Here is a 144,179-nt window from a genome sequence, read left to right as displayed (position 1 = left end):
TAAGACCACAGAGGTAGAAATCAAGAAGGAGCATCAAGTGTTGATGGTTAACAAGACCACTTGTTTCAAGAAAAGAGGCAAGGGAAAGAAAGGGAACTTCAAGAAGAATGGCAAGCAAGTTGCCACTCCTGGGAAGAATCCCAAAGCTGGACCCAAGCCTGAAACTAAGTGCTTCTACTGCAAAGGGAGTGGTCACTAGAAGCGGAACTGCCCCAAATACTTGGCGGATAAGAATGATGGCAAAGTGAACAAAGGTATATTTGATATACACGTTATTGATGTGTACCTTACTAATGCTCGTAGTAGCGCCTGGGTATTTGATACTGGTTCGATTGCTCATATTTTTAACTCGAAACAAGAGCTACGGAATAAACGAAGATTGGCTAAGGACGAGTTGATGATGCGCGTCGGGAATGGTTCTAAGGTCGATGTGATCGCCGTTGGCATGCTACCTCTACATCTACCTTCGGGATTAGTTTTAGACCTAAATAATTGTTATTTTGTGCCAACGTTGAGCATGAACATTATATCTGGATCTTGTTTATTGCGAGACGGTTATTCATTTAAATCAGAGAATAATGGTTGTTCTATTTATATGAGGGATATCTTTTATGGTCGTGCACCCTTGATGAATGGTATATTCTTGTTGAATCTCGATCGTAGTGATACACATGTTCATAATATTGATGCCAAAAGATGCAAAGTTGATAATGATGGTGCAACATACTTGTGGCGCTGCCATTAGGTCATATTGGTGTAAAGCGCATGATGAACTCCATGCAGATGGACTTTTGGAATCACTTGATTATGAATCATTTGATACTTGCAAACGATGCCTCATGGGCAAGATGACTAAAACTCCATTCTCCGGAACAATGGAGCGAGCTAATGACTTATTGGAAATAATACATACCAATGTATGCGGTCCGGTGAGTGTTGAAGCACGCGCCGGGTATCGTTATTTTCTAACCTTCACAGATGATTTGAGTAGGTATGGGTATATCTACTTGATGAAACACAAGTCTGAAACATTTGAAAAGTTCAAAGAATTTCAGAGTGAAGTGGAGAATCATCATAGCAAGAAAATAAAGTTTCTATGATCTAATCGCAGAGGCGAATTTTGAGTTACGAGTTTGGCCTTATTTAAAACAATGTGGAATTGTTTCACAACTCATGCCACCTGGAACACCACAATGTAATGGTGTGTCCGAACATCAAAACTGTACTTTATTGGATATGGTGCATTCTATGATGCCTCTTACCGATTTACCACTATCATTTTGGGGTTATGCATTAGAGACAGCTGCATTCACGTTAAATAGGGCACCATCTAAATCCGTTGAGACAAGACCATATGAACTATGGGTTGGCAAGAAACCTAAGCTGTTGTTTCTTAAAGTTTAGGGTTGCGACACTTATGTCAAAAGGCTTCAGCCTGATAAGCTCGAATCCAAATCAGAGAAGTGTGTCTTCATATGATACCCTAAGGAAACAATTGGATACACCTTCCACCACAGATCCGAAGGCAAGATCTTTGTTGCCAAGAATGGAACCTTTCTAGAGAAGGAGTTTCTCTCAAAAGAAGTGAGTGGGAGTAAAGTAGAACTTGATGAGGTAATCATACCTTCTCTCGAATTGGAAAGTAGTACATCAAATAAACCCGTTCCCGTGATGCCTACACCAACTAGAGAGGAAACTAATGATGATGATCATGAAGCTCCGGATCAAGTTACTACTGGACCTCGTAGGTCGGACAGAGCACGTTCCGCACCAGAGTGGTATGGTAATCCTGTCCTGAAAGTCATGTTATTAGACCATGGCGAACCTACGAACTATGAGAAAGCTATGATGAGCCCAGATTCCGATAAATGGCTCGAGACCATGAAATCTAAGATAGGATCCATGTATGAGAACAAAGTGTGGACTTTGGTGGACTTGCCCAATGATCGGCAAGCCATTGAGAATAAATGGATTTTCAAGAAGAAGACTGACACTGATGGTAATGTTACTATCTACAAAGCTCGACTTGTCGTGAAATGTTTTCGACAAGTTCAAGGAGTTGACTATGATGAGACTTTGTCACCCGTAGTGATGCTTAGGTCTGTCCGAATCATGTTAGCAATTGCCGCATTTTATGAGTATGAAATCTGGCCAATGGACGTCAAGACTACATTCCTTAGTGGATTTCTTAAAGAAGAGTTGTATATGATGCAACCAGAAGGTTTTGTCGATCCTAAAGGTGCTAACAAAGTGTGCAAGCTCCAGCGATCCATCTATGGACTGGTGCAAGCATCTCAGAGTTGGAATATACGCTTTGATGAGGTGATCAAAGCATATGGTTTTATACAAACTTATGGTGAAGCCTGTGATATGTCCATTTTGCATCATGTTTTCTTACTATTATTTATGATGTTATTATCCATAATAATGCTTTTGGAGTAATTCTAATGCCTTTTCTCTCATAATATGCAAGGTATACACAAAGAGGGAGAATTCCGGCAGCTGGAAATCTGGACCTGGAAAAGCTACGTCAGGCCACCTATTCTACACAACTCCAAACAAGCCGAAACTTCACGGAGATTTTTATCAAATATATGATGAATATTGGAGCAAATAACTACCATAGGGGGCCCACCAGGTGGGCACAACCCACATGGACGCTCCAGGGAGCCCAGGCGTGCCCTGGTGGGTTGTGCTCACCCAGGCCCACCTCCGGTGCCCATCTTCTGGTATATAAGTCATTTTTACCTAGAAAAAAAATAAGGAGAGGACTTTCGGGATGGAGTGTCTCCGCCTCGAGGCGAAACTTGGGCAGGAGCACTTTTGCCCTCCAGCGGAGCGATTCCGCAGGGGGAACTTCCCTCCCGGAGGGGGAAATCATCGTCATCATCATCACCAACAACTCTCCCATCTTGGGGAGGGAAATCTCCATCAACATCTTCAACAACACCATCTCATCTCAAACCCTAGTTCATCTCTTGTGTTCAATCTTATTACCGGAACTATAGATTGGTGCTTGTGGGTGACTAATAGTGTTGATTACATCTTGTAGTTGATTACTATATGGTTTATTTGGTGGAAGATTATATGTTCAGATCCAATATGCTATTTAATACCCCCCTGATCTTGAGCATGATGATCGTTTGTGAGTAGTTACTTTTGTTCTTGAGGTCAAGGGAGAAATCATGTTGCAAGTAATCATGTGAACTTGATATGTGTTCGATATTTTGATAGTATGTATGTTCTGATTCCCTTAGTGGTGTCATGTGAACATCGACTACATGACACTTCACCATATTTAGGCCTAAGGGAATGCATTGTGGAGTAGCAATTAGATGATGGGTTGCGAGAGTGACAGAAGCTTAAACCCCAGTTTATGCGCTATTCCGTAAGGGACCGATTGGATCCAAAAGTTTAATGCTATGGTTAGAATTTATTCTTAATACTTTTCTCATAGTTGTGGATGCTTGCGGGAGGAGTAATCATAAGCACCTAAGCACCGGTCCACCCACATATCAAATTATCAAAGTACCGAACACGAATTAAGCCAACATGATGAAAGTGACTAGATGAAAATCCTGTGTACCTCAAGAATGCTTTGCTTATCATAAGACACCGTTTTGGCCTGTCCTTTGCCTCAAAAGGATTGGGATACCTTGCTGCACTTTTGCTAATATTATCGTTACTTGCTCGTTACAAATTACCTTGCTATCAAACTACTCTGTTACTTACAATTTCAGCACTTGTAGACATTACCCTGCTGAAAACCACTTGTCATTTCCTTCTGCTCCTCATTGCGTTCGACACTCTTACTTATCGAAAAGAGCTACAATTGATCCCCTATACTTGTGGGTCATCAAGGCTATTTTCTGGCGCCGTTGCCGGGGAGTGAAGCGCCTTTCGTAAGTGGAATTTGGTAAGGAAACATTTATATAGTGTGCTGAAATTTATTGTCACTTGTTACTATGGAAAACAATCCTTTGAGGGGTTTCTTCAGGGTATCTTCACCTCGTCTAGAACCACAATTAGTTACCCCTCAACCTACTACACCTACTGAAAATATTGAATATGAAATTCCTTCTGGTATGATAGAACAACTGCTAGCTAATCCTTATGCAGGAGATGGAACCGAACATCCTGATATGCACTTGATTTATGTAGAACAAATTTGTGGATTGTTTAAGCTTGCAGGTTTACCCAGAGATGAAGTTATGAAGAAGGTTTTCCCTTTATCTTTGAAGGGAAAAGCATTGGCATGGTATAGTCTATGCGATGATATTGGATCTTGGAATTGGAATCGATTGAAATTGGAGTTCCATCAAAAAATTTATCCTATGCATCTAGTTCATCGTGATCGGAATTATATATATAATTTTTGGCTTCGTGAAGGAGAAATTATTGCTCTAGCTTGGGGGAGGATTAAATCAATGTTATATTCATGCCCCAATCATGAGCTCCCAAGAGAAATTATTATCTAGAACTTTTATGCTCGGCTTTCTCGTAATGATCAAACCATGCTTGATACTTCTTATGCTGGTTCTTCTATGAAGAAGACTATTGAATTCCGGTGGGGTATTTTGGAAATAATTAAACTCAACTCTGAAGATTGAGAACTCAACAAAGTTAAAGAGTCAGGTATTAAACTTAAGTATGATTGTGTTAAATCTTTTATGGATACCGATGCTTTTCAAAAGTTTAGCACTAAATATGGACTTGACTCTGAGATAGTAGCCTCCTTTTGTGAATCATTTGCTACTCATGTTGATCTCCCTAAAGAGAAGTGGTTTAAATATCACCCACCTATTAAATAAGAAATTAAGGAACCGGTACGAGTTAAAGAAGAAACTATACTTTACAATGTTGATCTAGTTGTTCCTACTACTTATATTGAGAAACCACCTTTCCCTGTTAGGATAAAGGAACATACTAAAGTTTCAACTGTGGTTAACAAAAGATATATTAAAACACCTAAACCTGATGAACAAATTAAAGTAGAACCTAGTATTTCTATGGTTAAAGACCTCTTGTAAAAAGATATAGATGGGCATAGACCTGATAAAAAAGATAAACATAGACTTGTTGTTGGCATGCCCGTCATCTCAGTTAAAATAGGAGATCACTGTTACCATGGTTTATGTGACATAGGTGCTAGTTGATACGTCTCCGTTGTATCTACTTTTCCAAACACTTTTGCCCTTGTTTTGGACTCTAACTTGTATGATTTGAATGGAACTAACCCGGACTGACGCTGTTTTCAGCAGAATTACCATGGTGTTGTTTTATGTGCAGAAAACAAATATTCTCGGAATGACCTGAAACTCCACGGGAGGTCTTAGAAAAAATAATAAAAAATCCTCGCCAAATATGAAGACCAGGGGGCCCACACCCTTCTCACGAGGGTGGGGGGCTCCCCCCTAGGGCACGCCCCCTACCTCGTGGGCCCCCTGTTGCGTCTCCGACTCCAACTCCACCTCTATATATTGAGTTTCGATGAGAAAAAACCAGAGAGAAGAAATCATCGCGTTTTACGATATAGAGCCGCCGCCAAGCCCTAAAACCTCTCGGGAGGGCTGATCTGGAGTCCGTTCGGGGCTCCGGAGAGGGGGATTCGTCGCCGTCGTCATCATCAACCATCCTCCATCACCAATTTCATGATGCTCACCGCCGTGCGTGAGTAATTCCATCATAGGCTTGCTGGACGATGATGGGTTGGATGAGATTTATCATGTAATCGAGTTAGTTTTGTTAGGGTTTGATCCCTAGTATCCATTATGTTCTGAGATTGATGTTGCTATGACTTTGCTATGCTTAATGCTTGTCACTAGGGCCCGAGTGCCATGATTTCAGATCTGAACCTATTATGTTTTCATCAATATATGAGAGTTCTAGATCCTATCTTGCAAGTCTATAGTCACCTACTATGTGTTATGATCTGGCAACCCTGAAGTGACAATAATCAGGACCACTCCCGGTGATGACCGTGGTTTGAGGAGTTCATGTATTCACTATGTGCTAATGCTTTGTTCCGGTTCTCTATTAAAAGGAGGCCTTAATATCCCTAAGTTTCCAATAGGACCCCGCTGCCACGGGAGGGTAGGACAAAAGATGTCATGCAAGTTCTTTTCCATAAGCACGTATGACTATATACGGAATACATGCCTACATTACATTGACGAATTGGAGCTAGTTCTGTGTCACCCTATGTTATGACTGTTACATGATGAACCGCATCCGGCATAATTATCCATCATTGATCCGGTGCCTACGAGTTTTCCATATACTGGTTTATGCTTATTTACTTTTCCGCTGCTACTGTTACAATCACTACAAAATACCAAAAACATTACTTTTGCTGTCTTTACTTTTGTTGCCGTTACCACTACTATCATATTACTTTGCTACTGAGCACTTTGCTGCAGATACTAAGTTTCCAGGTGTGATTGAATTGACAACTCAACTGCTAATACTTGAGAATATTCTTTGGCTCCCCTTGTGTCGAATCAATAAATTTGGGTTGAATACTCTACCCTCGAAAGCTGTTGCGATCCCCTATACTTGTGGGTTATCAAGACTAATTTCTGGCGCCGTTGCCAGGGAGCATAGCTCTATTCTTTGAGTCACTAGGGATTTATATCTGCTTATCATTATGAAGAACTTGAGAGATCCAAAAACCAAGATCTATCCCTCAACTACGAGGGGAGGTAAGGAACTGCCATCTAGCTCCACACTTGATTCACCTTCTGTTATGAGTAAGTTTGTGACACCTACACCTGCTTCTGCTATTCGTTCTGATATGTCGCATGTTATTGATGATGCCACTTCTGCTATGCATGATACTTATGATGAAACTGCTTCTATGTCTGATACTACTATGCCCCTTGGTGAGTTTCTTGATGAACAAATTGCTAGGGCTAGAGAAAAAGAAATTATTGAATCTGAATACGATGATGATAGTGATGATGAAAATATGTCTGTTATCCCTGAAGGTGATCTTTTTGATAAGGAATCTTCTGCCGCTATTTTCGCTTGCAGGGATAGATATGAGCTTAAGAGGTTATTAATTAAATGGAACAAAGAATCACTTAGAGATAAAATGAGACCCGACCCTGCTTTTGCTACTTCACCTATATGTGTTCCTGATAAAGATTATGAATTCTCTATTGATCCTGATATAATTACTTTGGTTGAATCTGATCCGTTTTATGGCTATGAATCTGAAACTGTTGTGGCACATCTTACTAAGTTAAATGATATAGCTGCCCTGTTCACTAATAATGAGAGATCACGTTACCTCTATTTACTCAAAATATTTCCGTTCTCATTAAAGGGTGATGCTAAGATATGGTTTAATTCTCTTGATCCTGGTTGTGTGCGTAGTCCCCAGGATATGATTTATTACTTCTCTGCTAAATATTTCCCTGCTCATAAGAAACAAGATGCTTTGAGGGAAATATACAACTTCGTGTAAATTAAAGAAGAGAGTCTCCCACAAGCTTGGGGGAGGCTTCTCAAGTTACTTAATGCTTTGCCTGATCATCCTCTTAAGAAACATGAAATACTTGATATCTTTTATAATGGACTAACCGATGCTTCCAGAGATTACCTGGATAGTTGTGCTGGTTCTCTTTTCAGGGAAAGAACACCGGATGAAGCTGAAATTCTATTGAATAATATGTTGACAAATGAAAATAATTGGGCACCTCCTGAGCCACCTCCTGAGCCAACTCCTGAGCCAGCTCTTGCTCCAATTACTGAGCCTATTCCTAAACCAACTCCGAAGAAGAGAGGTGTTCTATTTCTCAGTCCCGAAGATATGCAAGAGGCAAAGAAATCTACGAAAGAGAAAGGTATTAAAGCTGAAGACGTTAAGAATTTATCTCTTATTGAAGAAATACATGGTCTTAATTCACCGCCTATTGAAGAAACTTATGATCTCAATTATTTATTTGTTGAAGAACCTCCTGACCCCGATATCCCGACACAGGTAGTAAAGGTAAATTCTCTCTATAGATATGCTAAAGCTGAAGTTCCTCCTACTAAAATTGCTAGTCAGTGCTTGGATGAGTTTGATAACTTTATGTATAAGCAAGACGACTTCAATGCTTACTTTGGTAGACAATTAAAAGAAAATGCTTATATGATTAGACGCTTGGGTGATTACATGGCTGATATTAAAGGTGAACTTAAACTTGTTAGCAAACATGCTTCTATGGTTACCACTCAAGTAGAACAAGTACTTAAAGCTCAAAAAGAAGTGCTTGAAGAAATTAATAGTAAGAAAAATGATTATGCTATTAGAGTGGCTACTAGAACTGGTAGAATGACTCAGGAACCTTCGTATCCTGAAGGCCACCCTAAGAGAATCGAGCTAGATTCTCAGAGAAATAATATTGATGTTCCTAGTTCTTCTAAAAATAACAAAAAGAAAAATGATAGAACTGTGCAAACTTCTAGTGAACCTATTGCTGAACCACCTGATAATACAAATGATATATCTATGTCTGATGCTGAAACACAATCTAGTAATGAACATGAACCTAATGAAAATATTAATGCTGATGTTCATGATGATGCTCAACCTAGTAATAACAATGATGTAGAAACTGAACCTGCTGTTGATCTTGAAAACCCACAATCAAAGAATCAATGTTACGATAAAAGAGACTTTGTTGCTAGGAAACATGGTAAAGAAAGGGAACCTTGGGTTCAGAAACCCATGCCTTTTCCTCCAAAACCATCCAAGAAAAAGGATGATGAGGATTTTGAGCGCTTTGCTGAAATGATTAGGCCTATCTTTTTGCGTATGAGATTAACTGATGTGCTCAAAAAAAATCCTTATGCTAAATATATGAAGGATATCATTACTAATAAAAGAAAGATACCGGAAGCTGAGATTTCCACCATGCTTGCTAATTATACTTTTAAGGGTGGAATACCAAAGAAACTTGGGGATCCCAGAGTACCTACTATACCTTGCTCCATTAAAAGAAATTATGTTAAAACTGCTCTATGTGATCTTGGAGCCGGTGTTAGTGTTATGCCTCTCTCTTTATATCGTAGACTTGACTTGAATAAGCTGACACCTACCGAAATATCTTTGCAAATGGCTGATAAATCAACTGCTATACCTGTCGGTATTTGTGAGGATGTGCCTGTTCTGGTGGCAAACATTATTATTTTAACGGACTTTGTTATTCTTGATATTCCCGAGGATGATAGTATGTCTATTATTCTTGGAAGACCTTTTCTTAATACTACAGGGGCTGTTATTGATTGCAACAAAGGCAATGTCACTTTTCATGTTAATGGTAATGAGCATACGGTACACTTTCCGAGGAAACCACCTCAAGTTCATAGTATCAACTCCATTGGAAAAATTCCATCGATTATAATTGGAGGTTTTGAATTTCCTCTTCCTACTGTCAAGAAGAAATATGATATACTTATTATAGGGGATGTGCATATCCCCGTTGAGGTAACTTAGTGTTATTCGAAATTTCTCCGATTCCGTGATTATCGGAATGAGTTTGTTAACAAGACTTGATCAACCTTGTTAGTGGATTCTTTTTCATGACCATGAGATGGATGAAACTAGAAACACAAACTTCTATACCCACTCTATATTTTCTGTTATTTGTATTAAATAAAGTAAAAATAGTATTTTTCTGTCTGTTATCTGATTATCCATGCAATATAAAAATAACCCAAAAATAAAAGTCCTCAGAATGACATGCCAATTTAATATGATTTTTCGGGAATATTTGAGGATTTACTGTGCAAAAATCACCGCAGGAGGAGCTGCCACCTGGCCACGAGGGTGGTGGGCGCGCTGCCCCTATATGGTGCGCCCCCTGCCTCGTGGGCCCACGGTGGCCCTCCTCCACTTATCCCAGCACCCATCTTCTTCCTCTGTCCCACACAAACCCGAAAAACCAACTCAAGCACGAGTTCCAGCCACTTTTGCTGTGATTTTCGATCTCCTTGCTCAAAGCACCTCTTGCAAAACTGCTTGGGGAGATTGTTCCTTGGTATGTGACTCCTCCATTGGTTCAATTAGTTTTTGTTCTAGTGCTTTATTCATTGCAAATTTGTGCTGCATAGGTGACCATGTTCTTGAGCTTGCATGTCAAATTTATATGGTTCCAAGTAGTTTCGATGCATGATATAGGCTCTAGGCACTTGTGGGAGTAGTTGCTATCAGTTTTATTGAGTTTGGTTTACTTTTATTTTGAAGTTACTAAAAATTTCAGAATTTTTTAGAGAAAAACAATATTCTTAGGAAGATGTTCCAAGGTGGTTCCTCTAAGAATCAAGGACCCAGGATTGCTATGCGCGATGCTGACGAGGATCCACCAAGAGACGCTCCAGTACGGCCTTGCGAATGGCCGTTGGAAATTTTATGGACCGTGCGGGAATTAAAGAAGAATTCAAAGCATATTTGTGCAATGCCGGTCTTGAGGATTTTGAGGCTAACAAATGCCCCCAGTATCATGATCTCACAAGTTCATTTGTGAGGAGGTTTGAGTATTCATCTTCGCGTAATTCTCCTTCAGTCATGTTTGATCTTTATGACAAATCTTATACCATGGACTTAGAGGATTTCACTTCTGCTTGCAAACTTCCATCATGGGGTAGTGTTAGGTATCCCCCTAAATCTGAATTTAGAAACTTTCTTGCTAGTATAACCGTGGGGGAATCTAGAGATATAACGCAGGCTACCATAGGGAACATTCACTTTCCTGCTATACATTATTTTGCTCTCTTCATCGGTAGATGCATAAATGCTAAGGATGAAGCATGTCACATGTGTGTCCCTGATCTTAGCATTCTTAGGAGTGTTGTGCTAGGAGACCAATCTTATCATCTGGGAGCCATTGTAGCTCGTAGGTTGCATCATAATAGACATAATGGAGATTTCTTTGGAGGAATTTATGCAACCCTCTTAGCTCATTTTCTTGAAATATACATTCGTGAGGGTGATACGGAGTTGCCTCCTGCATATTTAGATTGTAACTCTATGGCTTCGCACCAGTTTGTCAAGAGGTCTGAATCACCTCTCTTATATCGTTTAATTTTTGATAAATGACGTGTTTTCCGTATTACTCTCCCCGCTCCTGCCTTCTTTGATTCACAGGCAAAAAGAAGATATGTTATTACCAGAGAGGAGGCAGAAAAGTACGAGAGGAGAGCGGAGGCAGCTCGACTCCACGCTGCAGCTCAGCAGGCGATAACCGCTGCACAACAATATGAGCCTTCTTCTTCCTCATCACAGTACGACCCCAACAACTATTATTATGGATATCCGCGAGGCCAGCCGTGGCCATAGACCAACTTAGGCCAAAAGCCTAAGCTTGGGGGAGTACGTATTTCTCACCGACATTACATTTATGTTCACACACACTCATTGCTAAATGTCAGTGCTCATACTTTTTCATTGTATTATCCATGCTAGTTTATTTTCTTTTTCCTGCTTTCTTCTTGTGTGTTTAATAAACCTTAAGAAAAACAAAAAAATTAGTTGTAGCTTTTAATTAATTTACTTTCCATGCATGTAGTAGTAATTAAAAAGAAAACCCAAAAATATGTCCCGTTCTTCTTTTGCTTCTTGGGAGCTTTCCCGTGTAAATAGTTTTTATTTCTTTTCTTTTCTTTGGGGGTCAGTAGGAGAAGACCATAATTAAATTATTGAAGTGTCTCTTATATGCATTATTGTTGAATTAACCAAAGAGCCCATATTTCCTTGTCTTCTCCCGTTTGCTGAATGCTCGCATATTCCAGCTTAGTCCAATGCATGTGCACTCTTATTATTATTCACACCGTTCAGTCGTGCAAGTGAAAGGCAATTATGATGATATATGATGGACTGACTGAGATGAGAAAAGCTGGTATGAACTCGACCTCTTTTGTTTTTGTAAATATGATGAGTCCTGCATTCTTGATTCAGCTTATTATGAATAAACATGTTTGCAATGACAACTATAGATAGTAGTTGCTTGTGCCATGCTTGATTAGCTATGAGTTATAATGATTTACCTTGTGTGCCAACATGCTATTAAGATGATTATGATGTGGTATGATGGGGTGGTATCCTCCTTTGAATGATTTAAGTGACTTGACTTGGCACATGTTCACGCATGTAGTTGAAACAAATCAACATAGCCTTCACGATATTTATGTTCATGGTGGATAATATCCTACTCATGCTTGCATCCAATGTTTATTAATTCTAATGCATGTACATGGCTGTTGTCGCTCTCTAGTTGGTCGCTTCCCAGTCTTTTGCTAGCCTTCACCTGTACTAAGCAGGAATACTGCTTGTACTTCCAATCCTTTAAACCCCAAAGTTATTCCAGATGAGTCCACTATACCTTCCTATATGCGGTATCTACCTGCCGTTCCAAGTAAATTTGTATGTGCCAAACTCTAAACCTTCAAATAAACATTCTGTTTTGTATGCTCGAATAGCTCATGTATCAACAAAGGCTATCCTTAGCTTCCGTGTTAGGCGGGTTATTCTCAAGAGGAGTGGACTCCGCTCCTCACTCACGAGAAAATGGCTGGTCACCGGGATGCCCAGTCCCATGCTTTATGCAAACTAAATCAATATTAACTGCAAACAAAACTCCCCCTGGGACCTAATGTATGTTGGAGGCACTCGTTGTTTCGAGCAAGCCATGGATTGATGTTTGTTGGTGGAGGGGGAGTATAAACTCTACCATTCTATTTGGGAACCACCTATAATGTGTTTAGCATGGAAGATATCGCCATCTCTTAGTTGTTACGTTAACAACGAAAGTATACCGCTCAAAATACAATTTATCTCTATTTCAAAACTGAGCTCTGGCACCTCTACAAATCCCTGCTTCCCTCTGCGAAGGGCCTATCCATTTACTTTTATGTTGAGTCATCACCCTCTTATTAAAAGCACTAGCTGGAGAGCACTGCTGTCATTTGCATTCATCACTATTAATTTATGTTGGGTATGACTATGATTGGATCTCTTTTACTGTGAATTACAATGTCTAGTCAGTCCTTGATCTTTAAAGGTGCTCTGCATTTATGTTTTGCTGTCTCAGAAAGGGCTAGCGAGATACCATCTTGTTATATCATATTATGATTGTTTTGAGAAAGTGTTGTCGTCCGAGATTTATTATTATGGCTTGCTAGTCGATTATGCTATTGATATGAGTGATTATGAGACCTGAGAATTATTGCAAATGTGGTTAGTTATGATCTATGCTGAAAACTTGAATGCTGGCTTGACATAGTTACAACAACAAGAGCAAACAGAGTTTGTAAAAGTTTTTCTTTCTTTCTTTCAGTTTGTCAACTGAATTGCTTGAGGACAAGCAAGGGTTTAAGCTTGGGGGAGTTGATACGTCTCCGTCGTATCTACTTTTCCAAACACTCTTGCCCTTGTTTTGGACTCTAACTTGTATGATTTGAATGGAACTAACCCGGACTGACGCTGTTTTCAGCAGAATTACCATGGTGTTGTTTTATGTGCAGAAAACAAATATTCTCGGAATGACCTGAAACTCCACGGGAGGTCTTAGAAAAAATAATAAAAAATCCTTGCCAAATATGAAAACCAGGGGGCCCACACCCTTCTCACGAGGGTGGGGGGCGCCCCCCCTAGGGCGCCCCCTACCTCGTGGGCCCCCTGTTGCGTCTCCGACTCCAACTCCACCTCTATATATTGAGTTTCGATGAGAAAAAACCAGAGAGAAGAAATCATCACGTGTTACGATACGGAGCCGCCGCCAAGCCCTAAAACCTCTCGGGAGGGCTGGTCTGGAGTCCGTTCGGGGCTCAGGAGAGGGGGATTCGTCGCCGTCGTCATCATCAACCATCCTCCATCACCAATTTCATGATGCTCACCGCCGTGCGTGAGTAATTCCATCATAGGCTTGCTGGACGATGATGGGTTGGATGAGATTTATCATGTAATCGAGTTAGTTTTGTTAGTGTTTGATCCCTAGTATCCATTATGTTCTGAGATTGATGTTGCTATGACGTTGCTATGCTTAATGCTTGTCACTAGGGCCTGAGTGCCATGATTTCAGATCTGAACCTATTATGTTTTCATCCATATATGAGAGTTCTAGATCCTATCTTGCAAGTCCATAGTCACCTACTATGTGTTATGATCTGGCAACCCCGAACTGACAATAATCGGGACCACTCCCGGTGACGACCATGGTTTGAGGAGTTCATGTATTCACTATGTGCTAATGCTTTGTTCTGGTTCTCTATTAAAAGGAGGCCTTAATATCCCTAAGTTTCCAATAGGACCCCGCTGCCACGGGAGGGTAGGACAAAAGATGTCATGCAAGTTCTTTTCCATAAGCACATATGACTATATATGGAATACATGCCTACATTACATTGACGAATTGGAGCTAGTTCTGTGTCACCCTATGTTATGACTGTTACATGATGAACCGCATCCGGCATAATTATCCATCATTGATCCGGTGCCTACGAGTTTTCCATATACTGGTTTATGCTTATTTACTTTTCCGCTGCTACTGTTACAATCACTACAAAATACCAAAAACATTACTTTTGCTGTCTTTACTTTTGTTCCCGTTACCACTACTATCATATTACTTTGCTACTGAGCACTTTGCTGCAGATACTAAGTTTCCAGGTGTGATTGAATTGACAACTCAACTGCTAATACTTGAGAATATTCTTTGGCTCCCCTTATGTCGAATCAATAAATTTGGGTTGAATACTCTACCCTCGAAAGCTGTTGCGATCCCCTATACTTGTGGGTTATCACTAGTGTGAGTGGTATTCCTTACACCTTATATCAAGAAATTATGAATGACATAGCACCCGCGGAGATAGAAGACATAGATGTTACTATTAAACTTGCTAATAGAGTCACTATTTCACCAATTGGGATTGTTAGAGATGTTGAAGTCTTGTGTGGGAAAATAAAATACTCTACTGATTTTCTTATTCTTGGTTCCCCACAAGATGGCTTTTGTCCCATTATCTTTGGTAGACCTTTCTTGAACACCGTTAATGCTAGAATAGATTGTGAGAAGGAAACTATCAGTGTTAGTTTTGGTGATGAGTCTGATGAATTTAATTTTTCCAAGTTTAGTAGAAAGCTTCATAAGAAAGAATTGTCTAGTAAGGATGAATTAATTGGTCTTGCTTCTATTGTTGTACCACCTACTGATCCTTTAGAACAATATTTGCTAGACCATGAAAATGATTTACATATGCATGAAAGAAATGAAATAGATAAAAATTTCTTTGAACAACGTCCTTTGCTTAAACACAATTTGCATATTGAAACTCTAGGAGGTCCTCCTCCACCTAAAGGTGATCCTATGTTTGAATTAAATAAATTACCACACTTTGAAATATGCTTATCTTGATGAAAAGAAGATATATCATGTTATTATCAGTGCTAACCTTTCAGAACATGACGAAGAAAGATTATTGAAAGTTCTAAGGAAGCACCGAGCTGCTATTGGATATACTCTTGATGATTTAAAGGGCATTAGTCCTACTCTATGTCAGCACAAAATTAATATGGAACCTGATGCAAACTCGTTGTTGATCACCAACGTCGGTTAAACCCAAAGATGAAAGAAGTGGTAAGAACGGAAATATTAGAACTTCTGGAAACATGTATAATATATCCTATAGCTGATAGTAGATGGGTAAGTCCTGTTCATTGTGTCACTAAGGAAGGAGGTATTGCTATTGTTCCTAATGATAAGAATGAACTTATTCCACAAAGAATTGTTACATGCTATAGAATGGTAATTGATTTTAGAAAATTAGACAAAGCAACTAGAAAAGATCATTACCCTCTGCCTTTTATTGATCAAATGCTTGAAAGATTATCTAAGGACACACATTTTTGTTTCCTTGATGGATATTCTGGTTTTTTACAAATACCTGTTTCTCAACCTGATCAAGAAAAGACCACTTTTACTTGTCCCTGTGAACTTATGCTTATAGACGTATGCCTTTTGGTTTATGTAATGCACCTGCTACCTTTCAAAGATGTATGACCGCTATATTCTCTGATTTTTGTGAAAAGATTGTTGAGGTTTTCATGGTTGACTTTTCTATTTATGGGAAGTCTTTTGATGACTGTTTAAGCAATCTTGATCGAGTTTTGCAGAGATGTGAACAAAAAAATCTTGTCTTGAATTGGGAGAAGTGCCACTTTATGGTTAATGAAGGCATTGTCTTGGGTCATAACATTTCTGAAAGAGGTATTGAAGTGGAAAAAGCTAAGGATTATGCAACTAAGAAAATGCCATGTCCTAAAGATATAAAAGGTATTCGTCGTTTCTTAGGTCACGCTGGTTTCTATAGGATATTTATCAAAGACTTTTCTAAAATTTCTAGGCCTCTTACGAATCTTTTGCAAAAAGATATTCCTTTTGTTTTTGATGATCATTGTTTAGAAGCCTTTGAAACGCTCAGGAAAGCCTTAATTTATGCACCTATTGTTCAACCACCTGTTTGGAACTTGCCTTTTGAAATTATGTGTGATGCTAGTGATTATGCTGTTGGTGCTGTTCTAGGACAAAGAGTTGATAAGAAATTAATGTAATTCATTATGCTAGTAAAACTCTAGACAGCGCTCAAAGAAATTACGCTACTACTGAAAAAGAATTCTTAGCAGTTGTGTTTGCTTGTGATAAATTTAGACCTTTTATTGTTGATTCCAAAGTAACTGTTCACATAGGCCATGCTGCTATTAAATATCTTATGGAAAAGAAAGATTCTAAACCTAGACTTATTCGATGGGTTCTCTTATTACAAGAATTTTATTTACATAACATTGATAGAAAAGGAGCTGAGAACCCAGTAGCTGATAATTTCTCTAGGCTTGAAAATGTGCTTGATGACCTACTACCTATTGATGATAGTTTTCCTGATGAGTAGTAAGCTGCAATAAATGTTGCTCACAGTACTCCTTGGTGTAGCGGCCTGATCCCAATGGATCGAAGTCTCTGTTCTTAAGTGTCATCACTTGATCGGTATGCTGACACACAAAGTATGCGAGGATTTATAACAGAGGTAAATCACATGTATAAAGTAACGTAAATACTATTACCTCAGTCCAAATAGCGGAAGTAACAACAAAGCTGTGGATTCCCATCAACACCAACGGCAAAGTTGAGTGTAGACATCGTAACCCTAACGTATCACTTACTCGTCGTAAGATTCCTGCAACATGAGACGTTGCAGCCATGTAGGTCAGTACATTGAATGTACTGGCAAATTCACACCATAGAATACTAAGGAGAAATGTCTATCTCTATATGCATATTTGGCTGGTGGAGGCTCTAAGTTTAATTTTGCATAAAGCTAACTTTTTTTATCTACAACAAAAGAATAAATTTTATTTAACTACAAAATTCATGACATTATAGAGAAGGTACCCCCAACTCAATCCCAAATTAAAATTAATAACCCAACAAATCTTCTATATCTAAATAGCTAGCACCCACTAACTATTTCTCTCAACATGCAAGTGTAACACCCTCGATGCGACTATAGCTCCCACGTGTCGAGGCACGACTTAGAGACATAATCGCATTGAAGGCATATGTCGCAAGTTAGGCAATCTTCACAACATCCCATGTAATAAATATGTAATAAAAGGGGAGATAACATAGTTGGCTTACACTCGCCACGTCAATCAAGTACATAAATATCATTACATCATCCAAAAACTCATGGCCCGACTACGGCGCCAAAATAAAAGATAACCCAACATGCGACACGGTCCCGATCACCCCCAACTGGGCACCACTACTGATCATCAGGAAATGAAACATAGTAACGTTGAGAGTCTTCGTCGAACTCCCACTTGAGCTCAAGCGCGTCACCTGGAGCGGAATCATCAGGCCCTGCATCTGGTGTAATAGTAATCTATGAGCCACAGGGACTCATCAATCTCGCACCCTCGCGATCAAGACTATTTAAGCTTATAGGTAAGGCAAGGTAAATATGTGGAGCTGCAGCAAGCGACTAGCAAATATGGTGGCTAACTTACTCGCAAAAGAGAGCGAGAAGAGGAGGCAAAGCGCGAGCGAGAAACTAGAGGGCAACCTGCGCAAACATTACTCCAACACCGTGTCCACTTCCCGGACTCCGCCGAGAAGAGGCCATCATGGTAACACACTCAGTTGATTCATTTTAATTAAGTTAAGGTTCAAGTTATCTACAACCAGACATTAACAAATTCCCATCTGCCCATAACCGCGGGCACGGATTTCGAAAGTTCAAATCCCTGCAGGGGAGTCCCAACTTAGCCCATGACAAGCTCTCACGGTCAACGAAGGAATAGACCTCCTCCCGAGACGTTCCGATCAGACTCGGTATCTCGGTTCTTCAAGACACTTCGACAGGTTAAAACAAGACCAGCAACACCGCCCGAATGTGCCGACAAATCCCGATAGGAGCTGCACATATCTCTTTCTCAGGGAACAATCGGATAAGCAATCCGTACAACTAAAACCAGCCCTCGAGTTTCCCCGAGGTGGCGCTGCAAGGGGCTCTAGGTTGGACCAACACTCAGAGGAGCACTGGCCCGGGGGGGGGGGTTAAGAATAAGATGACCCTCGGGCTCCGGAAACCCAAGGGAAAAAGAGGCTAGGTGGAAAATGGTAAAACCAAGGTTGGGCATTGCTGGAAAAGCTTTAATCAAGGCGAACTATCAAGGGGTTCCCATTATAACCCAACCGCGTAAGGAACGCAAAATCCGGGAACATAACACCGATATGACGGAAACTAGGGCGGCAAGAGTGGAACAAAACACTAGGCGAGAGGCCGAGCCTTCCACCCTTTACCAAGTGTATAGATGCATTAAGATAACAAGACAATATAATGATATCCCAACAAGTAAATAAATGTTCCAACAAGGAACGGCCTTCAATCTTCACCTGCAACTAGCAACGCTATAAGCGGGGCTGAGCAAAGCGGTAACATAGCCAATCAACGGTTTGCTAGGACATGGTGGGTTAGAGGTTTGACATGGCAATTTGGGAGGCTTGAAAGCAAGTGGCAGGCATCGTAGCATTGGCATAGCAAAAGAGCGAGCAAACTAGCATAGCAAAGATAGTAGTGATTTCGAGGGTATGATCATCTTGCCTGCACAGTTGTCAGAGTTGACTGGATCCTCGAAAGTAAACTCAACGGGCTCCTCATTAGCGAACTCGTCTCCCGGCTCTACCCAAACAAGACAAACAAGCAACAAGGACACAATCAACCATGTGCAAGACTCAAACAATATGCTACAATGATGGTATGCTATGCGGGATGCATATGCAAGATGTGACAGGAAATGCAAGAGCCTGGCCTCAACTTGGAAATCCAAGTATGACACTGGAAAGATGAGATGAAGTCGCTTGAAAACGATATAAAGAACGCCGGAATTAGAGTTACGGTTTGGAAATGGCAAGCGATTCAAATACGACAACGGTCTGCGATTTACAGCAAGTAGTCATCTAAATACAATGAGATGAAGATGCTACAGCACCCAAATATGGCATAAAAATACATGGCAGGGATTCATTCAAGATGCTTAACAAAAGTCTAGCACTGAGCTACGGCCAATTCATCCATTAACATGTTCAAACAAGCATGGCAAAAATGCATATGACAAACAGATTTCAGACTTAGTGAAATTAACACTTGTCTGGAACATAAAATACAATTGCAAGCATGTGAACATGGCAAAAACATAAACAGTTCTCAGACTTAGTGAAAACTGGAGCATGCTGAAAAGAGATATCAAGTAGGCATGTTTACGAGCTCGATGCACTCACTACGGTGCAAGTCATGATAAGCTAAGCATACACCCATCAACAATACACAAAATGCAAGCTATACATGGCAAGAACAATAGCATAGCATGCACGGATCAACTACAACATCATCGGCAAAATTGCAAACAAGTTGACAATCTGTCCAGATTCACAAAGTAGCAAAAGTAGAGCTCGATTGACTCAAGCTAGGGTGCTCCATAAATGCAAAAAAAAGGCATGGATGGATAGAGCACTACAATAATAACAAAACATACTTACTAATCATCCTCAAAAGAGGCACGGATCACTAGGTAACAACATGAACATATGGCCATATGAGATAAACAGCTCAAGGACTTAGTGGAAATGCTAAGTCCCTGAAATCCGCACTAACAAGTGCACCACTTTGCAAGCTTGTGCTAGTCACCACACACATCACAAAAATATATGGGTTGCACTCTGGAAAGATGACAAAACCCTTAACAAAACATATGTAGAGCTCATGGGCATATCATGCACACAATAATCATGGCAAAAATGACAAAAAGCAAAATGGAGTAGTAGATCTGAAAATTATCTCAAGTAGCCCTCTTCTAACAGCATTTCGAGCAACAAGATGAACTCAAATGAAAATGATGCAATGGAATGAAATGATGTACTCTCTGAGATGAACATTTTGATATGCTATATGCCCAAAACGGAGCTACGGATGCAAAGTTATGGCATGATGAATATAGGCACTTGAAACTGGAAAAAATCGGGGGACTTAGTAGAATTCGACCTCCGGATCTAGGGTTTGAGGTCAACGGCGACGCCGGTGGCTTCGCCGGCGATGTGGCGGCGGGGCGGCGCCGGAGGATGGCTGGGGAGGTCGGGGACGGCTGGATCCGGTCCGGCCCGACCGGATCCGCGGCAAGGGCGGCCGCGGCGCGCGCTCCGGCGAGGCGCGGGGTGGCGGCGAGGCGAGGCGAGGAGAGGCGAGGTCGTGGGGCTCGGGTGCCAGCGGGTGGCGGCAGCGGCGTCCCGGGCCGGGAGGGCCCGATCCGGGCCCCGGCGGGTCGGCGGGGCGGCGATGTGGGCCGGGACGGCGGGCGAATGACGGAGCGCCACGTGGCGGCGGCTGGGTCGGACGTTGTCCGGCTCCATCCGGACATGTCCGGCGGCGGCGGAGACGGATTTTTTTAGGGTTTGAAGAGGGGATCCGAGATTTGGAATGGGAGGAGGTATATATAGGCATAGAGGGAGCTAGGAGAGTCCAAATGAGGTGCGGTTTTCAGCCACGCGATCGTGATCGAACGCTCTAGATGATGGAGAGGGTTTTGGTGGGTTTTGGGCCAAAGTGGAGGGGTGTTGGGCTGCAACACACACGAGGCCTTTTCGGTCCCTCGGTTAACCGTTGGAGTATCAAACGAAGTCCAAATGGTACGAAACTTGACAGGCGGTCTACCAGTAATAAACCAAGGCCGCTTGGCAAGTCTCGGTCCAATCCGGAAATGTTTAATCCCCACAGACGAAAGAAAGCTAGAAAGGACCACCGGAGGAGAACGAAGCGCCGGAATGCAAAACGGACAACGGGGAAAATGCTCGAATGCATGAGATGAACACGTATGCAAATGCAATGCACATGATGACATGATATGAGATGCATGACAGCGACAACAACACACAGAGACAAAGATCCGGACCCGAGAAAATAAAATAACTTAACGCCGGAAACGGCAAGAGTTGGAATACAAATTGGGAAAGTTACAACCGGGGTGTTACAACACTCCACCACTACGAAAGGATCTCGTCCCGAGATCTAGGACTGAAAGAACGCCGGGTACTCAGAACAGAGGTGATCCTCGCGTTACCAGGTAGCTTCACGGTCGGAATGATGTGACCACTTGACTTTGAGAAATTTGATTGACTTGTTGCGAGTCTTGCGTTCAGTCTCTTCAAGAATAGCAACTGGGTGCTCACGATAGGAAAGATCTTCTTGGAGCTCAATGTCCTCGAAGTTGACACTGCGGTCAGGAGTCTTGCAGCACTTTCGAAGCTGAGAGACATGGAACATGTCATGAACATTTGCGAAGTTTGAAGGAAGCTCGAGTTGATAGGCGAGGTCGCCTCTCTTGCTGACAATCTTGAAAGGTCCCATGTATCTGGGGGCAAGCTTCCCTTTGATACCGAAGCGACAAGTACCTTTCATAGGAGAGACACGAAGGTAAACATGATCTCCGATCTCGAAAGCCAAATCACGGTGCTTACTATCATAGTAGCTCTTCTGGCGGGATTGGGCTGCTTTGAGGTTATCTCGAATGACTTTGCACATTTCCTCTGCCTCTGTGATTAAGTCATTACCCAAAAGCTGACGTTCACCGGTTTCAGACCAGTTGAGAGGGGTACGGCACTTCCTGCCATACAGAATTTCAAATGGGGCCTTGCCCGAACTTGCTTGAAAACTGTTGTTGTAGGAGAATTCAGCATAAGGAAGACAATCCTCCCACTTCATGCCGAAGGAGATCACACAAGCCCTGAGCATATCTTCAAGAATCTGGTTGACACGCTCGACTTGACCGCTAGTTTGAGGATGGAAAGCTGTGCTGAAGCGGATGTTGGTGCCCATGGCCTTTTGATAAGAATCCCAAAACTTGGAGATAAAGATGCTGCCACGGTCCGAAGAGATCACTTGTGGAATACCATGCAGAGAGACAATTTGAGAGGTATAGAGTTCCGCCAATTGAGCTGCAGTGATCGACTCTTTGATAGGCAGAAAGTGAGCCACTTTGGTGAGTTTGTCGATGACAACGAATATAGCATCATTGCCACACTTGGACTTTGGAAACCCAGTCACGAAGTCCATCTCAATGTGGTAAAACTTCCATTCTGGAATGGCAAGAGGTTGGAGGAGACCTGCTGGCCTTTGGTGTTCTGCCTTCACTCTTCTGCAGACATCAGATTCATTCACGAATTGAGCAATCTCGCGCTTCATTTGAGTCCACCAATAAGCCTGTTTGAGGTCCTGATACATCTTCGTGCTCCCAGGGTGGATGGAGAGGAGAGAATTGTGAGCCTCGTTCATGATCACATAACGGAGGTCACCTTTGGGTACAACAATACGATCCTCGAAGAAGAGAGTGTCCTTGTCATCAAGGCGGTAGCACTTGTACTTGGGTTGGCTCTTGGCAATCCCAATCTTCACCTTTTTCACCATAGCATCAAGAAGCTGAGCTTGGCGAATCTGGTCTTCCAAGGTAGGAGAGACTTGAAGGTTGGTGAGGAAACCTTGAGGAACAACTTGCAGATTAAGTTTGCGGAAAGCTTCACAAAGCTCGGGTTGATAAGGCTTAAGAATCAGACTGTTGCAGTAAGCCTTTCTGCTCAATGCGTCAGCAATCACATTGGCCTTGCCTAGAGTATACTCGATACTCGGATTATACTCTTGAATCATTTCGACCCATCGAGTTTGCCTAAGGTTGAAATTAGGCTGAGTGAAGATGTACTTGAGACTCTTGTGATCAGTGAAAATGTCCACTTTTCTTCCCAATAAGAGATGTATCCAAGTCAAAAGAGCATGCACAACTGCCGCCAACTCGAGATCATGAGTGGGGTAGTTCTTCTCATTGGGCTTTAACTGGCGAGAGGTATAAGCAACAACTTTCTTATCTTGCATCAACACTGCGCCAAGACCTTGGAGAGAGGCATCACAAAAGACCTCTTACGGCTTGGATTCATCAGGCAGAGTGAGAACTGGAGCAGTGATCAATTTCTCTTTCAAAGTGTTGACAGCAATGTCACACTCCGGAGACCAAACGTACTTGACGTGCTTCTGAAGAAGATTAGAGAGAGGCTTCGCGATCTTAGAAAAGTTTTCAACGAATCTTCGACAGTAGCTTGTGAGACCGAGGAAGCTATGGAGTTGCTTCACGTTCTGAGGAGGTTCCCAATTCACAATTGCAAACACCTTCTCAGGATTCACGGCAATGCCCTTTGCAGAGATGATATGACCAAGATAAAGAACCTCATCGAGCCAAAATTCACACTTGGAGACTTTGGCGTAGAACTGGTGTTCTCTGAGCTTATCAAGAACCAAACGCAAGTGCTTGGCATGATCTTCCTTGTTCTTCGAGAAAACCAGAATGTCGTCGAGATAGACCAAAATGAAGTCGTTGGTGTAGGCGTTGAAAATGAAGTTCATCATGCGAGAGAACGCCGGAGGAGCGTTGACGAGGCCAAAAGACATGACAGTGTATTCATATGAACCATAGCTTGTCCTGAAAGCCGTCTTGGGAATATCTTGCTCACGGATTCGAATCTGATGATAACCCATACGGAGATCAAGCTTGGATAATACTTGGGCACCTTTGAGTTGTTCGAACAGCTCGTTGATGTTGGGAAGTGGGTATTTGTTCTTGATGGTCTTCTTGTTCAATGGACGGTAATCAACACAAAGTCGGTCCGTTCCATCCTTCTTCTTTAGAAAAAGAACACCACAACCCCACGGAGAAGAACTAGGACGGATGAGACCCATTTTCTCTTGAATATCGAGTTGCTTCTTCAGCTCCTTGAACTCTTTAGGTCCGAGCTTGTAAGGACGTTTGCACACAGGTTCCGTGCCAGGCTCAAGATCAATAACGAATTCAACTGGCCGGTGCAGAGGCATTCCTGGAAGCTCTTCTGGAAAGACGTCTTGATATTCGCAAACGACTAGAATTTGCGAGATAGCATCCAATTCACCCTTCTCATTGAGAGAAAACAGACGGATGGTATCATCATGAGCGGCAAAGACAATTACATCCTCAGACGAATGAGTGAATTGAATCTGCCTGGCTGCACAATCAAGCCGAGCCTTGTGCTTAGAAAGCCAATCCATTCCGAGAATAAGATCAATATCTGAGTCGCCAAAAACATTTGGAGAGGACAAGAACTTATAGTCACCCAAAGTGATTGTAACATCCGGAACGCATACTCGAGATGTCATTTGACGGGCCGGAGAGACAATAGCCAACGGTTTCGACAACACTTGAGTAAAAAAATCATGCTTAGATGCAAAAGGCCTCGAGATGAAACAATGCGATGCACCAGTGTCAAAAATAACTCTTGCGGGAATATCATTAATAGGAAGGTTACCCATGATGACATCTGATGAATCCTCTGCCTGAGCTGCATTCATCAAATTTACCTTGGCGTACTTGGGGTTATGCTTGACCACAGCTGTACTTGCCGATCCGACAGGAGGAGGAGGAGGAAGACGCCTCTGGTTGAAACACTTGTTGTCATAGTGACCCTTCTGTTGGCACTTGTTGCACGTGACCTCTGAAAGCGGACGGTGATACGGAGCACTCGATCTCGGAGCTTGAGACGAAGTCTTGTTCTGAAAGCCAGGGTTGGGTGGGTGGGAAGATCCACTGCCACCTTTGCTCTTCTGCTGATACGGCTGACGGAACGGAGGAGGAGGAAGCCAAAACTTCTGCTGCTTGGCCACTTGAGTAGAGGAAGAAGGAGTAACATCTCTGACTCGCTTCTTGGAAGCATCACATCTCAGTTGAGCAGCCTCTTGCTTCAATTCCATGTTGTAGAACTCATCGTACCTCAAGGGCTCAAAGAGGACAAGAGCTAGCTGAATTTCTTCTCTGAGACCACCCCTGAACTGGTATATCATGCTCTTCTCATCAGGTACGTCCTGCTTGGCAAAGCGAGCGAGCTTCTAGAACAACTTGTTGTAGTCATAGACAGACAAAGAGCCTTGCTTCAGATTGCGGAATTCCTCACGCTTGCTTTCAACCACGCTCTAAGGGATATGATGAGCTCGGAAATCTTGACAAAATTCATCCCAGGTAATAACACGTCCACCTCTGGAATCCTTGTACTGCTGGAACCATTCTGCAGCTTGATCTTTGAGTTGGAAGGAAGCGAACTTGACAAAGTCCTCGGGCCTGACGTTACTGCACTCGAAATGCTTGCACAGATCCACAAGCCAATCGTCAGCATCGGTTGCCTCAACACAATTGCTGAAAGTCTTTGGCCCGTTAGCAAGGAACTAGTTGAGTGTAGCAAAGTGATTCTGATTGTTGCCTTGGTTCCCTTGGTTGCCTTGATTGCGCTCTTGGAGAATTTGCATGATCAACTGTGTGTTTGCATTGGTTGCGGCCATCACAGCTTGACATGCCTCCGAAGGAGGTGGAGGTGGTGGCGGATCAGGATTCAGAGTCGTGCGCGTTGGAGGAGCCATCCTGAAGAGGTTGACATCCATTAGCACATTGATAGCCAAATATTGAAGCTGAATCCAACGGAATGAAAATTGCAACATATAGTCTTCACGTCCGAACAAAATGAACGAATGCATTCCTCTTGAAATGGTCACATATCCATAAATTGAGAAGCCACTTAGAATTAAGGTAGAGCAATAAATCAACAAGGTACGGATCAAGAACGAATAATCGGTAAGAAATCCCAATTTCAAACCAATATCCGTGGAAGAAGAACTAGAGCTACTAGAATTCCCACCTATGAAACTCCCGAACCTTTCCGGTTATGCAATCAGGTGTTGGTGATACAGGGGAAGCATAATATCTCACCCAAATCTAACAAATCCTACATCCAGCTGTATCCATCCTTCAACACATAACCAAGAAACCTTCGGAAACCATCTACTTCAACCTTCGAAAAGCATCCGTTATACAAGTTATGGCGATACTCCCGAACTCCCGCCCCAGTACTGGGTGGCGTCGAGGTCATCTCACCAACGAACTGCATAAAAGAGATTTTTGATGTCGGCGTACTAAACTCAGGTATTCCAAAACTGCAACGATAAAATTATGATGACAACACCTCAGAGCTCAACTCCCCGGGACACTTCCACAAAACCCCTGACAGGAGGCACCAAGGCAATGTTCTCATCATAAAACCATCGGAACGATTCCAAGATACCCGCGTGATCCTAAAAAAAAAATTAGTGAAATTTGAGAAGAGAAGAGTCAAAACTCTACGTCAGGATGCCTTACCAGAGCGATGAGGAGACTGGGAAGTAAAAAGAATTCCTAAACTCTCTAATATATAATTCCTAGATGAGTTAAAACATTTTTCTAGACACAACTCGGCCGCTAATAACGATCAAGCAATGGGGCTCCTAAGGTCGGGGAAGGCTTTGATTACCAACTTGTAACACCCTCGATGTGACTATAGCTCCCACGTGTCGAGGCACGACTTAGAGACATAATCGCATTGAAGGCATATGTCGCAAGTTAGGCAATCTTCACAACATCCCATGTAATAAATATGTAATAAAAGGGGAGATAACATAGTTGGCTTACACTCGCCACGTCAATCAAGTACATAAATATCATTACATCATCCAAAAACTCATGGCCCGACTACGGCGCCAAAATAAAAGATAACCCAACATGCGACACGGTCCCGATCACCCCTAACTGGGCACCACTACTGATCATCAGGAAAGGAAACATAGTAACGTTGAGAGTCTTCGTCGAACTCCCACTTGAGCTCAAGCGCGTCACCTGGAGCGGAATCATCAGGCCCTGCATCTAGTGTAATAGTAATCTGTGAGCCACAGGGACTCAGCAATCTCGCACCCTCGCGATCAAGACTATTTAAGCTTATAGGTAAGGCAAGGTAAATATGTGGAGCTGCAGCAAGCGACTAGCAAATATGGTGGCTAACTTATTCGCAAAAGAGAGCGAGAAGAGGAGGCAAAGCGCGAGCGAGAAACTAGAGGGCAACCTGCGCAAACATTACTCCAACACCATGTCCACTTCCCGTACTCCGCCGAGAAGAGGCCATCACGGTAACACACTCAGTTGATTCATTTTAATTAAGTTAAGGTTCAAGTTATCTACAACCGGACATTAACAAATTCCCATCTGCCCATAACCGCGGGCACGGCTTTCGAAAGTTCAAATCCCTGCAGGGGAGTCCCAACTTAGCCCATGACAAGCTCTCACGGTCAACGAAGGAATAGACCTCCTCCCGTGACGTTCTGATCAGACTCGGTATCTTGGTTCTTCAAGACACTTCGACAGGTTAAAACAAGACCAGCAACACCGCCCGAATGTGCCGAAAAATCCCGATAGGAGCTGCACATATCTCTTTCTCAGGGCACAATCGGATAAGCAATCCGTACAACTAAAACCAGCCCTCGAGTTTCCCCGAGGTGGCGCTGCAAGGGGCTCTAGGTTGGACCAACACTCAGAGGAGCACTGGCCCGGGCGGGGGGGTTAAGAATAAGATGACCCTCGGGCTCCGGAAACCCAAGGGAAAAAGAGGCTAGGTGGCAAATGGTAAAACCAAGGTTGGGCATTGCTGGAAAAGCTTTAATCAAGGCGAACTATCAAGGGGTTCCCATTATAACCCAACCGCGTAAGGAACGCAAAATCCGGGAATATAACACCGATATGACGGAAACTAGGGCGGCAAGAGTGGAACAAAACACTAGGCGAGAGGCCGAGCCTTCCACCCTTTACCAAGTGTATAGATGCATTAAGATAACAAGACAATATAATGATATCACAACAAGTAAATAAATGTTCCAACAAGGAACGGCCTTCAATCTTCACCTGCAACTAGCAACGCTATAAGCGGGGCTGAGCAAAGCGGTAACATAGCCAATCAACGGTTTGCTGGGACATGGTGGGTTAGAGGTTTGACATGGCAATTTGGGAGGCTTGAAAGCAAGTGGGAGGCATCGTAGCATTGGCATAGCAAAAGAGCGAGCAAACTAGCATAGCAAAGATAGTAGTGATTTCGAGGGTATGATCATCTTGCCTGCACAGTTGTCAGAGTTGACTGGATCCTTGAAACTAAACTCAACGGGCTCCTAGTTAGCGAACTCGTCTCCTGGCTCTACCCAAACAAGACAAACAAGCAACAAGGACACAATCAACCACGTGCAAGACTCAAACAATATGCTACAATGATGGTATGCTATGCGGGATGCGATGCGGGATGCATATGCAAGATGTGAGAGGAAATGCAAGATCCTGGCCTCAACTTGGAAATCCAAGTGTGCCACTGGAAAGATGAGATGAAATCGCTTGAAAACGATATAAAGAACGCCGGAATCGGAGTTACGTTTTGGAAATGGCAAGCGATTCAAATACGACAACGGTCTACGATTTACAGCAAGTAGTCATCTAAATACAATGAGATGAACATGCTACAGCAATCAAATATGACATAAAATACATGGCAGGGATGAATTCAAGATGCTTAACAAAAGTCTAGCACTGAGCTACGGCCAATTCATCCATTAACATGTTCAAACAAGCATGGCAAAAATGCATATGACAAACAGATTTCAGACTTAGTGAAATTAACACTTGTCTGGAATTTCAGATCAGATAGCACTCTTCGGAGCAACAAAACTACATGTTACAGGACCTGAACATGGCAAAGTAAAGCATGGCATGGAGCTACTCAAAGAGCTTAACAAAAGTCCCTTAGTGACCTTGAGCCAAAAGGGATCATAAAATACAATTGCAAGCATGTGAACATGGCAAAAACATAAACAGTTCTCAGACTTAGTGAAAACTGGAGCATGCTGAAAACAGATATGAAGTAGGCATGTTTACGAGCTCGATGCACTCACTACGGTGCAAGTCATGATAAGCTAAGCATACACCCATCAAGAATACACAAAATTCAAGCTAGACATGGCAAGAACAATAGCATAGCATGCACGGATCAACTACAACATCATCGGCAAAATTGCAAACAAGCTGACAATCTGTCCAGATTCACAAAGTAGCAAAAGTAGGGCTCGATTGACTCAAGCTAGGGTGCTCCATAAATACAAACAAAGGCATTGATGGATAGAGCACTACAAGAATAACAAAACATCCTTACTGATCATCCTCAAAAGAGGCACGGATCACTAGGTAACAACATGAACATATGGCCATATGAGATAAACAGCTCAAGGACTTAGTGGAAATGCTAAGTCCCTGAAATCCGCACTAACAAGTGCACCACTTTGCAAGCTTGTGCTAGTCACCACACACATCACAAAAATATATGGGTTGCACCTCTGGAAAGATGACAAAACCCTTAACAAAACATATGTAGAGCTCATGGGCATATCATGCACACAATAATCATGGCAAAAATGACAAAAAGCTAAATGGAGTAGCAGATCTGACAATTATCTCAAGTAGCCCTCTTCTAACAGCATTTCGGGAAATAAGATGAACTCAAATGAAAATGATGCAATGGAATGTAATGATGTACTCTCTGAGGTGAACATTTTGATATGCTATGCCCAAAACGGAGCTACGGATGAAAAGTTACGACATGATGAACATAGGCACTTGAAACTTGAAAAAATCAGGGACTTAGTAGCATTTGACCTCCGGATCTAGGGTTTGAGGTCAACGGTGACGCCGGTGGCTTCGTCGGCGATGTGGAGGCGGGGCGGCGCCGGAGGATGGCCGGGGAGGTCGGGGACGGCCGGATCCGGTCCGGCCCGACCGGATCCGCGGCAAGGGCGGCGGCGGCGCGCGCTCCAGCGAGGCGCGGGGTGGCGGCGAGGCAAGGCGAGGAGAGGAGAGGCGAGGTCGTCGCCGGGCGGCGCACGGCGGCCGGCGATGTGGCGCGCGGCGGCGCGGGGCTCGGGTGCCCGCGGGTGGCGGCAACCGCGTCCCGGGCTGGGAGGGCCCGATCCGGGCCCCGGCGGGTCGGCGATGTGGGCCGGGACGGCAGGCGAATGACGGAGCGCCACGTGGCGGCGGCGGCTGGGTCGGACGTTGTCCGGCTCTGTCCGGACACGTCCGGCGGCGGCGGAGACGGATTTTTTTTAGGGTTTGAAGAGGGGATCCGAGATTTGGAATGGGGGGAGGTATATATAGGCATAGAGGGAGCTAGGAGAGTCCAAATGAGGTGCGGTTTTCGGCCACGCGATCATGATCGAACGCTCTAGATGATGGAGAGGGTTTTGGTGGGTTTTGGGCCAAATTGGAGGGGTGTTGGGCTGCAACACACACGAGGCCTTTTCGGTCCCTCGGTTAACCGTTGGAGTATCAAACGAAGTCTAAATGCTAAAAAACTTGACAGGCGGTCTACCGCTAATAAACCAAGGCCGCTTGGCAAGTCTCGGTCCAATCCGGAAATGTTTAATCCCCACACACGAAAGAAAGCTAGAAAGGACCACCGGACGAGAATGAAGCGCCGGAATGCAAAACGGACAACGGGGAAAATGCTCGAATGCATGAGATGAACACGTATGCAAATGCAATGCACATGATGACATGATATGAGATGCATGACAGCGACAACAACACACGGAGACAAAGACCCGGACCCGAGACAATAAAATAACTTAACGCCAGAAACGGCAAGAGTTGGTGTACAAATTGGGAAAGTTACAACCGGGGTGTTACATCAAGCATGCCACATCATCACACAACATGCATGAGAAAAAGTCCACCCCCACTATCATATGTCTTTTAACATGCAAGCATGCCACTTGATCTTGAAATATGCATGAAAAAAGACACATCTCAACATGCAAATGGACATGAGAATTTTCATTCTATTATGCTATTTATACATTTTACATTTATATAGTAATCAAACATAATAAATTATATCTATTTTTAGTTTTAGCCTTTTATATTATTGCTTCAAATATTCATGTTTCGTACAATGAATCACATTGAAATGTGTTGCATAATATTCCCGCAACAACGTGCGGGGTATCCTCTAGTTCATTAAGTAAAGTGATGAGATCAACACAATAATTCAAGTACCAGATACTCAAGATGTCCATAACCGAGGACACGACTAATCATGATTAGTTTATACACTATGCAGAGGTTTGCACACTTTTCCCCACAAGACTCGATCTCCCCCGTTGTATTTATCGCACTACATGATGTTTGAGAAATGGATGACCGAGACACAGTTTTTCCGAAGAGGTCCTCTTAACTGATAGATAGGCTGGTACATCTACAATTCCCCTACATCTGCTAGCCCATCATTGAAAGGTTTCCCACAACTCACTTAACTATGCCAGAGCCCATAATGGCTTGTGGCTGCACACGGAAGTTTCTAGCATGAATAATCTTATCATCCCTTTGAGCCTGGGTGGCATTCCATAGGAGGATCACACGGGTACCCCGGGATCTCCTAGGACAACACTGGTATATCCCCAAGTGTCCAAGCAAGCCACTGGTATATCCCCAGGGTGCCCCAACCAATCCACCCAGATGTGTATTAAAGTAGCCACCTTAAGTTTCCCTTAGTTAATATCACTCTCGCAACTTTCATGAATCTCACATACCAATCCACGTCTATGAGCATAGCAAAGTAATATGAGCATACCATATATTCCCGGGGTTGATAAAAGGATAATAGGTTCTTACCTCAGCAACTACTTCCCATAACCACATGTTCACAATTCTACTCATGCAATGTTTGAGGGTTGAGACTAATGCATAAAAACCGGGTAATAAAGAGATATGATCAAAATATGAACTGGCCTTATACTATTGACGAAGATGATTCACACTCATAACTCCTGATAGTTCTACTCCTCACACTCCGTTCAATCTATCGTGAGCAAGCAATTGCATACATAAGCAGTCATGCAAAAGAATCGAAGAAACGATCTCGGAAAACTTCGAAAACAAGAAATTAACTCTTGCAACAGAAAATAGTTTCTGACAGTACCAAAATTGGGTGGATTTGGTCTTATTAGAAAGTTTAGGTCAAGAGTTTCAATTAGCAAAAAAATCAACTAAATCGGAGTTATAAAACTCGAGTTATGAACAAAAGAAGTTTGAATTCAAATATGTTTGGAATCAAATTTTAAATTTTCAAAAATATGTTTAAGTTGGTTATCTGGACAGAGGGGATCATAACGAAGAAGTGGGCGTAGGTTTCACTGGATTTGGACCACCGAGCAAAAAGTAGTGCTAGATCGAAGTCTAGGGGCTAAACTGCAAAATAAATAATTGCGGATAGGTCCCTGACTAACACTAACAGAAAAAGAAAAAGAAAAAGACTAAATAATGAATGTTCATTACGAAACTATATAAAACGAACACATTCGCTAAACACGGCTAAACAGAGAACATTCACTAAATAATAAATCGGCTTTAAAAGAAAAACCGAAGAAAACCTAAAAAAATAAACCGGACCGGGCGGTTTTATTACCGGTTCGGGGCAGTTTTCCGTCGAAGACCGGCGGCGGCGTTTAGGAGATCGGCGGTGACGCGGATCGGGCTACGGCGGCAGTTCGGGCTCCAGCGACGGTGCGGGGCGCAAGCAGGCGGCGGTGGTGCGGGGCAGCGGCGGCGTGCTGCAGGAGGCGGCGGTGGTGCGGCGGTGATAGTACGACGGCGGCGCGAGGCGAGGGGCGGCGACATCGAAGCTCGAGGGAGGAGAGAGAGAGAGAGACAACGGGGCGAGGTATTTAAGGAGGGGGGCCAAGGTAGCGTGGGGGAGGAGGCATGACAGCGAGGGGAGTCTGGGCGACGTACGGCGGTGAGCGGCGGCGTACCCTGGGCGGACTCCGCCCTGGGGTCGGTGACGATTGTATTTGGGTTGGGCCTGGCTGGAGCTGGGCTGGTCCAGTTGACGTAAGAGATCTTTTTTTTAAATAATTTTACAGACAAAAAAATAAATATAAAAACGATATTAAAAAAATACTATAGGCATATAATATATCAAAATTTCAGAAAAATATTTTCTACCGTATGAACATTTTTCTAGCGTCAAATAAAATCCTGAAAAATTCAAATAAAGCAAAGAGTGCTACTGGTTCAATAAAACCCCATAAAAATAATTTTAAAAATACCAAAATTATTTCAAATTTATTTCTCTCCAATTTTCTACCGTAGGGAATCATTTTACCCTAATTTCCATATATTTTATTTTTGGAGAAAAATAAATTGAATAAAACCAAATAACTCCAAATTGAAAAATGATTTTTAAAATACCTTCAAAGGGACTTTAAATTTGATTTCTTTTAAACTTCCAACTCATATTTCATATGTTTTGAAGAAGTCATTTTATCTTCTCTCATGAAAATCATTGAGTCGCATAAAGTTTCTGAATTTGAAATATTTCCAAATGAAATTCAAATATTTTCAAAAACCCTTTTCATTTTAAATGGAATAAGTCATGTCATCTTCTCTCTAGGGTTTTGTGATGAAATGAATTCGAATTCATGGAGATCATAAATGCAAGATGAAAGTTTGGGAAAGTCCTTTTATTCTCTCTCATTCAATTTTAAAAAGTTTTCAAATTTCACTCAATTCCACACTAGCAAACATACCACAATCAAACAATCAACCAAAAGTATTTATTTAATATAACGTTCCAAAATTTAGAATTTTGGGATGTTACAAAAGTACCACCCTTAAAATGAATCTCGTCCTCGCGATTCGAAGAGGCTTGCAAGAAATAGGTTAGGTTCGGGGGTCTTCTCAAAATCCATTGATCGTCACAGGGGGGTCTGGGGTGCTAGCACCCTTAGAAGCATGGTCACGGCTCCATCAAAACTCATGTACTCCATCCTTATTGTTGGCAGTGTCGATCTTTTCAGATATTCAGAATAATTCCTTCTCTGGGCTCTTCCGGTAGTGGCATAACCCTTTTTCTTTTTTCAATTCTTGTGTCCTTTCATCTTGCTAAGTTTCTTCCAAGACTGGTTTTCTTAGCTGACAGGTCTGGCGCCAATACTAAACAACTATCGATATCTCATGGTGGTCATCAATTTATGGTTTCTCTTGCAGGAAATGGGTCTGGGCTTCATTCTCACCGTATGACCTACAGTTGGCAACAACTGCCTTATATAAGGGAAATTTGTCATACCATTCTAAGGTTCAAACAAGGTTTTTGATATCGTCATCCCTCTCTACTATGCGTAAGTCACTCAGATTTACCATACCATATAGCAGAGGCGAATAATAAGAGTAAGTCGGCATGGTGATCAATCCATCCCGCACCCAAATCATTACCCTGTATAAGGTTTAGCGAATCTCGCATTCTAACACTCGGTCATCCTCTCAAGCATTGCAGACTTTCTCTTGTCGACGAACTAGGTTCGGAAAATCCATTGATTCTGCAAGCCAAACAAACATCTACCGTTCCTTCACAATTCTCAGGTTTTACGTTACTCCTATAAGATCATCTGTTGGTAAAGTCGTATCTTCTTCCAGGGTTTTTCCCTTTAGCAAGAGTGTGCTTGCTTCTTGGCAGGTCCTGGAGCCTGTGGGTTATGGTCCATCTCATCACTTGTAAACCTTGAACCCACCATTCGGGTTCCAACTGATCAATATTTCAACCTCCATCTTCCTTAGCATTCTTAACTCCATCCAATTGTTCTGTCTCCCTTCCTTCTATTGGTACCAAACTAAGATGTGATTACTCAGACTCATCATGGAGTTAAAATTGCTCCATATCACCAACATTATACCTCCTTTATATCCAATAGCACTTCATCTCTTCATATACTTGGGGTATCCCACATATCGAGATAAAACTCGTCCTTATTTTGTCCGAAGTCAACTTTGTGGAATATCATTATCTTTTCCAGGGGTCAACTATCCTCACAGGGTACTACCACCCTTGAAATGCACAAATTCTTCCATAGACCATATTTCTCATATCCTCGAAAATGGTCAAAATCTTTCTTCATAGAGTAACAACTCATAAAATCCAAATTAGTACCAACGATGCTAACTTTATTGATTCTCAAATTACTACAATCTTCTGCATTTCTCATTACATGCCTCAACTCAACACCTGAATACAAAAAGAAATGTTCCCACTACTATTACTATCTTTCTCACGGACTCAACTATTCCACACGAATATCGTCGTTGGGACAGTCTCTGGTAAGGTGCACTGCTTCATTTCAGCAGAAACATATTACTTCTGACAAGGCTCGTGGTTTCCTTGTGATTTCATAGCCTCCTTGGGTCCTTAGCTTCCTTTTTGGGCAACCGCTGAAGTAGTGCCCTGAATCTTTGCACCTGAAACATGTGATATGACTCAGGTCCTTCTTCGTATAAATTGGGTTGTTCCTGGAATCCAATCTATTTCTGTTCCTGGACCTTTCCGTTCTGATCAGGGCTTATATCCCTTGTGGGTCATACTCTACTTCCTTTGTCGGGAATTCTACTAGATCCCCATTCAGACAGTTCTGGGAGATGTGTCCTTCTTCTCCACATGAATAGCATGACTTGGTGCAGGGTTTGGTTATGTTTCTTTTGTGTGTGTGTGTGTGTGTCCTTGGCATCTTCCTTCATCACAGGTTCTTCTAAAATTTCCATGATGGCCCCTTTCCTTGTTTCTTTCTTCTGCTGGATGGTTCTTTGTACCATGGGGTAAATGTGACACTGAGCAGGGTAGTGGGTAGTCCCTTCACACAAGAAACAAGTAATCTGCCTAGTTAGGCATTCTTTAGCTGGGTGACTTTCTTCACAATGAGGGCATTCATCCTTGTGTTCTTTATGGTTGTGTCCTATTTCTCCACAGAGCTTGCATGCACAAGGTCTCTTCATATCATTTCCATAAGGCTTCAATTTCTAGGACACAAGCTGAGACTTTAGCAGAGTGAACTAAAATTCTTTCCCAGTGGTTACTCCTTGCCATCCATTGATGGTTTGGTACATCCTCCACCAAGTAGCAGCACCCTTTTCAAAGCACTAAAGAGCATGCTGGGCCATATCCTTTTTGGCTATAGTGTTATTCTTCATGTGATCTTCCATGTTCTGAATCCATCAATCCGTCTCCAATTGACTTATCGGTCTCGGAAATGTGAGTTCATCTCCATTCATCAACTATTAGTTCCAAGGGTTTTGGGGTGAGATAAGAGAGATAGAGAGGGATACACACAATACAAACGATCACCGGTATAGGGACGTGCTAAAAAAACGGTTTTAACCCCTTTCCGTGATGGCATTTGGAATCGTCGCCAAGTGAGTGTTTGCGATAGGGTGTCCTTCCCACACGACCTAGAAATCGTCGGGGATATGCCCTCCTGGGATCCAGGCCGGGGATGTGTGCGATCGAGCGAGGCATCGAAACCCAATCATTTCCGTAGGTATGTACATCCCACACGGTAATCCAATAAAATCATTTCCATAGGTATGTACACCCCACACGGTGAATCCCAGACAAACATTTCCGTAGGTATGTATATCACACACAGTCAATCAAAGGAATTCGTTTCTGTTCTTATGTACATCCCACACAGTCAATCCAGGGAAAACGTTTCCGTTTGTATGTATATCACACACAGTTCTCTGTGTGGAAATGTTTGTGCAAGGTGGCCTAACGCAAACAGTTCGCTGCCAGAAGCCGTGTGTGATTGTTAGTTGATCGAACACGCCTACTTTCTAGAAACCGTGCGGGTTGTTTGAGTTCATCGCCCACTGTACTGTCGGAGTAACCGTCTGCAATAGAAAACCCCAATAAGCAGGGTAATTAGCCTATTATTGATAATCCATGTACTAATCAAACTGATATTTCTTATAAAACACGCTAGATATTTCATATCTGTATAAAAGCAACTAGGATTTCATAATCGAATTACATCAGATAGCTTCGGCACTCAGTTACGCCATTACACAACAGCACCAAGTTTCACATACAACATCTAAAACCTTTGGAAAGTAGCATCATACATGGTAAATAGACAGATGAATCTCATCTAGGAAACTGCAAAAGCGGAAGGCAAATATTGAGCCTTCAGTGATGTTGAATGTCCTTGCAACTTTAGGCCAGTGGCTATGGATAATTGCCCACCCAACCTTCGTCCTCTTCAGCAAGACTTCAATATTGTACCGTGGGTGTTGAATGAATACCTTCCTTGTGCATGCAGGTGGTTTGAGAGGTAATCATCGGTGAACTTCTTTGAAAAGTACTGAAAACAAAGCTATGCATAAATTGCTGTTGTAAATTTTGAAATGGCGCAAGGGGTAAAAACAAGGTAAAAGAGTTGGTACAATCCTATAGTTGACTAATGTCTTCTTCATTGTGCAAACAAAGATCTTGCTGTTATCCGTCGCAAGTTTCTTCATCCTAACAATCTTTCTGAGTTTCTTGACTTGACTGATATTCATGGACATCTCATTTCCCCATATGCAAAATGGGCCAAACAGTGGGTCTAAGCCTCTGACAGCAGGACCATGCATTCACATAGAGTCATATTTTGTTCTAAGTATTGAGTTGTAATTCTTTAGTTGTAAGTAAAAAGAAGTGTGATGATCATCATTATTAGAGCATTGTCCCAGTGAGGAAAGGATGATGGAGACTATGATTCCCCCACAAGTCGGGATGAGGCTCCGGACGAAAAATAAAAAAAATGGTGAGAAAAGAGGCCAAAAGAAAAAAAAGAAAGAAGGCCCAAATAAAAAAATGAGAGAAAAGAGAGAAGGGACAATGTTACTATGCTTTTTCCACACTTGTGCTTCAAAGTAGCACCATGATCTTCATGATAGAGAGTCTCCTATGTTGTCACTTTCATAAACTAGTGGGAATTTTACATTATAGAACTTGGCTTGTATATTCCCATGATGGGCTTCCTCAAATTGCCCTAGGTCTTCGTGAGCAAGCAAGTTGGATGCACACCCACTTAGTTTCTTTTGTTGAGCTGTCATACACTTATAGCTCTAATGCATCCGTTGCATGGCAATCCCTACTCACTCACATTGATATCTATTGATGGGCATCTCCATAGCCCGTAGATACGCCTAGTTGATGTGAGACTATCTTCTCCTTTTTTTTCTTCTCACAACCACCATTCTATTCCACGTATAGTGCTATGTCCATGGCTCACGCTCATGTATTGCATGAAAGTTGAAAAAGTTTGAGAACATCAAAGGTATGAAATAATTTCTTGGCTTGTCATCGGGGTTGTGCATGATTTAATATTTTGTGTGATGAAGATAGAGCATAGCCAGACTATATGATTTTGTAGGGATAACTTTCTTTGGCCATGTTATTTTGAGAAGACATGGTTGCTTAGTTAGTATGCTTGAAGTATTATTATTTTTATGTCAATATTAAACTTTTATCTTGAATCTTTCGGGTATGAACATTCATGCCACAATAAAGAAAAATTACATTGAAAAATATGTTAGGAAGCATTCCACATCAAAAATTCTGTTTTATCATTTACCTACTCGAGGATGAGCTGGAATTAATCTTGGGGATGCTTGATACGTCTCCAACGTATCTATAATTTTTGATTGTTCCATGCTATTATATATTCTGTTTTGGATGTTTAATGGGCTTATTTATACACTTTTATACTATATTTCGGACTAACCTATTAACCGGAGGCCCAGCCCAAATTGCTATTTTTTTGCCTATTTCAGTGTTTTGCAGAAAAAGAATATCAAACGGAGTCCAAACATAATGAAACCTTCGGGAGCATGATTTTTGGAACAAACATGATCCAGAGGACTTGGGGTGGACGTCAAGCAATCAACGAGGAGGCGGCGAGGCAGGGGGGCGCGCCCTCCACCCTCGTGGCTCCACCGACCTACTTCTTCCTCCTATATACCTACGTACCCTGAAAACATTAGGGGCACCACGAAAACCTAATTCCGCTGCCGCAACCTTCTGTACCCATGAGATCCCATCTTGGGGCCTTTTCTGGCGCTCCGCTGGTGGGGGCATTGATCACAGAGGGCTTCTACATCAACACCATAGCCCCTCCGATGATGTGTGAGTAGTTTACCTCAGACCTTCGGGTCCATAGTTATTAGCTAGATGGCTTCTTCTCTCTCTTTGGATCTCAATACAGAGTTCTCCTCGATTCTCTTGGACATCTATACGATGTAATCTTATTTTGCGGTGTGTTTGTCGAGATCCGATGAATTGTGGGTTTATGATCAAGATTATCTATGAACAATATTTGAATCTTCTCTGAATTCTTTTATGTATGATTGGTTTTCTTTGCAAGTCTCTTCGAATTATCAGTTTGGTTTGGCCTACTAGATTGATCTTTCTTGCAATAGGAGGAGTGCTTAGCTTTGGGTTCAATCTTGCCGTGCTCGATCCCAGTGACAGTAGGGGAAACGACATGTATTGTATTTTTTGCCATCGAGGATAAAAAGATGGGGTTTTGTAACATCCCAAAATTTCAATTTGGAATGTTATACATAGGTCATTCATGCATATCATATTTTATTGCATTTTTGCCTCGCGATCCTCGAAATTCTAAGCAACTCAAGGACCCACAGAGAGAGTTGGGAATTTCGATATTTTCATATTTGAGTTTTCTCAAATTTTGAAAATAGGATCATTTGATTTTAATTATTTTTCTCTCCGAAAATATTTCATAATAAAAATATATGAGAGGAGATAAAATAACTTCTCCAAAATAAATGAAATATTATAGGAAAAATATTAAAATCAAATAAATATTTTATTTTGACTTTTATGGTTATTTTATTTGAATTAGAAAAATATGCATTTTTTCAAAATTGCACTTTAGGGCCAAAAAATGTTCATCATGTTCTAAATATTTTATTTAGATGGTGAAAATTTGTTTTGTTTTTTAGATGTTTATTCTATTTATTAGGATTTTTCCGAGGAAATCTTAAAAAAACTTATTTGGACCGCGCCGGGCCGCAGCCCAGTCAGCCCATCCCGCTCGCGCCGCCTCGCCCTCCCGTGCGGACGCCAGACTCCAGTGAGGAGGAGTCCGGGTCGGCCTCGCTGCCCCCTCGCGCAAGCCGAGGCCCCCGGGCCCCCCTTTTTAAGCCGCGCCGCCCCCTCGCCTCCTCACCCTGCACCGTCAGCCCCGCCCCGCCCGCCCCGCGCCGCCGCCGCCTGCTGAGCCACTGCACCGCGCTGTGTTCCGCCACCCGGCGCTGCACCCCGTCTCGCCACGCCACCGCGTAAGCCCGCCGGAGCTGCCGCCGACGGATCTCGTCGTTTCGTTTTTTTCGGTTTTAGGTAAAAAATCCGTTTTTTTAAAACCTAGAGGAGTTTTTTTATCGGTTCGGTTTTCTCGGTTTAGTTAGTCAGCGAACGTTCGCTCGACTTAACGAACGCCGTTCATCCGTTAGCCGCAGACAGCGAACGTTCGTTCGTTAGCCTGTTCGTCAGTTTCTTTTTCCAGGGTTTTTCCGCATTATTTTCGATCATGATTTCTGCCCAAATCTTCATTCTAGTATAACTTTTTGCTCGTTTTCCCGAATCAGGTGAAACAAGCGCCTAGATCTTCGTCTCGAAGCCCTATTTCTGTTTAACAAACTTGAACAAGATTTCAGTACTGTAAAATTTGACTTTAGTCCAGATTAGTAAATGGATCTTGTTTCTTTCGTAGTTTGAGTTTCGTTGCCCCGTTTGATTTGATTCTTTTTGCAAACCGGAGTTCTTCAGTTGAACTTTCTGGTTAGATCTTCTTATTTGAGTTTTCCCCGTGAATCTTTGCTTGATTGCATATGTATGCTATTGTTTGTTTGCGATAGAACACCCGAAGTGCGAAGCGTGCTACTACGAGTCTCTCAGATTTGCAGATCATCAGCAATGCAAGTTACACTTTGATCATACCCCTTTATCACCCATTTTTTATGCATTAGTTTCAACCCTCACACATTGCATGAGTAGGATCTCTTAACATGTGGGTCTGGGAAGTAGATGATGAGGTAGAACCTATTACCTGTTTTATTATCAAACCCTTGGGAGTTACTTCTACGTTATGCTTATATTGCCATGCTATGCTCGTAGACGTGGATTGGGTTTGCGTGTATCCATGACAGATGTGAGTTGTTAATTAATGGTTCAATCTAAGGTGGCAACTTTAATACACATCTAGGTGGATTGCATGTGGGCACCTGGAGAATCCAGTGTTGTCCTAGGATATCCCGGAGTACCCGTGTGATCATCCTACGGTTCGCTACCTAGGCTCAAAGGGGTCATAAGATTATTCACGCGAGAAACTTCCGTGTGTAGCCACAAGTCATTATGGGCTCTAGCATAGTTGAGTAGGTTGTGTGACCTCTTTCAGTGGTGGGCTAGTAGATGTAGGGGAAAGTAGGTGTAACGGTCCATCCAGAGTAAAGAGTTAATGCTTCTGAAAGACTGTGTCTCGGTCATCCATTTCTCAAACACCCTGTAGTGCAAGAAATCGAACGGAGCAGATCGAGTCTTGTGGGGAAAAGTGTGCAAACCTCTGCAGAGTGTATAAACTAATCATGGTTAGCCGTGTCCCCGGTTATGGACATCTTGAGTATTTGGTACTTGAATTATTGATTTGATCTCATCACCCTAAAGTTAATTTGTTGGGATGTTAATGACTACTTTAATTGGGATTGAGTTGGAGGAACCTTCTCAATGATGTTTCAACTACCATGATAGTTAAATAAAATATATTCCTTTGTTGTAGGGAAAAATTGGCTTCTTGCAAAACAATATAACCATAGAGCCTCCACCAGCCATATATGCATGTAGTGATAGCATTTATCTGTTCATTGCTCTCTTGTGTTACTTTGCCAGCATATTCCATGTGCTGACCCATTTCGAGCTGCAACATATCATGTTGCAGACTTTTCAGACGATGAGTAAGAAGCCGTAGGTCATTTGTCATGCACTCAGCTATGCCGTTGGAGTTGATGGACTCGCTTTATCTTCCAAGCCTTCCATTGTTATCTTATTTAGATGGCCTTAAGCCATATTTATTGTAATAAGTTCTCTTTTGAGACATTCGATGTAATAAGTGTGTGATTGCTACTCTGTTATAAATCCTTCGAGTACTGTGTGTGTCAGCATTACCGATCCAGGGATGACACTGAAGCACAGAGACTTGACCGTCTGAGGTTGGGTCGCTACAAGATGGTATCAGAGCACATGCTGAATGTAGGACACGACCACTGAGATGAGCCATAGATCACTCTTCTCTACTCATTTCTGACTCCTCTCCATTTTCTACTCTTTAGGATGGCGGACTCAAGGAACAAGTTTACACAACCGGATGAAGACACCCCTTTTGGACGACACTTGAAGGAAGTCACTAGGTACCTGAACATCGGAATATCAAGCTTCATCGGGACCTACACCACCACTTTACCAGAAGAGGAGCGCTGGATGATTCAAGTTCAAGTTCCAAGAAGGACATTTGCACCAGTCACTAAATCCATAGACTTTTCCTTTGATGCACCAACCTAGAGTCTAGGCAAGAGTATGGCAGCCCACATTGCTATAGGTCGTATTGGAGAAGTCTACAAACATGAGCTGAAGGACACTATCTACCGGATATGTGGGTGCCGAGATGAGCAATGGGAGATGATCAGTACCAGGAAGGATAGGTCTATTGCAGCATTCATCCAGGAGTTAAACCATCACATTCGTCGCCAGGAGAACCAGATATGTGCAAGCATGATAGATTTGAAAAAGGCGATGACCAGGATCACAGAGCTAGAAGAGGACCTTAAGTCTACACATGATGGATATGAGGAGGAAATGACGATACTTGTGGAGATGAATGACGACCTGACAAGGAAGCTAGGAGTTTTCATGGGAGACCCCACACCAGGAGGAGAAGACGACGAACCTAAGGAGATTCGTTCTGAAGACTACATAATCATCGACGACACCAACTCTGACCCCGATGGTTGTGATGATGACTATGAAGATGAAGCTGGAGCAGATATCTTGGAGTCTTCCTCCGATCAAAATTTCTAGTAGACCACCATATGATCAGCAGTGTTCCCCCATTTATATAGAATAGTCTGAGCACTGTAACGATAGTTAGATCGACTGTATGCCCTTACTTGATTGATTGAGTGATATGATATGATTATGTTTGTCTCATGTGCATATGGGTAGTGCTTTCTCACTAGACCTCATTCTATTCTAATCTCTCCCCTCTAAACCCATCAGATGCCTCCGAGATGTGACCCCAGATTTGCTTTCCCACCGGAGCTCACTCAGTTGATCCAGCAGCAGAATACACTGATGCAGTTGCTAGTTGAGAATCAGGGCAACAACAACAACAATAACAACAACCCTCCGCCACCACCACCAGTTGACAACTTAGCCCGTTTTCTGAGGTCACAGCCGCCGGTGTTTTCCAGTAGCACCGAGCCCATAGTTGCGATGACTGGCTACGCAGGATTGGAAGGGAGTTAACAACTGCCAGTTGCACAGATGCGGAGAAGGTGCATTTTGCCACACACCAATTGGATGGACCGGCAGCCGCATGGTGGGAGAATTACACAACCACTTTTCCCATAGCCAATGTCACTTGGGAGCAGTTTCAGCAAGCTTTCCGCACAGCCCATGTCTCAACTGGAGTTATGAGCATGAGAAAGCGTGAGTTTTGCAACTTACGCCAGGGGAATCGTACTGTAGGTCAGTACGTGGAGGAGTTTAGTAAGTTACCTCGCTATGCCCTAGATGATGTGGCCACTAATGCCGCGAAGCAGGAGAAGTTTATGGAAGGGCTGAATGATGAGATGAGCATGCAGTTGATGGTGGCAACATTCAACAACTACCAGGAGTTGGTAGATAAGGCTCTTATGATTGAAGGGAAGCAACAATAGATTGAGAGCCACAAGAGGAAGTATGGACAAGGGAAGTACAACTCAGGAGCTCAGCAGAAACCCCGTTTCACCCCAAACCCGGGAGGATTTACCCATAACCATGGAGGCCATAACCATAATGGAGGAGTTCTCCATAACCATCATGGCCCTAGGAATGGAAATGGGAATGGAGCAGGCAGCAATCAGAACCGCTCTAAGCCAGCAACACCCGCCAAGAAGGATCTAAGTCACATTACTTGTTTCAAGTGCGGGAAGATTGGACACTACGCCACTGAGTGTTCTGAAGCAAAGAATGGGAATGACAATGGAAACTCTGGGAAGAAGCCCAACCTATTCAACAAGGGACAAGTGAACCACGTGAACGTGGAGGAGGTTGAAGAGCAGCCAGATGCAGTTATCAGTAAGTTTTTGGTTAAGTCATTTACCGCAATAGTTCTTTTTGATACTGGTGCATCGCATTCATACATTTCAAGGGGATTCGTGGATAAATATAAGTTGCCCACCAAGGTACTTAGGACACCCATGTTAGTAAGCTCACCCGGAGCGGAGTATATGGCTAGTCAGGGATGTTTTCAGATGCCATTGACCATAGGTAGGCATGTTTTCCCCTCAGACTTGCTAATTTTGGAATCCCAAGGATTGGATGTGATACTCAGTATGGTTTGGCTATCGATGTATGGAGGAAACATCGATTGCGCCAGTAAGTCAATTCTGCTCACCACACCAGAAGGGAAAAGGATCAAGTATGTATCCCGGCATACTACTAAGATTACTGATGTAAATTCTCTCATGGGAGTTGTTCAGGAAGAAGTGCCTGTAGTGAAGGATTACCCGGATGTATTTCCAGAGGAATTACCAGGCATGCCCCGGGATCGAGACATTGAGTTTTTGATAGAGTTATTGCCAGGCACCGGACCGATATCGAAGAGACCATACCAGATGCCCGCAAATGATCTGGAGGAGATTAAGAAGCAGATTAAGGAGTTATTGGAGAAAGGTTACATTCGACGAAGTTCATCGCCATGGGGAGCCCCAGTGCTCTTGGTTGAGAAGAAGGATAAGTCTCTGAGGATGGTTGTTGATTATCGGGCATTGAATGAAGTGACGATCAAGAACAAGTACCCACTGCCAATGATCAATGATTTGTTTGACCAGCTGCAAGGAGTAAAGGTGTTTTTGAAGATCGACCTGCGGTCGGGATACCACCAGCTGAAGATTCAAGAAAAGGATATACCTAAGACAGCCTTCACCACAAGGACGGGCTATATGAGTACACGGTTATGTCATTTGGATTGACTAATGCCCCTGCCTATTTCATGAGTATGATGAATAAAGTGTTCATGGAATTATTGGATAAGTTTGTTGTGGTGTTCATTGATGATCTCTTGGTATACTCAAAGGATGAAGAGGAACACAAGGAGCATTTGCATCTAGTTCTCGAGAAGCTTAGGGAACATCAGTTGTATGCCAAGTTTAGCAAATGTGAGTTTTGGTTCAAGGAAGTTGGATTTCTTGGACATGTTATATCTGGAGAAGGTATAACAGTGGATCCTACCAAGGTTCACTCAGTCACTGAGTGGTTGACACCCACCTCAGTTGGAGAGATCCACAATTTTCTTGGACTCGCGGGATACTATCGGAGATTCATCGAGAATTTTCCAAGATCGCGAAGCCTATGACGACATTGTTGAAGAAGGACACCAAGTTCCATTGGACTGAAGAATGTGAAGCAAGTTTCCACGAGTTGAAGAAACATTTGACTACGGCCCCAGTGCTGATTCTGCTAGATATACGTAAGGATTTCCAAGTGTATTGCGGCGCATCCCGTTTAGGACTTGGAGGAGTACTTATGCAAGATGGAAAAGTTGTTTCGTATGCCTCACGACAACTTCGACCACATGAGTTGAATTATTCCACGCATGATTTGGAGTTAGCAGCTGTCGTGCATGCACTCAAAACCTGGAGACATTTTCTTATTGGTAACCATTGTGATGTGTACACGGATCATAAGAGTTTGAAGTACATTTTCACACAGAAGGAGTTGAACCTCAGGCAAAGTAGATGGTTGGAGCTTATCAAGGATTATGATATGAAGTTACACTATCATCCAGGCAAGGCCAATGTCGTAGCAGACGCTTTGAGCCGGAAGAGTTATGTCAATACCTTCTTAAGTAAAGGATTGCCAAAGGAGTTAGCAGAAGATCTCAGGGAACTTCGTTTGGAGATTGTTCCTAGAGGTTTTGTTACAACATTGGAAGTTCAGTCGACATTATTGGGAAAGATTCGAGAAGCTCAGAAAGACGACAAGGAAATTGCTGAGATAAAGGAGAAGATGGCTGAAGGCAAGGCCAAAGGTTTTCGTGAGGATGAGCACGACACCCTGGGGTTTGAGGACCGTATTTTTGTGCCCAACAATAGAGAGATTAGGAAGTTGATATTACATGAAGCTCACGGCTCTCCATACTCGATACACCCCGGAAACACCAAGATGTATTTGGATTTAAAGTAGCATTTCTGGTGGACTGGAATGAAGAAGGATATTGCCGAGTATGTAGCCGTATGTGATGTATGCCAAAGAGTTAAGGCAGAACATCAGAAGCCAGCGGGATTACTGCAGCCTATGCCAATACCAGAATGGAAGTGGGATAAGCTTGGCATGGATTTCATCACCGGATTACCCAGGACCCGATCGGGATATGATTCTATCTAGGTAGTAGTGGACCGCTTGGCCAAAGTAGCTCACTTTATCCCCGTGAAGACCACCTATACAAGCGCGAAGTTGGCCAAGATATATATGACCAGCATCGTATGTCTGCATGGAGTTCCGAGGACCATCCTATCAGATAGAGGAACACAATTTACCTCAAAGTTCTGGCACCAGCTGCACCAGACTTTGGGAACCAGGCTAGAGTTCAGTACCGCATTTCACCCGCAGACAGATGGACAGACCGAGAGAGTAAATCAGATTCTGGAGGACATGCTGAGAGCTTGTGTGCTAGATTATGGATCTAGTTGGGACGACAACTTGCCCTACGCGGAGTTCTCATACAACAATAGTTACCAGGCCAGTTTGAAGATGGCACCGTTCGAAGCCCTGTATGGAAGGAGATGCCGAACACAGTTGATGTGGGATGAAGTTGGAGACCGTCAGTTGTTTAGACCAGATTTAATTAAGGAGTCTGAAGAGAAGGTTAAGCTGATACGAGACAGACTGAAGGTAGCTCAGTCCAGACAGAAGCGTTATGCAGACTCAAAACGCAAGGAGGTAGTCTATGAAATCGGAGACAGGGCATATCTCCGAGTGTCATCTCTGCGAGGAGTTAAACGTTTTGGAGTTAAGGGAAAGTTAGCCCCGCGATTTGTAGGGCGGTACCGTGTTTTGGAACGCATGGGAGAGGTTTCCTACAAGTTGGAATTACCCGAAGGACTGTCAGGAGTACATGATGTGTTTCACGTTTCCCAGTTGAAGAAGTGCCATGCAGAGATGGCCGATATCCCTCTGAGAGAAATGGTGCCCCTGGAAGCAATTCAGTTGGATAGCGATTTGACATATGAGGAGAAACCTCTAAAGGTTCTCGAGTTTGCCAACTGAGTTACCCGCAGCAAGGTTATTAAGTTTTGCAAAGTCCAGTGGAGCCACCATACCAAGGATGAAGCCACCTGGGAATGAGAGGATGATCTACGGAAAGACCACCCACACCTATTTTCTAGCCAACCTGAATCTCGAGGACGAGATTCATCTTAAGGGGGGTAGGTTTGTAACATCCCAAATTTTCAATTTGGAATGTTATACCTAGGTCATTCATGCATATCATATTTTATTGCATTTTTGCCTCGCGATCCTCAAAATTCTAAGCAACTCAAGGACGCACAGAGAGAGTTGGGAATTATGATATTTTGATATTTGAGTTTTCTCAAATTTTGAAAATAGGATCATTTGGTTTTAATTATTTTTCTCTCCGAAAATATTTTATAATAAAAATATATGAGAGGAGATAAAATGACTTCTCCAAAATAAATGAAATATTGGAGGAAAAATAATAAAATCAAATAAATATTTTACTTTGGCTTTTAACGTTATTTTATTTGAATTACAAAAATATGCATTTTTTCAAAATTGCATTTTAGGGCCAAGAAAATGTTCATCATGTTCTAAATATTTTATTTAGACGGTGAAATTTTGTTTTGGTTTTTTAGACTTTTATTCTATTTATTAGGATTTTTCTGGCGAAATCTTTTAAGAAAAACCTCTTCAGACCAAGCCGGGCCGCAGCCCAGCCTGCCCATCCCGCTCGCGCCGCCTCGCCCTCCCGTGCGGATGCCGGACTCCGGCGAGGAGGAGTCCGGGTCGGCCTCGCCGCCACCTCACGCAAGCTGAGGCCCTCGGGGCCCCCTTTTTAAGCCGCACCGCCCCCCTCGCCTCCTCACCCCGCGCCGCCAGCCCCGCGCCGCCGCCCGCTGCTCCCGCCGCTCGCCGCTGCCCGCGCCGCCGCCGAGCTGCAGCACCGCGCTGCCCCGCGCTGCACCCCGTCTCGCCGTGCCACCTGGTAAGCCCGCCGGAGCTGCCGCCGACGGATCTCGTCATTTCGGCTTTTTTTGGTTTTAGGTAAAAAATCCCGGCTTAAAAAAAACCCTAGATGCGTTTTTTATCGGTTCGGTTTTCTCGGTTTAGTTAGTCAGCGAACGTTCATTCATTCGTTTGACTTAGCGAATGCCGTTCATCCGTTAGGAATAGGCAGCGAACGTTCGTTCGTTAGCCTGTTCGTTAGTTTCTTTTTCCAGGGTTTTTCCGCAATTATTTTCGATCGTGATTTCTGCCCAAATCTTTGTTCTAGTATATATTTTCGCTCGTTTTCCCGAATTAGGTGAAACAAGTGCCTAGATCTTTGTCTCGAAGCCCTCTTTCTGTTTAACCAACTTGAACAAGATTTCGGTACTGTAAAATTTGACTTTAGTCCAGATTAGTAAGCGGATCTTGTTTCTTTCGTAGTTTGAGTTTCGTTGCTCCGTTCGATTTGATTCTTTTTGCAAACCGGAGTTCTTCAGTTGAACTTTCTGGTTAGATCTTATTATTTGAGTTTTCCCCGTGCATATTTGGTTGATTACTTATGTATGCTATTGTTTGTTTGCGATAGAACACCCGGAGTGCGAAGCATGCTACTACGAGTCTCTAGGATTTGCAGATCATCAGCAAGGCAAGTAACACTTTGATCATACCCCTTTATCACCCATTTTTATGCATTAGTTTCAACCCTCACACATTGCATGAGTAGGATCTCTTAACATGTGGGTCTAGGAAGTAGATGATGAGGTAGAACCTATTACATGTTTTATTATCAAACCCTTGGGAGTTACTTATACGTTATGCTTATATTGCCATGCTATGCTCGTAGACGTGGATTGGGTTTGAGTGTATCCATGACAGATGTGAGTTGTTAATTAATGGTTCAACTTAAGGTGGCAACTTTAATACACATCTGGGTGGATTGCATGTGGGCACCTGGAGAATCCAGTGTTGTCCTAGGATATCCCGGAGTACCGTGTGATCATCCTACGGTCCGCCACACAGGCTCAAAGAGATCATAAGATTATTCATGCTAGAAACTTCCGTGTGCAGCCACAAGCCATTATGGGCTCTGGCATAGTTGAGTAGGTTGTGTGACCTCTTTCAGTGGTGGACTAGCAGATGTAGGGGAAAGTAGGTGTAATGGTCGACCCAGAGTAAAGAGTTAATGCTTCTGAAAGGCTGTGTCTCGGTCATCTGTTTCTCAAACACCCTGTAGTGCGAGAAATCCAACGGAGGAGATCGTGTCTTGTGGGGAAAAGTGCGCAAACCTCTGCAGAGTGTATAAACTAATCATGGTTGGCCGTGTCCCCGTTTATGGATATCTTGAGTATCTGGTACTTGAATTATTGATTTGATCTCATCACCCTAAAGTTAATTTGTTGGGATGTTAATGACTACTTTAATTGGGATTGAGTTGGAGGAACCTTCTCAATGATGTTTCAACTACCATGATAGTTAAATAAAATATATTCCTTTGTTGTAGGGAAAAATTGGCTTTTCGCAAAACAATATAACCATAGAGCCTCCACCAACCATATATGCATGTAGTGATAGCATTTATCTATTCAGTACTCTCTTGTGCTACTTGCCAGCATATTCCATGTGCTGACCCATTTCGGGCTGCAACATATCATGTTGCAGACTTTTCAGACGACGAGTAAGATGCCGTAGGTCGTTTGTCATGCACTCAGCTATGCTGTTGGAGTTGATGGACTCGCTTTATCTTCCAAGCCTTCCGCTGTTATCTTATTTAGATGGCCTTAAGCCATATTTATTGTAATAAGTTCTCTTTTGAGATATTCGATGTAATAAGTGTGTGATTGCTACTTTGTTATAAATCCTTCGAGTACTATGTGTGTCAGCATTACCGATCCAGGGATGACATTGAAGCACAGAGACTTCACCGTCTGAGGTCGGGTTGCTACAGGTTTATATCATATTGCATGAGTTTATCCCTCTACATCATGTCATCTTGCTTAAAGCGTTACTCTATTCTTATGAACTTAATACTCTAGATGCATGCTAGATAGCGTCGATGTGTGGGGTAATAGTAGTAGATGCAGGCAGGAGTCGGTCTACTTGTCACGGACTTGATGCCTATATACATGATCATACCTAGATATTCTCATAATTATTCGCTTTTCTATCAATTGCTCGACAGTAATTTGTTCACCAACCGTAATACTTATGTTATCCTGAGAGAAGCCACTAGTGAAACCTATGCCCCCCGGGTGTATTCTCCATCATACAAGTTTCCAATCTATTTTATTTTGCAATATTTACTTTCAATCTATATCATAAAAATACCAAAAATACTTATCTTGTTATTATTATCTCTGTCAGATCTCACTCTTAGAAGTGGCCCTGAAGGGATTGACAACCCCTTTATCGCGTTGGTTGCGAGGTTCTTATTTGTTTGTGTAGGTATGAGGTGACTCGCGCGTGGTCTTCTACTGGATTGATACCTTGGTTCTCAAAAACTGAGGGAAATACTTACGCTGCTTTACTGCATCGCCCTTTCCTCTCAAGGGAAAACCAACGTATGCTCACGAGGTAGCACACCCCAAGGTAAAATTCAAGGGCAACCAAAATCCTAAGCTTGGGGATTCCCCGGAAGTCTTTCGTCTTCGTCCATCGGTAACTTCACTTGAGGCTATATTTTTATTCACCACATGATATGTGTTTTGCTTGGAGCGTCTTGTATGATTTGAGTCTTTGCTTTTAGTTTACCATAATCATCCTTGTTGTACATACCTTTTGTGGAGACACACATAAATCGTAATTTATTAGAATACTCTATGTGCTTCACTTATATCTTTTGAGCTAGATAATTTTGCTTTAGTGCTTCACTTATATCCTTTTAGAGCACGGTGGTGGTTTTATTTTATAGAAATTATTGATCTCTCATGCTTCACTTATATTATTTTGAGAGTCTTTTAGAACAGCATGGTAATTTGCTTTGGCTATAAAATTAGTCCTAATATGATAGGCAACCAAGATGGGTATAATAAAAACTTTCATAAAAGGTGCATTGAATACTATTAGAAGTTTGATACTTGATGATTGTTTTGAGATATGAAGATGGTGATATTAGAGTCATGCTAGTTGAGTAGTTGTGAATTTGAGAAATAATTGAGAAATATTTTCAAAAACCCTTTTCACTTTAAATTGAAGAAGTCATGCCATCTTCTCTCTAGGGTTTTGTGATGAAATGAATTTGAATTCATGGAGATCATAAATGCAAGATGAAAGTTTGGGAAATTCCTTTTATTCCCTCTCATTCAACTTTCAAAAAGTTTTCAAATTTCACTCAATTCCACACTAGAAAACATATCACAATCAAATAATCCACCAAAACTATTTATTTAATATAACATTCCAAATTTTAGGATTTTGGGATGTTACACCTTGGTATGGTGATTATGCTAATTACATTGTTGCAAAATATTTAGCACCTAGCTTTGCATACCAACAAAAGAAAAAAAATTCTTCAATGATTTAAGACATTACTTTTGGGATGACCCACATCTTTATAAAGAAGGAGTAGATGGTATTATTAGACGTTGTGTACCTGAGCATGAACAAGGATAAATCATATGGAAATGTCACTCCGAAGCTTATGGAGGGCATCATGCTGGAGATAGAACTTCTCACAAGGTACTGCAGTCTGGATTTTATTGGCCTACTCTCTTCAAGGATGCCCGTAAGTTCGTCTTATCTTGTGATGAATGTCAAAGGATAGGTAATATCAGTAAGCATCAAGAAATTCCTATGAATTATTCACTTGTTGTTGAACCATTTGATGTTTGGGGATTTGATCACATGGGACCTTTTCCTTCCTCTAATGGGTATACACATATTTTGGTTGCTGTTGATTATGTTACTAAATGGGTAGAAGCTATTCCAACCAGTAGTGCTGATCACAACACCTCTATTAAAATGCTTAAAGAAGTTATTTTCCCAAGGTTTGAAGTCCCTAGATATTTAATGACTGATGGTGGTTCACACTTTATTCATGGTGCTTTCCGTAAAATGCTTTCCAAGTATGATGTTAACCATAGAATTGCATCACCTTATCATCCTCAATATAGTGGTCAAGTTGAACTTAGAAATAGAGAAATAAAATTAATTTTACAAAAGACTATCAATAGGTCCAGGAAGAATTGGTCTAAGAAATTAGATGATGCACTTTGGGCTTATAAAACAGTATATAAAAATCCTATGGGTATGTCTCCTTATAAAATGGTTTGTGGAAAAGCTTGTCATTTGCCTGTTGAGTTAGAACAAAAGCATATTGGGCAATCAAAGAACTCAATTATGATTTCAAACTTGCCGGTGAAAAGAGGTTACTTGATACTAGCTCATTAGATGAATGGAGAATCCAAGCTTATGAAAATGAAAAATTATTCAAAGAAAACGTTAAAAGATGGCATGACAAAAGAATCCAAAAGCGTGAGTTTAAAGTCGGAGAATATGTTCTTTTGTACAACTCTCGTTTCAGATTCTTTGCAGGAAAACTCCTCTCAAAATGGGAAGGCCCATATGTCATCGAGGAGGTTTATCAGTTTGGAGCCATCAAAATAAATAATTCCGAAGGTACTAACCCGAAGGTTATCAATGGGCCATGACTAAAAAATTATATCTCAGGTACGTCCATTAATGTTGAAAGCAATATTATCCAAACTTTGACACCGGAAGAACACATAAAAGAGTCCTCCCGGAACACTCCAGAATCGTGAAAATAAAGAGGCACATGATACGGTAAGTAAACGGATTTTGAAAAAACTGCAAAAATATTTTTTATCAGTTTCGGAATATTTAAAAAATTAGGAAATAAAGAAACTTCCAGAAAACGTACGCCGGTGGGCACAAGACACTAGGGTGGCGCGCCCAGGTGGGCTGTGCCCACCTAGGGCACCTTCCGTACTTCGTTTTTCTACCATATGCTTGTCCTCCAAGATAATATATATATATATATATATATATATATATACTTCCCGAACCTGTTGATCACCGTATCGTAGAGAAATCCCCTATTTTCTTTTCCTTGCTATTTTCTATCAGATCCCGTCTACCATGGCTGCTTCGAGCTCCTCCAAGGACAAGTTATTCAAGAACGTCATCAACCCATCACTACAAAAAAAAGACACACCCGTGACATTTTGGGCCAAACGAAAAAAAATTCTGTCATACATATGACACTTCTATGATGATAATTGTGACAAAACCCGGTATCATCATAGATGTGGTGGGCTCCTACTTCTATGACAAAAAATCATGACATAAAATGGGCTTTTCGTCCTGGGCGGGCCGGAGACGCAGCTGCATGACATTCTTTGGGCCGTCCATGACGGAAAAAACCGTGGTAGAAGCGAGGGGGAGGAAAATTTCGGGGAGTTCCCGGTTACAGTGGGAGGTCGGTGGCCGAGCGATGCGCGTTTCTCCCGTACACGTACGCGCGTGTGTGCGAGGCGTTGGCTCTAACTAAACCCGAGCGAGGCATTGGGCTCTAACTGAACCCAAGCGATTGCACTGCAGGCTACGCGTTACTGAACCCGAGCGATCGATCGATGGCTGCTAACTGAACCCGATCGAGCGATTCCTTCGCTACTGCTGCTAACTGAAGCCGATCGATGGGATGAATAGTGAGTGTTGCGGGGGGGTTTGGATGAACAGTGAGCGGTGGCGTTGCCTCTTGATGAACAGGACCCTGTGGTGTGGTGGAGGGCTGGATAAAAAGTAGACGGTGGAGGGGTGCCCGTGGAGGGGTGGATGAACAAGACCCCGTGGTGTGGAGGGCTGGATGAACAGTAGACGGTGGAGGGGTGGTTAAACAGGACCCCGTGGTGTGGAGGGCTGGATGAACAGTAGACGGTGGAGGGGTGCCCATGGAGGGGTGGTTGAACAGGACCCCATGGTGTGGAGGGCTGGATGAACAGTAGACGGTGGAGGGGTGGTTGAACAGTAGCCGGTGGAGTAGCGCGCGGTGGAGGCTGGATGAACAGGAGCCCGTGGAGGCTGGAGGAGGTCGACGGTGGAGATGAACAGTATCCCGTGGAGTCCCGTTTTGTGGTACGCCACACCCCTCCCGATGAACAGGACCCCCGTTTCGACCGTAGCGCTCCAACACAAGTCCGTTTCCTCTGTTTTGCGGTACGCCACACCCTTCCCGCAACAGGACCCCCGTTTCGACTGTAGGAGGTCCGTTCCCTCCGTTTTGCGGTACGCCACACCCCTCCTGATGAACAGGATCCCGTTTCGAACGTGGCCGGTCGAACACAAGGCCGTTTCCTCCGTTCTACGGTACGCCAGGCCTCGTTTCCATCGCCTGTTCCGTCCAAGCCATCCTGATGAACACGACGCATTCCGTTGCCTCCCGATGAACACGATGCATTCCGTTGCCTCCCCATGAACACGACGCATTCCGCTGCCTCCCCATGAACACGACGACGACGCTGTTTCTCCGTTCCGACCCAGCCATGTACACAAGCCCTCACCGTACGTATGCGCGAGTAGGCGTTCGAGACCCCGCCCGTATGTACACATACGTGGCCGTATTTTCTTTCTTGCACCCTGACCGTTGTACGTACGTGTACATGCTACGTGCGTGCCTCTACATCGACCAGTATATATGTACGTACACGTTCGCGACCAGAATGACAACGCTACGTACGCTTCGACCCGGTGGGTCCCAACTGTCAGGCACTTCCTTGCGTGCGAAGATGTAGCTGGTGGGTCCCAACAATCAGGGGGGCAAATCGTTTTTTTTTCGGACGCACTTCCTTGCATGCGAAGGTGTAGCTGGTGGGTCCCAGTCAACTTAGTAGGCCCACAAGTCAGCCTCCCACCATGGTGGGTCCCAGCTAGCAGGGGGAGTATTCATTTTTGTGTGCGTAATAAGGAGGCACTTCCGGTGGGTCCGACCTGACAGCGGGGGGAACGTTTTTTTCGCGAAATACGCTGGCCCGTCCGGTGGGTCCAAGCAGTCAGGGGGGAAACGTTTTTTTCGCGAAATAAGGTGGCCCGTCCGGTGGGTCCCTGCTGTAAGGTGGAGGAATAATTATTTTGCGCGTAATAAGGAGGCACTTCCTTGCGGCCGCCTGGACCCAGTTGTCAGCCTCTCCACATACATTACTCTTCCGATGGAAGTTGGTCGTTGACCACGTTGACCATGCCGCGCCGAGAGCACCAGGGCGGTGGTCTGGACGACGGTGAGGCTTAGGAAGGGGACGACGCGGAGCCGGGGAAGACGCAGAAGTGGAAGCCTGCGCGGAGAGGAGTACGAGGGTTCACTGGTTCGCCTGCGGTGTGAGGCTGGCGTCGCCGCAGAATAACAGGGGGTGTGGGTGAGTGGAGGGATGGCCTGGCCAGCGGTGGGAGTATTATGGGGGCGGTGAGGCCTTCGCGGCAGCATAGCCGACCACGGGTGGCAGGAGAAGGTGGCACGACCGGCGCTGCTTTGGGCGGCTGGACCAAGAAGACCAGAGGTTGAAGAAGCACTACGGCCGTTGGATGGACATCGTATGGTCACTGAAGCTAGAAAAGTTTATTATTGACTAAGTTGATAAAGCCCTTGGTACGCTCCAACTTAGTAGGCCCACAGGTCAGCCTTCGAAACGGTGTGCCCCAGATGTCAGGGGGAGGAATCATTTCTTGGGCAGCCGAAGCTAAGAATATCCGAGATTGAAGAAGAAGTACGACATCCGTTGGATAGACATCCAACGGCCACTTCTTCTAGAACCGTGTGTTGACTATAATAAGTTGGCAAAGCCTTGCATATGCGTCAACTTATTTTTTAGGGGACGCGTCACTTAGTAGGCCCACAAGTGCGTGGCAGAGAACTTATAGCCCATTTGCGTTTTGTAAGAATGTACAACCCATTTTGGAATTCTAGTGGAATTAACAACAACCCATTTACAGTTTGTTAAAAGTACAGCCCATTTTTCTAGCTAGGACAATGATTAATAATTTCAACCAACCGTTGAAGACAGAATTCAATAAAATTTCCCACATTTTGATGGGCTCCGAAATATTTTTATCCCAAAATTTCTAGTCAGATTAAATATAAATTTGTATTATGTAAAAATCAAATGAAACATTGCGCGCGCAACAATGAAAATTTAAGATTTTCAAAATCCATAAATAATATTTTATAAACTAATTTCGTGTTTGGTGCATTTTTTTATAGTTACTGCCCAGTTTTTATAATTACATCCCATTTATTATTTTTAAAGCCCATTTTCCTGTTAAGCCTAATGCATCCCTCCTAGGAAAGATTTGCAGCCCAGCGGGGCGGAGAATAAGAAATTAACCTTGCCTGGGTATTCCTCAAAAAGATGTATAGCTGGGCAAGCCATTTTCATCTTGAAAAAATTAGTATCTGGGCTGGATATCTGGCCTGGGCTAGACGGGCAACAGCTCGCCCAGTTAATACCCTGCTCTCCTCTGAACAAAACGAAATCATCGCCAAGAAAAACTCTACAGTGCTCACGCCTCAAAAACACAGATACTCTCGAGCTGCTTGGTCCCAGCTGTCGGCCGCACCTTGTGCAATTCTCTCGTTTATATTGACTACATAGGTTGACAATGGTGTGGGACCGTGATGTCAGGAAACCAGGAGAAAGCAAAAAAAATAGTTGTGCATAATGAGGAGGCACTTGCGTACGTACGGCTATGGCCCTAGTGGGTCCCTAGTGTCATCCAGTCAAAATAAAGTCATCTCCTGAATCCTCATGTTCGTTGACGATGCTAACAATGCTCGGCGCCACGACGAGCGCAACAACTTGAAGGACAACGGAGAGGGCCTCGCGGGCCCTACGGATGGTCTGATACAGCGCCCGCTACTCATTCAGGAAGCCAGGATCATCGGACACCTATGAGCACCTTCGAGAAACTGAGACGGCATGAAACGGTAAGGCCGCGCTTGGGAGCTCTGATTTATTTCAAACCTGTATTAACATACAAGTGTAATTTACTCGTCATCGAAAACAACGCGTAAAATACAGGTGTAATGAAACCGAGGGCCCGAGGTCTGTAAGTAAAACCGGTGGGTTACGAGTGTAATTTGAGAGACCAGTGTATATTTTACGAGCACTGCTATATGGACGACATTACCATACGATACATGCACGACGTGCGTATCATGCCATCCATGGGCAAGGCTAAAACAATAGCTAACGGGTGGATTAGCAATCGTCCGAGTGTCGTTCAGCGTTTTTATCATGTGTCAAGTACTTCTGATATTTTACTAGTCGAAATCGACCAACCAAGCGCCTTCGCCCAAGACCATCTGCTTTAATTTACAAGCGGTTTTGGTCGGAAACGACGATCCAATCACGGCCTAATATCATGAGTTGGTCAGAAGATCGTATGGTTTCACGTCTAACCTACCCGACTTGTCGTATAGGCTATGAATGAACATCAGACGATGAACTTCTTAAGAACGGAAACAACAGAAGAGGATGATCTTCTTAACAAGCAAATCACTGGCATTAGATCGACATGCAAAACAATACGAAGCATTATTCTCAGGAGGCACGGTGAACAGCTCGTGATGCCGCATGCCACAACATTCCAAGCTCAACTTTGCAATCAAACACAAGGCCTGGCATTACATAGACAATATTCAGAACAAACTCTTAACACAGGAATATCTCAGCAGAGTAACTATTTACTTCTAAACTGAACACAGGAATAGGAAAAAACACTCGACACTGCTCACAGCAAGGGCGTCCCACTCAAAAATATCAAATGCATGTCTTCTGGCTAACATCAATGAGCAAATTTTGACAAGGTTTTCCAATTCCAATATATTAAACTAACGTCTTCTTGCTAACATCAATGATTAAACTTTGACAAGCTTTTCCCAATCAAAATATGTAATGCCTATGATCGTGGAGTCATGTCGTAGCTTTTGTACTTGTTTGGGCACTTTTTGCCCAGGGCACTCCACGTGTTGTTAAATTGCCAATGGTCTCTGCCGACTAGTCATGTCACCTGTGTCTAATAATACTCTGTAAAGCTTCTCAGTCATTCCTTCTGTAATGTAGCGCGAATAGTGACTGCTTCTTTTTGCAAAGTGGAACGACCAACTAGACCCAGTAATGCAGCAGTTTGCCTTACACATTGGCTCCTTTTGTGCAGTTCAACTAAAATCGAAGTCAAAATAAAACTAAGCTTTAATTTTGATATCCCTGTAAGCAACAATAGGTATAAGGGAAACAATTACTAAGAAATAATGGTTGATGACTTGTACTCCCAGAAGAAAAGCATCTATTGATCTACTTTATCTTAATGGGAAACAAAGCAGGAGAGTAGCAATTCTCCATCAGTGTGATTCATTCATATTGACTGAGACATTATCTTAACAATGCCTTGTTTCAACATTTATAAAGAACGACAAAGCTTATAAAGGGGGTGATGTTGAATTTGTTGTAACAAAGGAACAAGCATCATGTCTGGGTTGGTCCCATTTTTGTTCACTACTTAATGGGAAAAGACAGCAATACAATAGCTTCAATTCATCATTTATTTAAAACAGTACCAATACAAGTAGCACAGCATCTCAAAACACATTGCACGATCTTGTGGATGAAGGCAAGTACCAACCTGTCATGACGCACACAAGATCACGTACGAATCTGCCAACACGAATAGGAAATCCAATCTCGTTTTGTGAAGTTGCACTGAAATCAAGCAAAGTGTTTCGCGTAGCGAAGCAAAATGTCACAATAGCAACAAGTTGAATAGATATCCCTGTATAAACAGAGGCAAAAAAGGAATCAATTACTGGCTAATAAAGGAGGATGAAACATGCGGCCACAAAAATGGTAATCCCGCCAATCCCTAACAAGTGTTGCAGTTTTGAAATAAGATTCAGTAGTTAATTCTGAGAGTGGCATCAATTACTGGCTTATAAAGGGGGTGGTGCTGAATTTGTTGTAACAAAGCAACAAGCATCATGTCTGGGTTGGTCCCATTTTTGTTCACTACTTAATGGGAAAAGACAGCAATACAATAGCTTCAATTCATCATTTATTTAAAACAGTACCAATACAAGTAGCACAGCATCTCAAAACACATTGCACGATCTTGTGGATGAAGGCAAGTACCAACCTGTCATGACGCACACAAGATCACGTACGAATCTGCCAACACGAATAGGAAATCCAATCTCGTTTTGTGAAGTTGCACTGAAATCAAGCAAAGTGTTTCGCGTAGCGAAGCAAAATGTCACAATAGCAACAAGTTGAATAGATATCCCTGTATAAACAGAGGCAAAAAAGGAATCAATTACTGGCTAATAAAGGAGGATGAAACATGCGGCCACAAAAATGGTAATCCCGCCAATCCCTAACAAGTGTTGCAGTTTTGAAATAAGATTCAGTAGTTAATTCTGAGAGTTAACAACAGCAAAATAGCTGCATGGGACATTGCCGAGCACCATGTGCGTCCACACGTATAAATGGGTGATGCAGAGTATGTAGCCAAGCAGCATATATGCGCTGGTCCCATATTTGTTCTCTTTGACCCTTCTTCTTATGTGAGGGCAGCAAATCTAGTCGTGCACAAACTACCCGACCCCCCAGTTTCTTTCCCTTTTCGACAAAGAGATCGGTTCCTTACAGATGTGTGTACTGGGTTACCCCCCTTTTACCTTTTCGACCTACAAAGCGGCTGGATAGCCAGTCTATACTACTTTCCGCCCCTCCTTTCCTCATTGAACCACGTCCTAGATTCTTGCTCTAGCCCACCGCACCCTTCTTTCCTCTTTGAACCAAGACCTAGATTCGACTACAGATCGAAAAAGATCCACATGCAGCTAGAGCAACGACGGTTTCAAAGAAACTTATACCTTAGGGTCGTCGGGATGTGGCAAGGCGTGCGGCGGGAGGCCGGATCTGCCCACACTACGTACGGTAGCGAGGAAGAAGGGGTCGGTGGCCCTCCCGCACAGGCGCTGGGTGAAAGAGAACAGCGCAGCCGGCAGTGGATGCCTCCCTCGCCGAAGGCGATAGAGTGAACACTGCACCTCCTCCCCTTCCCAGTGCGACGGGATACAGACGCCTCCTTCACCAGCTGTGAGGGGGGAGAGAGAGACAAGAGGCCAACACAGTCTTTTTTAGATCTGGTGAAGAGAGGGTGAGAGACTGTGAATATAGCAAACCTTAGCAAATGTATCTACTCATTTTAGTGCTAGATACCTCCATATCTAGACAAATCTAAGACAAGTAATTCGGAACGGAGGGAGTAACATATATGTAGTGCGGCGAGCGTGTGGAGAGTGCAAACCCTAGCGAACAAGCGCTGAGGCTCCCGCTTATATATATACTACTGTAGTACGGACTGAGCTCCGGTGCCTTCACTGCACCTGCTTTTGGCTGTATGACAGGTGAGCCAGCCACATTTTGGGCCCACCTGTCGTAAAACCCTAGCGAAAATTGCACCAACGTGAAAGACGACTGCGTCTCCAACACAACCAAGGTGAATTGACGAAGGATATAATCTTTGTGCGTAACAAGCAAAGAGCACTGATGGAAGACAACTTGTTTTTCGTCGAAAATCGATCAGCTTCACCAGCCGACGCAACCATGAGGCGCAACCATGAGCATCGATAGGTCATCGTGGTGATGCATCATCCATTTGGCATCAAGTTTGGGTGAGGCACCTAAGAAGTTCGACAAATCCTCACTGTGTTCTGTTTCTTCTCAGTAATCAAGATGGAGGAAGGAAGAACCACATGGTAGAGGACAGTGAGGCGGAACAACAATGGCCATCCAATTTTGTGCAGTTCCACTAAAATTGAGGAAGACATGCCCGGGTATGGAGACACACATTGCTGTTTCCAAAAATATAAAAAAGGGTTAGCAACGACATCTCAATTGTCAATAAGAATTAATGAAAAGTACACCAACAAACAGAAGCATCATAATTATCTTGATGGGAACGAAACCAGGATACCCGAGAAAAAAACCATTTCTTCATTTAACCAGTGATAGTACTACCACTATATGGACAATGACCGCACAACCACCATGTACTTTTTATCGAAACAACATGTATACCTCCACCGAGGCATAAATCAGGACAACTTTTTGAGTGCCATTTCCTCTATAATAGTACTAGTAGGTGATGTTGGACCAGCCGACGAACCCTAGCTACTATGCATGGGGAGCTGGAGAGTAGTAGCATAGAAGAAAACCCGCACGCAGCGACCTGGGGAGCTGGACCAGTACAAGAAGTTATACCTCAGGTGGGCGAGATGTCGTTTAGGCGGGCGGGCGGGATTTCCCATCACGACGGCAGCGAACAAGGGCGCGGACGATCTTCGTCTGCGCCAGCGCCGGCTCTGAGAGGACGGTGCACATCGGCTTCCTCCGTCGCTGACGGCGACAACGTCAACGCTGCACCTCCTCACCTCCCGCAGCGGACGGGATTCGGCCGGATCTATGACCACCAGTGAGGAGAGAGATAGAGTGGACACTGTCATCTTGTTTTGATATGGTGAGGGTGAGAGAGCGAGACGCGAGAAACTCTATCAAACAAGAGGCTATAATGGAGTAAAAAAAATCTCTCCATAGCAGTGGTTTTAAATAGAATACGCGTGTTCCCGGAAAAAAGAAACGAAAACTGGCGGACAATTTTTTAAGGGTCTGTCTAGGACACATCTAGATGTGACATAGTTATGTCACATATAAGTTGATGTCCACTCTGTTTGTGGTCTTTTCCTAGTTTTTTTGTTTCTTGTTGCTACATTATATACTTGTGGGAGCTTAGATGTGATATCCTTATGTAACATCCCAAAATTCTAAATTTTGGAATGTTATAATAAATAGATAGATTTGATTGATTGTTTGATTGATTGTCTGAAAGTGAGTGAATTCGAAACTTTTGGAAGTTAAATGAGAGGGAATAAAAGGACTTTCCCAAACTTTCATATTTGTTTCCTGATCTTCGTGAATTCAAATTCTTTTCAAATACAAAACCCTAGAGAGAAGATGACATGACTTCTTCCATTTAAAATGAAAGGGGTGTTTGAAAAATATTTGAATTCCATTGGGAAATATTTTCCACTTCAGAAACTTTAAGCAACTCAATGACTTTCACGAGAGGAGATAAAATGACTTCTTCAAATTATGAAATATGAGTTGGGAGTTTCAAAGGATCAATTTCAAGTCCTTTTGGAATTAAATTTTCAATTTGGATTTATTTGAGTTTTATTCAAATTATTTTTCTCCAAAAATAAAATATATCGAAATTAGGGTAACATGATTCCCTACATTAGAAAATTGGAGAAAACTTAATTTGAAATCATTTTGGTATTTTTAAAATATTTTTTGTTGGATTTTAATAGACCAGTAGCACTCTTTGATTTATCTGAATTTGTGTGTATTTTATTTGGTGCTACAAAAATGTTCATGTTGTAGATATTCTTTTCCTGAAAATTTTGATATATTATATGCCTATATAACATTTTCTTTTATTTTTGTTTTTATGATTATGTTTGTTTGGAAATTGTTTAAAAAAAACTCCCCGCCGCCGACTCGGCCGACCCAGCACCCAGCCAGGCCAAGGCCCAGCACTGCGCCGCCTTCCACCTCCGTCGCCGATCGGGACTCCTCCCGAGTCCGCCGCCGCGCCGCCATGGCCGTCGTGCCCGCCCCGGACTCCTCTGCCCCCTTCCCCAAGGCGTCGTCCCCTCCTCTTATAAATCCCCTCCCCCTCCCTCTACTCACGCCGCCGGCCTCCCGCATCTCGCCGCGCCACCGTCGCCGCACTCGTCGGGATCCGCCGCCGCCGGCGAGATCCGCTCGCTGCTGCCGCTCCGTTCCTTCGCCGTGGACCGCCGCCGACGCCGCCAACCACCTCACCTTGCCGCGTCGCTCCTCCCCGTCCACTCCGCCCTCGCCGCCGGCCACCAGAGCCACCGCTCCGGTCAAGCCCGAGCCGCCCGCTGTCGCCGGAGTTTAACCTCGCCGCCGCCGGTTTTCTTGCGAAAACCGTCAAACCGCAGAGAACCATGGTAAAAACCGCCGTCGACCGGTCCGATTCAACTTGGTTTTTTCTATATAAACCGTTTTTTTATTTAACGGGCGTTCTCTGTTTAGATCTTTTTAGCGAACGGTTTTCGTTCGTTAGGGTTCAGTAGTGAACGTTCACTGTTTAGTATTTTCCTTTTTCTGTTTTAATTTCGGCCAGGGACCTATTCGTGATAACTTTCTTCACAGTTTAGTCCCTGAAGCCGCGCCACCGTCGCCGCACTCGTCGGGATCCGCCGCCGCCGGCGAGATCCGCTCGCTGCTGCCGCTCCGTTCCTTCGCCGTGGACCGCCGCCGACGCCGCCAACCACCTCACCTTGCCGCGTCGCTCCTCCCCGTCCACTCCGCCCTCGCCGCCGGCCACCAGAGCCACCGCTCCGGTCAAGCCCGAGCCGCCCGCTGTCGCCGGAGTTTAACCTCGCCGCCGCCGGTTTTCTTGCGAAAACCGTCAAACCGCAGAGAACCATGGTAAAAACCGCCGCCGACCGGTCCGATTCAACTTGGTTTTTTCTATATAAACCGTTTTTTTATTTAACGGGCGTTCTCTGTTTAGATCTTTTTAGCGAACGGTTTTCGTTCGTTAGGGTTCAGTAGTGAACGTTCACTGTTTAGTCCCTTTTTCTGTTTTAATTTCGGCCAGGGACCTATTCGTGATAACTTTCTTCACAGTTTAGTCCCTGAACTTCAATCTATCACTACCTTTTACTCGTTAGTCCAAATCCAACGAAACCAACGCTCACATCTTCGTTATGGATGTCCTCTATCCAGTAATCCAACTCAAACATGTTTTTGAAAAGTTTAAAATTTGAATTGGATCAGATTTGAATTCAAACTTTGTTTGATCATAACTTGAGTTCCGTAGCTCCGTTTGAGTTGATTCTTTTTGCAAATCGAAGCTCTTGACCTAAACATTCTAATAAGGCCAAATTCACATAATTTTGGTACTGTTAGAAATTGTTTTATGTTGCAAGAGTTATTTTCTTGGTTGTGAAGTTTTCCGAATCGTTTTTTTCGTTCTTTCTGATCTTTGAGTGATTGCTTATGTGTGGTTACTATTGCTTGCTTACGATAGATTGACCGGAGTGTGACAAGTAGAGCTATCAAGAGTTTTGAGTGCGAATCATCTTCATCAACATTGCAGGCAAGTTCACACTTTGATCATACCTTTTCTACAACCCAGTTTTATTGCATTAGATCAATCCTCACACATTGCATGATTAGGATCTAATTAAATTGTGGGATGGGAAGTAGATGAGGTAGTACCTATTACCTGTATTATTATGAAACCTTTGGGAGTTACTTCTACGTTTGCTTATTATGCCATGCTATGCTAGTAGACGTGGATTGGGTGAGTGATATCCATGACAGATGTGAGTTGATAATTTTAATGGTTTATCTAAGGTGGCAACTTAAACACACATCTGAATGGATTGAGGCACCTGATGTCTATCAGGACTTGCCTGTTTTTTTTGGACCGCCACCCAGGGCTCAAAGGGATCATAAGATAATTCATGCTAGAAACTTCCGTGTGCAGCCACAAGCCATTATGGGCTCTGGCATAGTTGACTAAGTTGTGCGAACTCTTACAGTGGTAGACTAGCAGATGTAGGGGTTGTAGGTGGTACGGTCTACCCGAATCGTAAGGTGCTAGCGCTTCTGAAAGACTATGTCTCGGTCATCCGTCTTCTCAAACACCATGTAGTGCGAGAAAACAAACGGAGGCGATCGAGTCTTGTGGGGAAAAGTGCGCAAACCTCTGCAGAGTGTTACAAACTAATCATGATTAGCCGTGTCCCCGGTCATGGACATCTTGAGTATCTAGTTCTTGGATTATCCTGTTGATCTCATCATGTCACTTTAAATTAATTTTGTTGGGTTTAATGATGTTACTTAATTGGGATTGAGAATGCTGTCAACCATTCTCAATGTTCAACAACCACCATGATAGTTAAATAAATTTATTCCTTTGTAGTAGGGAAAAATTGGCTTTTCGCAAAAATCTTATAACCATAGAGCTTTTCCACCAGCCAAATATGCATGTAGTGATAGCCATTGTTCATCATTTTCTCTATGGTGTGAATTTGCCAGTACATTCAATGTACTGACCCGTTTCGGGCTGCAACGTCTCATGTTGCAGGATTATCTTACGACGAGTACGTGATACGTTAGGGTTACGATTTCTACACTCAACCTTGCCGTTGGTGTTGATGGGAATCCACAACCTTATTGCTTCCGCTATATGGATTGCGGTAATAGTATTTACGTTACTTTATACATGTGATTTACCTCTGTTATAAATCCTTCGAGTACTGTGTGTGTCAGTATACCGATCCAGGGATGACACTTAAGCACAAAGACTTGACCCATTCGGGTCGGGTCGCTACAAGATGGTATCAGAGCACATGTTGACTGTAGGACGTGACCGTAGAAACTGGCAAGCCCATAGCAAAGATTTTTCTCTACAACTTTCCCTTTCAAAAAGATCTTTTACCTCTCTTCTCTTCTGAGCTTATTCAAAAATTCCTTTTTAGTGAGGCCATACCCCTTTCCCCTTTTGACCACTCGAAGATTCGACTGATGAGACCACTCCAAGAAGTACAAGATATCAGGAAACTAAGACCACCTCGGAATGAGGAGTATTTTCCATGCATCTGAATAATGGAAACTACAACGGTTGAAGGCCAAAGACAAGTAGAATTGGAAGGCTCTGAAGAATTCCCAGATTTGTATGACCTAGGAAGGCTACCCTTATGGAACTTGGCAGACTATGGAAGTTGTCAATACCCGAGATCAAGGTGTATCGGAGAAAGGCTGAAACAAGGAGCATGAGAACTCAAGGATTTGTCAAGGAAAACCCTAAGGCAGGAGATATCAACTATGGAATGATAGCTCATGGGAATGACAAGAGCAGAAACACGGATATCCGTGATGTCATCGCCCGCTGATGCTATTGTCACCGTGCTGAGTTAAGGATGCATTTCTTCAGAATGGATTTGATGGAACAAGGCTGATGGAGCACCTATTAGTAAGATGAAGTTTTAACCTTAGCCGGTGTATCACCAGGATCTGGAGTGTTACATTAAGAAGTTAAGATGGACCAACAAGAAGCCGTATTTTGACAAGGAAGTATTTGAGAAAAAACTCAGGACCCAGAAGTTGAAAGTAGCCAAGCTAGAGAAGTAAAACCTCGAGATACCGGAGAATTTTCAGGAACTGAAGGACAGTAGGACCATGGTTCATGCGAAGGATGTTGAAACCAGAAGTTTGGAACGCAACTCCAGGAATATTAAAGGACGTCATGAGAGACTTCGCGACAATAGAGTTGATTTGGCAAAAGAACTTAAGAAGGACAGGTACGATGGGATGAAGCCATCGGAGACATGAACAAGACTTGAAGAGTTTGGCGAGGTTGACCTTTAGAAGACCAAACCCCTGCTATACACCTACATTAGATGCGGCGATTGTGAGCTGTCATTTTTTTGTTGTTTTCCGACAGCCACAATAAAATCTGTCTTTTCAAAACCATTGTTTGCATTGTGTGTATCCCTCTCTATCTCTCTTATCTCACCCCAAACCCATGGACCCAATAGAGGATGAATGAAGATGAGCTTGTATTTTCTGGACCGATGAGTCAGTTGGAGACAGACCGATGGATTTAGGACATGGAAGATCACATGTAGAATAACCCTATAGTTGGAAATGATATGGCCCAGCATGCTCTTCAATGCTTTGAAAGAGGTGCTGCTACTTGGTGGAGGATGTACCAAACCATCAATGGATGGCAAGGAGTAACCACTTGGAAAGAATTTAAGTTGACTTTGCTAAAGTCTCAGTTTGGGTCCCAGAAATTGAAGCCTTATGGAAAGGATATGAAAAAAACTTGTGCATGCAAGCTTTGTGGAGAAATAGGACACAACCATAAAGAACACAAGGATGAATGCCCTAATTGTGAAGGAAGTCACCCAGCTGAAGGATTCCCAACTAGGCAGATCACTTGTTTCTTGTGTGAAGGGACTACCCACTATCCTGCTCAGTATCACATTTACCCCATGGTACAACGAACCATCCAGCAGAAGAAAGAAGTAATGAAAGGAGCCCTCATGGAAATTTTAGAAAAAGCTGTGATGGAGGACACGCCCAAAGAAGAACCAATTAAACCCCGCACCAAGTCTTGCTATTCACGTGGAGAAGAAGGACACATCTCCCAGAATTGTATGAATGGGGATCTAGTAGAATTCCCGACGGAGGAAATAGAGTATGACCCACAGGAAATAGAAGCCCTGATTGGAATGGAAAAGTCCAGGAAGAGAAACCAATTGGATTCCAGGAAGGATCTGAGTCATGTCACCTGTTATAAGTGCAAGGAGTCAGGGCACTACCTCAACAATTGCCCAAAAAGGAAACCTCGATACTTGCCGGAAGTAATACGTTTTCGTTGTAATGAAGCAGGGCACTTTGCCAGAGAATGCCCCAAGGAGAAGGAAACTTGTGCTAGATAGTTGAGTTTGCAACAAAAGAAGTGGAGTAGTAGAAGTGAGAACATTCTCTTTTATATTGAGGTGCTGAGTTGAGGCATGTAATGGAGAAGCAAAAGATTGTAATCATTTGAGGATGAATAAAGTAGCATCGTTGGTACCGATATGGATTTTATGAGTTGTTACTCTATGAAGAAGAATTTTGCCCCTTTTTGAGGATATGAGAAATATGGTCTATGGAAGGTTTGTGCATTTTAAGGGTGGTAGTACCCTATAAGAACCCTTGACTCTTGGAAAAGATAAGGATACTCCACTGAGTGGATTTCGGACAAAATGAATATGAGTTTTATCTCGATATGTGTGATGCCCCAAGAGTATGTGGGATGAAGTTGGAGACCGACAGTTGTTTGGACCAAAGGTGATCAAAGGAGTCAGAAGAGAATGTTAAGTTGATTCGAGATAGACTGAAGGTAGCTCAGTCCAGGCAGAAGAGTTAGGTAGACTCAAAAACTCAAGGAGGTAGTCTATGAAATTGGAGACAGGGCATGTCTTCATGTGTTCCCTCTGCGAGGAGTTAAACGAATTGGAGTTAAGGTAAAGTTAGCCCCGGGATTTGTTGGACCATACCGAGTTTTGGAGCATATGAGAGAAGTGGCCTACAAGTTGGAGTCACCCGAAGGACTGTCAGGAGTTCATGATGTGTTTCACATTTCCCAGTTGAAGAAGTGCCATGTAGAGATGGCCAATATTCCCCTGTAAGGACGCTTGACCGCGGAAAGTATAATGATGTTCCACGAAGTGGAATATGGACTTCATAAGTATAAGTTTTTATCTCGGTATGAGGGATACCCCACACGGATGAAGAGATGAGTTACCATTGGATATAAAGGAGGTATGATGTTGGAAATATGGATCAATGGAAATTCCATGATGAGTCTGAGTAACCATGTCCTAGTTTGGTGCTAATAGAAGGAAGGAAGACAGTACAATTGGATGGATTTAAGAATACTAGGAACTTGGAAGTTGGAACAATGATCAGTTGCCCGATGATAAGTTCAAGGACTACAAGTGATGAGATGGGCCATAACCCATAGGCCCCAGGACCTGCCAAGAAGCAAGCACATTCTTGCTGAAGGAAAAACCCTGAAAGAAGTTACGATTTTATCGACAGACGATCTTATAGGAGTTACGCAAAACCTGAGAGTTGTGAAGGAACGATAGATGGTTGTTTGGCTTGCAGAATCTATGGATTTATCCGAACTTGGTTCGTCGACAAGAGAAATTCTGCAATGCTTGTGAGGATAACCGAGTGTTAGAATGCGAGATTCGCTAAACTGTATACAAGGTAATGATTTGGGTGCGGGATGGATTGATCACCATACCGACTTACTCTTATTATTCGCCTTGCTATATGGGATGGTAAATCTGAGTGACTTACCTATAGTAGAGAGACGACAATATTAAACCTTGTTAAACCTTAGAATGGTATAGGAATTTTTCCCTTGTACACGGCAGCTTTTTGCCAACCGTAGGTTATACGGTGAGGATCAACCCAGACCCATTTCCTGCAGGAGAAACCATAAATTGTTGACCACCATGAGATATCGATAGTTGTTTAGTTTTGGCGCCCGACCCGTCAGCTAAGAAGACCCAATCTCGGAATAACCTTACCAAGAGGAAAGGACAGAAGAATTGATGAAAAGGTTATACCACTACCGGAAGAGCCAGAGAAGGAATTTTCCGAGGATTTGAGAAGACCGACACTGTTAACAATATGGATGAAGTATACGAGTTTCGATGGAGCTGTAACCATGCTTCTAAGGGTGGTAGCACCCCAGACCCCGGAGACGATCGATGGATTTTGAGGAGACCCCCAAACCCTAACCTTTTCTTGCTAGCCTCTCCGAATCTCGAGGACGAGATTCCTTTTAAGGGTGGTAGGTTTGTAACATCCCAAAATTCTAAATTTTGGAATGTTATAATAAATAGATAGATTTGATTGATTGTCTGAAAGTGAGTGAATTCGAAACTTTTGAAAGTTAAATGGGAGGGAATAAAAGGACTTTCCCAAACTTTCATATTTGTTTCCTCTTCTTCGTGAATTCAAATTCTTTTCAAATACAAAACCCTAGAGAGAAGATGACATGACTTCTTCCATTTAAAATGAAAGGGGTGTTTGAAAAATATTTGAATTCCATTGGGAAATATTTTCCACTTCAGAAACTTTAAGCAACTCAATGACTTTCACGAGAGGAGATAAAATGACTTCTTCAAATTATGAAATATGAGTTGGGAGTTTCAAAGGATCAATTTCAAGTCCTTTTGGAATTAAATTTTCAATTTGGATTTATTTGATTTTTATTCAAATTATTTTTCTCCAAAAATAAAATATATGGAAATTAGGGTAACATGATTCCCTACATTAGAAAATTGGAGAAAAATTAATTTGAAATCATTTTGGTATTTTTAAAATATTTTTTGTTGGATTTTAATAGACCAGTAGCACTCTTTGATTTATCTGAATTTGTGTGTATTTTATTTGGTGCTACAAAAATGTTCATGTTGTAGATATTCTTTTCCTAAAAATTTTGATATATTATATGCCTATATAAAATTTTCTTTTATTTTTGTTTTTATGATTATGTTTGTCTGGAAATTGTTTAAAAAAAAACTCCCCGCCGCCGACTGGGCCGGCCCAGCACCCAGCCAGGCCAAGGCCCAGCACCGCGCCGCCTTCCACCTCCGTCGCCGATCGGGACTCCTCCCCAGTCCGCCGCCGCGCCGCCATGGCCGTCATGCCCGCCCCGGACTCCTCTGCCCCCTTCCCCAAGGCGTCGCCCCCTCCTCTTATAAATCCCCTTCCCCTCCCTCTACTCACGCCGCCGCCCTCCCGCATCTCGCCGCGCCACCGTCGCCGCACTCGTCGGGATCCGCCGCCGCCGGCGAGATCCGCTCGCTGCTGCCGCTCCGTTCCTTCGCCGTGGACCGCCGCCGACGCCGCCAACCACCTCACCTTGCCGCGTCGCTCCTCCCCGTCCACTCCGCCCTCGCCGCCGGCCACCAGAGCCACCGCTCCGGTCAAGCCCGAGCCGCCCGCTGTCGCCGGAGTTTAACCTCGCCGCCGCCGGTTTTCTTGCGAAAACCGTCAAACCGCAGAGAACCATGGTAAAAACCGCCGTCGACCGGTTCGATTCAACTTGGTTTTTTCTATATAAATCGTTTTTTTATTTAACGGGCGTTCTCTGTTTAGATCTTTTTAGCGAACGGTTTTCGTTCGTTAGGGTTCAGTAGTGAACGTTCACTGTTTAGTATTTTCCTTTTTCTGTTTTAATTTCGGCCAGGGACCTATTCGTGATAACTTTCTTCATAGTTTAGTCCCTGAACTTCAATCTATCACTACTTTTTACTCGTTAGTCCAAATCCAACGAAACCAACGCTCACATCTTCGTTATGATGTCCTCTATCCAGTAATCCAACTCAAACGTGTTTTTGAAAAGTTTAAAATTTGAATTAGATCAGATTTGAATTCAAACTTCATTTGATCATAACTTGAGTTTCGTAGCTCCGTTTGAGTTGATTCTTTTTGCAAATCGAAGCTCTTGACCTAAACCTTCTGATAAGGCCAAAATCACATAATTTTGGTACTGTTAGAAATTGTTTTATGTTGCAAGAGTTATTTGCTTGGTTTCGATGTTTTTCGAATTGTCTTCTTCGATCTTTTTGATCTTTTGAGTGATTGCTTATGTGTGGTTACTATTGCTTGCTTACGATAGATTTACCGGAGTGTGACGAGTAGAGCTATCAAGATTTTTGAGTGCGAATCATCTTCATCAATATTGCAGGCAAGTTCACACTTTGATCATACCTTTTCTACAACCCAGTTTTATTGCATTAGATCAATCCTCACACATTGCATGATTAGGATCTAATTAAACTGTGGGATGGGAAGTAGATGAGGTAGTACCTATTACCTGTATTATTATGAAACCTTTGGGAGTTACTTCTACGTTTGCTCATTATGCCATGCTATGCTAGTAGACGTGGATTGGGTGAGTGATATCCATGACAGATGTGAGTTGATAATTTTAATGTTTTATCTAAGGTGGCAACTTAAACACACATCTGGGTAGATTGAGTCACCTGATGTCTATCAGGACTTGCCCGTTTTTTTTGGACCGCCACCCAGGCTCAAAGGGATCATAAGATCATTCATGCTAGTAACTTCCGTGTGCAGCCACAAGCCATTATGGGCTCTAGCATAGTTGACTAAGTTGTGCGAACTCTTACAGTGGTAGACTAGCAGATGTAGGGGATGTAGGTGTACCGGTCTACCCGATCGTAAGGTGCTAGCACTTCTGAAAGACTATGTCTCGGTCATCCGTCTTCTCAAGCACCATGTAGTGCGAGAAACCAAACGGAGGCGATCGAGTCTTGTGGGGAAAAGTGCGCAAACCTCTGCAGAGTGTACAAACTAATCATGATTAGCCGTGTCCCCGGTCATGGACATCTTGAGTATCTAGTTCTTGGATTATCCTGTTGATCTCATCATGTCACTTTAAATTAATTTTGTTGGGTTTAATGATGTTACTTAATTGGGATTGAGAATGCTGTCAACCATTCTCAATGTTCAACAACCACCATGATAGTTAAATAAATTTATTCCTTTGTAGTAGGGAAAAATTGGCTTTTCGCAAAAATCTTATAACCATAGAGCTTTTCCACCAGCCAAATATGCATGTAGTGATAGCCATTGTTCATCATTTTCTCTATGGTGTGAATTTGCCAGTACATTCAATGTACTGACCCGTTTCGGGCTGCAACGTCTCATGTTGCAGGATTATCTTACGACGAGTAAGTGATACGTTAGAGTTACGATTTCTACACTCAACATTGCCGTTGGTGTTGATGGGAATCCACAACCTTGTTGCTTCCGCTATATGGATTGAGGTAATAGTATTTACGTTACTTTATACATGTGATTTACCTCTGTTATAAATCCTTCGAGTATTGTGTGTGTCAGCATACCGATCCAGGGATGACACTTAAGCACAGAGACTTGACCCATTCGGGTCGGGTCGCTACACCTTAAATAACATCTAGATGTGAATTAGACAAACTGATTTTCTAACGTACCAAGAAAGAAAACTCGATCAAAAACACGCCCCCGCTTCCAGGTCGCGAGAGTCGTCGCGCACACACACATAGACATAGACATGCATATCTGTGTTTACGTAAAATTTCATTTCCATCTCCATCTCCAATCATATTTGTCCAACTGGCACATTATTTACGTTGTTAATTATATACGCAGCAATATTAACGTACAAAATCTCTTGTTTGCGCACGTCCAGACCGCTGCCACGGCCGGTCCTGACCAACCCGAACCCTCTTCATCACCCGCGCGTGCTTCCCGCCCGAAACGGTCAGTGCCGCATAAATGCCCGGCCAGAGCGGACGCGACCTCTCACTGGCGCCGGCATTGATTGCGGCGCGCCGGCCGAGAGAGCGTCGCCCGCGCCGCTTCCGGGTGCACGCGGCTGCTCCGCGTTCAAAGGTCGCAATAGCCGGCTACAACATGCGCGATCTCTTCCAGTAGTAAGTTCTTGGGAGTCCATGCTACAGCTAGCTGTCCTCCCCCAACTCGTGAATCTCTTCCAGTAGTGCTAGTACTCCATGGCGCGATCCATCGACAAGCAAGCGGGAAAGTTATGGTATACTACTCGGTTTGCGGTGAGTGGCATGCTGAGCGACCGTGTGGGGTTGAGCCGTGGAGGAGGGTGAGACATGAACATGACAGACGTGATTTAAACGTTGGTTTTGCTCGATGGCGCGATCCAACAAAACGAAACATTGGTTTCTCTCCGTTTACATTTTTTCTCCAAAAAAACGCAAACTTTTCCACTCCATTTTCATTCCTATTCCAAGGTTGCCCCATTACAACATTCCATCAAATACAAAGGAAAACTAACACGCATGCTGATGCATCTCAATGATTCACAGATCATAGCCAATATTTACTTCACAACTAAAGAAAAAAGTTGTGAGAGCGTGTACGATAGAAAAACTACTGATGGGGTCACTACGACTTAAACCCTAAACCCTAAACATGTTTTAATTTCCTGGCCAGGTAGAACCTATCGAAGGAATGTGCTAGAGGGAGATTCTTTAGTGAGAATGTCATCAACAATAGAAGCAACACTCTTTGGTTCTCCACCTTCTGGTACCTCTTCTTCCATAGCACTTTCCATGTCGGGAAGGAAAGACGGCTGGCACCCTCCGATCATACGATGCTTTTGTGCAGTTCCACTAAAATCGACCTGAGCATCCCTGATGGCAAAGATATTGAAGAAGTGTGATTAGAATAATAGTACTGGCACTAGTTCATGAGACATAAACTCATCACAAATATAAGCCGGTAGAAGCAGAGAAAGATCGACATGGAGATGGAGCTACGGCAGTGGAGCAAGCCGGCTCCAAAAGGAAGATGGACTACCTGGGACGTCGGGCTGTAGCTAGAAGGGCGGTTGGGACGCGGCATCGGCCCATACCGCAGTGACCCCCGATTGGGACGCACCGACTATGGGTTTTCTCCCTCGCCGATGTCGACCGCGTCTACGCAGAACATTGTTCCCTTCCCCCAGCTGCGGGATCAGGCCCGTCATTCTATGCTTGTGAAGAGAGCAACCTAAGCAAGCAGGCTTGTAGCTTAGGCTCCTGCTAGTGTATATATAGTGGTTTTCTTTTTCTCTCCATATCAACCATTTTATATTGCGTACATGTCATTCAAGAGTGAAATGATGGTTGCTTCTTCCGACTAACTTACTGTGTGATTTGACTGCTCCTTAGTGGCCCCTACACGTACTCCCCCTACGTGTATGCAACAGTCACACATACACATGGACGCAAAAACGCGCGTGATGCCCTAATGCATGCATGTCCGAGCAAACGACGGAACACACACGGTCACGCTCAAGTGCTCAACCTACACGTGTGCACACACATACTCAGTCAGGGTGAGCTAGTGACCGTATGAACACCGGAAAATATATATATTGAGCGCAATGAGAGTATTATGAAGTCCACTGACCGTATTTTTACAAAGATACAGTGACAGACAGTGTATTTATCTCGTTTGAAATTAAGCCATATTAACCGGAGAGGAGGTAGCATGGACTAGCATTACTTTGTTGTGTCCCGTCGACTTACCGAACGAGGAGAAGGTTGCAGGGCGGGAGAAGCTTGCGCGCGGTGGCTCACAGGACAAGGAGAAACTTTTGACTAATGCAAGCTCTCCCTCGCTCAGGTGGTGGATGTGCAACAGTTAATTCGGTGTCAGATTGCCAGAAGCATACACTATACTACTAGTGCTATTATTGTTTGACTTCCCGAACAGCCAAGCGCAAAGTTTACTAGTACTACTACTATAGTCCATAAAGGTACATACTATACTAGTACTAGGAACCGGATGGAGGAGCGTCTGCACTCGATAAAGCAATCTTCAACACATTTGGTTCTCTTCGAGGGTTCTCGCATGTGATAATGGAACTTGATTGCATGGAACACTCGCCACAATTCTCATTTAATTCTGGCTCATATCCTGTTACAAATAGTAGCGCTCAGTAATATTTCCTCTTTTTTTGTTATTCAGCATGTAAACAGGTCAGCAAACCTTGCGACGCATCTTTGTGCGAACCGTGCTTGCTGCACTTTGAATGTGGCCGAGAGCTGGCTTGATGAAACACCTCGCTTCCTACTTCTTTTTTTGCGGGGTACCTCGCTTCCTAGTGAACAGTGTCTTGGCTGATCGTCCTAAGAATGCTTATATATGAATAAAGCGCTCTCATTTACCCGCAAAAAATATTAAGCCATATTAACCGGAAAGGAGGGAGTATGGACTAGCACTACTTTTTGGTGTGTCCCGTCAACTCGCAGAACGAGGAGAAGCTTGCAGGACAAGGTGAAGCTCGCTTACGCCTTTTGACTAATGCAACCTACCCTCAGTGGACATGCATCAGTCCATTCAGTGTCACATTGTCAGAGGCATACACTGTAGTACCCAACATGCGGAGTACCATCATTGTTCGACTTCAGGAAGGGGGGAAGAGCCAAGCGCAGTAGTACGCGTACTTGGTTTTGCACCTTCATACTACTCCACCCTCCGTCACAGTTTACAGGGCGCGCTTCATTATGATGCATTTCTCTCAATGCATTTCCACCACCAGAGAGACTTTAGACGCGTTTGGTTTAATGTTCAATTAATTAGGGCTTGGTAACCGCAATCAAGTCCACAATTTTCTCTCCATGTACTGTACTACTACAGAGTGCATGCATGTGTGTACCCGGGGTGGAGGCACTGCATGCATGTGTGTACGCATTATTCCCTCTAGTAATAGACGCCGCGCTATAACTACCGATGCTATTTTTCAGGCCGATCGCTAGTCGCCTTGGTCCCACAGATTTTTTTCTTTTTTCTGAAGCGCGTTGTATAAACAGTGACGGATGGAGTAGTATGAGCGGATTCAAAGAAGAGCGTATTGATGGTTGCTTCTTCAGAGCAACTTACAGTGGGAAAGGTGGGGCTTATTATTTGACTGCTCATTACTCACTATTATGCGGCGCAACGACCGGGCTGAATCTCCCATGCGGTTGTGCACTACCCCCTCGGTTCTTAAATATACTCCAGAGTATTTGTCTTTCTAGAGATTTCAACGAGTGACTACTCAAATATTTGTCTTTTTAGAGATTTCAAATGGACTGGCACATACAAATGTAGTCACTTGTTGAAATCTCTGTTAAGACGAATAGAATATTTAGGAACAGAGGGAGTACACATACGAAGAAAAATGAGTGAATCTACACTCTAAAATATGCCCGTTTGAAATTTGTAAAAAGACAAATATTTAGGAACGAAGGAGTATAATTTTGTGCATGGCACATGGACCTAGATGATGAAGAGGCTTCTGGCAATGCTATCAAGCTTCCATCATTTGTTTACATAATTGACGTACTATACAAATAATTTTCCAGCGACATGAAATTGTAGAATGGTGTGAGCTTTCAGCTTTTGTTTCGTGTGTCTTGCCATCGATGCTCTTTCGGAAACAATTAAAAACTAACTTCCTTGCTAATGCATGTCAATTATTAGCAGATCAGATCTAATAATTACATCACAACTGAAGACAAAGTTGTGAGAAGGTGTTAAATTAAAATTGATCCATGCTTTCATTGGCAGCAACGTCCCCCCAGCTCTGTCTAAATCAACAAGGCATGTTGGGAAAAAAAGTAGTTGTCTGGAGCATGCAACATTCCGATCATTTTGTGCAGTTCCACTAAAATAGAGCTGAGCGTCCCTGTTCCAAAGATATCAAGTGTGATTACGATAATAGAGGACTGCTGATGAAACAATAAACACACAAATAGAAGTCGGTCACCTTTGCAGTCTCTCTTAAGACTAACTAGTTGGAGAAGATTAGGCTCGGAGTTGGATGAGGAGGATAGAGCAAAACCAATCTCCCTTTGTGAAGTCGCACTGAAATGTAGAGACGTTGCCCGTGTGACATTTTAGTACAACTGCACAAAACACTCTTAAGAAAAAAAGTGATTTGTGCAGTTCACCAAAAGGTCGCAATAGCAACAACGTGAAATGGATAGCCCTGTTTGCAAAAAAGAGGTAGAAAGGAAGCAATTACTGGTCAATAACAGTTGATGACACATGCAACGACAAAAAAGAAGCATATTCCTTGTCCTAAGGGAAGATAAAAACACGGTTGTGTTTGTCTAAAACGGTGTCAGGAAGAGAATGCAATATGGAAAGTACGCCGGACGAGCTACGTTTTGGGCAAAGAACTATGGAAGATCCACATGGAGCGACGTGGGAAAATGGGTAGTGGAGCAAGGCTGGAGGGGATACCTGGAGGTCGTCGGGATGTAACTAGGTGAGCGGCGGCGGGCGGAATCTGCGAGCAGGTGGCGTAGGCCCTACCGCGCCGGAGCTTGGTCAGAGAGAACGGCGTGTACCGCAGATCGGGACGTGCTGCCTCGGCGCCGTCGAACGGAGAAACGATGCACTTCCTCCCTTTCCCACGGCGGTTGGGATGCGGCCGGATCAGTGACCAACGGTGAGAGAGAGAGAGAGAGGCCACCGCACTCCCTTTCCCCCGGCGGACGGGATGCGGCCAGATCAGTGACCAACGGTGAGAGAGAGAGAGGCCACCGCACTCCCTTTCCCTCGACGGACGGGATGCGGTCGAATTAGTGACCAACGGTGAGAGAGAGAGAGGCCACTGGAGCCTTGTGTGAGATACTCTAAAGAGCGGACTACCTTTTCCTCCATAAAAATCGTTTTATATTCTGTGTACATGCCATTGAGCGCTATAACTTTATTTAAAAATAACGCGGCAACGCGTCAAGTCGGACTTTGTTTCGTCCATGCGTGGTACACGACCTCCCTAGGTAAACAACCACTACAGGCATTCAAATTAGCATGTGGGCTGCCATTTCTAAAAGAAATGAGCTCCACCGTGTACCCGCGCGGGTGTGGCTGGGCACGAAGCGTGAGTACATGCAGGGTGCACCTATTCTCTTCTTGTATACGTACACCACCTACGTGGGGTTGTGTGAAAGAGATACAAACCTAGAGAGATATAGTGTGTGGGTTCTTGAGAGTTTTTTTTGTGGGGGGGGTCAATCAAAAAATTTAACATATGCAATGTGTGTGAAATAGAGTCCTGGATATAACATATATATAGAGAGAAGGGGCGATCCACGAGAAGAGAGTGGAGGTATCATCGGCTTGAGGTGTCCATAGAATCGAAGAGAGGGATGATGTGTGTGTGTGTGTTTGCACGCGCGATCGATAAAGAGTGCCATCGAATTTGTGTGTGCCCACGTCAAAGATATAGAGTGGTTGGCCTGCTGGAACGTGAGATGGGACATGTGCAGTTTGTCTCTGTGGCATGGATACCTACCTGCAGCGCTCGACTGTCGGTGTGTGGTGGGGGAAGAGGAGGCCCAATTAACTATATAGGTACAATGGCTTGTATATGTGTGGAGGAGAGAGGCCTACCTCATGTATTAAGGAGATCGATCTGCCTCATGTAGTAAGGGAGATCGATCGGCATCCATGCATATGTGCAGGAGATGAATAAGGTTGGGAGAGAGACAGAGCTAGAGTGTTGGAGGGGGTGGTAGTGGAGTTGCTTCTAACAAATGGTGGGATAGGCTTGCTAGACAAACAGAGGGCACGCCCGCAATATCAATAAGAGAGGAGATGGCTGCTTGTTGTCTGTGCACGTGCGTGTGAGAGACGGGTCAGGAGGCATGCACGAATGATGAGGGGGGACGATATGGCTGTGGTAAGCAGACATAACTACATAGGAAGATCAATCGCCCTTTGTAAGAGAAAGGAGAGACATAACTTGTGAGGTACGTCGATCGATGGGGGGTAGTTAAAGTCGATCTAGGTATATGTTGGGAGATCGATCGGTATACATGCATGTGTGTGTTAGAGGCAAATGAGGCACAAGGAGAAGGATAGAGAGCGAGGGATGCATGTAGGAGGTGGTACGAGAGGCATACTATATCGAGGGGGAGGAGTGTGCGAGTACGAGAACGATGAAAAGAGTGGTGGGAGTGAGGCATGGACGGTGACAAGAGAAGAGGGGAAGCTTGTGTTTGTGCTAGGCACACCTGCCTAGAGAGGCATATCGATCGATGTGTGTCGTAAAGAAGGAGCTAGGGGGCCTACACACACCGTGCATGAACGACCTAAAGTGAAAAGACGAATTTGCGCGATGGAGCTAGAGAATGCTGAGGGAGGGTGAGAGGGATGCGGGCGTGTGCATGCACAAGAGAAAGTTAGTGCTAGCTACAAAGATAAGAGGGTTGTGTGGGTGTAAAAGACGAATAGAGATCATATATACTTCATTATAAAAAGCGAATTCAGATATTTGAAGATTTATCATACTGTTTCAAACCGACGGATGTGTGAATATATATAACGGTGATACACATGGTGTGGTTATGAACATGGTATACTAGATTTAATATATTTTATCTCTACTCTTATAAAAAAACGGAGTTGTTGATGATGGTGTGCCTGCCATCCTGCATTATAGGCCGTCTGATTTATATCTGGCGGATAGCAAGGAAACTATGATGGTTGAAGTTGGAAACAATCATGATTGTAGATTCTTATTGAAATGGAGAAACGAATTCAAATTTAGTTCGAATTGCAGCGGTAGTATAGACATTTGGAATGCACTAAAATGTTGGTATGAGTAGGTTACATGCATTATACAGCAAGCGAAAAAATTTAATCGGACATAACATGGATTCATACTCCCTCCTTCCATCTATATAGGGCGTAATGAGATTTTTAAGACCGCCTTTGACTATTGACAAGATTAATAGTACATGACATGCACAATGTGAAAATTATATCATTGAAAGAACCTTTCACAGACGAATTTAAGGTGTGCTTTGTGTAAGTTGCATGTCATATATCATTGCTCTAATATTTGGTCAAAGTTAGCATGGAAAAAGGCATTAGGCCATATATAGATGGAAGGAGGGAGTAGCTTTGAATAGCATTTGTATAGTAAAACGGGGCAAGACTCTCTCTTTGTGTGGTGTGAATAGTTTTATTTTTTTCGTTTTCTTTTTGGTTGAGGGAAGTGCAAATTGATTTGGTACGTACAAGTACAATATTACTACACGTTAGGCTTGTCCCTAAAATTCAACCCGCGTCTTGTTATATCCCGAAAATTTAGATATCGTGCTCCCAAAAATGGCGCCTCCACAACCCGTGCCTTGCTATCCCGAAATTACAACGCGCGTGAAAACTCCCTCCAGCTGCCAAATCCCGACACGCGAAATCCCCTTTCTAACCCTGAGCCGAAAGGGCCGCTAGTTCAATTGGTGGGGGGTACTTTTATAACACACCCTACATTTGGGACAAGCGCGTTCCTAAGTCATGCTTCACCCCCTCCCATCGCCCCCTTTTCGCCATTCGAAATCCCAGGCCGCCATAACCTCTCTGCTCCAGCCGCGAAACCCCGCCCTCCTACGTCTGCCACGTCACCGCTGCCCAGCCGGAGCCTCTTCCCCAACGACGTTGTCCACCGCAACAGCTTGACGTCCCTCGTCCACCTCCCAGGATGAGGATCCGTCGTCCATCTCGCCGTCCTGCCGGGTCAGCCGCCCCGTCCTCCATCTCCAAGGAGCTGCTCCGACGATCGCCTCGTCTATCGCGGCTGCTCCATCCCCACAGTGCCGCCTTAACCTGCTCCACCGGAACCGCAGCATCCTCACCGACTCCTCGGACGAAGCTGAGGCCTACTCGGCGCCACCAAAGAGGTTGTACACTCATCGCATCACACCTTCTTCTTAACTCAACCTCCCAGCGCCAACGGTGCTCCATCTCGCACCCCCATGGAGCGGCTACCTTGAAGCCGGCGCCGCGGGCGACATCTCCACCGCGGCTCTCCCCCAGTGCGAGGCCCCTTCGGCGGCGGCGTCTATACTAGCCGGATCTGCTGCTGCTGCTCTGGCTCTCGCTCGATTGCTCGCTCGCCCAGCTGCTGCTGCTGCTCTCCCCCTCGCTCGTGTTGATGCACTGCTCCGATTAAGCCACACTTCAGTCGACTGAATCGACTTTTGGGTCAGTCAATTTTCAGGGGTTGGGGGGCTTGCCGGAGTTAAGGAAGAACCACCCGCAGCGGGGACGGGGGCTCGCTGAAGAGGTACCCCACTATCTATCTTAGGGTTCAGGGTGGGGGGCGGGGGGCCTAGAGGGCTGGCCGGGGCGGCGGTGGCGAGTTGTTTCGGGGCGGCGAGGCGGCGCTGGGGCCGGCGGTTTGGCCGGTGGTGGCTGGCAGCTCAGGGGGGTGCAGGTTGAAGATGAACTGCAGGCCCTCCCTAAACTACATGGCAAGTGCCTCTCTGCTACCATTGCGTTCAGTTTCGACAGTAGCATTCAGATTCCATAGTAAATTTTAGTTTCGACAGTTAAGTTCAGAGTCAATAGCTTTTACCTCATCTGTTGTAGTCAGGTGGTTTTTGGTGATGTTAATTTTACATCCATTTTACATCATCTATTGGAGATGCTATTAGAATCCCACTTGAGATTGACGAAGTCTGTCTTGTGCTACTTCAGCCTTGACGTCTTACGGCTCACCGGAGCTGCTCCAACTACAGAACGATCCATCACAACAGAGCAGTGCCCTAGACGCCGTCTACATCGCCCTCAGATCTTCCTCCACACCTCCGACAACCACCTCTGCCTCAGCTGCTTCAGCGACCAACCCAATGATGCTGAGGTCGACACGGCTACGGCAAAGAGGTTGTACACTTGTTGCATCACTTATTATTATACATTCATGTCGATCCATTAGGGCTATTTTGGTTCAACGGAAAAACATCGATCCACTGGTTGTTACCATCACTCTAAATTTCTGCATGCTCTCCTTACATAATCTCACCATATTTTTTCATATGCATGTCAGATATTGTACACAGTCATGCTGAACATGTAGAGAAAAAGAGAAGAGTTTTGCGCGGCAATACAATGTCATGCAGACATCGCTCCATGGTGGGTTCAATGGCAAACCCTCCCCACCCCTATCCAGATTGTAATCCAGAGGAAGATATCTGTTTTGAGGCGGATTCGGACGCCGCTGACCACTCCTATTTACCCCCAAGGTGTTTGCTCTACCTTGGCATGATGATGTTAGTCATATCATGCGTATGTTTCCTTGCAGTGCCTACTTTTGACATCATATATGTCATCTGCTTAGTTTAGACATGTTCTGTAATGCCACCTGTTTAGTTTCTATATCATATATGGGAATTATGTAGTCTCATGTCTTTTAGCCAGCCATAATATATGTGAAATGTGCAATGCCATCCTGTTTAACCAGGCATCATATATTTGAATGATATCTTGCCCATCCTTTTCATCATTACATTTCCATTTGTCGACAATGTTTGTACATTAAACTACTCTTCCTGTGAATCAGCCATTTGGTGGGAGATGGAAAAATCTGGAGTGAAAACAAGGCCTTCAGAGCAGACAGTGCTACATGTCGAAGCAGATCTCTTGTTGGGTCCCGATAGCTCCTCAGAGATGGATTCAGAGACAGATGACCAGTCCTATTCCCCCACTGAGGTGTATGCTCTAACTTGGCATGGTTATACTGCTCATATCATGCATACGGTGTCTTGCATTGCATAGTTTAGACATCATATACACAATATTCAACACCATGTTCTTAGTTCAGACATCATACCGAATGCCCTCTGTTTAGCATATAAATCACATATGTGAATTAAATGATGCGATCCTGATTACTTAGATAACATGTAGGTGAATTATGTCATGCGATCCTATTTAGTTATTCATCATATTTTTGAATTATGTTATGCTATGCTATCCAGTTTAGATAGACATCATATATGTGAAATTATGTCATGCTATCCGTTTTAGTTAAACAATATACATGTCAACTATTTCATGCCCTCTTTTTTCCACACTATCTATTGCATCTGTCTCTCATACAATGTCTGTACATTCAACTATGTTTCCTGTTTATCAGCCATTTGAATTGGAGCGGATGATGCCAGTATCTAGCGGACTAAAAACACGGTCTTCAAATAAAACAGTGCTACCTCTTGGTGGAGATAGCACCCCGGTTGTACACGCACAAGAACCAGCCCTACCACACATAACCCAAACTCTCGCAGATTGTACCCCTACTACGATGGACAGAGAACCAGCTTCACCCAATCTAACCCCAACCCCAACCAATAGTAACCCAGTTCCTGTTGACACAGCACCATCTCCACCACAGAGCTCGAAAACAAGAGCAGTTAGTAAGGCAGCTCCAGTGCCCAAAGGGCCGGTACTATCACGGCGAACCCCAACTCCACCAGTTAGTACGCCTATTCCTGTGGAGGAAGCACAACCAGCTAGTCAGCATCTATCGCATTTGATGTTGTTAAATCGTATGTGCGTACCTTCCCATCTTGGAAACATTATACTGAAGATGAAGGAAAATGCCAGTTGCAGGTGTTTGTCCAGGAGTTATGTGTAAGTAATGTTATTCATGGCAATTACTTTGCTTCGTCCCATACATCCTACCTCCATGATGGTTATAATACAGCAAATTTTCCCATTTTTCTCTATAGAGAAGGACCGATTTGGAAACTCGGGATGAGGTAACCTGTGCTAATACCTCTGCTATCTTCAAGAATGCTTGGTGGCAGTATCGGAATTACCTAAAGAAAACGTACTTCACCGGCAAAGAAACTCATCAAATTCCCTTACGTTCTCCTGAGACACATTTACTGGACGATGAATGGGAACGCCTTGTTCTGTACTGGTCCCGAACCAAGAATGTGGTAAGGTCTATGAGCTCATTTTCTATTTTTAGTATTATATTCTTGCGTCTTACTGTACTCTGTTCATGTAGAACAAGTGCCTAAACCTGAAGAACAACTGTTCTAATTTAGGACATAAGTATATGTTTGTTTGATGCTTTTATTATGTACTAGTACTTGGCAATAGAAGACTTGGTAGTTTAATCCTGTCCACCTTACTAATGAACTGGTTCACCGAAATGAGTTTCATATACTAGTACATGCTAAACTTGTTGTGTGCCTGCTTGTTTCTTCTTTTAGAATGCTGACAGAATATTGGGGAAAAGTGCCTTATTAAGCAACGGTAAAGGAAGTAATGCAGATAAGGTTCAGGATAGTGACACATCCTGTCTTGGTTTAGTGTTGGAGTTATTGGCCACTACCGCTTGCACAAGCTATTCAAACTCACTGTTTGAATCAGTTCGGTTTCTTGAGTCTCAACTACAAGTTGAAAGACATCGCTCAGTTGTGCTACGACAAGAAGCGGAAGGACTGCGGAAGTCCCTAGAGCATTGAGATGCATACTTTCTGGTGCAACATCAAGCGTTGGAGGATTTTAGCGCCAAACAGGACAAAGCTAATCAGCTTGCTAAGCTTATTGCCAGCATGGTGGATACCCAGGATAACGTTTCTTGAGCTCTTCTGAAGTTGTTTCAGTTATGCTCTTGTTTTGCTCTCGCGTTTATTTGCACTAGTGGCCAATTTTGATGGCCAGTATATATGATATGTTGCTTTGTTCCCTATATTTGCACTGGTGGCGAACTTTGATGCCCAGTGGATGTAATATGTGTAATAGCTGTGATAGCCTAGCGTTAGTTGCTTGCTTATTTATTTCCTTGTTGTCTTGTTTATTTGTTTGCTTGTAGTCATTGCAGTTCTTTTTCTGCGGTTAACTAGTGGCTGCAATAACCTATTTTTTAAAACTAGGCCACAATAACCATGGGCTAATATTTACTGTAGTAACACTAGGCCTCCTATGGGCCGTAGAAACAGTGGGCCTTCTACGGGCCATAGAAACAGTAGGCCTTCTACGGGCCATAGAAACAATGGGCCTTCTACGGGCCGTATCATCAATGGGCCTTATACGGGCCGTATCATCAATGGGCCTTATACGGGCCGTATGATCGATTGGCCAAACATGGGCCAATAACAGGCCGCATTATGGCCGTAAATGGGCTAGAGTTGGAATCGTCCGTTCATGGGCCGACCGTAACGGGCCATCGTTAATAGGTCGTATTTGATGACGCTATGAAAACGGCCCAACGTATTAACGGACCACAAACGGGCCGACTGTAACCATGGGCTGAATTTGGCCCACAAGCAGAAAATGACAGTAACGGGCCATAAGTAAACGAATGCTGGAAATGAGCCCAAGAATAAATGGGCTCTGAGAAGGCCGAAAGATAACATGGGCTAGAAACGGCCCAACGGAATAACGGGCCGTTAATGGGTATAAATTGATACACTGTTCATTACGGGCCAGTTTCACCACATGCCGTTAATGGGTGTAAAGTGATACACTGTTCATTACGGGCCAGTTTCACCACGGGCCGTTAATAGGCCAAGAGTTACATAGGGCCTCATATGGGTCGAAAGACGTCATGGGCCATACATGGTCCAGAAGTGAAAACGGGCTGGAATCATATTGGATGGCCCAGATGACGCTACTGGGCCTAATTTGGATAGGGCGTAATGGGCCTTGGGTTAGCGGGCTGTAAATGGGCTATATGCGAACATGCCGTTAACAGGCTTTCCATGGGCCGGCCCGCCACCTTTTGACCAAGTCAAATGGGCCAGCCTTTTCACAGGAATGGGCCTCTGTTGGGCCGTGCCACGTGTCGACGTATCATAGGCGCCTTCCGTCCAATGAGTGGTTGACATCTGTCCCAACGATGAGCCAACACGTGTTTCCTCCAGCCAATGATGATTTTACACGTGGAAAATCCCCATTGGTCGGGGCTGTTAACGGGTTATCGGATCCAAAACCCGACCCGATAGCTTAACGGCGTTCCGTTACGGTGGATGCCACGTGTCGGTCACCCTTGATGAAAGCACTTCTGTGACGCGCGATTTATCATCATGGAAGTGGACACTTCCGTGATGATAATTTTGGTAATGTCATGGAACACTTCTACGATAGCACAGGTATGACTATCTTGATTCTGTCATAAATTTGTCATGGATGCACATGCATGACAAAAAAGCGACCTACTGTGACAAACACGTATCATCACGAAAGTGTATTTTTTTTGTAGTGCATACCTTCGGGAGGTAGTGCAGCACCCTCAGGTCATCCAGATTCATGAGGGGGTGCTTCACCTTCGTGATGTGCCATTTCCAATGGGGACCCGAACCGTGGAGGCCAGGCTTGAAGCCATGGAGCAGGACGTCTTCCGGTGCAAGGGGATGGTGGAGCGTGGACTCACCGCCAATCACCTTATGATCACGGACCTCTCCCGTGATCTCAAGGTGGATGGCAAGCCAATGAAGGACATCGTCTTCACCCTCAACGAGCAAATAAACTTCCTCCAAAGACGGATCTATGACCTCCAAAAGCAAGTCTTTGAATATGAGGCAAGGTTTAAAGGTATGAGTTTGGCTGCTAGTTACAGGACTCGTGAGACTCATTGCTCTTATGATGGTGGACCACTGCCATGGAAATCCGTGGACAAGATCCCTTCTTAATCTCCAACATCATCTTCTTCATCACCAAAGGAGAATTGAGTATCGGGTCTGAGCACTCCCCTTGGCTTCCGCCAAGCTTGGGGGAGGTGCCCCGGTATCGTATCATCCCACTATCTTTTTGCTTTTACTTATTTTAGTTCGATCTTTTTGCTTTAGATGAATAAAAGTTAGTTCGATCCTTTCTTCCTTGAGAGTTTGCTTAGTGATCTATCCTTGTAATCGTGTGCAAGTTATATAATAAAGTTTAGTTTGAGTTTTTGCTTTCTTTACTTTCATGTTGCAATTAAAGAAAAGGAATAAGGAAGAAAAAGAGAAAAGAAATAAATAAATAAATAAATAAATGAAAGGAAAGGAAAGAAATGAAGAAAATATTATATACTAATCTTATGGTAGGTGATGACACCACATAAGGAAAAGTATAAGTAGAAAATTTTATTAGATATTGACAAACATAGCATTAGTCAATGATGCAACTCATGAAAGAATTAATAAGGGATGAGAATATTCACATATATAAATATACTATCCTAGAAATATTTTGTGATTGTGAGCCTTCAACAAAAAATTATATGCAAAAATTGTTGACGTTGGACAAGGAAGACAACTTAATGGTTTATGTTTGTTTATATTCACACAGAAGTCATATTGTCATAGATCCTTCAACATGTGGTGCTTTCCCCCGATCTTTGCTAGCCAAAAATTCCGCACTAAGTAGAGATACTACTTGCGCATCCAAAAACCCTTAAGCCCAAATCTTATTTTCAAGTGTCCACCATACCTACCAAGGGATTGAGCAAGATCCCTCAAGTAAGTTGTCATCGGTGCAAAAAGGCAATAAAAATTGCTTCTAAAACTGTGAGATCATTTGTGTAAGAGAAAGTAGAGCATTGCACGAACTTGTGATGGTGAAGAATAAAAGCGACAGACTGCATAATAAAGGTCGCTATCACAAGGGGCAATGCAACGTGACGTTCTTTTCCACTAAGGGGATTGAGCATACAAACAAATAAGCGCATGGCAACCTCCGCTTCCCTCTGCAAAGGGCATATCTTTTACTTTTATGTATTTACTTTTATGCAAAGAGTCAAAGTTTTCCTTCTATCCCTTTTTATTTTTCTCCTTTGGCAAGCATCTTGTGGTGAGGAAAGATCTAGGCACATATGCCCAGCTGAATATAGATAGCATGAGTTATTATTGTTGACATCACCCTTGAGGTAAGTACGTTGGGAGGCAAAACTATAAACCCCTATCTTCCCATGTTTCCGGTTGAAATGTTTTGCTCATGTGTACGTGGTGAGTGTTAGCAATCATAGAAGTATATATGATGGTTGAGTATGTGGACTTGCCTAAAGGCTCTGATACGTGACCCTTCCTGAAAAGATGATGAATTATAGTTGCACAGTTGACTGAGAACATAGTTTGTTAGTTTTTAATAGAGTTTTTGCTTCATACTTCGATTGTGTGATGAATTGTTACTTATCTATACCAATATAAAAAGACCCAAAGAGGCAGATCCAATTAATCTCGGCCATCAAATCATGTCAATCCAACAATCTAGATTGCTTCAATATCGAGCGCTCAACACGTTTAGCGTGCAGTTAATTTCATGCCAAATATAGTGCTAATCACATAATAACACGCAAAAAATATCCTACTTAATATCCGCATGCACTTAATACAGTTCCAAATTAACGTGCATTGCACGTACACATTGACTAGTTCATGATAAGTATGTGATAAAAATTCTATGATAAAAGTCTTATGTTTAATTTTATTTCTTGTTATAATAATCAACATGATGCTTCTATGCCCGTATTTTGTTTTTATCGACACCTCTCTCTCAAAGCATGTGGACATGTTTTTCAATTTCGGTTTTCGCTTGAGGACAAGCGAGGTCTAAGCTTGGGGGAGTTGATACGTCCATTTTACATCATGTTTTCTTGCTGTTATTTATGATGTTTTTATCCATAATAATGCTTTTTGGAGTAATTCTAATGCCTTTGCTCTCATAATATGCAAGGTATACACAAAGAGCGAGAATTCCGGCAGCTGGAAATTTGGACCTGGAAAAGCTACGTCAGGCCACTGATGTCGGCTAGGACTATGTCGGTATTTCTCCAAAGAGGAAGGGATGATGCAGCACAACGACGGTAGGTATTTCCCTCAGTGAAGAAACCAAGGTTATCAAACCAGTAGGAGAACCAAGCAAGACAACGTAAACATCCCCTGCACACAAATAACAACCACTCGCAACCCGACGTGTTAAAGGGGTTGTCAATCCCTTTCGGGTAACGACGCCAGAAATTGGTGCGCGGACATGATAAAGTTGTAATAGGTTGAAGAAAATAGATCGCAAATAAAATAAAGTACAACAAAGTATTTTTGTATTTTTGGATTAATAGATCTGAAAATAAATGGCAAATAAAAGTAGACCGCAAAGGCAAATATATGAGAAAAGGACCCGGGGGCCGTAGGTACCACTAGTGGCTTCTCTCAAAAAAAGCAAACGGTGGGTAAACAAATTACTGTTGGGCAATTGATAGAACTTCAAATAATCATGATGATATCCAGGCAATAATCATTACATAGACATCATGTCCAAGATTAGTAGACTGACTCCTGCCTACATCTACTACTATTACTCTGCACATCGATCGCTATCCAGCATGCATCCAGTGTATTAAGTTCATGAAGAAATGGAGTAATGCAATAAGAATGATGACATGATGTAGACAAGATCTATATATGTAGAGATAGACCCCATCATTTTATCCTTAGTAGCAACGATACATACGTGTCGGTTCCCCTTCTGTCATTGGGATCAAGCACCGCAAGATCGAACCCACTACAAAGCACCTCTTCCCATTGCAAGATAAATAGATCAAGTTGGCCAAACAAAACCGAAATATCGGAGAACAAATATGAGGCTATAAGAGATCATGGATAAAAGAGATCAAAGAAACTCAAATACTTTCATGGATATAAGAAGATAGATCTGATCATAAACTCAAAGTTCATCCGATCCAACAAACACACCGCAAAAAGAGTTACATCATATGGATCTCCAAGAGACCATTGTATTGAGAATTCAGCGAGAGAGAGGAAGCCATCTACCTACTAACTACAGACCCGAAGGTCTACAAAGAACTACTCACACATCATCGGAGAGGCACCAATGGAGGTGGTGAACCCCATCCGAGATGGTGTCTAGATTGGATCTGGTGGTTCTGGACTCTGCATTGGCTGGATCAATATTTCGTCGACTCGCCTAGGGTTTTGGGAATATTGGCGTATTTATAGAGCAAAGAGGCGGTCCGGGGGCACCCGAGGTGGGCACAACCCACCAGGGCACGCATGGGCCTCCTGGTGCGCCCTGGTGCGTTGTGCTCTCCTTGGAGCACCCCCCAGGCGCAGCCAGGGCCCATTAGGTGTCTTCTGGTCCATAAAAAATCTCCAGAAAGTTTCGTGGCATTTGGACTCCGTTTGGTATTGATTTTCTTCGATGTAAAAAACATGCAAAAAGCAGGAACTGGCACTTGGCACTATGTCAATAGATTAGTACCAAAAAATGATATAAAATGATTATAAAACATCCAAGATTGATAATATAACAACATGGAACAATCAAAAATTATAGATACGTTGGAGACGTATAAGCATCCCCAAGCTTAACTCCTATTCGTCCTCGAGTAGGTAAGTGATAAAAATAGAATTTTCAATGTGGAATGCTTCCTATCATGTCATATCATATTCTTTTCTTTATAGCATCGACATTTGGACTTTTATATTGTTCAAAGCAATAGTCTAGTTTTGACATGATAACTTAAATACTCAAGCATATCAACAAGCAACCATGTCTTTCAAAATATCAATGCTAAAATAAGTTATCTCTTGCCCATCATGCTCGGTCATTAATCCATTCATGAAACACACTCGCATATTAACTACACCCAGTACTCAAGTACGATCATAGTGCCTCCTAGTTGGTGCTTTTGTAAGAGAAGATGGAGACTCAAATTCAAAATAAAAAATGCATAAAGTAAAAGAAAGGCCCTTCTCAAAGGGAAGTAGGGATTTGTAGAGGTGCCAGAGCTCAAAGCGAAAAACTTAGAGATAAAAAAACATTTTTGGAGGTATCGTGGAATTGTCACGGTAGATGTCCTAGTGTGAGGACTTAGTCGTGAGGCCAACGCATCTACGCGGTAGCTTGAAGGGGTTGGTCGGAATTGAGAGATGCGAGGCGGATCAACACACAAGACAAGGATTTAGACAGCTTCGGGCCCCGGGAAACATCATCCGGTAACAACCGTACATGTTGTTTGTGGCTAGGTTTCATTATCATCACAAGGGAGTCGCCGTAAACCGGCTCTCCTAGTTATGTCTAACCCTTAAGATTATTCTGTGCCTCCTTTGGGGTGCCCTGCCCCTCCTTATATATGTTGAAGGGGCGTGTTACATAAACTATTTTGACTTCTGTTCACGGGCTTCTTAACATCTTGGGTTTCTTAACGTCTCAGGCTTGTTAACCCCAGGCGACTCTGTCTGCTGGGTTGTGATTGTCTGCCGGGTTATGACTGTCTGCCGGGTTATGACTATCTGCCGGGTTATGACTGTTTGCCGGGTTATGATTGTTTGCCGGGTTATGATTGTCTGCCGGGTTATGATCTGACTTAACACCTGTCGGGTTATCATCTCACTTAACATCTGCCGGGTTATCATTTGACTTAACACCTACCGGGCTATCATCTGACTTAACACCTGCCGGGTTATCATCTGACTTAACACCTGCCGGGTTATCATCTGACTTAACACCTGTCGGGTTATCATCTGACTTAACACCTTCCGGGTTATCATCTGACTTAACACCTGTCGGGTTATCAAGTCCCAGCCGGGTTATAACTCCGGCCGGGTCATACCGCGGGGTATATCCCTGACAGGAAGTGTATCCATCCCACCAACGAAAATGACTTACAGTTCCCAACACTCTCCATGCTGGATATATCATAGGCGGTTCCCAAACATAAAATAAAGTTTATTCCTTTTTCAACCATACTTTCACTTTCCATGGCTAACCATATCCACGGGTGCCTTCCATACCAACACTTTCCAAGGAATTTATTATTTTACAACATAAAGTAAATTCATTTTTCATTTCGGGACTGGGCATCCCTAATACCTTTTCCTTACTCTCGTGCAATGACAAGTGAATAAACACTCATCGTGAGAATAACACATCTAGCATGGAAAATATTAGCCACCCCTCACCGCTCCACTAGCGAAACGAACACACAATAGAGAAGTTTATTTTGAAAATTAGAGATGGCACATACAAATTTTCTTATAATGGCAAAAGAATACCGCGGTAGATATAGTGGACTCATGTGGCACAACTGGTTTAAAGGTTTTTGGATGCACAAGTAGAGATCATACTTAGTGCAAAATGAAGGCTAGCAAAAGATTGAGAAGCGACCAACCAAGAAATAAATAATTCATAAGAGAGCATTAAGCATAATTAACACCGAATAATGCACCACAAGTAGGATATAATTTCATTGCATAATTATTGACTTTCATGCTTGCATAGGGAATCACAAACCTTAACACGAATATTCTTACTAAAGCATAATTACACATCAACATAACTCACATATCACATCATCATATCTCAAAACTATTACTAAGAATCAAGTTTATTTTGTCCAATGATCTTCATGATAGTTTTTATTATATCCTTCTTGGATATCTATCACTTTGGAACTAATTTTCATATGTTGCTTTTGATAAGCTCAAACAAATATAAGTGAAGATCATGAGCATAATTTTTTTCTTTCTCTCAAATTAATTTAAGTGAAGCAAGAGAGAATTTCTTGAAAATTTTATTAACTCTCGAATAAATCTAAGTGAAGCAAGAGAGCATTTCTTCAAAAATACTAAAGCACACCGTGATCAAAAAGATATAAGTGAAGCACTAGAGCAAGTCCATAGCTCAAAAAAGATTTAAGTGAAGCATATAGAGCAATTATAACAAGTCATGGCATAATTTTGGCTCTCTCAAATAGGTGTGTCCAGCAAGGAATCAAGACTTAAAACACAAAATAAAACAAGCAAAGACTCATATCATACAAGACCCTCCAAGCAAAACACATAGTATGTGACGAATAATAATATAGCTTCGAGTAAAATACCGATGGTTGTTAGAAGAAAGAGGGGGTGCCACTCGGGGGCATCCCCAAGCTTAGTTGCTTGCTCTCTTTTGGCTAATAGCGGGGGATGCTGGGGCATCCCCAAGCTTAGGCTCTTCTTACTCCTTATTCCTTCATCCATCGTAAGATAACCCAAAACTTGAAAACTTCAATCACACAAAACTCAACAAAACCTTCGTGAGATCCGTTAGTATAAGAAAATAAATCACTACTATAAGTGTTGTATCAAACCAATTAATATTTTGTTCTTGCATTATATCTACTGTATTCCAACTTTTCTATGGCAAAAACACACCAAATAAAACCATAGAGCCATCAAAATAAGCACACAATGCAAAGAAAACATAATCTATCAAAACAGAATAGTCTGTAGCAATCTGACTATTTCGACTACTTCCGTAACTCCAAATATTCTGAAAAATTAGGACGGCCTGAGAAATTTGTATATTGATCTACTGCAAAAGGAATGGATATTTTATCGCTCTCTGGTTAAAAATGAGAATTACTTTAGTGGGCACAAAAGTTTCTGTTTTTTCAGCAAGATCAAAAAACTATCACCCAAGAAGATCCTAAAGGCTTTACTTGGCACAAACACTAATTTTAAAACATAAAAAAGACACAATCATAGCAGTAGCATAATTGTGCTAACACTCAAGAACAGAAAGCAAAAAGTAAAAATGAATTTAATTCATTGGGTTGCCTCCCAACAAGCGCTATAGTTTTATGCCCTTAGCTAGGCATAAAGCAAGGATCTAAGTGTTGTCTTCCGAAGTTTTGGCAACTTTTGTAAGGGTTTTCTCAAACTCGGGAGGCTCTTTACGCTTCTCAAAATTCTCCGGAAAAGAAACCATCTTTAGATCCAAAATATCCAATCGCTTGTTGCAAAGAGTAATCAAGGTATTCATGCGATTGATACTACCATTGAGGTGTTTGAGGGGTTCATAATATTTTCGTATTTCAACCATATGTTTATGTAAATCACCAAGTTTATCCAACATTTGAACTCCCTTAGGGGTGAAATAAACCCCCTTCTTTTGAGGTGGAACTCCCAAAATTCCTTCTAAAATTTCATAGGCAGCATTGGCATCAAGCTCAATAAAATTCCCTTTGGTGGCAAAATCTAGAGTTGTCTATGATGCAAAGCCAATCCTATGTAGAAATTACGAAGCAAGATCTTAGCGCCCCCTTTAAATTGCAAATACGATAAGATTCCATAAGCCTATACCAAGCATCTTTCAAATTTTCTTCTTGTCTTTGCTTGAAGTAAAGAACTTCAAAATCTGGTGACTAAGGAGGAGTAGGCACGCTAGCCATTATTACTAGGAAGCAAAAACACGGATAGATCTGACGAGAAAACGGCGAATGGGAAAGAGGGGCGAATAAAACGACAAATTTTTGTGAAGTGGGGGTGAGGAAAACAAGAGGCAAATGGCAAATAATGTAAATTGCGAGGAGATGAGATTTGTGATTAGGAACCTGGTATATGTTGAAGATCTTTCCCCGGCAACGGCACCAGAAATTCCTTTTGATGTCGGCTAGGACTACGTTGGTATTTCCCCAAAGTGGAAGGGATGATGCAGCACATCGATGTTAGGTATTTCCCTTAGTGAAGAAACCAAGGTTATCGAAGCAGTAGGATAACCAAGCAACACAACGTAAACAACCCCTGCACACAAATAACAACCACTCACAACCCGACGTGTTAAAGGGGTTGTCAATCCCTTTCAGGTAACGGCGCCAGAAATTGGTGCGCGGACGGGATAAAGTTGTAATAGATTGAATAAATAGATTGCAAATAAAATAAAGTGCAGCAAAGTATTTTTGTATTTTTGGATTAATAGATCTAAAAATAAATGGGAAATAAAAGTAGATCGCAAAGGCAAATATATGACAAAGAGACCCGGGGGCCATAGGTTTCACTAGTGGCTTCTCTCGAGAAAAATAGCAAACGGTGGGTAAACAAATTACCGTTGGGCAATTGATAGAACTTCAAATAATCATGACGATATCCAGGAAATGATCATTACATAGGCATCACGTCCAAGATTAGTAGACCGACTCCTGCCTGCATCTACTACTATTACTCCACATAGCGACCACTATCCATGATGCATCTAGTGTATTAAGTTCATGGAGAAACGGAGTAATGCAATAAGAACGATGACATGATGTAGACAATATCTATCTATGTAGAGATAGACCCCATCGTTTTATCCTTAGTAACAACGATACATACATGTCGGTTCCCCTTCTGTCACTGGGATCAAGCACCGCAAGATCGAACCCACTACAAAGCACCTCTTCCCATTGCAAGATAAATAGATCAAGTTGGCCAAACAAAACCCAAATATCGGAGAAGAAATACGAGGCTATAAGAGATCATGCATAAAAGAGATCAAAGAAACTCAAATACTTTCATGGATATAAAAGAGATAGATCTGATCATAAACTCAAAGTTCATTCGATCCCAACAAACACACCACAAAAAGAATTACATCATATGGATCTCCAAGAGACAATTGTATTGAGAATTCAGCGAGAGAGAGGAAGCCATCTAGCTACTAACTATGGACCCCAAGGTCTACAAAGAACTACTCACACATCATCGGAGGGGCACCAATGGAGGTGGTGAACCCCATCTGAGATGGTGTCTAGGTTGGATCTGGTGGTTCTGGACTCTGCGCCAGCTGGATCAATATTTCGTCGACTCCCCTAGAATTTTGGGAATATTGGGGTATTTATAGAGCAAAGAGGCGGTCTGGGGGGCACCCGAGGTGGGCACAACCCACCAGGGAGCGCTTGGGCCTCCTGGCGTGCCCTGGTGGGTTGTGCTCTCCTCATAGCACCCCCCACATGCAGCTAGTGCCCATTAGGTGTCTTCTTGTCCATAAAAAATCTCCATAAAGTTTCGTGGCATTGGGACTCCGTTTGGTATTGATTTTCTGCGATGTAAAAAACATGCAAAAAATAGCAACTGGCACTTGGCACTATGTCAATAGGTTAGTACCAAAAAATGATATAAAATAACTATAAATGATTATAAAACATCCAAGATTGATAATATAACAGCATGGAACAATGAAAAATTATAGATACATTGGAGACGTATCAGCCACCTATTCTACACAACTCCAAACAAGCTGAAACTTCATGGAGATTTTTTTATCAAATATATGATGAATATTGGAGCAAATAACTACCAGAGGGGGCCCACCAAGTGGGCACAACCCACCTGGGCGCTCTAGGGAGCCGAGGCATGCCCTAGTGGGTTGTGCTCACCCAGGCCCACCTCTGGTGCCCATCTTCTAGTATATATATATATATATGTCATTTTGACCTAGAAAAAAATAAGGAGAGGACTTTCGGGACGGAGCGCCACCGCCTCGTGGCAGAACTTGGGCAGGAGCACTTTTGCCCCCCAAGTGGAGCGATTCCGCCGGGGGAACTTCTCATCCGGAGGGGGAAATCATCGTCGTCATCATCATCACCAAGAACTCTCCCATCTTGGGGAGGGTAATATCCATCAACGTCTTCAACAACACTGTCTCGTCTCAAACCCTAGTTCATCTCTTGTGTTCAATCTTGTTACCGGAACTATAGATTGGTGCTTGTGGGTGACTAGTAGTGTTGATTACATCTTGTAGTTGATTACTATATGGTTTATTTGGTGGAAGATTATATGTTCAGATCGAATATGCTATTTAATACCCCTCTGATCTTGAGCACGATTATCGTTTGTGAGTAGTTACTTTTGAACTTGATATGTGTTCGATATTTTGATAGTATGTATGTTGTGATTCCCTTAGTGGTGTTATGTGAATGTTGACTACATGACACTTCACCATATTTGGGCCTAAGGGAATGCATTATGGAGTAGCAATTAGATGATGGGTTGCGAGAGTGACAGAAGCTTAAACCCCAGTCAAAGAAAGGGTTCTTGCCTGTGTTACAAGGTGTGAAGTTGAGTCAGACTCAAAGCCCGACCACTGCTAAAGTTAGAGAGAAAAAGAAAGTCATTCCCTATGCCTCATCCATAGGTTCTATCATGTATGCTATGCTATGTACCAGACCTGATGTGTGCGTTGCCATAAGTGTGGCAGGGAGGTACCAAAGTAATCCAGGAGTGGATCACTGGACAGCGGTCAAGAACATCCGGAAGTACCTGAAAAGGACCAAGCATATGTTTCTCGTTTATCGAGGTGATGAAGAGCTCGTATTAAATGGTTACGTCGATGCTAGCTTCAACACTGATCTGGATGACTCTAAGTCGCAAACCGGATACATATTTATATTGGATAGTGGAGCTGTCAGTTGGTGCAGTTCCAAGCAGAGTGTCGTGGCGGGATCTACGTGTGAAGTGGAGTACATAACTGCTTCGGAAGCAGCTCACGAAGGAGTTTGGATGAAGGAGTTCATATCCGATCTGTGTGTAATACCCAGTGCATCGTGTCCAATGAAAATCTTTTGTGACAACACTGAAGCAATTGCCTTGGTGAAGGAATCTAAGTTTCACAAGAGAAGCAAACACATCAAGAGACGCTTCAACTCTATTCGTGAAAAGGTCAAGGATGGAGACATAGAAGTTTGCAAAATACATATAGATCTAAATGTAGCAGACCCATTGACTAAGCCTCTTCTGCGAGCAAATCATGATCAACACCAAGACTCCATGGGTGTTAGATTCATTACTATGTAATCTAGATTATTGACTCTAGTGCAAGTGGGAGACTGAAGGAAATATGCCCTAGAGGCAATAATAAAGTTGTTATTTTATATTTCCTTACTCATGATAAAGATTTATTATTCATGCTAGAATTGTATTGATCGGAAACTTAAATACATGTGTGAATACATAAACAAATACCATGTCTCTAGTAAGCCTCTACTAGACTAGCTCGTTGATCAAATATGGTAAAGGTTTCCTAACCATAGGCATGAGTTGTCATTTGATAACGAGATCACATCATTAGGAGAATGATGTGATGGACAAGACCCATCCGTTATCTTAGCACATTGATCATTCAGTTTATTGCTATTGCTTTGTTATGTCAGATACATATTCCTTCGACTATGGGATTATGCAACTCCCGGATACCGGAGGAATACCTTGTGTGCTATCAAATGTCGCAACGTATCAAATGTCGCAACGTAACTGGGTGATCATAAAGATGCTCTATAGGTATCTTCGAAGGTGTTTGTTGGGTTGGCATAGATCGAGATTAGGATTTGTCACTCCGAGTATTGGAGAGGTATCTCTGGGCCCTCTCGGTAATACACATCATAAGAATCCTTGCAAGCAAAGTGACTAAGGAGTTAGTTGCAAGATGATGTATTATGGAAAGATTAAAGAGACTTGCCGGTAATGAGATTGAATTAGGTATGAAGATACCAACGATCAAATCTCAGGCAAGTAACATACCGATGGACAAAGGGAATTATGTATGTTGTCATAAGGTTCGACTGAAAGCACAAGTGCTCCCTAGGTGGTTTTGATAATTGATGACAACATATCTCTTGTTGGACTAACATCTCTATCTAGCATGTTTCAGATAAGTTCAACAATGGAGTGGCATGGACTAAAGGTTGTGGGAACTCCTTCAAGATGCTAAGGACAAAGGATTGGCTCAAGCTTCAAGCTCAAGACTCCTCATTTTACATTTTAGTCATCCAAGATCACATTGAGTCTTTAGGAAAAGCCAATACTATCAAGGAGGGATGAGGTGTTGCTTAATGAGCCTCTTGCTTCATGTGCTTAGTGATATGCTCCAAAACCCTCAACTACTTTCCCATATCCACATATGACCTAAACCCTAAGCCAAACTCGGTCCTACCGATTCTTCCTATCCGGCGCCACCGAGTTTCACTTGTCATAAGCCACTGCCAAACCCTAGTAATTCGGTTCTACCGATAGGGATCTCGGTCTCACCGAGATGGGATTGCAAACTCTCTGTTACCTATTGCAATATTTTCGGTCCCACCGAAATATGCAATCGGTCCCACCGAGATTGCAATGTAAATTCAGTGTTTCCTTTTTGTAACTTTTCGGTCTCACCGAAAGAGCAAATTGGTCCCACCGAGTTTGTCTGACCAACTCTCTGGTTAGCTAATTACCAAAATCGGTCTCACCGAGTTTGTGTAATCGGTCTCACCGATATTACGTTATGCCCAAACCCTAACCATATCGGTCCTACCGAGTTGCATGTCAGTCCCACCGAAAATCTCTAACGGTCACTAGGTTTACCTTTTCGGTCCGACCGAGTTTGTTGATTCGGTCCCACCGAGATTGGAACTGTGTGTAACGGTTGGATTTTGTGTGGAGGCTATATATACCCCTCCACCTCCTCTTCATTCAAGAAGAGAGCCATCAGACTAAGCCTACACTTCCAGCATCCTATTTCTGAGAGAGAACTACCTACTCATGTGTTGAGGCCAAGATATTCCATTCCTACCATATGAATCTTGATCTCTAGCCTCTCCAAGTTGCTTTCCACTCAAATCTTCTTTCCACAAAATCCAAATCCTATGAGAGAGAGTTGAGTGTTGGGGAGACTATCATTTGAAGCACGAGAGCAAGGAGTTCATTACCTACACACCATTTGTTACTTCTTGGAGAGTGGTGTCTCCTAGATTGGCTAGGTGTCACTTGGGAGCCTCCGACAAGATTGTGGAGTTGAACCAAGGAGTTTGTAAGGGCAAGGAGATCGCCTACTTCGTGAAGATCTACCGCTAGTGAGGCAAGTCATGTGTGGGCGATGGCCATGGTGGGATAGACAAGGTTGCTTCTTCGTGGACCCTTTGTGGGTGGTTGCTTCTTCGTGGACCCTTCGTGGGTGGAGCCCTGTGTGGACTTGCGCAACCGTTACCCTTGGGTGGAGCCCTGTGTGGACTCGCGCAACCGTTACCCTTCGTGGGTTGAAGTCTCCATCAACGTGGATGTAGGATAGCACCACCTATCCGAACCACGGGAAAAACATCCGTGTCTCCAATTGCGTTTGATCTCTCCAAACCCTTCCCTTTACATTCTTGCAATTTGCATGCCTTACATTCCGCTGCTCATATTCCCTTTGCATGCTTGCTTGATATGTATTGTGTGCGTTGAAATTGTCCCTAAACTTCACTTAAACCGAAAAAGCTTAAAAACTGCAACTTTAGCATTAAGTGTCTAATCACCCCCCTCTAGACACATCTACTTCTAGATCCTACATCGACCGATAAAGATCTTTGTAGAATATGTAGGAACCAATATGGGCTGATACGTCTCCAATGTATCTATAATTTATGAAGTATTCATGTCGTTATATTATCATTCTTGGATGTTTTACAATCATTTTGTAGCAAATTTATATCATTTTTGGGACTAACCTATTGACCCAGTGCCTAGTGCCAGTTGATGTTTTTGCTTGTTTTTTACATCGCAGGAAATCAATATCAAACGGAGTCCAAACAACGCGAAACTTTTTGGAGATTTTATGTGGACCAGAACACCCGGGATGGGCCAAAGAAGCACTTGGGGTGCCCAGAGGGGGGCACAACCCATCAGGGCGCGCCTAGTTGGCCCAAGCGCGCCCAGATGGGTTGTGCCCACCTCGGTGGCCTCCCGCACCCCCTCTTTAACCTATAAATTCCCAAAAATTCCAGAAACCCTCGGGGTTAACCTAGATCAGAAGTTCCGTCGCCGCAAGGCTTTGTAGCCACCGAAAACCAATCTAGACCCCGTTCCGGCACCCTGTCGAAGGGGGGAATCATCACCGGTGGCCATCTTCATCATCCTGGTGGCCACCACGATGAGGACGGAGTAGTCCACCCTCAGGGTTGAGGGTTTGTACCAGTAGCTATGTGTTTAATATCTCTCTCTCTCTCTTGTTCTTAAGATGGCACGATCTTGATGTATCGCGGGCTTTGTTAATATAGTTGGATCATATGGTGTTTCCCCCTCTCTATCTTGTTGTGATGAATTGAGTTTTTCCCTTTGAGATTTCGTTGTTCTCGGATTGAATACTTTTATGGATTTGAGAGCACTTGATATATGTCTTTCATATGAATACTCGTGGTGACAATGGGGTATCATATTGATTCACATGATATGTGTTTTGGCATTCAACTCGCGGATTCCCACGGTGACATTGGGGTAATCTATGCATAGGGGTTGATGCATGGTCTCATCTTTTTGTTTCTCCGATAGAAATCTTGGGGCACTCTTCGAGGTTCTTTGTATTGGATTGAGTATTATGAATCTGAAATTATTTGGTGTTATTTTAGTATGAACTCTTGGATAGATCGATCGGAAAGAACAGCTTCGAGGTGATTTGGTACCCTACAAACGATTTCTTCTTATGTTCTCCGCTAGATAGGAACTTTGGAGTGATTCTTAGTTGCACCTTGAGGGAGGGTTATATGATCCAATTATATTAGCGTTGTTGAGAGATTGCACTAGTGAAAGTATGGACCCTAGGCCTCATTTTTAAGCATTGCAATATTGTTTTTGTGCCCATTTACTATTTGATACCTTTCTGTTTTTATTTATTCAGATTATAAAAATATATTTCTACCATCCATATTACACTTTTATCACCATCTCTTCGCCGAACTAGTGCACCTATACAAATTGCCATTGTATTGGGTGTGTTGGGGACACAAGAGATTTCTTGTATTTGATTGTAGGGTTGCTTGAGAGGGACCATCTTCATCCTACACCTCCCAAGGATTGATAAACCTTAGGTCATCCACTTGAGGGAAAATTGCTACTGTCCTACAAAACTCTGCGCTTGGAGGCCCAACACGTGTCTACAAGAGTAAAGTTGTGTAGTAGACATCAAGCTCTTTTCTGGCGCCGTTGCTGGGGAGATGAGTGCTTGAAGGTAAATATTTATATCTTGCAATCGAATCTTTTAGTTTCTTGTTTATCACTTGTTTTTTTTATAAAATAAAACTACAAAAATGGAATTGAGGTTGCACCATATAATTCATCTTTATAATGTCTTTCATGAAAATGATGTAAATGCAAATTGTGCTCAATTGATAGAGGAATAATTCTATAAAATGTTTGACAAAAAATCTTTGAATGGTGAGCATGATCACAATATTGTTGGTATGAACTCTTTGAATATCCATGATGCTAATGATATGCAAAGCCATAAGCTTGGGGAGGCTATGTTTGATGAAGATGATATTTTTAGTCCCCCAAGATTTGATGTGCAAATTTGTTATAATGATTGCATGCCCCCTATTTATGATGATTATAATGATGAAAGTGGATTTGGAGAGGTCATGACTTTATTTAGTGATGAATCCACCATTTCGGATGAGGCTACAATTGACTATGATAACAAAGTTGCTATCTATGATGATTATGGTGATGACATGTATGCTATAAAGAATAATGATAACCATGAAACTAGTCATCATGATTTTAATTTTCAATCACATGATAGTTGTTTTGTTGAGTTTGCTCCCACTACTATTCATGAGAATAAATTTGCTTATGTGGAGAGTAATAAAAATTATATGCTTGTGGATCATAAAAAGAAAGCTTTATGTGATAGTTATATTGTTCAATTCATTCATGATGCTACAGAAAATTACTATGAGAGAGGAACATATGCTCATACATATCTCAATAATATCAAGTTTCCTCTCTATGTGTTAAAACTTTTGAAGTTATGCTTGTTTTGCCTTTCTACGCTAGTTGATTCTTGTTTCCACAAGTTATCTGCTGACAAAATCCCTATGCATAGGAAGTGGGTTAGGCTTAAATGTGCTAGTCATATGCTTCATGATGCTCTCTTTATGCTTCAATTCTTATCTTTTGTGCGAGCATCCTTGAAATCTTCATGCCTAGCTAAAAGGCATTAAAGAAAATCGCTTGTTGGGAGACAACCCTACATTTTTATGTGTTCACATGATTAGTCTACTGTAGTAATCAGGTTTTATAGCTTTTGTTTCAATAAAGTGCCAAGTAAGACCTTTGGGATGGTCTATGGTGATAGTTGATTTGATCTTGCTGAAAAACAGAGATGTCGGGGTTAACGACACCTATGGGATCACAGGGAATCCCTAATGCGGTTGACAGGGCACGAGGCTGTGGAAAGAGTGGTCTTAGAAGATCAACGCGGGGGAATTTTATCCAGGTTCGGGCCGGAAACGATGCGTAATACCCTAATCCTGCTTTGGTGTATATTTGGTGTTCTTGAGTTCTTGAACTAGCTGCGGTGCATGCCTAGCCCAAAAAGTCTGAATCCTTCCTCAGTATGCCTCAGGCCTCCTTTTATATGTAAAAGGGGCTGCCAGAGCGGCACACAGGAGGTGGAAAGTGTCTACAGTGTACGAGTCTATCTCCAGGAGCCGTAGGACAAACGCTTTTAATGCGCTGTCGATGTGTCCTCTTGCTTTATCGAGGACGGCAAGGAAGCTCGTCCCGTCTGCCGCCGCCTCGCCTCACTTCGATGCACGTCCAAGCTGACGAGGCATGCAGCATCACGCTGGCTGGCTGGCTGCTGCGCTGGTGCAGTGGCAGGGTCTTCACGAAGATCTGCATGCCACCACACAGGCGCTTTCCTGGTTGGCCTAGGAGCTGCATGCTGCCACGTAGCTGCGTGCCTGGCTGGCAGGCTGGCTGCTGCGCTAGAACGGCCTTGGGGCAGTGAAACCTGGGTAAGTGCGGGCCTGGTTGTGACCCTGCAGATGTCCCCGGCAAGGGTCTTGCCGGGGTCCCGGCAAGGATCTCGTCGGGGTCTTGTGGGTGTCCCCGACAAGGGTCTTGCCGGGGGGGCTTCATCTTCTGGTTCTCGTCTAGTCTTGCAGGCCTCTATTCATCACAAAGATCTGCATGACACCATGCAGGCGCTCCCGAGCCTTGGTCTTGACGTTGTCGATGGTGTCATAATTCTCAGGCTCAAAGGTGGCGGTCTCGATGGTGTTGGGAAAGTTGCCCCGGCAAGGCTCTTGCCGGGGCAGCGTAGGTCATCCCCGGCAAGGCTCTTGCCAAGGGAAACCCATCTTGTCCCTTTGCTCTTTGCGCCTCTGGCTTCAGCGCTGCTCGGGTAGTCTTATATCTTCGCTTCCTCTGCCCTGCCAAGCGTGGTCACAAGTGTTGCTACTACTACCCATGCACAAGTAAAGGGGTACAGATGGCCCCTACTTTTGCACACCGACAGGGGCCCCCAGGCCTGGGCCACACATAAGCACAAAGCGTTGTTGGGCTAGGCCCAGAACGGTGCGCGGGCACACGTGGCAGGGTTTTAACTGCGATAACTCCTCTGCTAGTTGCGCTTCCCCATGACCCGCGTTGAATGCGTGACGTGGGGGTTGTGCGTGGGGCGGTTGCAGCACGTGTGCGTCACATCATGGTGAATAGTAAAAAGGTGGCCCGCATCTTCCCCATAAAAAGGAAGAACTGCAGGGGCGCTGCTCATTTACCCCCTGTGCCCTCCCCAATCTCGGAACCGCCGTTCCCCTCTTCTTCTCCAAACGCAACTCGAAGCGCTCACCCTTGCTCGCTGCCGCCGTGCCCTCATTGCCTTCGACCCCTCATCCCCTCCCAGCTTCCATGGCGCCCAAGACCGGCAAGGGCAAGGGAGTGGCCAAAGACGACGGAGGGAAGGAGGCGCAGGAGAGCAAGTTGGTGGAGCTTCGGACGCAACGTGCCTTCTTCACATCGACGGTCGACGCGCTCATCCTCATGGACATGTTCAGGCCCCTGTGGGGAAGGGAGACGTCGGGGCACCCTGCCACGCGCATCATCCCCGCCGCCTTCGCCAAGGATGGCCCAAATCGGTACCCCTTCTTCGTCGATTACTTCTCCTGCGGGATCTGCGCCCCTTTCTCCAATTTCTTCAATGACATCATGCATACCTATGGATTTCACCTTCTAGACTTCACGCCGAATGTCGTGGCGTGCATGGCCTTCTTCGCCCATCTCTGCGAGGGCTTCGCCGAAGTGCTCCCCAGCACAACGCTCTTCCGGCACTACTTCTATCCTCGCATCCAGCCAGGTGGTGCCATCTCTGGCTGCGTCACCTGGATCCTGAGGACCCAGGGCAGGGGCACGTACCCAGAGGGTGCCCAGAAGGAGCGATGGGAAGAGTGGCGGGGCCGGTGGTGCTGGATTGAGGAGGCAGGTCCGCAGGAGTTCTGCCGGGTTCGTCGGACGCCGCCGGTCCGTAGAAAAGACTGGGGCGATGTCGATGCCAATGCCAAAAGCTCACGGTGGCCACCACCAGGATCCATCGCCTCACCTCGGACGGGCTCACCCTCGAGATGATTGGGGCTGACTTCATCCGCCGCCGGATTGCCGCACTACACAACAAGGGGAGGCCGGCCAGGGATTTCACAAATGCGGCCAACATCATGAGGATCTGCCCTGGCTTGAAGCACAATTTCAGGGTGATGTAGCATGCCCACCTCTTCCAGAGGCTTTTTCAGCTCAAGGTCGAGGAGATCGGCGGAATCGGGAGGTCCAGCAAGGCCGAGAAGGCCGGCAAAGCCATGAAGGCCGAAAAGACCGTCAAGGCCGGTGGGTCTTTGTTTGGGTTGCCAACGAGAGTGGTCCCGTTGAGCAACAACTCTTGCCAGACCGTCATCATCTCTATGATGCCGGACTTCAACGCACACGGCCTTAACCCATGCTGGGCTGAGCCAGAAGCGGAGCGGGTGCAGGCCTTCTTCGACAACCTGTTGGAGAGGTATGTTGGTGACGAGCCGCTGCTCATCCACGACACCACCAAGGCAGAGCTAGCGTATATTGCCGCCAGGGCGGAGGAGGCGAAACTTGCCAAGGAGGCCGACAGTATCGACACCATGGAGGATGAGACCGACACGGCCGCAGAAGAGAAGGAACTCGCCGAGTGGGCAGGGTCTGCCGAGGAGGCCAGCAGTGCTGGCGTTGGGCCCCCTTGTTGTAGATGCGACAGAGGAGTCGGCCGAAGAGGAGAGCGAGGCGGATGACCCCCCGGCCTCGGGAAGAAAACGTGTCTTGTGGCGGGCTAGCTCCGGCGAGCCGGTCTGGCCCGGCAGGACCACGCAGCGACAACCCAGGCGCAGCCCGGGCGTCAGACAAGGGCCACGGTAGCGAAGAAGAAGGTAGTGGGTCGCTGCCTCTTCCTTGTCCAAGCGGCGCAGGACCCCATCCCCTTCTCCTTCCCCTTCGGACAGTGACCCGGAGGCCGATTTCGACCTCGGGTCCTTCAGCCCAAAGAGGAAGAGGAGACCAGTGGAGGAGGAGGAGTAAGCACCTCGCCCTTCATTATCTTTGACCTTCAGCTCGTGCTGTGTTTCCTGACATGATCTCATCTTTGCAGGGACACGGAGACGCTGGCCTAGAGGGCAACAAAGAGGGGCAAGGCTTCAACAAGCGGCAAGCCTTCGGCGAGCACTCCGCACACGCCGACGATGGTGGAGATCAGCACTGACCCCAGCCCTTGATATAGTCCCCGCTTCAGCCCCCAACGTAAGTTCATTACTCACTCTTCGTTGGCGGTTGTCGAGGCGGGGATTTTTGGTGCTGACCTTGCCAGGTCTTGCAGGAGGAGAGCGGCAGTAGGAGGAGTCGCTGAGGACCGCCCCCGACATGCTGTCCCCATCCACCACGCCGCCCGGAGGGGCGTCCCCGGCAAGGGCGAACACCGCCGACCCCACCCGCGTGGAGGAGGAGGAGGAGACAAACACGGGCGCCGGTGGCTCCGTCCCGCCAATATGTGCGGGCGGGGAAGGAAACACTTCTCCGCAGCTCGGTACAGGTAAGTGGCCTGCCTCCCGCCCCTGTTTTTTTCATTGTTCTGAACCTTGACCTTGGCCTCGTTTCGTCCTTCCTTTCTGGTTTCCAGAACGTCCCTTGATGGACCATTAGGATATCGACACTGTCATTGGGGAGGTCGCCAAGGACGCAGAAGCTGAGGCCGCCAAGATCACAGTCGAGGAAGCTGCCAAGTCCGCCACCGAGGAGGCCGGCAAGGGGCCTGCCGGGGAGATCGGTGGGACCGATGCCGGGGAGGCCGGCAAGTCCGCTGCCGAACAAACCGGCAAGGCTGCTGCCGAGGAGACAGGCAAGGGGCTTGCCGGGGAGGCCGCCGAGGGGCCCGCCGAGGAGGAGGTGGCCAATGACCAACCTTCCTCCCATGCAGCCCCTGCCCCGGGAAAGTACCTGAGGGTGGGCGACGACCTGTTCGTCTGCCTCCCAGGGACGGTGAGCACCAGGGCGCCCGCCGAAGGGGAGGTGTTCGATGATGAGGTGCTCTCCACCGCCGGGCTCCAGGTTGTCGACGAACCGAGCGCCGACGACGACTATTCCCAGGAGGGGCAGCTTCTTCGGTCCATGAGCACAAACTTCCAGAAGCTCCAAGCACTCCTCCATGCCCGCCAGGACAAGGTGAAGTCCAGGACGGTGGCGGTGGACAAGGTGGAGGCGGATTTTTGGGGAGCGTGTCGCCCAGACACAGGTCTGGTTCATCGAGGCCCGGGAGGAGCTGAGGGCTGCCCAGGATGAGCTGGACGAGCGCAAGCAAGAGCTCGTCCTGAAGCAGGCCAACCTCGAGAAGGTCCAAGAGGCGGCGAGGGAGCAGCCTGCCAAGGATGAAGCCGCCCGGCAGCAGCAGCAGTAGGCTCTGTTGAACAGCGAGGAGGAAGACGTCATTGCACGTGAGCAGGCGCTTGCCGCCACGCTCCGCGGCAAGGACGAGGAGGTTGGGAAGATTGTTGCGCAGCGGACCCAGGAGCTAGAGCAGAAGCACAAGGACACACTTAGTGCTCTGGCTCTGGACCACGCCGGCAAGGTGAAGGAGCTGGAGCTGGAGCCGGAGGAGCTGAAGAAGAAGATCTTGGGGCTGACGGAGGAGAGGGACACGGCCAACCGCTCTCTGGCGGATGCGTAGGTCGCCATCTCCGCCAAGGCCAAGCTGCTCTCTGAGGCCAACTACTCCATCAACGACCTGAAGCTGAAGCTGGGCGGCTTGGAGGGGAAGCTTTCGGAGGCCGGGGCTCATGAGGGGACCTGAAAGTGCAACTATCCCTAGGTGGTTTTGGTAATTCATAACAACATATAGCTCATTGAGCTAATGCTATTCCAAGATGATTATTTCAGGAAAGCTCAATGATTGGCATGGCATGGATGTGAAAGTGGAACCCTCAAAATGCTAAGGACAAAGGATTGGCTCAAGCTCAAAAGCTCAAGACTCTTCATTTTACATTTTAGTGATCCAAGATCACATTGAGTCTTTAGGAAAAGCCAATACTATCAAGGAGGGATGAGGTGTTGCTTAATGAGCCTCTTGCTTCATGTGCTCAGTGATATGCTCCAAAACCCTCAACTACTTTCCCATATCCACATATGACCTAAACCCTAAGCCAAACTCGGTCCTACCGATTCTTCCTATCCGGCGCCACCGAGTTTCACTTGTCATAAGCCACTGCCAAACCCTAGCAATTCGGTTCTACCGATAGGGATCTCGGTCTCACCGAGATGGGATTGCAAACTCTCTGTTTCCCTTTCGTAACTTTTTGGTCTCACCGAAAGAGCGAATCGGTCCCACCGAGATTGCAATGTAAATTCAGTGTTTCCTTTTTGTAACTTTTCGGTCTCACCGAAAGAGCAAATCGGTCCCACCGAGTTTGCCTGACCAACTCTCTGGTTAGCTAATTACCAAATTCGGTCCCACCGAGTTTGTGTAATCGGTCTCACCGAGATTACGTTATGCCCAAACCCTAACCATATCGGTCCTACCGAGTTGCATGTCAGTCCCACCGAAAATCTCTAACGGTCACTAGGTTTACATTTTCAGTCCGACCGAGTTTGTTGATTCGGTCCCATCGAGATTGGAAAATTGTGTGTAACGGTTGGATTTTGTGTGGAGGCTATATATACCCCTCCACCTCCTCTTCATTCGTGGAGAGAGCCATCAGAACACATACACAATTCCAACTCATATGTTCTGAGAGAGAACCACCTACTCACGTGTTGAGATCAAGACATTCCATTCCTACCATATGAATCTTGATCTCTAGCCTTCCCAAGTTGCTTTCCACTCAAATCTTCTTTCCACCAAATCCAAATCCTATGAGAGAGAGTTGAGTTTTGGGGAGACTATCATTTGAAGCACAAGAGCAAGGAGTTCATTATCTACACACCATTTGTTACTTCTTGGAGAGTGGTGTCTCCTAGATTGGCTAGGTGGGAGCCTCCGACAATATTGTGGAGTTGAACCAAGGAGTTTGTAAGGGCAAGGAGATCGCCTACTTCGTGAAGATCTACCGCTAGTGAGGCAAGTCCTGTGTGGGCGATGGCCATGGCGGGATAGACAAGGTTGCTTCTTCGTGGACCCTTTGTGGGTGGTTGCTTCTTCGTGGACCCTTCGTGGGTGGAGCCCTTTGTGGACTCGCGCAACCGTTACCCTTTGTGGGTGAAGCCCTCCGTGGACTCTCGCAACCGTTACCCTTTGTGGGTTGAAGTCTCCATCAACGTGGATGTAGGATAGCACCACCTATCCGAACCACGGGAAAAACATCCGTGTCTCCAATTGCGTTTGAATTCTCCAAACCCTTCCCTTTACATTCTTGCAAGTTGCATGCTTTACTTTCCGCTGCCAATATACTCTTTGCATGCTTGCTTGAATTGTGTGATGATTGCTTGACTTGTCCTACAATAGCTAAAATCTGCCAAGAACTAAAATTGGGAAAAGGTTAAGTTTTTATTTGGTCAAGTAGTCTAATCACCCCCCCCCCCCTCTAGACATACTTTCGATCCTACAGGACCCTGAACAAGGCCCTAGAGGACGAGAAGCGGCTGCAGAGCGATGATGCCACCGAGCACAAGGATTACGCAAAGGGCGTAAACCTCTGGATCAGCCGCCTCGTCGAGGTAGCCGGGAGGATCTCTACGAAGCTGGCCATCATGGGCATGCCGGATGTCAGGTACTCCCAGGAGCCGAACGTGAGCCCCAATGCCAGGCTGACCCTGTTCTTCGAGGGCGTCCTCGGCGCCCTGGAGCAGCTCCGCGCCAATCGAGCAGTTTATCTGGCGAATGAGTCCCGGAGGCTCTGCCGGGGCGCCATGAACAAGGTGCTCACCAAGATGGCGTTCTGGATCCCCAGCATCGACTTCGCTGACGCACTGGAGAGTTTGCTGGAGGGTACGGACCTCATGGCGCTCGAAGAGCATATCGAGCCCATCATCAGCTGCGTCGACGGAGTCAAGAGGTTGGAGGTCCGGCGCCGGGAATAGGCACCCCGTTTCTCATCGCCGCTGCGAGTTCATGACCAAGACAATTTTATATTAAGTTGGAACTGCAACAATTATTGATGTAACATAACCCTGAAGTACTTTGAAATGAAGCGTGCTATCTTCCTGTTCGATCTTTTCTTGTATGTACACACCCTACACCTAGTTGGATAGGTTTGCCGGCGCGTAAACCCATGCTAAGGCGCTTTGAAGGACGGAACCTTAGCAGCCAGCCGGGGGGCGCTTGCTTCCGGGCAAGCCACCCTGCCGTTCTCAGCGCAGCCGCTCGAACTGTTGAGCGGACTCGAAACAGAACGTGGGTGTTGCCAATAGCGGAAGGGTTCCATCGCGTACAGGTTTTCCATATAAGGGACAAGATTTTTCGAGGTGAATAACAATATTAAAAGGGAATCGCTCAAGATTTTGCGTGACTTAGCTTTTCCATTGCCACGCGAATGGCTGTTGCGGCTGCGAACATCATCGCCTCACCTGGCTGACGGCGCCAGAGCATGGCTGATCGACGTAGCCTTCTTATCTCGAGCCATCGCGACAAAGGAGTCGATGGGTTGACTTCAAAACCAGATTTTCACAGCTTGCCCCCCTACATGGCGCGCCAAAGATGTCGGGGTTAACGACACCTATGGGATCATAGGGATCCCTAATGCGGTTGCCTGGGCACGGGGCTGTGGAAAGAGCGGGTTTAGAAGATCAACGCGGGGGATTTTTATCTAGGTTCGGGCCGCAAACGATGCGTAATACCCTAAACCTGCTTTGGTGTATATTTGGTGTTCTTGTGTTCTTGAACTAGCTACGGTGCATGCCTATCCCAAAAATCCCGAATCCTTCCTCAGTACACCTTGGGCCTCCTTTTATATGTAAAAGGGGCTGCCACAGCGGCACACAGGAGGTGGAAAGTGTCTATAGTGTACGAGTCTATCTCCAGGAACCATAGGACAAACGCATTTGATGTGATGCCGACGTGTCCTCTTGCATTATCGGGGATGGCAAGGAATTAGCTCGTCTCATCTGCCGCCACCTCGCCTCGCTTCAACGCGCGTCCAAGCTGACGAGGCATGCAGCGCCACGTTGGCTGGCTGCTGCGGTGGCAGGGTCTTCACGTAGATCTGCATGCCACCACGCAAGCGCTCTTGAGCCTTGGTCTTGACGTTGTCATTGACGTCATAATTCTCAGGCTCAAAGGTGGCGTTCTCGATGGTGTTGGGCAAGTTGCCCCGACAAGGCTCTTGCCAGGGCAGCGTAGGTCGTCCCCGGCGAGGCTCTTGCCGATGGAAACCCATCTTGACCCTTTGCTCTTCGCGCCTCTGGCTTCAATGCTGCTCGGGTAGTCTTGTATATTCGCTTCCTCTGCCCCGCCAAGCGTGGTCACGGGTGTTGCTAGTACTGCCCGTGCACAAGTAAAGGGGTACAGAAGGCCCCTACTTTTGTACACCGACAAGAAACTTTTGCGCTCAGGAAAACAATTCTTATTTTTAACAGAAGCGTGATAAAATGTTTATTCTTTTGCAGAAGATTAATAGACAAATTGCCTAGGTTTTCCTAGTTTTTCAGAATTTTTGGAGTAGCAGAAGTATGGTTGGAGTCCATATTACTACATGTTGTTCTGCTTTTGACAGATTATGTTTTCAATGCATAGTTAGCTTGTTTTCTACTTTCCATGGCTTATATTGCTCAATATAAATTGTGGAAATGATATGCTACAGTAGTCATTGTGTGGAAACAATTATGAATCTTTTCTTTGACAGTAGCAAAGTGAAATGGTTTGCTCTTTATCATACTAACCTATTTCACGAAGTTCCCTTAAGTTTTGTGCCATTGAAGTTTTCAAGTTTTGGGTGAGATGACAATATGAGGAGAATAAGGAGTGTCAAGACCCTATGCTTGGGGATGCCCAAGGCACCCCAAGGTAATATTCAAGGAATATCCAAACAACTAAGCTTGGGGATGCCCCGGAAGGCATCCCCTCTTTCGTCTCCAACATTATCGGTAACCTCACTTGGAGCTATGTTTTGATTCATCACATGATATGTGTTTTGCTTGGAGCATCATTTTATTTTGTTAGGATTTGCTTTCTGTTATTTAGAATAATAATTTGCAAATTTCTTTTCAATAAAAATGCCAAGGATAGCCTTTACCATGCTTATTTTGCAAGTCTACATGTTGCTGTTTGAAAATAGAAAGTTTACCGTTGTTGCAAAAGTTCCCTAGAAAAGTCAGAATGTGATAAAATGTTCAAACTTTTTGCAAAATGTGATCTGATAAATTTTATACAGTTTGGAAAATTTTCATAACATTTGGAGTTAGGGAAGTATTGATACACTTGCATTCTTTGTACTGTTTTTGCAGATTGTTGTTGTGTTTGCATTGTTTGCATATGTTTACATGTTTAATGATTCTATTTGAATATAGGAGTATTAAATATGCAGAGGCATTTAGTGTGCAATGTTGAATAATAATTTTAGTGATTTGCTATAGTCGAGAATGATAAGATTTTTGCATTGGTTTATACTAACTTATCTCACGAGTTCTTGTTGAGTTTTGTGTGGATGAAGCTTTTGAGATTTAGGAAAATCGTGATATGAGAAGAATTAAGGAGACACAAAAGCTCAAGCTTGGGGATGCCCAAGGCACCCCAAGATAACATTTCAAGAAGTCTCAAGCATCTAAGCTTGGGGATGCCCCGATAGGCATCCCACCTTTCCTCTTCAACAATTATCGGTTAGTATCGGTTGAGCCTAAGTTTTTGCTTCTCCACATGAGTTGTGCTATTCTTAGAATGTTAGTTTATTTTCATTTTTCTTGCTGTTTTAATAAAATACTTACATATGAAAGTTTTTAAATAAAATAGAGTCCTCAAATAGTTGCCAGGGAGGCTGGGTAAGCGGCATTCACATCCCGTCAACGAAGCTCTTTTCTATGAAATTGCTCTAGTGCTTCACTTATATATTTTTGAGGTCGATGTGCTTCAGTATTTTTGAAGAAATTCTCTCTTGCTTCACTCAAATTAATTTGAGAGAAATAAATATTATGCTCATGATCTTCATTTATATCTTTTTGGAGTAGCTTGTCGTTTACTCTTGTGCTTAACTTATATCCTATGAGTAAATTGTTGAATAAATTGAATGTCATGAAGTTGAAATCATATCATGCCTAGTGGTAGCTTCACATTGGGTTTAGAAAGTGAAATCTTTTGAGGCTTGACAATCACAATATTGGTCATACAAGCAAATCACGAATAATTAGTATAAGGAAGAGAACTTTCACATACAAATACACTATCATGGAAATCTTTTGTGATTGTGATCCCCCATCAAAATATTATATGCCAAAATTGTGGATGTTGGAAAAGGAAGACAACTTAATGGTTTATGTTTGTTCATATTCACATAGAAGTTATATTGTCATAGATCCTTCAACATGTGGTGCTCGCCCCCATCTTTGCTAGCCAAAAATTCCGCACCAAGTAGAGATACTACTTGTGCATCCAAAAATCCTGAAACCCAAATCTTATTTTCAAGAGTCCACCATACCTACCTAGGGATTGAGCAAGATCCTTCAAGTAAGTTGTCATCGGTGCAATAAGGCAATAAAATTGTTTCTAAAAGTGCTAGATCATTTAGTGTAAGAGAAAATTGAGCGTTATACGAACTTGTGGTGGCAAATAATAAAATCGACATACTTCATAATAAAGGTTGCTATCATAAGGGGCAATATAACGTGACGTTCTTTTGCACTAAGGGGTTGAGCATACAAACAAATAAGCGCATGGCAACCTCTGCTTCCCTTTGTGAAGGGTCTATCTTTTACTTTTATGTATTTACTTTTATGCAAAGAGTCAAAGTTCTTCTCTCTATTCCTTTTTATTTTTCTCTTTTGGCAAGCATCATGTGGTGAGCAAAGATCTAGGCACATATATCCAGTTGGATATGGGTAGCATGAGTTATTATTGTTGACATCACCCTTGAGGTGAATACGTTGGGAGGCGAAATTATAAGCCCCTATCTTTCTATGTGTCTGCTTGAAACATTTTGCTCATGTGTATGCGGTGAGTGTTAGCAATCATAGAAGACTATATGATGGTTGAGTATGTAGAGCTCTTACTTAAACTCTGTTGAATAAGTTGAATTGCAATTGCTTGGTGACTGAGAACATAGGTTGTTGAGTTTCAAGGGAATTCATTGTTTGAACCTTAACATGTGAATTGGTTGCTACTTTAACATGAGAAATTTTATGAGAAAGAATTGTTGTTTTGATGCTAGGAAATGTGATTGAAATTACCATTGATCAAACTTATGCACTTTGCTAGCATTCACACTTCATAAATTATTTCTTTTAGCATTTACCTACTCGAAGACGAGTAGGAATTAAGCTTGGGGATGCTGATAACATATCTATAATTTATGAAGTATTCATGCCATTATATTATCATTCTTAAACATTTTATAGCAAATTTATATCATTTTTTTGGGACTAACCTATTGACCCAGTGCCAGTTGCTGTTTTTTTGCTTGTTTTTTTACATCGCAGGAAATCAATATCAAACAGATTCCAAACACCACAAAACTTTTTGGAGATTTTTTATGGACCAGAACACCCAGGGTGGGCCAAAGAAGCACCTGGGTGGTGCCCCAAGGGGGGCACAACCAACCAGGGCGCGCCTGGGGGCCCAGGCGCGCCCAGGTGGGTTGTGCCCACCTCCATGGCCTCCCGCACCCCCACTTCACCCTATAAATTCCGAAAAATTTCAAAAACTGTCACGGTCAACCTAGATTAGAAGTTCCACCGTCGCAAGGCTCTGTAGCCACCGAAAACCAATCTAGAACCCATTCCGGCACCCTGCCGGAGGGGGGAATCATCACCGGTGGCCATCTTCATCATCCCGGCGGCCACCATAATGAGGAGGGAGTAGTCCACTCTCGGGGCTGAGGATTTGTAGCAGTAGCTATGTGTTTAATCTCTCTCTCTCTCTCTCTCTCGTGTTCTTGAGATGGCACGATCTTGATGTATCGCAGGCTTTGTTAATATAGTTGGATCATATGGTGTTTCCCCCTCTCTATCTTGTTGTGATGAATTGAGTTTTTCCCTTTGAGATTTCATTGTTATCGAATTGAATACTTTTATGGATTTGAGAGCACTTGATATATGTCTTGCATACGAATTCTCGTGGTGACAATGGGGAATCATATTGATTCACATGACATGTGTTTTGGCATTCAACTCGCGGATTCCCACGGTGACATTGGGGTAATATATGCATAGGGGTTTATGCACGTTCTCGTCTTTTTGTTTCTCTAGTAGAAATCTTGGGGCACTCTTTGAGGTTCTTTGTGTTGGATTGAGTATTATGAATCTAAAATTATTTGGTGTTATTTTAGTACGAACTCTTGGATAGATCGATCGGAAAGAATAGCTTTGAGGTGGTTTTATACCCTATAAATGATTTCTTCTTATGTTCTCCGCTAGATAGGAACTTTGGAGTGTTTCTTCGTTGCACATTGAGGGAGGGTGTGACACCCTCGATTCAATCGTACACTAATCATACACTCAAATGTGTAAGATCAAGATCAAGGACTCACGAGAAGATATCACAACACAACTCTAGACACCAATTAAAATAATACAAGCTTTATATTACAAGCCAGGGGCCTCGAGGGCTGGAATACATAAGCTCGAATACACAAGAGTCAGCGGAAGCAACAATATCTGAGTACAGACATAATTTAAACAAGTCTGCCTTAAGAAGGCTAGCACAAAAGCAACAACGATCGAAAAGGCAAGGCCTCCTGCCTGGGAGCCTCCTAACTACTCCTAGTCGTTGGTGGCCTCCACATAGTAGTAGGCACCCTCTGTGTAGTAGCAATCATCGGTGGTGTCATCTGGCTCTTGAGCTCCACCATCTGGTTGTGACATCCGGAAAGGAGAAAGGGGGAAAAGAGGGAGCAAAGCAACCGTGAGTACTCATGCAAAGTACTCGCAAGACTTACATCAGATCTAAACTTAGTATGCATCCGTATCAAAGGAAATGGGTTGTATCTGTGGACTAAACTGCAGAATGCCAGAAGAGAAGGGGAAAGCCTAGCCTATCGAAGACTAGCATCTTCAAGCATATTCAAGCATCTTGCAGCATATAGAAGAGTACAGATCAACATAATGTACAGTAGTAGTAGTGTTATCAACCTCGGCCAGAGATCCTTTCTCGACTCCTTGCGAGAAAGCAATCCCAGAGCCAAACTATCTAGTTATCACCTCAAGTATCCAGTTCTAGTTGTATCGATCGGGATACAACTCCAAGTGTCCATTACCGTAGGACAGGCTATCGATAGATGTTTTCTTCCCTGCAGGGGTGCACCAACTTACCCAACACGCTCGATTAACTCCGGTCGAACACACTTTCCTGGGTCATGCCCGGCCTCGGCCAAACAATACGCAGCAACCCGACCTAGGCTTAATCGAGAGGTCAGCACGCCGGACTAAGCCTATGCCCCCAGGGGTCATGGGCCATCTCCCCGGGAACTCCTGCGCATTGCGTACACGGCCGGTGAGCAGACCTAGCTACCTCCTTAAACAAGGAAGGATCTTACACAGTCCAACCCGGCGCGGGCCGCTCAATCACCGATGTCTATTAAGCTTCGGCTGATGTATATGACGCAGAAAGCCCATACTATGCCCATGTGATGGTTAGTGCTATCAGGCCAGAGGCCCCTCGGATCAAATATCCAAACCGTTAGTGTGTTGGTAGTGCGGTCATGAGCAGAGACTCACGAAAGATGTGACCCCGTCGCCCCATCTCGAGTACTTGCGGCAAGGGGTAAGAATGCCCGACCACGCCTTGTAACTATCTCGTGGGCACCTTCTGGGTCAACTCGACTCCACATCACTCGCAATTAAGCTCGCGGAGGTACCCCTCAGGGCCGACCCATCTTTAGTAACATGGTTCAGTGTAAAGTCATAGTAACTGTGTGTGTAACACCAAGGGAAACCCTGAGGAACCACCCTCGGTGGATTCCACTCGATGTAATCATCAAGGTGAACATAAGAGGAAGCACCCTCGAGGTTCACACTTGAGGGGTTGCACGACAGAGTCATATCGGAAGTGGTTAAGGAGGAAATCACCCTCGATGACCACGACCGAATAGCTACACTACAGAGATCTCATCAAGAGTGATGTGCGGTGTCGGGGCCTGGACATCGATCATGTTGATCGATACATCAAACATAAAGCGGGGCAACAAGGACAAGGTGGGGGTCACTGATGGATCATAACCAACCTATACTAAGCAGTTTAGGATAAGCAGGTAGGTAACATTAAGCAGGTAACAAAAACTGAAGGAAATATGCCCTAGAGGCAATAATAAAGTTATTATTTATTTCCTTATATCATGATAAATGTTTATTATTCATGCTAGAATTGTATTAACCGGAAACATAATACATGTGTGAATACATAGACAAACAGAGTGTCACTAGTATGCCTCTACTTGACTAGCTCGTTAATCGAAGATGGTTACGTTTCCTAATCATAAACAAAAGAGTTGTTATTTGATTAACGGGATCACATCACTAGGAGAATTATGTGATTGACATGACCCATTCCATTAGCTTAGCACCCGATCGTTTAGTATGTTGCTATTGCTTTCTTCATGACTTATACATGTTCCTATGACTATGAGATTATGCAACTCCCGTTTGCCGGAGGAACACTTTGGGTACTACCAAACGTCACAACGTAACTGGGTGATTATAAAGGAGTACTACAGGTGTCTCCAAAGGTACATGTTGGGTTGGCGTATTTCGAGATTAGGTTTTGTCACTCCGATTGTCGGAGAGGTATCTCTGGGCCCTCTCGGTAATGCACATCACTTAAGCCTTGCAAGCATTGCAACTAAATGAGTTAGTTGCGGGATGATGTATTACAAAACGAGTAAAGAGACTTGCCGGTAACGAGATTGAACTAGGTATTGGAATACCGATGATCGAATCTCGGGCAAGTAACATACCGATGACAAAGGGAACAACGTATGTTGTTATGCGGTCTGACCGATAAAGATCTTCGTAGAATATGTAGGAGCCAATATGGGCATCCAGGTCCCGCTATTGGTTATTGACCAGAGACGTGTCTCGGTCATGTCTACATTGTTCTCGAACCCGTAGGGTCCGCACGCTTAAGGTTACGATGACAGTTATATTATGAGTTTATGCATTTTGATGTAACGAAGGTTGTTCGGAGTCCCGGATGTGATCACGGACATGACGAGGAGTCTCGAAATGGTCGAGACATAAAGATTGATATATTGGAAGCCTATGTTTGGATATCGGAAGTGTTCCGGGTGAAATCGGGATTTTACCGGAGTACCGGGAAGGTTACCGGAACCCCCCGAGAGCTAAATGGGCCATGATGGGCCTTAGTGGAAAAGAGAAGAGGCAGCCCTACATGGGCGGCGCGCCTCCCCCTTCCCCTAGTCCTATTAGGACTAGGAGAGGTGGCCAGCCCCCTCCTTCTCTTTTCCCCCTCCGCGAATCCTATTTCAACTAGGATTGGGGGGGAAATCCTACTCCCAGAGGGAGTAGGACTCTCCTGGCGCACCCCTTGTGGCCGGCCAGCCTCCCTCCCCTTTGGTCCTTTATATACTGAGGTAGAGGCACCCTAGAACACACAAGTTGATCCACGTGATCTATTCCTTAGCCGTGTGCGGCGCCCCCAGCCACCATAGTCCTCGATAATATTGTAGCGGTGCTTAGGCGAAGCCCTGCAGCAGTAGTACGTCAAGATCGTCACCACGCCGTCGTGCTGACGGAACTCTTCCCCGACACTTTGCTGGATCGGAGTCCGGGGATCCTCATCGAGTTGAACGTGTGCTCAAACTCGGAGGTGCCATAGTTTCGGTGCTTGATCGGTTGGATCGTGAAGACGTACGACTACTTCCTCTACGGTGCGTCAACGCTTCCGCAGTCGGTCTACGTGGGTACGTAGACAACACTCTCCCCTCTTGTTGCTATGCATCACATGATCTTGCGTGTGCGTAGGAATTTTTTTGAAATTACTACGAAACCCAACGGTGGCATCCGAGCCTAGGTTATTTATGTTGATGTTATATGCACGAGTAGAACACAAGTGAGTTGTGGGCGATATAAGTCATACTGCCTACCAGCATGTCATACTTTGGTCGGCGGTATTGTTGGACGAGACGACCCGGACCAACATTACGCGTACGCTTACGCGAGACCGGTTTCCCCGACGTGCTTTGCACATAGGTGGCTTGCGGGCGACTGTCTCTCCAACTTTAGTTGAACCGAGTGTGGCTACGCCCGGTCCTTGCGAAGGTTAAAACGGAGTCAAATTGACAAACTATCGTTGTGGTTTTGATGCGTAGGTGAGATTGGTTCTTACTTAAGCCCATAGCAGCCACGTAAAACTTGCAACAACAAAGTAGAGGACGTCTAACTTGTTTTTGCAGGGCATGTTGTGATGTGATATGGTCAAGGCATGATGATAAATTTTATTGTATGAGATGATCATGTTTTGTAACCGAGTTATCGGCAACCGGCAGGAGCCATATGGTTGTCGCTTTATTGTATGCAATGCAATCGCGATGTAATGCTTTACTTTATCACTAAACGGTAGCGATAGTCGTAGAAGCACAAGCTTGGCGAGACGACAACGATGCTACGATGGAGATCAAGGTGTCACACCGGTGACGATGGTGATCACGACGGTGCTTCGGAGATGGAGATCACAAGCACAAGATGATGATGGCCATATCATATCACTTATATTGATTGCATGTGATGTTTATCTTTTATGCATCTTATCTTGCTTTGATTGACGGTAGCATTATAAGATGATCTCTCACTAAATTATCAAGAAGTGTTCTCCCTGAGTATGCACCGTTGCGAAAGTTCTTCGTGCTGAGACACCACGTGATGATCGGGTGTGATAGGTTCTACGTTCAAATACAACGGGTGCAAAACAGTTGCACACGCGGAATACTCAGGTTATACTTGACGAGCCAAGCATATACAGATATGGCCTCGGAACACAGAGACCGAAAGGTCGAGCGTGAATCATATAGTAGATATGATCAACATAATGATGTTCACCAATGAAACTACTCCATCTCACGTGATGATCGGACATGGTTTAGTTGATTTGGATCACGTAATCACTTAGAGGATTAGAGGGATGTCTATCTAAGTGGGAGTTCTTTAAGTAGATTAATTGAACTTAAATTTATCATGAACTTAGTCCTGGTAGTATTTTGCAAATTATGTTGTAGATCAATAGCTCGCGTTGTTGTTTCCCTGTATTTATTTTGATATGTTCCTAGAGAAAATTGTGTTGAAAGATGTTAGTAGCAATGATGCGGATTGGATCTGTGATATGAGGTTTATCCTCATTGCTGCACAGAAGAATTATGTCCTTGATGCACCGCTAGGTGACGGACCTATTGCAGGAGCAGATGCAGACGTTATGAACGTTTGGCTAGCTCAATATGATGACTACTTGATAGTTTAGTGCACCATGCTTAATGGCTTAGAATCAGGACTTCAAAGACGTTTTGAACGTCATGGAGCATATGAGATGTTCCAGGAGTTGAAGTTAATATTTCAAGCAAATACCCGAGTTGAGAGATATGAAGTCTCCAACAAGTTCTATAGCTAGAAGATGGAGGAGAATCGCTCAACTAGTGAGCATGTGCTCAGATTGTCTGAGTACTACAATCGCTTGAATCAAGTGGGAGTTAATCTTCCAGATAAGATAGTGATTGACAGAATTCTCTAGTCACCATCACCAAGTTAGTAGAAACTTCGTGATGAACTATGATATGCAAGGGATAACGGAAACGATTCCCAAGCTCTTCGTGATGCTGAAATCAACGAAGGTAGAAATCAAGAAAAACATCAAGTGTTGATGGTTGACAAGACTACTAGTTTCAAGAAAAAGGGCAAAGGGAAGAAGGGGAACTTCAAGAAGAACGGCAAGCAAGTTGCTGCTCAAGTGAAGAAGCCCAAGTCTGATCCTAAGCCTGAGACTAAGTGCTTCTACTGCAAAGGGACTGGTCATTGGAAGCGGAACTACCCCAAGTGATTGGCGGATAAGAAGGATGGCAAAGTGAACATAAGTATATTTGATATACATGTTATTGATGTATACTTTACTAGTGTTTATAGCAACCCCTCAGTATTTGATGCTAGTTCAGTTGCTAAGAGTAGTAACTCGAAACGGGAGTTGCAGAATAAACAGAGACTAGTTAAGGGTAAAGTGACGATGTGTGTTGGAAGTGGTTCCAAGATTGATATGATCATCATCGCACACTCCCTATACTTTCGGGATTAGTGTTGAACCTGAATAAGTGTTATTTGGTGTTTGCGTTAAGCATGAATATGATTTGATCATGTTTATTGTAATACGGTTATTCATTTAAGTAAGAGAATAAATTGTTGTTCTGTTTACATGAATAAAACCTTATATGGTTACACACCCAATGAAAATAGTTCATTGGATCTCGATCGTAGTGATACACATAATCATAATACTGAAACCAAAAGATGCAAAGTTAATAATGATAGAGCAACTTATTTGTGGCACTACCGTTTAGGTCATATTGGTGTAAAGCGCATGAAGAAACTCCATGCTGATGGACTTTTGGAATCACTTGATTATGAATCAGTTGATGCTTGCGAACCATGCCTCATGGGCAAGATGACTAAGACTCTGTTCTTCGGAACAATGGAGCGAGCAACAGATTTGTTCGAAATCATACATACTGATGTATGTGGTCCGATGAATATTGAGGCTCGCGATAGGTATCATTATTTTCTGATCTTCACAAATGATTTGAGCAGATATGAGTATATCTACTTGATGAAACAAAGGTCTGAAACATTTGAAAAATTCAAAGAAATTCAGAGTGAAGTGGAGAATCATCGTAACAAAAATGAAAGTTTCTACGATATGATCGCAGAAGTAAAATATTTGAGTTACGAGTTTGGTCTTCAATTAAAACAATGTGGAATAGTTTCATAAACTCATGCCACCTGGAACACCACGGCATAATGGTGTGTCTGAATGTCATAACTGTACTTTATTAGATATGGTGCGATCTATGATGTCTCTTACCGATCTACCACTATCATTTTGGGGTTATGCATTAGAGACAGTTGCATTCACGTTAAATAGGGCACCATCTAAGTCCGTTGAGACGACACAATCTGAACTGTGGTTTGGCAAGAAACCAAAGTTGTCGTTTCTTAAACTTTGGGGTTGTGATGCTTATATGAAAAAGTTTCATCCTAATAAGCTCAAACCCAAATCGGAGAAATATGTCTTCATAGGATACCCAAAGGAGACTGTTGGGTACACCTGCCATCACAAATCCGAAGGCAAGACTTTTGTTGCTAAATTCGAAGTTTTTCTAGAGAAGAAGTTTCTCTCGAAAGAAGTGAGTGGGAGGAAAGTAGAACTTGATGAGGTAACTGTACCTGCTCCCTTATTGGAAAGTAGTTCATCACAGAAATCTGTTCCTGTGACTACTACACCAATTAGTGAGGAAGCTAATGATGATGATCATGTAACTTCAGATCAAGTTACTACCAAATCTCGTAGGTAAACCAGAGTGAGATCCGCACCAGAGTGGTACGGTAATCCTGTTCTGGAAGTCATGTTACTAGACCATGACGAACTTGCGAACTATGAGGAAGCGATGATGAGCCCAGATTCTGCGAAATGGTTTGAGGCCATGAAATCTGAGATATGATCCATGTATGAGAACAAAGTATGGACTTTGATGGATTTACCCGATGATCGGAAAGCCATAGAAAATAAATGGATCTTCAAGAGGAAGACAGACGCTGATAGTAGTATTACTATCTACAAAGCTAGAATTGTCGCAAAAGGTTTTCGACAAGTTCAAGGTGTTGACTACGATGAGATTTTCTCACTCGTATCTCTGCTTAAGTCTGTCCGAATCATGTTAGCAATTGTCGCATTTTATGAAATCTGGCAAATGGATAAACAAAACTGCATTCCTTAATGGATTTACTAAAGAAGAGTTGTATACGATGCAACTAGAAGGTTTTGTCGATCCTAAAGGTGTTAACTAAATATGTAAGCTCCAGCGATCCATCTATGGACTGGTGCAAGAATCTCGGAGTTGGAATATACGCTTTGATAAGTTGATCAAAGCATATAGTTTTATACAGACTTGCGATGAAGCCTGTATTTACAAGAAAGTGAGTGGGAGCACTACATCATTTCTGATAAGTATATGTGTATGACATATTGTTGATCGGAAATAATGTAGAATTATTCTGCAAAGCATAAAGGAGTGTTTGAAAGGAGTTTTTTAAAGAAAGACCTTGGTAAAGCTGCTTGCATATTGAGTATCAAGATCTATAGAGATAGATCAAGACGCTTGATAAATTTTTCAATGAGTACATACCTTGACAAGATTTTGAAGTAGTTCAAAATGGAACAGTCAAAGAAAAAGTTTCTTGCCTGTGTTACAAGGTGTGAAGTTGAGTAAAACTCAAAGCCCGACCACGGCAGAAGATAGAAAGAGAATGAAAGTCATTCCTTATGCCTCAGTCATAGGTTCTATAAAGTATGCCATGCTGTGTACCAGATCTATTGTATACCCTACACTGTGTTAAGCAAAGGAGTACAATAGTGATCTAAGAGTAGATCACTGGACAGCGGTCAAAATTATCCTTAGTGGAATAAGGAATATTTCTCAATTATGGAGGTGACAAAAAGGTTTGTCGTAAAAAGTTACGTCGATGCAAGTTTTGACACAGATCTGGATGACTCTAAGTCTCGATCTAGATACATATTGAAAGTGGGAGCAATAAGCTAGAGTAGCTCCGTGCAGAGCATTGTTGACATAGAAATTCGCAAAATACTTACGGATCTGAATGTGACAGACCCGTTGACTAAAATTATCTCATAAGCAAAACATGATCACACCTTAGTACTCTTTGGGTGTTAATCACATAGCGATGTGAACTAGATTACTGACTCTAGTAAACCCTTTGGGTGTTGATCACATATCGATGTGAACTATGGGTGTTAATCACATGGTGATACGAACTATTGCTGTTAAATCACATAGCGATGTGAACTAGATTATTGACTCTAGTGCAAGTGGGAGACTGAAGGAAATATGCCCTAGAGGCAATAATAAAGTTATTATTTATTTCCTTATATCATGATAAATGTTTATTATTCATGCTAGAATTGTATTAACCGGAAACATAATACATGTGTGAATACATAGACAAACAGAGTGTCACTAGTATGCCTCTACTTGACTAGCTCGTTAATCGAAGATGGTTATGTTTCCTAACCATAAACAAAAGAGTTGTTATTTGATTAACGGGATCACATCATTAGGAGAATGATGTGATTGACATGACCCATTCCATTAGCTTAGCACCCGATCGTTTAGTATGTTGCTATTGCTTTCTTCATGACTTATACATGTTCCTATGACTATGAGATTATGCAACTCCCGTTTGCCGGAGGAACACTTTAGGTACTACCAAACGTCACAACGTAACTGGGTGATTATAAAGGAGTACTACAGGTGTCTCCAAAGGTACATGTTGGGTTGGCGTATTTCGAGATTAGGTTTTGTCACTCCGATTGTCAGAGAGGTATCTCTGGGCCCTCTCGGTAATGCACATCACTTAAGCCTTGCAAGCATTGCAACTAAATGAGTTAGTTGCGGGATGATGTATTACAGAACGAGTAAAGAGACTTGGCAGTAATGAGATTGAACTAGGTATTGGAATACCGACGATCGAATCTCGGGCAAGTAACATACCGATGACAAAGGGAACAACGTATGTTGTTATGCGGTCTGACCGATAAAGATCTTTGTAGAATATGTAGGAGCCAATATGGGCATCCAGGTCCCGCTATTGGTTATTGACCGGAGACGTGTCTCGGTCATGTCTACATTGTTCTCGAACCCGTAGGGTCCACACGCTTAAGGTTACGATGACAGTTATATTATGAGTTTATGCATTTTGATGTACCGAAGGTTGTTCGGAGTCCAGGATGTGATCACGGACATGACGAGGAGTCTCGAAATGGTCGAGACATAAAGATTGATATATTGGAAGCCTATGTTTGGATATCGGAAGTGTTCCGGGTGAAATCGGGATTTTACCGGAGTACCGGGAAGGTTACCGGAACCCCCCGGGAGCTAAATGGGCCATGATGGGCCTTAGTGGAAAAGAGAAGAGGCAGCCCTACATGGGCTGCGCGCCTCCCCCTTCCCCTAGTCCTATTAGGACTAGGAGAGGTGGCCGGCCCCCTCCTTCTCTTTTCCCCCTCCGCGAATCCTATTCCAACTAGGATTGGGGGGGGAATCCCAGAGGGAGTAGGACTCTCCTGGCGCACCCCTTGTGGCCGGCCAGCCTCCCTCCCCTTTGGTCCTTTATATACTGAGGTAGAGGCACCCTAGAACACACAAGTTGATCCACATGATCTATTCCTTAGCCGTGTGCGGCGCCCCCAGCCACCATAGTCCTCGATAATATTGTAGCGGTGCTTAGGCGAAGCCCTGCAGCAGTAGTACGTCAAGATCGTCACCACGCCGTCGTGCTGACGGAACTCTTCCCCGACACTTTGCTGGATCGGAGTCCGGGGATCGTCATCGAGCTGAACGTGTGCTCGAACTCGGAGGTGCCATAGTTTCGGTGCTTGATCGGTTGGATCGTGAAGACGTACGACTACTTCCTCTACGGTGCGTCAACGCTTCCGCAGTCGGTCTGCGTGGGTACGTAGACAACACTCTCCCCTCTCGTTGCTATGCATCACATGATCTTGCGTGTGCGTAGGAAATTTTTTGAAATTACTACAAAACCCAACAAAAACAAGCTATGCATCAGAGTAGGATCATACAAAAAGCAGTAGCAGTTCTAGTGCAAGCATGAGAGGGAAATAAATGGGCGATATCGAAATTCTCAACGGGGGTTTGCTTGCCTGGAAGCTCTGTTGAAAAGGAAGAAGTGTCGTCATCGACGTAGTCGATCACAAGGGCATCAACATCTGTCTCGAGGTCTACTGGAGACAAGAGGGGGAATAAACAATAAATATAAAGCATCACAAAGCATAACATGGCAATATGTTGTGCCAGGTGTGACCTAAGGTATGGCTACACGATATATGTAAAGGGGGGAAACAACCGGGAATGTTTTCCCGGTTCCGGACCTGTGTCAGACAGATGACCAGAGGGGGAATGTTCCATGTTCATATAGTTAGAGGCATTTGACAGGTATGTGGGTAGCGTATTTGGGTTCTTCTCGTTTTTCTGAGCAACTTTCATGTATAAAGTTTTTCGATCTGAGCTACGGTTTAATTTCTATGAATTTTCAAAGTTTTAAACATTTTCTAGAATTAAATATAATTAACAGAAAGGTTTATTGCATCATCCTGACATCAAAGTGACATCAGCAGTCAGCAGGGCGGCTGACCAGGTCAAACTGACTAGTGGGTCCCAACTGTCATAGACATAGGGGCTAACAGTGTTTTATTTTAACTAATCAGAGTTAATTAGCTACTGGACCCCACCTATCAATGACTCATTAACTAATTAATTAATTATAATTATAAAAAACATTTTAGTTAGAGGATTAAGCGGTGAGGCCCGCGTGTCAGTGGCACTGAGTGCCAGTTAGCATAGTTCGTGGTCAACTGGGTCCATGGGGGCCACAGGCAGTGACCAAGAGGCGGGCCCCGCCGGTGCCAGGTCAGCGCCGGTGCCGAAGCAACGCCGGCGAGGCCATCCACGGCGGCCGAACGCCGGAGACGGCCGGAATCGTGCTACGGCGCATCATTTGAGCCATGGTCGGGCGCGTTCGGAAGCTGACAATCTCGCGCGTCGAATGCTACCAACGTTTGGGCCTTGGAATGGCCGGAACATCGTCGGCGACGAGCGCGGCGGATGGCAGTTTGGGTGTGGACGGGGATCGTGCTACGGGGCTCCAAAACGACCGCGGTTGGTCGCGTTCGAACGCGGGCTCGATGCCGCGTCGCGTGGTGTGGTCGGTTGGACTCGAGGGTGACCGGAACTGCGCCGACGACGAGTGGGGGCGGCGGTGGCTTTCGGGCGATCGACGCAACGGTAGTAGCAATGTGCAAAAGCGCGAACTAAAGGGGTGTGGGAGGTACTATGCAACGCGGCGAGCGCTTGGGCATCAGCCTGTGACCAAATGGTCGACGGAGACACGCCGGCGACGTGCCCGGGCGGCGGCGCGTTCGGGCACTATGGAAGAAGTAGCTGGCGAGTGTGCGAGAGCGAACAGAGAGATGGGGAAGGAAGAGGAGCTCACCGAGCGGCACGGCGATGGCCCTTGGCAGTTTAGGAGCGCAGGGGAAGGCCGAATCGACAACGGTGGCATCGCGGTGGCCGGACATGGGGACGAGGACGAACGGTGGCTACGGTGCTTCCCGGTTCCAGCAGAGGGCGCCAGTCGAAGGAGTCGACCCCGGCGGGGCTCACCGACAGGGTCAGCGGGCGCGGGGCCGCCGGTGGCCACGACAACAACAGAGGACGGCGGCGACTGCGCTCAGAGGTGGACGAGGAATGAGGGGGGAGGCGAGGAGGAAACTGGTGGGGAGAGGGAGAGGCGAAGCGGGGCAAGTGATGAGGTGAGTGGGAGAGGCTCCTGAGGCGTCGCCCTTATCCTCTCTCGGTGAAGTGGTCGGGCGGCGCCGAGGCGCCCGGTCGGTCGAACAGTGGGAGGTGGGAGACGACAGGGGAGGGGGAATGGGCCACATGGCCTGTTGGGCTTAGCTCGGGGGGGGGGGGGGGGGGGGGGGGGGTTTAGGGGCCTTTTCTCTCTCTCACCTCCTCTTTTAGTTTTAGTTTTCTTTTTATCTTTTTAAACTTCTGTTTCAAGTAGTTTAGGCTAGTTAAACACTTTGCAAAAATGTTGGTTCACCACCAATATTAATTATGCATTATATGGCACAAGATGAACATTTTAGTTTTCATGTTTGAGCAATTTTGAATTTCACTCAGCATTTGAAATTGAATTCAACTGGAATTTGAAATGGAATATTGATCAAAGTGACTAAGCATTGTTATAGCAAAATGATTAGCTTGATGTCATGGATTACTGTAGCATCATTACACCGGGGTGTTACAACTCTCCTCCTCTAAAAGAAATTCTTGTCCCGAGAATTAAGAGGTGGAAGGGAACATGTCGGGGTATTTAGCACGGAGGTTATCCTCGTGTTCCCAAGTGGCTTCATCTTTAGTATGATTCGACCATTGCACCTTGAGGAACTTGGTAACCTTTAGGCGGGTTCAACGTTCAGCTTCTTCGAGAATGCGGATCGGATGCTCTTTGTATGTGAGATCATCTTGAACTTCAATCAATTCCGGATCCACTTCACGTTCCGGATCCTTGAAACATCGACGAAGTTGGGACACGTGGAAGACGTCATGGACGTGAGAGAACTGAGGTGGCAACTCCAATTGATAAGCCAGCAGTCCACGACGGGCCAGAATGCGGAAAGGAGCAATGTAGCGGGGAGCTAGCTTGTCCTTGACTCCGAACTGATGAGTGCCTCTCAAAGGAGTGACACGAAGATAAGCTTGTTCACCAGGTTGATAAGTTGAACCCCGGTGTTTCCGGTCATAGTTGCTCTTCTGGCGGGACTGGGCCGCCTTGAGATTATCCCGGACAATGCGAACCTGCTCTTCAGCTTGTTGAATAATGTCTAGACCAATGAGCGTCCGTTCCCCAGTTTCTGACCAATTCAGAGGGTTTCGGCACTTACATCCATAAAGCACTTCAAAGGGTGCCATCTTCAAGCTGGCTTGATAGCTGTTGTTATAAGAGAACTCCGCATAAGAGAGAGATTCTTGCCACTTCTTGCCGAAAGAAATAACACAAGCCCGAAGCATGTCTTCAAGAATTTGATTTACTCGCTCGACTTGGCCTTGGGATTGGGGATGATAAGCAGTGCTCCAGGTAATATGAGTTCCCATTGCCTCTTGAAAACTATCCCAGAACTTTGAAGTGAATATACTGCCACGGTCTAAACTAATCTCCTTCGGAATGCCGTGGAGTGACACAATTTGGGAGATGTACAAGTTTGCAAATTGACTAGCTGCGATAGTCTCCTTGACTGGCAGAAAGTGAGCAACCTTCGAGAATTGGTCGATGACGACGAAGATAGCATCCTTTCTGAGACTTGGGAAGGCTAGTGACGAAGTCCATCTGAATCTTATCCCACTTCCATTCAGGAATCAGAAGTGGTTGTAGAAGTCCAGCTGGTTTCTGATGTTCTGCTTTGACACGACGACAAACGTCACATTCTTCAATATATCAAGCAATATCTTGCTTCATCTTGGACCACCAATACTTCTGACGAATGTCTAAGTACATCTTGGTATTTCCCGGATGAATAGAGAGAGGGGTGTCATGCGCTTGTTTCATCACCTTCTCTGTCATAAGCTCGAACCGGGGTACTACAATACGATCTCTGAAATATAAGGTTCCATCTTCACCAAGTGAGAAATCTCTGGATTTCTCTAAGGCAAGATCCTTTTTCATTAGATCAACATGAGCATCTTTGGCTTGTGCAGACTTAATTGCTTTTAGAAGAGTTGGTTCCAAGACAAGGTTATTCAGAGAACCCTGTGGAACTAGTTGAAGGTTCAGCTTGCATAGCTCTTCATAAAGGCGGGGTTGAGCTTTGTAGACCATGTGATTATTGCAATAAGACTTACGGCTCAGGGCATCGGCCATTACATTAGCCTTACTAGGGGTATAGGATATACCGCAATTGTAGTCAGCAATAGCTTCCATCCATCGTTGCTGACGAAGGTTCAGATCTGGCTGAGTAAACAAATACTTCAGACTCTGATGATCGATGAAGATCTCACAACGTTTACTGAGAAGGTACTGTCACCACAGCTTTAGTGCATAGATAACCGCAGCAAGATCAAGGTCGTGAACTGGGTAGTTCTCTTCGTGAGGACGCACTTGACGGGAGGCATAAGAAATCACCCTGCGCTCTTGCATTAGGACACAGCCTAATCCTTGTCGTGAAGTTTCGCAATAGATGACGAAGTCCTTGCGAGAATCAGGGGAGCAAGCATTGGGGCAGATGCCAGCTTGTCCTTGAGTGCCTGGAAACTTTCCTGACACTTATCAGTCCGATCAAACTTAATGCCTTTGTGTAGCAGATTAGTCAGTGGCTTGGCGATATTGGAGAAGTTCTCGACAAAGCAGCGACAATAGCTAGCTAGTCCGAGAAAGCTTATGACTTGCTTGACAGTCTTCGGAGGGGTCCAGTCAAGAATAGCTTGCACTCGCTCTGGGTTGACGGCAATACCATCCTTGGAGATGACATGCCCAAGGTAGGTTACTCCGGGAAGCCAGAATTCACACTTGGAATACTTGGCATAAAGTTGATGTTCTCGAAGCTTCTCTAGAACAAGTCGAAGATGTTCAGCATGTTCTTATTTGTTCTTCGAATATACCAGGATATCATCCAGATAGACCACGACGAACTTGTCGAGGTAATCCATGAATATGTAGTTTATCAGACAGGAGAATGTGGCTGGAGCATTGGTCAAGCCAAAAGACATGATGGTGTACTCGTAAGAACCGTAACGAGTGACGAATGCGGTCTTTGGAATATCCTCTTCACGAACACGGATCTGGTGGTAACCCAACCTCAAGTCAAGTTTAGAGAATATCGATGAACCAGCCAGTTGATCATACAGATCATTGATCCGAGGAAGGGGATATTTGTTCTGAATTGTAGCTTGGTTGATAAGACGGTAGTGTTGGACCAAACGGTTTGTTCCGTCCTTCTTGACGAAAAGATAAGGTGCTCCCCAAGCAGAGGAACTTGGACGAATGAAACCCTTGCAAACAGATTTGTTGATTTCCTCCGTAAGTTCAAGGAGCTCATGAGGCGGCATCTTGTAGGGTCATTTGACAATAGGAATAGTGTCTGGTTTCAAGTCGATGACGAACTCGACAGCCCGAGCAGGGGGTATTCCTAGAAGTTCTTCTGGAAACACATCTAGGAAGTCGCAAACAACTGGAACCTTTTCAATTCCCTCAAGAGGTGTTGCGTTCAACGCATTCAAGACATAAAGCCGTGCTTCAGCATTTTGAACAATCTGAGCATGGTAGCTTACTATCTCATCGGAAGGATGTAGGAGATGAACGCCTTTGGTGGTGCAAACGATAGAGGCGGTATGTGCTTTCAACCATTCCATTCCCAGAATGAGGTCAGTGTTGGAAGACTCGAGAATAATGGGTGAAATAAGGAATTCCAACCCTTCAATCTCAACGGGAACGTCGCGACCAATCATGGTAGTTTGACATCGGCCCGCAGGGGTGCGTACCACTATCGGAGTGTTCATGGGCTTGCATCGAATGTCGTGTGTGTATGCAAACTTTTCTGACATAAATGAATGTGATGCTCCTGAATCGAATAAAATAGAAGGCGGCACTGAGTTAACAAGGAGAGTACCCATCACAGTGGCAGGCTGGTCTTGAGCTTCATTCAGATCAATGTTGTTAGCCTGCCCACGACCATAAGGTCGGGCATTTTTGTTGCGGGGTTGATTGTTACCACGAGCATTAGAAGGTAGAGCCAGCTGATTCTGATTCTGAGGATAGTTCCTGGAACGGTGACCTGGAAGGCCACACTTGAAGCACAGACCATCATTGGGATTGGGAGTAGGAGCTTGGGGTGGTACAGCTCGAAGAGGTTGCCTCTGCGGTGGAGGGGGAAGACGAGGTGCAGCATAGGACTGTATTGGTGTAGGTGCAGTTGGACGATACATGCTGTGGGGGATCCATATCCGACGCCTCTGTGCTAATGGGCCCGAAGATGAGCCAACGTCATGGCTGCACCTGAAGGATCCCTGGTGTTCTTGAAGACCAGTCTCAACCTGAATAGCCTTGTTCACTATGGTGGCGAAATCAACAAAGTCATGCACTAGGAGCACTAGCTTGATATCAGGTGAAGTCCATCACGAAACTTCTCTTGTTTACGAGCATCAGTAGCAATGTCTTCTTCAGCATAACGGGACAAGTCCAAGAAATCCCGCTGATAAGCATCTACAGACTTGTTGCCTTGGGTGAGGTTGCGGAACTCGCGCTTCTTCTTGTCCATGATTCCTTGAGGAATGAAGCGGGCACGGAAAGCATCTTGGAAATCCGGCCAAGTGATGACCGTTCCAGTAGGTAGGGTACGCCTGTGGCTGTCCCACCATTGAGCAGCGGGACCCTTCAGAAAGAATGATGCAAAGGTGACATAGCTAGCAAGGGCCACACTAGCAGACTCCATTTCATACATGATGTCGCGGAGCCAGTCATCAGCATCAAGGGGCTGAGTTGAGCTGTGGTAAATAGTTGGGTTGAGGCGCATGAAGTCCTGCAGAGTTACCGGTGTTGGCTGTTGATTCATGTTCGGACGAGGAAACTGAGCCATCATTTCTTCCATGAACTGGCGGTTCAGCTCAAATTGTTGCATCATTCCAGCAAAGAATTCGGGCGGTGGTGGATCGTTGACACCACGGTCAAGGCCAGCGGGTCTAACCATCCTGCTAACATGTAACAGGGGGTAGTTCAGCAATGAGCATTTGCAAAGACAAGGATCATTCATGATGAAACATGCATAATGAAAGAGGTACGATGGATACCACTTCGTAGTCAACACGACAGTGTGTGTACTATTCAAAATACTATTCTAAGGAAAAACTATGGCTTATCCAACTTTGGGGTGAATGTGGTCACAGGATCCTAATGTTAGAGTTAGTAAATTCGTTTAACCCGAATGGAAGAGAGATCAGAATCCCAGAGTATAGAGGAGGAGTAAAAGATCCTACTACCACCCAATGGCGACATGGGCCCGTAAGACACACAACCATGTTAGTAAAAGTTTTTTGTGACTAGACTCAACTTCAGCCAAGGAGTTGGAAAGGGGGCTACCTATAGGCAGTCGGCTCTGATACCAACTTGTGACGCCCTCGATTCAATCGTACACTAATCATACACGCAAATGTGTACGATCAAGATGAAGGACTCACGAGAAGATATCACAACACAACTCTAGACACCAATTAGAATAATACAAGCTTTATATTACAAGCCAAGGGCCTCGAGGGCTCGAATACATAAGCTCGAATACACAGGAGTCAGCGAAAGCAACAATATCTGAGAACAGACATAATTTAAGCAAGTCTGCCTTAAGAAGGCTAGCACAAAAGCAACACCGATCGAAAAGGCAAGGCCTCCTGCCTGGGAGCCTCCTAACTACTCCTGGTCGTCGGCGGCCTCCATGTAGTAGTAGGCACCCTTGGTGTGGTAGCAATCGTCGGTGGTGTCGTCTGGCTCCTGAGCTCCACCATCTGGTTGTGACATCCGGAAAGAAGAAAGGGGGAAAAGAGGGAGCAAAGTAACCATGAGTACTCATCCAAAGTACTCGCAAGACTTACCTCAGATCTAAACTAAGTATGCATCTGTATCAAAGGAAATGGGTTGTGTCTGTGGACTAAACTGCAGAATGCCACAAGAGAAGGGGAAAGCCTAGCCTATTGAAGACTAGCATCTTCAATCATCTTGTAGCATATAGAAGAGTACAGATCAACATAATGTAAAGTAGTAGTAGTGTTATCAACCTCGGCCAGAGATCTTTTCTCGACACCCTGTGAGAAAGCAATCCGGGAGCCATACTATCCAGTTATCACCTCAAGTATCCAGTTCTAGTTGTATCGATCGGGATACAACTCCAAGTGTCCGTTACCGTAGGACAGGCTATCGATAGATGTTTTCTTCCCTACAGGGGTGCACCAACTTACCCACCATGCTCGATTAACTCCGGTCGGACACACTTTCCTGGGTCATGCCCGGCCTCGGCCAAACAATACGCTGCGACCCAGCCTAGGCTTAATAGAGAGGTCAGCACGCCAGACTAAGACTATGCCCCCAGGGGTCATGGGCCATCTCCCCGGGAACTCCTACACGTTGCGTACGTGGCCGGTGAGCAGACCTAGCTACCTCCTTAAACAAGGTAGGATCTTACACAATCCAACCCGGCGCGCGCCGCTCAGTCGTTGGCGTCTATGAAGCTTCGACTGATGTATACGACGCGGAATGGCCATACTATGCCCACGTGATGGTTAGTGCTATCAAGCCAGAGGCCCCTCGGATCAAATATCCAAACCGTAAGTGTGTTGGTAGTGCGGTCACGAGCAGAGACTCACGAAAGATGTGACCCCGTCGCCCCGTCTCGAGTACTTGCGGCAAGGGCTAAGAATGCCCGACCATGCCTCGTAAGTATCTCGCGGGCACCTCCTGGGTCAACCCGACTCCACATCACTCGCAATTAAGCTCGCGCGGGTACCACTCAGGGCTGACCCGTCTTTAGTAACATGGTTCAGTGTAAAGTCATAGTAACCATAGTAACTGTGTGTCTAAGACCAAGGGACACCCTGAGGAACCACCTTTGGTGGATTCCACCCGATGTAATCATCAAGGTGAACATAAGAGGAACCACCCTCGAGGTTCACACTTGAGGCGTTGCACGACAGAGTCGTATCGGAAGTGGTTAAGGAGGAAATCACCCTCGATGACCACGACCGAATAGCTACACTACAGAGATCTCATCAGGAGTGATGTATGAGGTGTCACCCTCGGCACTTGATAGTAACTCTGCAGAGTCGTACAACTAGGGGGTGATGTGCGGTGTCGGGGCCTGGACGTCGATCATGTTGATCGAGACATCAAACATAAAGCAGGGCAACAAGGACAAGGTGGGGGTCACTGATGGATCACTAACCAACCTATACTAAGCAGTTTAGGATAAGCAGCTAGGTAACATTAAGCAGGTAACAAAAACAAGCTATGCATCAGAGTAGGATCATACAGAAAGCAGTAGCAGTTCTAATGCAAGCATGAGAGGGAAAGAAATGGGCGATATCCAAATGATCAACGGGGGTTTGCTTGCCTGGAAACTCTGTTGAAAAGGAAGAAGTGTCGTCGTCGACGTGGTCGATCACAAGGGCATCAGCATCGGTTTCGGGGTCTACCGGAGAGACGAGGGGGGAGAAATAATAAATATAAAGCAAACAAAGCATCACAAAGCATAACATGGCAATATGTCGTGCCGGGTGTGACCTAAGGTATGGCTACACAATATATGTAAAGGGGGAAAACAACCGGGAATGTTTTCCCAGTTCCGGACCTGTGTCAGACAGATGACCGGAGGGGGAATGTTCCATGTTCAGATAGTTAGAGGCATCTGACAGGTATGTGGGTAGCGTATTTGGGTTCGTCTCGTTTTTCTGAGCAACTTTCATGTATAAAGTTTTTGGATCTGAGCTACGGTTTAATTTCTATAAATTTTCAAAGTTTTAAACATTTTTTTGGAATTAAATATAATTTACAGAAAGGTTTATTGCGTCAGCCTGACGTCACAGTGACATCAGCAGTCAACAGGGCGGCTGACCAGGTCAAACTGACCAGTGGGTCTCAACTGTCATAGACATAGGGGCTAACAGTGTTTTATTTTAACTAATCAGAGTTAATTAGCTACTGGACCCCACCTATCAGTGACTCATTAATTAATTAATTAATTTTAATTATAAAAAACGTTTTAGTTAGATGATTAAGCGGTAGGGCCCGCGTGTCAGTGGCACTGAGTGCCCAGTCAGCATAGTTGACTATGATCAACGTGGTCAACTGGGTCTAGGGGGCACACAGGTAGCGACCGAGAGGCGGGCCCCGCCAGTGCCAGGCCAGCGCCGGCGCGGGAGCAACACCGGCGAGGCCATCCGTGGCGGCTGAACGCCCGAGATGGCCGGAATCGCGCTATGGTGCATCATTTGAGCTGTGGTTAGGCGCGTTCGGAAGCTGACGATCTCGCGCGTCGAATGCTACCAACGTTTGGGCCTGGGAATGGCCGGAACATCGCTGACGATGAGCGTGGCGGACGGCAGTTCGGGCATGGACGGGGATCGTGCTACAGGGCTCCAAAACGACCGTGGTTGGTCGCGTTCGAACGCGGGCTCGATGCCGCGTCGCGTGGTGTGGTCGGTTGGACTCGGGGGTGACCGGAACCGCGCCGGCGACGAGTGGGGCGGCGGTGGCTTTCGGGCGACCGACACAACGGCAGCAGCAGTGCGCAGAAGCGCGAACTAAAGGGGCGTGGGAGGTACTACGCAACGTGGTGAGCGCTTGGGCATCAGCCTATGACCAAATGGTCGACGGAGACACACCGGCGACGTGCCCGGGCGGCGACGTGCCCGGGCGGCGGCGCGTTCGGGCGCTACGGAGGAAGTAGCTGGCGAGCGTGCGAGAGCGGCCAGAGAGATGGGGAAGGAAGAGGGGTTCACTGAGCGGCACGCTGATGGCCCTTGGCAGTTTGGGAGCGTAGGGGAAGGCCGAATCGATGACGGCGGCGTCGCGGTGGCCGGAGATGGGGACGAGGACGAACGGCGGCTGCGGTGCTTGCCGGTTCCGGCGGAGGGCGCCAGTCAAAGGAGTCGACCCCGGCGGAATGCACCGACAGGGTCAGCGGGCGCGGGGCCGCCGGTGGCCACGACAACAATGGAGGGTGGCGACGACTGCGCTCGGAGGTGGACGGGGAACGAGGGGGAGGCGAGGAGGAATCTGGTGGGAAGAGGGAGAGGCGGAGCGGGGAAAGTGGTGAGGTGAGTGGGAGAGGTGCCTGAGGCGTCACCCTTATCCTCTCCCGGCGAGGCCGGCGAGGTGGTCGGGCGACGCCGAGGCGCCCGGTCGGTCGAACAATGGGAGGTGGGAGACGACAGGGGAGTGGGAGTGGGCCACATGGCCTGTTGGGTTTAGCCCGGGGGGTTAGGGGCCTTTTCTCTCTCTCACCTCCTCTTTTTCTTTTAGTTTTATTTTTATCTTTTTAAACTTCTATTTCAAATAGTTTAGGCCAGTTAAACACTTTGCAAAAATGTTGGTTCACCATCAATATTAATTATGCATTATATGGCACAAGATGAACATTTTAGTTTTCATGTTTGAGCAATTTCGAATTTCACTCAGCATTTGAAATTGAATTCAACTGGAATTTGAAATGGAATATTGATTAAAGTGACTAAGCACTGTTATAGCAAAATGGTTAGCTTGATCTCATGGATTACTGTAGCATCATTACACCGGGGTGTTACAGAGGGTTATATGATCCAATTATATTATCATTGTTGATAGATTGCACTAGTGAAAGTACGGACCCTAGGCCTCATTTTTAAGCATTGCAATACCATTTTTGTGTCCGTTTACTATTTGTTACCTTGCTGTTTTTATTTATTCAGATTATAAAAATATATTTCTACCATCCATATTACACTTTTATCACCATATCTTCACCGAACTAGTGCACCTATACAAATTGCCATTGTATTGGGTGTGTTGGGGACACAATAGATTTCTTGTATTTGATTGCAGGGTTGCTTGAGAGAGACCATCTTCATCCTACGCCTCCCACGAATTGATAAAACTTAGGTCATCCACTTGAGGGAAAATTGCTACTGTCCTATATAACTCTGCGCTTGAAGGCCCAACACGTGTCTACAAGAGTATAGTTGCGTAGTAGACATCATGGGCATCCAAGTTCCGCTATTGGTTATTGACCGATAAGGTGTCTCAGTCATGTCTACATAGTTCTTGAACCCGTAGGGTTCGCACGCTTAACGTTCATTGATGATATAGTGTTATATGAGTTATATGATTTGCTGACCGAATGTTCTTCGGAGTCCCGGATGAGATCAGGGACATGTCGAGGAGATCCAGAATGGTCCGGAGGTAAAGACTGATACATAGGACGATAATATTTGGACACTGGAAGAGTTTCGGGATGTACCAAGTAGAAATCGGGTCACCGGAAGGGGTTCCAGGCACCCCCGGAGGTTAATGGGCCATATGGGCCAAAAGGGAGAAGCACACCAGCCCACAAGGGGCCGACGCGTCCCTCCTAGGACGCGTACCTTGGGGAGAGAATCAAAGGGGGGGAGTCGGCCTCCCCCTTCCTTTCCTCTCCCCCCTTTCCTTCCCCCTCCGGCAAATATGGTAAGGGGGCACCACTTGGGAAAGACCCCAAGTAGGATTCGGCCCTACTTGGGGCGCCCCTTGGCCTCTCCCCTCACCCCCATCTATATATATGTGGGAGGGGGTGTCACACATAACCACGATAATCTCTTAGCCGTGTGCGGCGCCCCCCTGCACCGTTTACACCCTCGGTCATATTTTCGTAGTGCTTAGGCGAAGCCCTGCGGAGATAGCATCACCATCCCCATCACCATGCCGTCGTGTTGCCGGAACTCATCCACTACCTCGCCGTCTTGCTGGATCAAGAAGGCGTGGACGTCACCGAGCTGAACATGTGCTGAACGCGGAGGTGTCGTACGTTCGGTACTTGATCGGTTGGATCGCGAAGAAGCTCGACCACATCAACCGCGTTACTAAACGCTTGCGCTTTCGGTCTATGAGGGTACGTAGAAACACTCTCCCCTCTCGTCGCTATGCGTCTCCTTAATAGATCTTGCGTGTGCATAGAACTTTTTTGTATTCCATGCAACGTTTCCCAACAGATCTTAATGGAGGAACTCTCAATGAAAGCACTAGTGTCTGTGTCAAAACTGGCAGACCTCGGGATAGGGGGTCCCAAGCCGGGGATCTCGGATCGGTGATAACAGGAACAAGGAAGACGATATTTTACTCAGGTTCGGGCCCTCTTGATGGAGGTAAAACCCTACGTCCTGCTCTTGTTTATATTGATGGAGGTGTATCATATACAAGCTTGATCTACCTCGAGATCGTAAGTTGTGTTCTAACCCAATGGCTAGGTGAATGTAATTGCGATTCGGTCCACTCTAAAGACTAAACCCTTTGGTTTATATACACGCCAGGTAGGGCACCTAAGGTTACATAGTCGGTATCCAAGGGCACATATGGAGACAACAAGAGTTGTCTTGAAGTATACGTCAAGTCTTCGGCAGGCGCAGTCTGAATCCATCGTGTAGCAACTGGAGTCCACCTTGAAGAGAACGAGGGCCTACCGGCCCATCTGAGGACTATAGGCCGACTGGGTTACTACCCCCAATTCTGGGACACCGTCACCCACCGAGCAAATGAGCGACATCAATGACAGGATGAACAGTGTCATTGTGTTTGTGGCCACACCACCCAACCCTCATCATTCCGTCATGACCTGTCATTGTGCCTTAGTCATGGCCGCGTCACTCAGCACCCACCATCCTGTCACGAGCCGTGGTTGCACCTCTACCATGGGGGCACCACCTAAACAATGCCACCTTATATTCCTTTCCCCTCGCAACCTCACCGCGGAGTGAATCGTCGAGAGACCACCACCACCCCCTCAGCAAACCCTCACTCTCTCGACCCCAGCAAAGCTGATGCTGTTAGAATGAATTCGAGGCATATCATTGATCATCTGAGGACCAAGCAATCACACGAGCACGACACCAAATTTTTTAACAAGGTTCACCGATATGGCTACATCCCCGGAGCTTGACTATGGACGCTCCTCCCCATGACACCGCTACAGCACCCGGTCACTCTGGACACCGGCACATGCCGCCGGCTTCCCCTGCGTTCCGGTGCTATTATGTTGGCATAGGTTACATCGTGTGTCTAGCCCCGCTATATATGAGAGGCATAGGATACAAGTGTCCTACTAGGACACGACTCCATATCCTATCTAAACACAATACAGCTACAAGTCCAACTGTAACTTATCTTGTACACTATATTCGACACAACTTCAACAAACTCCACCTTGGTGAATATACTCCACCACCCTGAATTTTTCCATGCGTCAAACTTTCATGTATATTGGACTTGAGTTTATCCCATGAGCACCGCTGCTACTCCAAAGACTCCATGTGACTCCACCTGCAATTTGTAGTCCCTTCTTTTCTTGATCACAGTCAACGCTCGAGCAAAATTAAGTTCCTTATTACTCTAGGTGCTCCCAACTTCCAGAGTATCAGTCCAACGTCATCACATACTGATCACTGACGTGCATGAAAGTGAACAACTCACATATTGGGTGTCACACATAAGAGTTACCTGAACTCAACATCACCGCTCCTTTCTTGATCGTCTATCTGAAACTTGAAGAAATTTCACCGTTGCTTGTAGTCATCCCGAGTCAGATTCACAGTTGTCTCACCACATGTATGACCACCAGATCCCTGGCCCGTCTCCATGTCCCGTGCATACCGCACGCCTCGCCGCTATTACCGCGTCGAGCCTCCGCTGTCCTGGTCGAGTCTCAAGGGTCGCGAACCCACACCACTCAACCTCCATTGCGGAGTACCATCGATCATCACCGACCGATGATGAGTTTCACGCTTTCATCAGACCACTGGGTTCCAGTCCGAACTGCATGTCACTCGCTTTTTCCCCTTGCTGAATAGGCTTCGATTCTCTGGATTCTTACACCATAGCCCCTCAATCCAGCTCCACCTTCAATATGACTCCATGGTAGATGATCAGTCCACCCTCGCGCCTCGTCGACTTCAAGCTCTCATGTGCACCGTCTTGAATCAACCCCGCGCCATAGCCTTGTCGAAGCCACACAAGCACTCGGGCCCTGTGCCACGTGTTTCCACGCCCCAGAAGTCGGTCACCACCAGCATCACGCTCATATGTCGCTGTCGCTGATCCCACCATCGTCTTCTGTTCCAACCGACTCACGTCGATCCGTCAGACTATCCAGTCCGACCCAGCCGAAATTATCCGACTGCAGCCATGCTCCATTCCGTGTCCTGTCAGTCCGCACAACTCCGTGCACTACTTGACGCCCTGTATTTGCATGATCCTGCACGACACACTCGAGGCTCGTCCTAGCCTTATGTGTCAGGCCTGGTTGTACGCACACGAAGCCCTCAGCAAACTTGACCCAAAGAAACAAAACATCCGTGCAGAAAACTTGACCACACAATTTTTTTTTCTTGTCTTTTCATGCTTAGCTTCTCCATGTACCTGACATTTTTTCCTTTAACAAATCTCACGCCATGAAGCTTCCCAGATCAGCTCGTCCTCGCCATATACCATCGGCCTCCCGTACGGTCCACACCGTGGCTGCTCCTGCAACTAGCCACAAAACACTGCGCGCTAACACCTGGCCTCGGGCCTGACTGCCCCAGCTGGGCCTTAGAGCCTGCCACGCACGTTCCTGGTCTCGAAACCACAACCAACACGCTCGTCAGTCGCCGCACGTGCTATCTGCTAGGGCTGCCGCTCTTGCTTCCGCCTGCCGCAAGTCGCCAAGCGACTCGGTCTCGCCGATAGATGCTGAACCAAATACGAACATGACTCAACAACAAATGAGGCGACCCATTTCTTCCATGGTAGTTCGTTTGGATTGACGCGGACAAAAAAGCCGGCCCAACGCGCCGACCCAAACGGACACGCGTCCGCTTTCGTCCGCCTGCCGACCCACTCCCGATCCATTTTTAAAACTGATTTGCGTCGGCGCGGACACAAGACGAACGCGCGCGTTCGCCCTCTTTCCTCACCGGGCCCGTTGGTCGGTGCCACATTAGATTCACACACTCGCCCGCCTGCTACGTCGTCGATGCCGCTGGCCATTTTTTCAGATTAAAATGGATACATAAATAGTTCTAGTATACACAGATAAAAAAAAGACCACTGCTCGTCGCTTTCTGATTCCGACTCGGTAATGTCCTCCTCCGACGTTTGAAGGTAGGCGTCAGCAAGCTGCTCGTCTTCAAAGTCCCAACCTGATGTTTCTTGTAGCTTCAATTTCAATTGAGGTGCCTGCTTCCGCGAACGCGTGTCCTCCCGATAGGCGGCTCACTCCCTCCTCATCGCGTCCCTCTCCGATCTCAATTGCTTATAGAACTGGCGCTCGTCGACGGTGTCCTGCGGGTAGCCTCCTGGCCACAGCACCAAGGCTTCCACGTCCTTCTCTGCGATGGCGAGGCGACGCTGCCGCCTCCGATGGACACGACGATCCTCGTCGATGAAAAGCCGCAGGAGAGGCGCCAGATCCTGCGCCCACTGGCTCGACACGTTGGGAAAATTCATATCCCGACGAGGCCTCAAGAGGCGCCACGCCGCCGCGTCGTGCGCGCGGGCCGCCTCCTTTGCGGTGTCGAAGGTGCCGAGGACAAGACGTTTCTCGCGAAACCAGATCTCGGCGGAGAAGGCGCCGGAGCGGCGCTCGCGGACTCCGCGAAAATCCGAAGCGCGTAGGTAGCAGATCGACATGGTGGCGTAGAGGCGGCGAGAATGGGCGGCCGATAGAGTGTGGAGGGAGCGCCTTCTTTTATAGCGAGCGCCGGCCGCGGCGCGCGCGCGAACCTTTCCCGCGCGCTGGAGCGCCAAAACCAGCGCGCGCGAACCTTTCCCGCGTGCTGGAGCGTCAAAATTAGGGCGACGGCATGATGTTAAACACGCGCGGTCATGAAAATGGATCGGCCCGTTGGGTGCACTGCCGACCCAAAACTAAAAGAGGGCGGACGGCGGGCGGGCGGCCGACCCAAACGGACAAAAAGCGAACAAAAACGCCGTCCGTTTGGGTCGGCCCGTTGGAGTTGCTCTTACCGCTTCCGATTGCTTTTCCCGATCTCGGCGAGAATCACACCGTAGTCACGCCTGCATCTCAAAACTCAGTACTTCCTCTGGATCAACAACCAACAACCTCCGGACAACCTAGCTCATGATACCATTTATTAGAATGAATTCGAGGCATACCGTTGATCATCCAAGACCAAGCAATCACACGAGCATGACACCAAGATTTGTTAATGAGGTTCACCGATATGGCTACATTCCCGGGGCTTGACTATGGGCGCTCCTTCCCATGACATCGCTACATACCGCACCCGGTCGCCCTGGACACCGGCACATGCCGCCGGCTTCCCCTGCGTTCCGGTGCTATTATGTTGGCATAGGTTACATCATGTGTCTAGTTCCGTTATATATGAGAGGCATATGATACAAGTGTTCTACTAGGACACGACTCCATGTCCTATTTAAACACAATACAACTACAAGTCTAATTATAACCTATCTTGTACACTATATTCGATACAATTGTAATAGATACAAACCTGAGAGAAATTGGTTGGTGGAAGGGAATGCACCTCGAAGTTTGAAGCAATGGCGCAGCAAGATTATCGAATCCGACCACCACCTAATGACAGCGAGCGATTTGTCGAAGAACAAGAATGACACAGTGCGGGCGGCAAGGAAGCGGACAA

This window comes from Triticum urartu, chromosome 3 (genome assembly GCF_003073215.2).
Source record: "Triticum urartu cultivar G1812 chromosome 3, Tu2.1, whole genome shotgun sequence".
Taxonomy (NCBI): Eukaryota; Viridiplantae; Streptophyta; class Magnoliopsida; order Poales; family Poaceae; genus Triticum; species Triticum urartu.
The sequence above is the reverse complement of the archived record's forward strand: the minus strand, read 5'-3'. Positions refer to the sequence as shown.